Raw genomic sequence first — 144179 nt, forward strand, 5'->3', positions numbered from 1 at the left:
AATACTGAATGGCAATTGTTTGTAGATGCATTTATATACCCTGGACTATCATATATTTGAAGCTAAAAAGTATGGCTTTTTAACAAATGATGATAGAAAATTGTCCTTAACCCTAGCTGTACTACTAACCTTATAATGTAACATATTATAATCTGAAACAAATATTACAAGATAAGCATATTACTATGGACAATGAAGGGAAAAAAGTATGAAATAGCCAGTTTTGCTTTGTTCAATCAGTGCTTTCTTGTGTAGTCCATATATTCCTGATGTAGAAATGGTTAATATTGGATGGATGATGAGGTGTTTGATTGCTCTCAACTTATCATGTTGAGGAACTTGCTTTCTTCAGCCAAGGCTGTGAGCATTGAGTTCATGTCACCGATGGCCATGTTGCCGATCCCTGCCGGTACAGATGCTAGGGTGACAGAATTGCGAGGGGTGGTGAGACGTGAGGAATTCTGGGAGAGGCTCTGCAGAAGGCCAGGACTCAGGGTGCCTGACATTAGGCTGGAGTGGTCCCCATCATCTAGCATGGTGTCAAAGTCAATCTGGGCATGCTCTGTGCCACCAGATCCACCAGTAGAAGAATCCACTGTACTGCTGGAGACCTGGTTGACTCCTGGTGAGGCCATGTTAGCTGCAGCAGTGTTGTTACTGGCTGGAGCCTGGCTGGCACAGGGGGACATGGGGACATCAAAGCTGGCAGAAGCTGGCTCAAACAAATGAATCTGACCTGTGTAAAACACAGCAGAGTTGGGATTCTCAGAGTTGCTATGGTGGGCCTCTGACCCACTGGGCCTCTTTGGACTTGCCTCTGAGGTGTCATTACCAAGGCTGGGACTCAAATCAGATGACTTGGGTATTCGGCTCGGTTGTATTATGCTTAACCCTGCGTGTTGTCTGGCACTAGACTTGGGCTCTGTGGGAGGCCTGGGATGTAACATTCCTCTGCCTCCATTATGAATATTGTGCTGCTGCTGTTGCTGTTGGGAGAGAACACTGCAATTTTGTTGCTGATCCACTTGGTTTGCATGAGAATACCCATCAGCCTGTGTCCTTGCTTTGTAACTTTGCAGTTCTGGGTCTGCCATACTGTTACGGGTAGGTCTCACACTAGTGCTCCCAGATATAGAATTCGGGATTGCCTCTTGGCCAAACCCTTGCTGAGGACTCATTTGCTCATTAAAGTTCACATTGCTGCATTGCCTCTGTTGCTGATGTTGCTGGTGGGAGATGTTCATCATCCTCTGGCTGTTGTGGTTTGCGTACCCCTGCATAGACATATTCTGACTCATAGGCCCTACCTGCTGGTTGCTGCCAAGGCCTTGACCCTGTGCCTGGAAGGAACCAAAGTTGTGCCTCTGCTGAACAACAGCTAGATTCCCCCTTAGAGGATGCTGCTGTTGTTTGGAGAGCTTGGCTGTGGTGTCCACAGTCCCCGAGCTCACCTCGTTCCACTGCACTGGCATATTATTCTTGTTCATGTTGGTTGATGGTACTGAGAAGGGCTGCTGGGAGCCACCAGGGCCCATCTGGCAGGATTGCATGTCCTGACCAGACTGAGTCATGGTGGCATCAGCCATTGCCATTCTTCTCTGTGCATAAAATGACGCTGGTGGGGCCATGCCTGTCTGGTAGCCCTGAGACTGGTTGTTGAAATGGTAGTCAGCTTGCCCCGAGTTGTGACCTGAGTTGCCAGTGTTCTGGGATCTGAGGTACTGCACCACGTCATCCGGAAGCACCATATCATCCTCCCCACTCTGCTCCCCCCCAATGATCATCCCATCTACTGCCATGTTCTCCATGGCAACATTCTCAGAAATGCTAGGTGGTCTGGGGGCGAATGGGTAGCGTTGCAGGCTACCATCAGAGCGAGTGTAGCCCTGCATAGCCAGTGTCTGGTGGCGTTCTGATGGACCATTCATGGGGTTCATGCTGTTCATGCTATTATAGCGCTGGACCCTAGGAAAAGAGAGAGGGTCTAGGGTGGGACGATGCACTGGGTCACTGGCACGACGTGGAAGGTTGGTGGGTACCTCATGGGGCATCATGCTGTGGTTGCCATATCCGATATCACTACATCTCCGGGGCACAGTTCCAGATGGTGGCTGATGGAATAGGTGTGATGAGCCTTCCTGGGAGTCACCGTAGAGAGCCATGCGGGTCCTCAGGCTCATTCGATCCATATTGGGGAGAGGAGTGGGTGGAGCTCCACCAATGGCAGCAGCATACTTTGCCTTGAGCCGATAATGCTGAGCTGGTGTCAGACTGAGAAGGCTTGGGAGACCTCCACCACCACCACCACCACTACCACCACCAGCACCTCCGCAGTGGCTGGCCTCACTGGAGCGTCGAGACAGATCAGTGGAGATTGGGTCATAGGAGTCAGCCGAACTGATATTGTTGTGACGGTTAGCACCAAACTGGGATGCCTCACTGGAGCGACGGCTGGAATAGCAGGGTGAAATACCAGACGAACGCCGACTCAATGTGTATGCTGAGCTCATGGTACTGGTGGTGCTGTCACGCCGCTCATTTAACTGGTTTAGCAGTGTCACTTCACACGAAGACAGGTCGCCACCACGTTGGCCAGGGTAGGAACTACTGAAGTTACTCATCATGTTGGAGCTCTCCAGCAGGGAACCTGACAGATACAAGAGACATTTTTACATAATGACACCAACTAATAACATATTTGAATTGAATTAAAGTAAAGCACCTTAAAAAACCTTCCACACTTACCGACTGCAGGTATGGGAGGCAGCTTCGTGCTGTTGCGTTGGCCCTGCGGTAGCTGCGGTGCAGAGTTGACCCAGGGACAGGAGTCTCTCACTGTCTTCAGCCTTTCCTTCTTGATGTTCTCCAGCTTGATGGTGATTGCACCACCATGACCCACAGCTTTCCTGAACTGGAGCCCCACCCCAGCCTGCTGCCCCCCAGCGGAAACAGTGGAGTCAACCATGGGGCACTCATCCTGTGCACTGAGGTCCCCGAAGCTGCCCCCGCTGTGCAGGGCCATCTCTACCCCACTGTCGTTGTTGTTGGCGCTACTGAGAGGCGACGGCTCACTGCTACATGACGAGTGGCCACCAGGACTGGACTGATACGTCTGGAGGAGGACAGCAAGGAAGAATCTGATGTAAATACACTATAGAAGACATATTATAAATGATGGTGGTCCATCATTAAGTTTTTCACTTGTAAATACATTTTCTGCAAAACTGTGGTAACACTGATAGCTACTATTTGAGGCTGAGGCTGATGAAAATGTTATTAGTTTAGCAGGTACTTGGTCATGAACCAAAGTACTAGACAAAAGTAAATTTTGACCTTCAGATGGTGCTAGATGAAAGATTGGGGAATCAAAGTTAATACAATTCACCCTTAGGGGGACATGAATGTCTGTACAAAATTTCATGGCAATCCATCCAATATTAATAATTCAGTCTGGACCAAAGCAGTGAACCAACCGACCAACACTGCCATCCCAAAAATCACAAAATAGGTGAAATTTAAAAATAGAAATGAATAGAATAAAACAATAAAAGATATAAGCTCATGCCAAGTTCAGAAAACTTCATTATATATTCTTCAATATTAAATAATTACCAGAGTTAAAAAATTCTGATTGTAATGGTGTTTTGTAATAAGTAATGTAGGCCTACAGTTCCATAATCTCATTAATTATGGATGAGTTTTGATTTATTTACAACAAGAAAACAAGTGGATAATAGATGAGTTCTGTGAGCAACAATCCAGCAGCAACAGTAATTCAAACTGGCCCAAAATGAACTAAAGTCTTGATCACAGCTTGATGCTGGCACTATTTGTTCAGCACACATGCTAAAACAGTCCCAGCCCTTGAATATTAATGTTACAATGACTTTTATCATCGGCCGACAGCAGAGGCTACTGCCAGTTACTGTGTGTGTCTCTGTGCATGCATTTGTGTGTGTCCCATATACAAAGGAGCACATTTTCAATCTGTGAAAATGGATTATCATGCAAAAAAGGCTATTTTCCATAATGCAAGAGGTGGAATGCAACGGTGTAGCGTGAAACACAAGGACACATTTGCACATTCCCCATGCTGAGTTGCAATGAGACAGAGAGACAGTTTGAGTGCTCACCTCAGTGAAGTCTGTCCATTAGGAAGGTTATAAGAGAAAGAGAGAAGCAAGTTCAAGCAACGACCAAAGAGGTGTGTTAGGAAGGACGCAGGCAGTAACTCAGAGTCTCAGAGCAATGTTAGTAAAGTGGGAAAACAGTGAGAAAATAAGTGTGTGCCTCTCTTTGTTGGTTCCTAAACATACAAAGCCATGCATGCAATTCTTTGATCGAGTTATATTAACAGGTGATATTGATCATTTGGAGTGCTAAAAGTGCTACAATTCCTTCAAGGTGCAGTTAATCGAGTTTAAAGTCAATAACAATGAATTTCCTGCACACAAATCTTTTCATGAAGTATAAAAGAGGTTTGTGTGGGATGATTTTTAAACGAAAGCGATAAGGACTCACCATAGAGTTCTCAGTCTTGATAGATTTGACTTGTAGGCAGTCTTCCACTCCTCTAGAGGTGCTGTTGGCTTCAATCTTGCCGTCCACGCCTCTCGCACCGTGCTTGGAATTCGCCTCATTCTCTCCATTGCCTTTTGGTGGCTGCAGTCTCGGAGGAGCATCGCTTCGTTGTTTCTTGGTCACGTGGGCTTCTGGTCCGTGGACTGTCTTAACGTGCTTCCTGAGAGAGCTGGGGTCCGTGTAGCGCTTGGTACAGCCTGGGATCTTGCACACATATGGTTTCTGCCAAGAGGGATTTAACACAACTCTTAATGTGGAAGAAAAGAATTGAGATTCGACCTCAGATGTAAATCAAAAATATTAGGCTCATCATCGAAAAACCACAACATTTGAAAATTTTATTTTTCAGAATGCATCTTGGCTTATGTGAGACATAAATAAATTATAATTGAAGAATACCAATTACAGAGTCTTTGCAACTAGCTAACTAATATGAGGACCTAAATGAATACAAGATGAGATGATGACAGGAGTAATAAGAGTAAATCAGTGGATTGATGTGAGTGTGTGAACATACCTCGTTAGAGTGTGTGCGGTTCTGGTGTTTGGCCCGATCCGAGGCGTTGGAGAAGGCCTTGTTGCAGCCTTCATGTTCACACACATAAGGCTTCTCCCCAGTGTGGGACCTGAGGTGGGTCTTGAGGTTCTCCAGGCGAGAGTAAGCTTTCGAGCAGCCCTCAAACTGCAGACAGATAGATAGATAAACAGTGAGTGCTGTGTTATTTTGTCCGCAGCTGGTTAGAGAAAAGAGAAAAGAGCTGGGCAACACACAAAAAAAAAAGCTGTGTGTGTTTCAGTTTTTCAAATGTAATCTACTCTTGGACTCTTGCCCACCTACTGTGGCGTGCCACACAAAAGCAAAGCCCGGCTACACTTTGGTAAAAAGGGCTATTATGCGAAATATCTAAACTAAGTGTGAGGTGTGGTAGAGCTCTTTGTCTAGTGTGCTTTGTTGAGACAAAGAGAAGTCTGTGTTTAGCCTTTGTATTCACTTGTACTGTACAAGCTATAATTTGGTATTCCTTCAGAGCAGTCACTGTGAACGTAATTGGCTTTGAAATTAAAAGAGAATCAAATTAGAGTAGCTCAGAAATCGGATATAAAAGTCTGAAGATTCTCCCTTAAAAGATGAGACTGAAGGGGAGTTAGATGATGCACGTGGGATTTGTGCAGAGAATATACAGCGAGGTCTTAATGTGGACCCATGGCCCCCTGCATGCCTGCAGATTTTAATTACAGCCCCACACTGTCAATCAGCTTTCTTAACTTTCTCCTTCACAAGTCATCTGTTTTAATGCATTCACAAGATCCTGTGAACAAGCTTTGAAGCCTAAGAAAACAGGCCCTCAACTTGATCTTCACACAGCAAACGAAGGCTTCAATAAAACCCCTGTGATTTATCAACATGAGAAATAGAGCCCGTCCTCCAAAGAAAAAACAACACTAGAGGTTGTGATGTCAGTCGCCAAATACGACCTATAGTTACGTTTGAGTGACAGATGCCATCTAGTGACCAAAGGATAACGACCTGGAGAAGTGGTGCAGCTCAGATGACGTCTATATAAGGTGCAAAAAGTGGACTTTGCTGCAGGAGACTGCTGTTCGCTTCCTGTTTCCAACCACGAGTTGGGACAGTTTTTTTAAGAACCGTAACTATGATTGTTGTGGTGTTTGCTGTTGCTATGACGACAAAGGTTGCCTAACTTTAAAGAAGTAGTAACTAACCCTAACCCTAACCCTAACCCTAACTGACACCATGTTTCCAGTGATCATTTGAACCCAAACCATGATCAACTAACCAAGTGGTGTTTGTGCCTAAACCTTACCAGACCTACAGTGTTGTCACATCATAAAACAATTATTTTTTTAAAAGTTATTTGTAACGGTTTTGGAAAGCACAGACAAATGATGTTGTGTTCCTGATGACTGCTGATAAGGGTGTCAGATCAGAAAACCATATGTCATTCTGGAGTGCATGTACAAATGACCTATGTGGTTGTTTAATTTGGAGGACTTAATGGAAAAATATCACTGTTGATACAAACACACACACAAAAAAAAAAATAAATCAGATGAACTTTTTTTTTTTTTTTTTTAAGTATTTTTTTCTGGAGGCACACAGAAGGGCTGAAAGGTAGAGACTGCATGTTACAGTTCTAGTAGTTGGTTAACTATTTAACCAATAAGTTAACTCACTCCACTAATGTTACACATCATAAAGGTCAATTTAGCAAGACAAGACAGACAGTTGAATAATGTCTTCTGAGACTCTGGAGGAGCTTTGTAAAATAAATAACGCTAGTCTAGACAGAAATAGTATATCTTTTCCCCTGCTGCCTCGTTTTTCACCGTTCTTTTAATAACATTTTGAAAGTCTCTTGCAAGCGTAATACTAAAAGGTGTAATACTAAACTGCTAGAGTGCCCCTTTCAATACAGCAGTGAGACAATAAGTGAGTCAGTGAGTCTGCTGATCTTGTGCTCGGTGAGTCAGTTAAACAGCTAGTTACTAACAGTGCATCACAGTGTTTCACGGGGGATACAAGGGCTCTTACTGTGCATTTATGCGGCTTCTCTCCCGTGTGTCTCCTCATGTGGACCACCAGCATGTACTGGGCCTTGAAGGGTTTCTGCTCCCGTGAACACTCCTCCCAGCGACACACAAACTCCTTCTTCTCACCGTGGATGTGGTCGTTGTTGATGTGCTGTGGAGACCAATTCAACTCACGTCAGTTATCGCAATAATATAAACGAGTCAGCAAATTCTTCTCTTTTTCCCACCAGAAGAATCTCTCTCACACACACATGTGTCCATGCATACGTGCACAAACACACACACACACACACACACATTGTGAGTAACGGTGCCATCCATTATAGCTGACAGTTATTATGCATCTGTCAACAGGAGACAAAAAAACTATAAAAGCACTGTGTCTTCTTTTTCAGGCTGTGTGTCAGTGTGCTTCTTCAGAGGAAAGGAACTTCCTCAGCTCCCAGTAAAAGTGATCAGGAAGAGGAATTTGTAACAGCTTTGTTAGTTATCTCCCATTGTCCTCACTTTTAACAAATCAGGAAGTCAGTGAGGGGACGTAAAAAGTTTCCTGTGTGATGTTTAAACTTAAATTGATGTATTAGTCTACTACTTTCAGACAAATCAAATCACACTCGGTTTGAACAATCCGTGATAGAGAGGGAAACCTGAAAAATATGTGAAATAAAATTTTCTTTCCCCCAGGATTCTCTTGAAATGATCTGTCTACGCTGCAAAATTATACATCTTACTGTAATTCCAGCATGATTTCCACCTTGTAGGAACTCCTCATGTTTAAAGAATTTCTTGTCTTGTTGAAATGAATAATTTGCACTACTGGAGAAGGAGACAGTCAGTAACTCCTACTACAATGTGTAGACATGCAAGAGAATGGCATATTACCCAGAGTACCTTCAAAGTTTCTTAATAATGCCCTCAGACACAACAGGTTTGGTTGAACTAAAATGACATGTATTGCAGACAAACACACACACACAATGTTGTTTCTGAACAGACACACACTTTAAAAACTCCCATCCTGTGCACCACATGCAAATATCCAACACACCCAGAGGAACCACTTCATTTCCTGAGGACATCCAGGCCCACAATGCTCCACTTATGTGGCCACTTCTTCACCAGCGAAAAAGCTCGGTGGTTGACGATTTTTGCTGAGATCTATTTTGGGTTGAAGGAGGAGGAATGGAAACAAGTGTGTGGCCCAGCGGAGGCCTCTATTTTCAGGTTACACACTAGTGTGAATCCATAATTTGGGGGCTCTTGAAACAGGATTACTTTGGTTAAGCAGAAGCCAGAAAAACCCACAGGTGTGTTTTTTTTTTTTTCTGCTGATATTGTGAGAACCTTGTGTGAAACCCTGGACATGCTTAGGGAGATGCTGTCAAGGGTGTTTTTTTTTTTTGTAGAAGAAATGGTTATATTTCTGGTTGGTTTTCATAATATGGATAGAAAGCAGTGGTCCGGTGAGGATTTAAGAATGCGTTGGCCTCACATTGTCCATCTACACCCTCGATCAAACCAACAACCCTCCGCTAGTCGACTCGCTATTCCTGGCAAGCTCTCACAGAGTTTTGCGGCTAGGGAGGTGGAGCTGGGGCAAAAGTTCTTAAAGGTAACTCTGGTCCTGACTTGCAGCAACCCATATTGACCCCCTCCAACCCCCCCCCCCCCCCCCTTCTCCCATCACTCTCTGGGTCTGTGGACTTGACACATGCCCCTCCTACTACAGCTCTGAGATGACTGACAGCCAGTCAGAAAATGGAAAGCAAGAAGAGTTGGGCTGGAAAAGGGAAGGGTGGGGGGGGGGGGGGGGAAGCATGAGATTCTAAAAATCCAGAGCTGCTGGCATGACGATGGATTTATGGCCAGCCCTCTGGGCTTCAGGGGTTGTGGGTGTTGCTGGGAGTGAAAGGTTAGGGGTTAGGGGTCACGGGGCTGAGGGGTTTGGGGGGGGGTTGGGGGGGGGGCACAGCTGCAGGGTGTGGGCTTGAATTTGGTGAGAGACGGCAGGCTCATTAACGTTGCACGTGTCAACCCAACAGGAAAGGATCAGTTACTGGACGGCTTTCTGACCAGACTCAATCAGCATGAATTTAATGAGTAGCAGAAGAGTTATTTGAACTTTTTTTTTTTTTTTTTTTTAACACAGTATGTCAGATTTTTTACTTTCACCACAGCGAAGCAAATCGATAATGCCGATGGAAATCAACGGCTTCCAGAAAAACGAGATGAAACATGTCAGCAAAATGCTCGACATCGTGTTTGCTGTTCTAACTTTTGTATCTTCAAAGTGGAATTTTACAGTTTTATGGCCTATACACTTTTTTTTTTTTTTCTGTCAGTGGGCTGTCATAAAAAACAGTGCGACTGAGTTTGTCATTCAATAAATCTCTACAATTGCTTCAAGGTCACATGCAGAGCGAGCCAAGAGGCCTGCTACTCACATGAACGAGTTGGTCCTGGGTGTCGTACTCCTTTGTACAGCCCTCCCAGTGGCAGTTGGTCTCATATATGGCCTCAGGCTCCTGTTTACACTCGTCTTTATCCAGATCCTCACTCAGGTCTAAGATCCCTCCACCGTGGTCCTGGAGAAAGAGGACGGGATAGGCATAACTTACAAACAGTACACATCCATCCATTAAAGTGTATAAATGATTAGAGAGAGAAATGCAAATACAGACTGCATCTTTTACCTGGATCTGTGGTCAATACATTAGAAAAGCATTCTGCACTATTTTGCATCTCTCTTATCTTATCTTACTTCTTAATCCTAATGAGTTGGTTGGTTGATCTCAATGCGTGACAACACCTCTTGTCATTGATCAAAGCTGCATTTTTATTCACTCCCTACAATCAATTAGAGACAAATTAGCAGCTTACAGTTAAAGGAGGATCTATTTTCCCACTGTGAGTAGCTGGAGCTGTGATAGAGACGTCTAAGTTATAAAATAAGAAGAATCTGAGCAGTTGGTTGGGATTTTGAAGATCCAAAAGTAAATTCTACTTAAAAAACTTAAAACTAAAGTTGTGTTTTATGTTTTTGTTTTCCAGAATTTCAGATTCCTACTTACGTTCTGAATTTTTTAAATCTCATACCTGAGAGGACGGCGAGATGGGCAGCGGACCCTCTGCTTCCGTTTTAACCTTTGACCTCTTGGTGGTCAGTGGGTTGACTGTGCTGCTCACTGCTGGGTCTCCGCCAGCGTTCTGAAGGACAGATAAGACAGAAACACGGTGAAACAGGAGGAGACAAACGTTTTTGCAAGTCTGTCAATGTGACACACGATCGTTATGATTTTCAGAAGCAGAGACAATCAGAGTCTAAGCAAACAAAAAGTGGTTTTAAATTTGTGTCCTTTTATCCAAACACCTATCCACTGACCCACCGACCCACTCATTCATAACCTATCAGTGAATCATGCAATTAATCCTAACACATGACGTTCGTCCACCCGCGCGTCCATTAGCCCTCGCGTTCCTTCTTCACCTATTCATTTCACCATCCAATTCAATTTATTAAAACCACCAGATTCCACTCAGTTGACACTACTTCTTTCCGCACCGCAGGGAGCGGCAGAGGGGAATCAGATAACTAAGCCGCAGAGATACCACGCAATTGTTTTTGGCTCGATAGTTTGTTGCACAGAGATGTGAGGAGTCCCGTTTGCGCCAGGCACCGGATCCCATAAGTCAGACTAGGACCCGCCGCCGAGACTAAACAATTTAGACTGCTTTATGATCGCCAAAGCCGCAAGGAAATATGAAAGAAGAGGAGTTATTACCCTCATACTGAGGGGGGGGGGGGGGGGGAAGGCAGCGGGGTCGGGGGGTGGGTGGGGGTGGGGGGTTGGGGAGGGAAGGGGGGCTTTGATCTGCCGACAGATTCTGAACACGACGGAGAGACAAAGACACAGAAGGCCTGTTAAAGCTCTAATGGAGACGAAAAGAAAGGAAAGATATAAAATGTAAAGCAGCTGATAGATGTGTGTGTGTATATTGAGGTTCACTGGAGGGGGTCTCCTAATCCCACCCAGACTCTACAGTGCAGTTCAGCATTTGTGCAAGGCCTCGATGATTCATTCAGCTGGCTGGAAACCAAAAGGGAAACATGGTTCTGATCACTGTTGAATTGCAGCTGAATGTGTGTTTGTGCACATGTGTGTGTGTGTGTGTGTGAATGTGGCCCGTGTCTTTGTTTGTGTGTGTGTGTGTGTGTGTGTGTGTGTGAGGAGTGGATATATACTCTTTTGGATCCTTTTCGGTGTGTGTCAGTAGACTGCATCTCTCAGTGAAACGCTGTGCTGACACAGAGCTGGAGGCAGCTGATAACAGTGTGAGGTGGAGTGATTCACTGAGTGGGAAGTTTACATTATGAGTGGCTGTGGAGTATACAGTGGGCTGATAAAGAGAGACAGAGGAGACAGTAGGAAGTAAGACAGATGGAACTTAGAGGGAAACTCCTGCGTATTTCTAACCTCAGGAAGAATTTAAAATAAAGACAACAAGTTCTTTTTTTGGACCGTTTGTCGGACAAAACAAGCAGGTTTTTACGACGTCACCTCTGGCTCTGTGAACTTTTCCTTTATACTTCAAGCTGTAGCAAATACATACGTACATAAATCAGGCATGTAGATCATCATTAGTTTCAGATGGATTTTGAATAGCTATTTTTAGGTACAGTATGTGCTGTTGAGTTTTGTCCTTGTCCTTAAACAATGAACAACGAATAAAGTCGGTGATTTTGTCATTTTCTTCCATTGTTGTGTCTCACTGTTAAATGACTAAGATGGCGATAAGCATGGATGAGACTGACGCCGCTGTCGGTTTACAGAAATAGCAACTCTCTGGATCAAGTTTTGCATATTTTGTGAAAATTCAAGTGTATGCATCTTAACATCTGTTCACAGTTTAAGCAGAAAACATCACCTCTGTTACGTGCAAGTTAGAAATCATCTGTCTGGAAGTTATTTGAGGATGCCTCAGTCTATTCCACTCACACACACACATCCATAAAAATGGTATCAAAGGTAATAAAGATGGAAAGAAAAAAAATGTGTATGCACTTAAAATTGCAAATGTACAAATCTTCCAATTCCCACCTGGTTTGCCTCAGAGTTGGAGCTGTTGTGGGAGGTGGTCATAGGTGAAGCCGTCAGGGGGTGTTGGCGGGCCGAGAAAGAGGACGGCGACGGTTGAATGAGAGGAGGCGTGTGGCCGAAGGCGTTCAGACCTCTCTGCTGGGACAACAGCTGCTGGTACGCCACCGGGTTGATGGGATGAGGGAAGCTGAACGAGGGGCTGGGTGAGAGGGAAACGAAAACGCTTATCTCATGGAAAATATGAACGGAGATTTGTGCCTGCTGGGTAATATCCAATAACTGAATCTGGTACATTTGAATGACTTTCACCTCATTTGCATCAAAATTCATTCATTGTTGATTTTGGTCTTTTTGTGGGATTTGTTGACAAAAACAGAAAATATCTGCAGCCTTATCCTTAAACATGCTGAACAAACCTGTAATCTGTAATCTGTAAAACATGTGCTACCTATTTTTGTCCTACAGCTGACTGAGAACCAGGCTGATTGGCTGTTAGCATTATATATATATATATATATATAAAAAAAGGGCTGATGGGACAATGTCTGCACAAAACAAACCCAAACATTTCTACCGGCTGAATGCACTCATTTGCAGTTCAGGGTTCAACAAATGAGAACCTTAAACTGCTCATTTTTCAGGAGCTTGACATGTAGTTGCTAAAAACAGATTTCTAAATTTGTCATTCTCATGGTTTTTTAATGGCCTTGAATGGGAAGTTAGGTCAATCTTCACATAAGTCGGTGCAAATGTGATTATGTCTTTAAAGGTTTGTGTTTTACTGGGTACAGTAATAGTTTTAAAAGGAGAGTACTTTATTGTCAGTTGTAATTCTGCATTGTTAGATGTCAGTAAAGGTTAGTGAAAGAAGAAGCTTCTTTGTCATCAACTGTTTTGGCCACAGATGTAATCATGTGGTCATTTACATACCTGATCCCTCCGACTGAAAGGTGCCCATAGGAGCTGCTGGCGGCCGAGCTGGAGCGGGAATTGTTGATGTAGGCGACCAGGGAGTTGGGCGAGGTGCGGATCATGGTCTGCAGGTCGATGCTGGCGTCTGACAGCGGAGAGATGGATAGCGCCCTCTTCCTGCTCAGTCGGGGCGTCAGCCGTGGGCTTGAGAAACGTGATACTGGACACAAAAAACACACAATGTCAGACATTTTTGGTATTGCTATCTCAACGGGCGACTTCAAAAGAAATCAGAATATGACGTCTGACGTGCAGCCTTTAGAAACTTTCGGGCAGTGTAGTCGTTCCTCGCAGTTAACTAGATTGGAGAACTAATGTACAAATTCCTTGTGCTTCCATTAAATCTCTGCCTGGCCTCAATAGAAACCAGCAGTTACGCTGAACCATGTTAGAAGAAACATTCAGCCCTGAGCACTCTAGCGGAGGTCACATCCATGCTAAGCTACACTATATCTCCGGCATCTCTCTCACACACACAGCTCCCCTATTTAACATTCGCATCCTCTTATGCATAATGAATCGCCCCCAATCATTCTCAGTAATTACCGTGATAGCAATCTCTTTCAGACCGCTGTACTTGGGCAAGTTAAATGGAGGCAATTTAAACAAATTGATCTTAGAATACCATTAAAAAGAACAAGACTGACTCACAAAAGGTAGGGTTCATGACCTGCTGCTAAACCTGGTTGTTGCACTGTTTTCTTATTCTCGTAGAAAGGAGAACAAGAAAATAACAAGGTGGACTACTTTCCCATGCACTGGAGGAGCAGGATATTTATTTTTCCATACGTATTGTTCAAGTGTATTTATTTCTTTTAAATTTCATAGGCATGTAACTCCCTACTTCTACAGAGACAGAGACAGATCACTTGTTTGGGACCAACAGGTGCTGGTTTGCAGTGTGAAGGGACAAAGAGCAGGACTGGTTTGTGCACATGTGTAATTGGGTCTTACAGCAGACATCATCAGAGGCGCGAGAGGCAGGAAACTCATAATAGGCACATCACAACTCACCTAAGCACATGCATGGTGACCTGACACACTCACACATTTGCTGCATGTCAACTTCACTGCTGTCAATATGTAGCCAATCCGTGACTCTTGGCTGGTGGAACTCACAAACCCTCAAGCCAAATGAATCCAGGCACCGCCATAATCACCGTGCCAGACCTACAGCCATAAACCAGGGTCTTACTTCCAAAAGTATTATGTTTGGAGGTGGCGAGTCGTAAAGCAAAGGCATATGCACTTAGTTAAAAGGCCCCCTGGAACTTCAGACGGCAGACGACAGTAGTTGGGGGCTTATGAAAAAAAAAAAAAAAAAAAAGACTGGTAGAAATGATAGAGATGTGTATGAAAGAGCTGGCAAAAACAACAAACGGTCCTCAGGAATGTGCCTCTCTGCGGCTAATAAATAAATGTGTCATCTTTCATTAGCCGCTATAGAGGGGTGGGGATGGAGTAAAGAAGGCAGACGGTAGTGGAGGAACAGAAAAAAAAAAAGCGTAGAGGGTGAAGAAGCAGGCGGTCCTCCACTTGGGAATATGGGTCGTCATGAATGAGGAGTTCATTCTGATAAGCTATGTGCTGCTCCACACGGGTCGTGCAGCTGCTTGAATTTGCTATTTTTTGCAGAGAGCCAAGCTAGCTGCTTTGCCAACAGATTTAATGGGAGATAGGTGTATTAATATTCCGCTTTATAAAGCAGGAAACAGGCCTCACAGCCTGGTGGCCTGGTAGCCTGGCGCCAGCCTCACCCCTCTGGGCACCGTGCCCAAAACACCTCCATCTCCAAACCACCTCCTCAATCTATACATCAACCTCAGCTCAGGACTCTCAATGAGTCCAGCGACAAAGCTTCTTGTCCACATGCTAAACAAGTGGACAAGCTTTAGCTAGGTGTTATGTCAAAGGATGTTATTGGTCTAACCTAATTTTACCTGGAATAAATTTCCTACATGCACACACACACACACACAACTCTCACCACTTGGCAAAAAGGAGTGTTTTATAGGTGGCGGCTATAATTGAAAGGGTGAGCATGTTCCGGCGGGGAGTGAGAAAACAGATGTTGCACAGGCCACGGCGGCGCAGCAGTGTGTGGTAATATGGCACGGTGCGCTACAGTATGTGTGCGTGTACGTATGTGTGTCTACATGTGTGCCATTGCTCTGTGGGACTGCAGTATGGGTTGGTTGTAATTGTGGCACCTGGATTTATATAGAGAGTCATAATTACAGGCGCTCCAGTGCAAATTGATATAGCAAAGAAAAAAAAATATATTAAAGGGGATGGGAGTGACGAGTGTGTATGTGTGAGTGATTATTTTAAGTATTTGCCCTCGCTGTTTTAACTGACATGGCTTTGTGGAAAATGAAAACACTTTAATTGAAGGGTTGAGAAAATCCTCAGAACACAGCTAGCGCTCAGTGTCATCCTGGCCCCTGAGCACATGGCGGGTCACTGTAAAGCTCTGCAAAGAATTGGTATGAAGCCTTTTCTCCCATTACAGTAACTCTAAAACTGGGGCCGTGGGCTCCTCTTAACATTGCATTGAGAAAAAAAGTTATCATATCTATCTGAACAAATTAGCATTTTTAGACGAAAAATAAAATAAAATCTGAAACTTACAACTTCAAATTTGTGTTCAAGGTTCCCATTATGAGTGAACATTTCTAGTTTCCACTCCTTTTAGAATTCAGTGGCCTCTCTTGGGGTTAACGGAGACAGTGAACTTATTAGACAGTAGAGTTACGCCAACAGAATGATGAGCAGTCTAATTTGGATTGCAGCTGAGTTGGATACAGAAACGGCGCCAAGAGTTTACTTCGACGCCAACACATTATCAAATATTTGGTGAGAAATGCAAATCTCACAACATCCTTGACAATGTAAACAAACTGTCTCTGCTAAAAGCAAAATGTGTTTGAGTTTACAAGAATATTAGCATCTGTATTTGTCGTTGGAGATGTTTTAGTGTACAGTATGTGTCTCCTTTTATCTTCTATGATATATTAGGTATATGACCTATACCCAATGTCAGGGAGGGGATTTACCATATATCTACCTAAAAATAGCCAGAGATGTGTTATCAGTGTCCATGTCGCAGAGTAAGGCTGTAGCCAATTATGCTACAATCTCTCATGTAATCTATGGCACACTGGAGACTTTTATTCTGTGACTTTAGCCTTTAAAGTAGTGGTAGAGAGTGGTAGGTAGAGGGGTATGAAATAGATAAGTAGAGTGACAGAAACAGTAGCTAGCTTATTCTGCACAAGTGCGACTACATATTTGATTTATGAAATTAATTAAACTTTGTCACCAGCTAGAGGGAGCAACGTTAGCTGATGATGTTACTCTGGTGGCTGTCCATATTGTTGGTGACACCCTCCTGTCAATACCGTTGATGAATGCAGCTCAAGCTGCTGTTACCACTGTATCAAGCTCTCTTGACAAGCAGGCGGTTTTTCGGATGTGTTTTGATTTGTGAAATCTGCCAAAATCTACTTGAATACATAGGCCATGTAGTTAGGGGGGAGTGGGGGGATGGTGTTGGTGCATCCCTTGGTGATGTAGACAAGTGCAAGCATGGGTTTGTGTGCACATAGAGATGGAAGCCACAGTAAACCAAGAGACCACTACACCACTGGTAAAAAAAATCTTTGCACAACATGTTAGCAGCATTGCTAATGTAAGGCAGTCAGAGTGGTTTTACTGGTGAATGTGTCAGCTTTAAAGAGATAAATTACAGTGGAGTTGATTAGCGAAAATTCCTTGCACATGATTGTTGGCTTTAGTTTGGATCTGGCTAATGGATTTTCAAAATTCTTTTTTAAACCATCATCTTTCTTAATGTACTTTACAAACAAATTCAATCAGCTGACGCCATATGTGTCATCCATTTGGCTTTGAGTGTATAATCTTTGGTGTGTCCCCCTTGACCTTATCTGGGGTGAATCAGGTCTCGGCTAACTCCCCCCTCCATGATGAACAGGAGCTGCTCTACTCTGGACACTCCTCCCCCGCCCAACACACCGCAGTTTGAGTTTTTGCCAGCAGGGCCCCAGGCCTCCACATCTTCAGCCAGCCAAGCCAACCCCCGGGGCAGCTGGAGTGGGAAAATGTTTATTTTCCCTGCTAAATCTCACTAATACTAACACTGTGAATTTTATTAGCGAGGAGCTCGCGCTGAATCCTCTATGAGCCCCCAGTGTCCAGCCAAAAGCCGCCGTTGTGTTTGCTAGTGTGTTTACGCACACACTTCCACCCATGTGCTCATGAACCAACATATAGTTAAGTGTTTGTGTATGCAGTCTGAGGGGACCGACCCCCTCACGCCCCCACCTCCTCCACCACCACATCAGTACACAAATCTATCTCCCTCTCTCCCTCTGCTGCATCAACACTAAAATCTCTTTTTCCTTGGGGTGGCAGACATTTACTTTGGCCGCTGCTTTTGTCGTGGGAGATTCAACGTTTTTCCCGCAAGCCGCTCTGATATTTCTCTGCCCACCCACCCCTTACATACCTGCTCACTCATATATAAACAGTTTTCTGAATGCCTCCCAGTGTGAAATATCATAATGTGACTTTATTTACACTTACAGTAATGATGGTGTACCCAATGCTAATGCTAATCATACTTAAATGTCTTTTCGGTAATGTTGGAATCGGTGTTTCCGTCTATCGGGGTTGAAAGACTGAGACCAGCTTTCTGTGTACTGTAACAACTACAGGTTTTACTTTGGTAGTCTCGGGAACTGAGTGAGGAAATATTGCCTGGATCATCCTCTAGCTGCCTGTACATGGAAAGACTTCTCTGATGGAAACAAATGTCATCTATAAAAAATAATCTCTTCTCATATTAAAATGATAGTCTTTAAAGAAACCCTTGCACAATGTTGTCCCCAAATGGCATTTAGAGGCTGATCTTTTATAAGCAGACTTCCTTCTGTCAGTATAAATAATATATTTATTCTTTTTTGGAGCATTTTGTGCCTTTATTTGAGAGCGGATTGGAGAGATGACAGGAAATGAGAGAGGGATGGAGAATGACATCATATAAATGCTCTCTTAGGGGCAAGTGGAGGTAAAGATGGTGAAAGCTATTGCCACTGAATCCAGCTTTCACTGGAAAAAAGTATTCACATGTTCTTATTTGGGAAATAATTCTCTCCTTCTCTTTTGCCGGAACCATAACCTTATCCCATGTAGTGCATCACAATGGAAGAAAACTGATGCAGAAACTGGGATACCTTTAAACATCCCAATACCTTCTCTCACCTAGTTTAATGTTAGCCAATAGGAGCACAGAGATCCCTTCAGCCCACAACTGTAAAAATGGCAATGCAAAGAGGAATGATGTGTGATCACCTCTGAAAGTCAAGAGAGATGGTAAAGTATTATTGGTCAGGGTCCAACTTGTAGTCTGTAATGTGTCTTCACAAGAATTTATAACTCTGTGATCACCTAACCTGATGCGAGTGATCATTTTGAATACAGTCCTCCATTTGTCACATGTTGTGTTTAAAGGATTTTCCACCAATGATCACGCCTGGCACCAGAATGTTTGCAAGTCTGTAGAACATCAAGTGTGTTTTCACATAGCAAACAGCTTCGAAACAAATTTAAAAATATATGCGTGATTCAACTTGAAGCAACATTTTCTTTAATTAAGATATGAAATGACCCTCAACTACTGACCACATTTATTTATTAAAGACAAGTAAGACAATACTAGATTTAAAGATTTGAAATTGATTATTTTTTTAACATTGCGTCCTTGGAACAAAATGTATTTTTGTAGTTTTAGCCCTGTGTGCTTCTCTCAGTCTGCATGTCACTCTCGCCAGATAAGGGCAGTGATTAATGTTTGAAAAACACACCGTGGACTGACACTGACTAACAGAAGCAACTGAGCGTTTCAGTGAGGTCTTTACAACCACTACTAACACTATGTTTGTTTAGGAGTCCTGTCCATTTGGCAATTTTCGTGTAAGGAAAACCCAACAAGCAGCGTATGGATCTTTACACAGTGAAACAAGAGTAGTCCAACAAACCATTTCTCTGGGTAGGTTCGTGTTTTGACTGGCGACATGGAAAGAAATCCCCCATGGTCTGTGGGGGTCTGTCGTTGTGGCACTCCAAAACTTAACAACATCACTGCAGCATTTTTAAATGATGTCTTCCTCATATTCCACAGAGAAATCCCTGTGTTTAAGTGTCTGGCTTGAGGTGTGCCCAACAGTAAATCCTTAAATTCATAAGTGCACCAGTAAGACCTGCAGCCCTGTCCGAAAACCTATACTGACGCATGTGTCCGCAGCTTTTCCACCAGCACATTTCTCACAGCGGCGCTCAGTGTTGCATGGTTCAACCGTAAGCCTTGCAATTTCACTTGCCCATAGGGAAAAGAGGTGGGAGGGGGAGGGTGGGTGAGAAGCCATACTATGGGTTCACTGAGGACTCCTAGTTCTTGCGGTGGGTCTGCTGAATATTACTGCATAAATTGATTTTTAATATGGTTTTATCTGCACTGCCTTCCAAAACAAACGGCAGGGGATGAAGCACATATTTGCCACCTCTGCCACTACTCCTCCCATGCCCTGGCAGTAAATAAAGCCTTTGATTCAGGCCGAGGCTGCCAGCACAGACCATTAGCTGGCTGCCTGGGTCAATATGGGCCCTGTGTCTGGAGGCCGCAATGGAAGAGCCTCCAGACTGGTAGAGTGGCCAAAACCTGACCACATCACTCCTAGCATGGTAGAACACTAAATAAAAGCTGCTGGGATGGTGGCAGCAAGTGTGGACGCTGCGTTGGAGCAGGCAATAGGGATGAGGGGGAGGTGGGGGTTGTGGCTATTTGAGCAAACAGCCTCCCCAAACAAGTGTGGGCAAGGCAGTACAGTGGCGGTCACTGAGGTGGTTGGAGGTAACGTGGGGAGGAGGAGGGAAGTGAAAGAGGTGGTCTACAGTTTCTGCAAGGCCCCCTAACTCTTCCTCACCCTTTCCTTTCAGCACCGGTGTGTTTAACTAAGTGATTGAGGTCGTTTAAAAAAAAAAAAAAAAAAAAAAAAAAAGGATTAATTGCCAAGCGATCCCGTATCTGATTCCATTTTTTTTCCCCTCTCTGTTGTGTTTTCCTACCTGTGCGTGAGGATGCCTGCATTAGTGGTGAAAGCGGCGGGGCAGTTTTTTTTTTTTTTTTTTTCTGGGTGGGTGGTTGGACGGGATGAAAGAAAAGAGCGAGGGCTACTGGATGGAGCGGAGCCGGTGTCGGTGCCAAGGGGAGTATTTGATTATCAGGCATCGAAAAGGCTGACTTTCACGGGCAGTTTTCCACTCTGTCCGCTTTCTATCCCCCATTCATAAGGGCTGAAGGTTTCTTGGATGTGTTTCGCCGCTGAAATCAAACGTCTGTTCTGGTGCCTGACCGTCATTTTGATAGGGGGGCCGAGGTTCTAACTGGCATTAAAGAACAGTCTGGTCTCTGTGAGTTTGTGTGCAAACACGTGTGCCAGTGTGTGAGCGTTTGCCTGCCTATTTGCCTGGCTGTTTGTGTGTGCCCCCGTATGTGTGTGTGTGTGTGTGTGTGTGTGTGTGTGTGTGTGTTAGAGTTAACCTGCCGCATCCCTGCCATTAAGTGAACAGCACACACAGACCACAAGGTTAATCCTTGCCATAACAGCCTGACACAGAAAAAGAGCAGAGACGAAGGGTAACATTACTACGTCTCACATTGCCAACATTCTCCATGTGCCCTTTTAAGGTTACCCTGGATTTGTTTTGTAGGATGTTACTCATAATAACAGTACAAACACACCTGAAACACCATCAGAATGAGAGACTCTACGGTAACACGTGTTTTTACGAGCTCCTGGCCTTGGGGCTTTTAGTGTTTATGCACCTTCAACCCTTACACCAGCCGTGGCCCCCATGCTACGTATAAGACTAAAAAGCTCCACTAGCTTTGATGTGGGGAACTCTTCCATGAGAAAGCCTCAAGAGGAAGAATAAGAGGATGGTATCAACATGCCTGGTGCTGAGAACAAAGGGCAAGATGGCTGTTAAGTTAGGCTGTTACTCTTGTACCGCGGATGAAAGACATGCATGTGCTTTAGTGTTCCCAGAATGGGAGTGCGATATAGTTTTTGACATGAAAATATCAGAAACATATCATCTTAGTGATCAAGTAAACTTTCCATTGGTTCTGTTTTGGATCTGGTTTCAAGTTTATATAAATTTCTAAGCTCGAAGGCTAACCGGTCTCTTGAATCTTTTATCTATCTAAGACTGATATGAAAACCATTCAGGTGCAGCAGGCTTCTGACTTTTAGCTGGAAATGACTCGTTTTTACCTGTTAAGTGTTGGCTGATTATATCTGTGGTAACTAATTTACATTAATGCCATTGGTAACTTGCCAAAAGGCCACAATTAGGGGTTGACTGATATGTTTTTTCAGGACAGATATCGACATTGATTATTAGTAATCAAGGACACTGATAACTGATATTAAGAATCAATAAACATATGCAGTAAAAATGAAAATCTTTGTGCCCAAATTTAGAATGCACAATTTTAATGCACGACTTCATTTATTGCAGCAAAACAGCTTTGTAAAGCCTTTAGTTAGTTTAAATTACTCAAATGCAGTGGTGGGAAGTAACTAAGTACATTTACTCAAGTACTGTACTTGAGTACAGTTTTAAGGTACTTGTACTTTACTTGAGTATTTCCATGTGATGCTACTTTATACTTCCACTCCACTACATTTCAGAGGGAAATATTGTACTTTCTACTCCACTACATTTATTTGACAGCTTTAGTTACTTTTCAGATGAAGATTTTACATTAAATAACATAATGATGAGTTTATCCCCACCACGCATCGTTAAAGATTAAACCAGTGGTTTCCAAACTTTTTGGCTTGTATCCCCTTTCAAAATAAATCAGTGTGTATTTGTGTCTTTAGTTAGTCATGTTTCAGATGTCAGAGTTGTTTGCAGTTCCACCAAAGAGACATTTCCTCTCACATGGTTTTAAATAAATAACTGTTTAAGGTCCAAAGAGGTTAAACTCTCCAATATTTTACAAAAACACAAAGATGAAAGAAAAGTTCTGAAAAATTAATCCAAATTAAATTTTATGTAGCAGAACTATGTTTTTCTTCTTTCCTACTCAATTTATCATCTCCAGACCACTAAGATTTATTTTATGCCCCACACAGTTCAAACTAGCTCCACCTCGAGCAGCTACAACAATAAAATGCTGCTTGACTTATCAGTAATAATAATGTACTTTGTTAAATTTATTTAATATATCAGTCACAGCCCAATTTTGTGCAAAACAAGTACTTTTACCTTAATACTTTAAGTAAATTTAGCTGGTAATACTTTGTACTTTTCCTTATTTAAGTGCAGGACTTTTACTTGCAATGAAGTATTTTTACATTGTGGTACTGATACTTTTACTTAAGTAAAGGATATGAGTACTTACTCCACCACTGTTTATTTAAGTGATAGCAGGGAACCTGTCATTCAAAACTAGGCTACTTCATTACTAATGATTACTACGGCTGATTACGAGACTCGATACGTTACATCACTGCAACAACATGCATTATTTGGGCATTTTCAGCAAAGAGATTGTGGTGTTTTTAAAACTTCAGCATAGAGGACTTTGATGTTTATTGCAACTTCGGCAATATCTGCTGCCTTACCTTTGAAACACAGCTTCGCTCTGCAAATGCTTCTTTGTACCGTCTGTAGCACAGCATCATGCACGGCCTTCAGTGTTGATAGGCTATTACTCATGACATGTAACCAATCAGATTGGTTGGCTGCGGCATCAGAGCTGAAGTAGCGCATATCAGCAATCGGATAAAAAAAAGGCTGATAATTGGTCGACCCTTAGCCAAAAACACACTTGGCTAACATATAGTTCAGATAAAACTCTCTGCAAGCCCGTGCCTTTCTAGTCCAAAGATTGTTTATGAGAAAAAGAAGCACCACTTGTTAACATCACCCTACGACTGTGATTGGGCCGTGTGTTTTTGCTGTTCAATCACACTGTTGCTACTGATGCATATAGTGTAAATCTCAAATTATCAATAACAAGTTGTGACTGCACATGTGCTGTTATGCTGCGTCAGTAGACAACGTAACGAGATGTCTTATCCTCACCATCCACGGGGCTGATGTATTCTGGTAGATGAGCTGCAGCCGCCGCCGCTGCTGCCGCCGCTGCGCTGCTCTGCATCAGGAGGTCACCGTACGGGCTTCGCTGGCTGGCGCTGGCCATCAGGTGGTAGTACTCTGTGGGGTTGGCCCCCGGTGGCGGAGGGGGAAGACTGAACAAGGCACGGTCCTTCAAGTGTTCGTGGGTCACTGCAGCAGAAACGGGAGGAACGAAGAGGAGATAAAGGAGAATAAGTTAAGGTTTTCTTCTTGAAATACTTGTCCTATAATACAATATTGCAGAATCAGGAGGTAACTTCTGTCAAGATTATTACAATCAGTGCTACTCCTCCAGTACAGAGGTCATGACCCTGTAAATCTGCGCTAATCTAAATGCTTTATTTTTCTGGTAATTAATACATTCACATTCATCATTTGACACACACTACCCCTTGACAGAATGACAGAAACTAAGACGTGCACAGAAAGGTTGCAACAAGGACTCAACAGAGGAGACGAGTGCCCTGCTTTACAGATTTGAAGATTTGTGCTTGCGTGCATGCCCCAGGGCATGAGGCTTTTGATAAAAGGTGTCTGATGTCTTTGAGGCTTGCAGGGTTATGGGAAAATATCTCTAGGGAGTAAAGGAAGCAGAGGCAGAGATGGAGCAGGGCAGAGAGGGGGTGTTGGGGAAGGGGAGGGGGGGGGGGAGCTACAGAAAGAAGGAATACCACATTCCTGCACTTCTCTGGTGTTGTTTATGCATTTGTTTGACAGGCTGAAGTCAGACACAGAGTGCAGGCATGCACACACACACACACACACACACTTATATTGCTGAGGAAGCCTGAAATGCTGCATGTGCAAAGGTAATATTGACGTAAAATGTGTTAACACCTGCACCGGTAAAGTCACATTTAAAAGTGTCAGGAACTATAAGAGTGAGAGATGGATTGGTTTTCCTACATCTAACTGAGCCTGCGTCCCCCTTTCCTCCATTTCCTGCTCTCGCCCCCTCTTTACCCCAGTGCATGAGTGTGTGGAGGAGACAGGGGTGTGGGCCAATGGTGGATTAATATGCATGGTGGTAGAAACATGGGGGGAAGTGGGGGTTGGGATCACTGGGTGGGGGATATTGGGAGGAGGGGGTGGGGGGGGAAACCACAGCCTCCCCCCACCCTCTGCACACACACAGACACATACACATAAGCGCACACATAAACCAAAAATCTGGATCCATCAGAACCTATTAGGCCATGGCTGTGGTAACAGTGCACAGGCAGTGTGTTTGTGCTCCAGCAGCAGTGATCCAGGCATATTCCTTCAGTTTCTCCATGGTTGCCAGATCACGTTACCACCTCCGCAGAGTAGCACTTTGTGTCTGAGGGTTTGTGTGTGTGTGTGTGTGTGTGTGATGTCACTTACGAACACAGTGAGATGAGAGGTAGCAACTACATTCCCAGCTAGTCCCAGTAAACCCAGACGAAAGATTATGTTGGTTGGCAGAGATGTTTTCCAAACACAATTTCTCATATTATAGTTTCATAGATTGAAGCTAAACAAGACTATGAGTCTACAGCCATGTTAGCGGCTCGGTGAGGCTGTACTTCAGCACAGCAGTGCTTTGAGCTAAATGCTAACGTCAGCATACTAACATGCTCACAATGAAAACGTGTTGATGTTTAGCAGATATAATGTTTACCATGTTCACCGTCTAACAAGCCATTTGCTAATAAGCACTGAACACAAAGTACAGTAAAGAGTAAAGTAAAGACTTCTTATAATTCATCCTGTGTGGCTCATGAATATCTGTAACAAATTTAAAGGAAATCACCATCCAATAGTTATTGAATTATTTCCCCCAAAACCACAAATATCAACCTGCTGGTGGTGCTGGAAGAAAAGTCAGGGGATTACCAGTCACTATGATTCATCCTATGGGGAATGTAAACATGGTGGACCAGCTGAATGGCCAACATTGCAATGTATGCCACTTGCATGGCTTAAGAGTGGATGCTACTACTCTGTCACAAGTAGTCAGATATGCAGTGTGGACTACAAAAGTATAACAATATGGTCCTTACTTTTACAAAAATATCTTTCTTTGCCTTGTAGTTTTGGCTCCAGAGACACTGTAAATGTTATAAATAAAGTGCATAACTAACAGCAATTCTCATTTAATTAAATGAATTATTATAATATGGAATTACACTGGAGATCATGGTTATTTATATTAGACTTGTGCCAATTGGTGATCGGATCATAGGGATGATTGACGATCGGTTTTTCCTACACCGATCTATCTATAATGTTATAAAAATAATCTCTAGAATCTGTGCCCTACTGTGCATTGAGAGATGTTTCTGGTGGAGCTGCATGTCCGCTCGCTGAGTCCTGTTAATCAATATGAGTAATGAGTGAAACCAGTTTGCCGTCTCTTTTCTATGGATCTGACACTCCTCATCTCTGTTCTCCACACGCCTGCTCCCCAGAACTTTGCTCTGCGCTCCATAAGAGTAGTTAAAATTATGGATATGATTTGGATTGTGATATTAAAGATATGATAACAATGTTAAATGGAACATGATGCTGTGACGTAACTCCCCCCCCCCCACCCCCTCCTACTCCTGCCGCACCCTGGCGATCGGATTGTCTATCGGCGATCTCGAGTAATCAAGATAGGATTGCCCAACCCTAATTTATATAGTATACCTTAAGCTGTTAGGGTTTCATAAACAACCCTCAACACATGCCTGGCACCCAGGTATCCCTATCGGAGGTTTAGACATGCTCTACTGAGCAGACTTTATTTATGTTCTGCAGCGCTGCAGAATTCCCTCCATTTGGTGCCATACTTCCCTGCCACTGTATCAGTGACAGCATCTCTTCCGCATTGTTTCTCTTGAAAGGTGGGGAGGTATTACTTGCCAGCAGCGTGTGCTCGGTGATTTATCGGTGCCGGCTGCAGGCCTGTGGCTCCTCTCTTATTCGACCTGTTGTTTAAACAGGGGTAGCGAGGACAGGTCTGTCATCGTGTGAACTCAATAGTTCAGGGGCTCCGCATGTTTGCGTCTGTGCTAATTGCCATGGTTTCCCCTGCCCAAACACATACACATACAAACGAGCAGGAAAGTTCCCTGTACCGCAAAGTATACTCGCAAATCACCAGCATGCACACACATGCAAAACGTGTTTGATGAAAGGTGTGCTTCAGTATTTAATTTAGGGCAACATATACGATGTAAGACTAATTATCACTGTTGGTTAAATAATCAGCTGTGTAAACCTAAATGTGTGTGTGCTCCTGTCAAGCACACAGAGTTGGTTTATAGTGAACAGGATATATGACTTCTGACTAACTCTAATCTCACCTCCTTAATTTTAACTGTAAAAGCAGGTGCAGAATAGCTGCCATTTGAAAGATTTTCCACATCACTCGCAGCTTATTCTTCATTCTGCGGACACTGCATACATCATGAGGCTAAGGCTGAGTGTTTCCATTTTGCACATGCATGACAGGTAGAAAAGTGTTTATGGATGAACACATGTGCCTGCGCTTTTGAAGTAATTCAAGCTTCTATAGGTGCACAAGGCAATGACAGCATGTGACAGCAGTATCTATTACTCACAGTTTATTCTAGCGCATACTTTAAAAAAGAGCTCTATAACCAAAATTTCCTTTAAGAGAATAAATTGGAGCCAAATCCTTCTGTCACACCGAGAGGGTGAATATACTGTGTATAAAGAACACACTGTGACGTGTATACTTTTGATTGATGTCAGGACATGGACACAGCATGTGTCACAGCTGTATAATTGGTATTGGAGTGAAAGGGAAAGACTACTCAGAGAAATGGTAGAGGGTGATAAATCTACAAAGTTTGTTACAGGTGGAGTCAGTGATTGACAGTGCAGCCCTTTTTAGTTTTTCGAGGACACGACATTTCTAAGTGGAGTCAATTGTGGAGACGTCTCACAATCACAGGTTGTCATCTGTGTTTTTACTGGCTGCCAACCTTCACGAAGGTGGGTCTCACCTAATATGAGCCATTCAGGGCAGATACCACGGGGACAAAGATTAGAGATAGGAATGAATGAGACTGGTGTGCGGCTAAGAGTCAGTAAGGCTGAATTCACACCAAATCAGGCGTTGCGGCAAAAATGCCAGTCCTCCCATTCATTTGAATGGGGGTAGTGCGCTCAGGCTGCGGGGGTGGGAGGCCGCAGGGGCAGCATGTGGAGAGAAAGTTGAACTAGAATCAACTTTTGGAGAAAAGCAACCCGCCGTGATGCTGCGGTGGCCAATCACAGCCGGCGATCAGACTGATCAGAGCTGTACAGCCCTCACATGAGGGAGGACAAAGACGTTACTAGGATGATGGGAGGACATTTCCCTTCGTTTAATAATGTTAGACTTTGCTGATGGCTTCCTGAAAAAGATGAGAGAAAAAGAAAGAGAGAGAGAGCACACGAGTGAACTGAGAGCACCAGCGAGAGAGAGAGAGAGAAAGAAAGAGGGAGAGAGAATGAGAGAGAGCAGCAGTGGGCAGTGTTATTTTCCGATTGTTTCACAGCGGTTATAAATTAACACGCCCACATCCCCCCCACAACCCTGTGGAGGTGTGCCGCAACGCCTGATTTGTTCTAAAATACGGACTAAATCTTTTTTTTTTTAAACCATGATGGACAATAAATGATAATCCTCATTCCTGAGGTATTTTAGTTTAGTTTCTGTCTGTGTCTATTTGGGAACTTAAATGAAAGGAAACCAACACTGAGCTCAGCGCACGATTGACGTCACAGGAAGAGGTCCAACCACCCAGTCAAGTGAGTGACACTGAGGGCACTATATCAGTACTCCTGTGCAAGCAGTGCAAAAGTGACTCAAGTAGGAACCTCCCAATATATATAGAAGCATATATAAAAATGAATTTGACAAGTATAGAAATATGTAACAGTTCCCTGGACAACTGTTTTTGTAGGTTTTTTAGCTTACAAAGCAGTTTTTGCTAGCTAGCTTGACCAGATTCTTTGTTAGTGCTACAATGCTGGTGTGTGGTGAGTCTCACCTTCAGCAGGACTCAGTCCTCGTGCTGCTGAGATCATGGAGAGGGTGGGGCTGCCATGCACTGAACGTAGGTAGTGCTCCATGTGGGGGCTGACGTAAGGGTGTGGAGGGCTGAACGGTGACTCACCCGTCCCGGCCGGCGCATGGGGCGATAGACGGATCAGGGAAATATCTGAGATGACTGGACTGCCTGTCAGTCCTGGAGGTCTGGGGAGAAGGAGGTACAGTAAAAAAACAAAGAGACACATTTAAAGAAACTATATAAGAAGGGAGGTAAGAGAGATAAGAGAGAGAATGATAGAAAAAGATAGGATAGTGGTGGATGAAGGTGAAAGTTGAACAGAGAGACAACATATAGTGGGAAATAGAGGGTGTGGAGTCAGTCTAAGTTAATTTGATTACTTGCATTGTGCTCAGTTATTATCTAGAGTGATCTTCACTGGTATTTTCATAGACAAGCCTTAACTTCTGTTATTCCACAAACGTGTCTGCAGTCTCAATCCACTTACATCCTTTCCCCTCCCCGGTCCCACAGCTAATACATAATAACCCCCTTTTGTTTGCCTTCTCCTATTAAGCCCTAAAGGTACAGACAAGTCGAGACCGAGGGCTTTCGTCTGCGAGGCTACGAAGGAGCGTACTCTCTGTCTGTTTGGGTGGGCAAAACTACAGGGTCTCTCACATCAGGTTTTACATTGTGTATGATAAGAGAGTGCTACCGGATGCTCAAAAACCTTAAGTAGCTGCTTTTAGCCACCTTTTGGCAAAAAGGAAAGAAGTTTCGTCTGAAGTTCTCAGACAGCCTGCCGGTCACATCAGGCTATACAGTAAATTTGTCATCTCTGGCAGGTAATGGGCGGCTCTGCTTGCAGAAACACAGACAAGTGGGTGTTGTAATTCTTGATAGCCCCTGAGGGGCTGAACTCTAGATAAAAACGTCTGCTGGCCGCTGGCAGTGGCACAACCCTTTGAAGGGGCACTAGTACTTATGTCGACCTAGTGTTCTTCAGCGCTGATAAGCGGCCTGTTGCTGCCTCAGTGTGTGGTAAGAACACCTGGTAGAAATTCAGCCCTCAGAAAGGCTCTTGAGCGGGAGAAACCATGAATGACAACAACAGAGACAAGACAATGACAGAGTTTGGTTGTAATGCAATCAATTGTGAACACTGTTTCAGGGATTTAACACTAACTTCTGTTTGCTACCTTGCTAACAACTTGATGAACTGATTCAAGAAGAAGAAAGCAAAGAACAGCCTTTTTACAAGGAATAGTTCAGAAAGTTAACTGAGATATAAGCTGGATGTATTAGCTATTGATGGAGGTATTAGCTAACTGGCATACACATACTATGATCAATAGTTTGTAAGGCAATATCTTCATGAAACTGAATTATTGGACAGGACATTACTGGAATCTACGTAGCACCTTTAACTCATCATTCATTCTCTTTAAAGAAAGAAAGAGAGAAGCTATGGAAACTTCTCTCTTCAGCAGAAATGACCAGACTAATGATTTAGTACATGCTGTCAGTGAGGTAGAGGAGGGCCGCACACAATGAGCCTGAGTAACAAATGAGTAAAATGTTAGGTATTGCAGCCGTCTTTCAAGATGGAATTCAAGTTTGAGGTCACCGTCAGTTCAACATTCGACATTTTTCTCGAAAAAAGTTCATTCTTTGGTCACTTTACTCCCTAATTTTGAGTTTTTTAATCGAGAAGATGAAGTGGTTTACGCTGGTCCAGATGTAATCTGTCAAGACATCAGGTTAGCGAACTCAAGAACATCATCTATTAATTGTCTTTGTCTCTGATCACTTCACTTTAACCTTTAGTCTCATAATCATGGGCTATTCTTTTGTAGAAAATACATCCACACAGCAAAACTTTGCGACACAATACAAGACAGTGACACTCAAACACAACAATACAAAGCAATTAAAATAAAAGAATAGTTCACTTTATGAGTGCCTGAGAGCAAAATCCGCTTCAGCTTGTCGTTATAGCAGCTTGATGGCTGCTGTGAACAAATGAGTGGTTATATGTGTGGTTTTGACTCTTGGCAGCATCTACTGCATGCTGGGTACAAAACATGTGTGTGTATGTGTGAGAATAAGGGTGTAAGGAATGGTTCGTCTAAAAAGGATGCCCTGATTAAACATGATTTATGAAGTTAATTTAATTTAATTCAGTTAAAGTCTTTGACCTCCTGGGGGACAAGTTGACATCCAAAGTTTTCTGTCTTTCTGTTGATTGACTGCAAACCAAAATACTTATTATTTAAAGTAGATTCCTCAAGCTCAGTAAATAGTAAAAATGTTGAAATGATGATACTGTTTGCGTGTTGATGTACCTGAAAAGAATCAAGTCAGGGTTGTCAAATGACTTGACTGATGAAATGAGTGTGACTGGTCCAGGTTGTAGTTATTGGCTGTGACTGTGAAAGGTGGGCCTAGCAAGCATGGTTGGCACAACTTCTCCCCCCCCCTCCTCCCCATCCCAATCTACCCTTCAGAGTTTCCCTGCTCAGTCTCTCATTCACTGTCTCTGTGTGGACGCCAACCTGCACCCGGACCGGACTGGCCCTGCCCAACTCAGGACCGAGCCAACCAACCCAGAGCCTCGGCCCTCGCTCCATTTCCAGTAAGCGCCTGCAGACTGCCGGCCTTGTCTGAGGGCCAACTTTCTGCCGTCAGGCCCACTCTTCCCCTACAAACAACCATAAAGAGCCCTCTGTTCTGGGCGGGAGGGGAGAAGTGAGAAGAAACAGACGCTCCATACACAAAAACACGCTTCCCTCGGTCCGAATCTAAGCAGCATACAGAGAATTTGGCAGTGCCTCCTAAGATTAGTGCTCGGGTGCTTCACTGAAGGACTACCTGGGTAAACTGGCACTGGTGCTGGCTCTCTTTCTTATCAGACTGGGTGACTCAGAACTCATCAAACTAATTACACACTACCATACATAGCATAGATCTATTTGTTTACTAAATGCCTTTCGCTCCGTCCCCAACTGATGCAGATTTCATATTATATCACAATAGGTACATATTTGCATGGTTCAAGGCTGACATTATTCTGTATTTACTTATTGTTCTTGCTCTCTTATTTTTAAAAACTACAGCTCTTTTCACTTTAAAATATATTTGACATATTTTTATTGTCTCTTACTTTGAATATTGTGTATCATAACACCAAGAAAATTACTTATGTATGTCAAAAAACCTACTTGGCAATAAACTTGTTACTGATTTCTGATTTTTTTTCAACATATCTTCAAAAAACCAAAACTGACAACATGTTAGTCTCAACCACATTAGTTCCTCCAAAGACCCTTTGAAAAAAGGGTCACAAACATACAGCTTCATTTAAAAAAAAAAAAAAGGTAAAGTACTTTCCTACAACAGGTGGTCACAGTAGATTTTAGCAAACATCACTAAAACTGCAGTAAATCGTTCATTTACTGGGAACTATTTTCAGCTGCGGATGAATACACATTTAGTGCTAGTTGAGTATTTACAGCGATAGAATGGTGCGTGTGGGATTGAATATAAATAACAATGTAACAGTGTTGATGTAACATGTCACCCAGTGCAGCGCTGTGACTCATTGACATGTTTTTAATAGTTCGGAGCTCTTTGGCACAGATGAATAAGCTATATCAGTTTTTGGATACACACACGATACTTGTTAGCAGAATCAATTCGTTGTTGTTTAGAGTATAGGATATATACAGACTTATCCTTTAAAGTTATTCAAATAACATCTTAGTCTCATGACATTTGTTGATAAGACAATGTGATCCGCCTGATTGTGTTATCCGAACTTCAACACTTGCTTAGAAAAGAAATTAATTACACATCACATATTGATAATTTTCATTATAACCAAACATTACAACTCTCCACCTACCAAAACAAATTTGCAACATTTTACTTCAAACCTATACCCATCAACAACAGTGATGTGTTTCTTGGCCAGTAGCGAACCGGCGTGTCGGCACACACACACACACCACTCTAACTGCGGTAAATCACTCAAACGACCAAAGAGCGTATGTGAGACCTTGATAATAAGGTGAAATTTACTGCCGTTGCCTGTCAGGAGGCAGCAAATAATAGCCCTGTCTGGCAGGTACCATTATTGAAGCCTTGTCGATCCACCCTTTTTCTGACAAGATGTTACTTGAAGTCTGTGTGTTTTCCAGAGGTTGAATGGGAAGCTCTTGGAGGGCCTCAGAGCCTTGGGAGAGCCCTGTCTCTTAATCAACGCCTGCCATTTAAAGAGACTTCTATCATACTTGAACACTTTGGGTGGCTGCCTTGTAGGAAAAAAAAAAGGCTGAGGGATGGGAAACACTACATGTAGCATTTAAATATCAGAATTATCCATTATTTTCCAAATAAAAGTGCCATGTGTCGGCCCCGCTAAGGATGATAGAGAGAGGGATAGGTGGACAGATAGCAAGCCAGTGTGAGTCAGTAGATAACATGCTTTCAACAAGGTAATTGCTATTTGTCCCTGTGTTCTGTACTGTGTGATTACACGCTCTCTGTTGTTCCATTGTTAAAACTCTGCTGTGAGAAAAAGTGATTTGGACATGGTACAGCTTGTTGTAGCATATGAGTAACCCCTGTGAGTAAGTGCATACCAGAGAACCTGTACGTTAGATCCCGCTGGTCGAGGCAGATTGCAGCACGATTAGCAGTGAGTTCAAACAAAATGTTACTGAGTGTCTTTTTAAGTGTCCTTTCTTTTTTCATTCTACCCAATGCGGTGCCAATCCAACATCAAAGAGAACAGAAGAGTGTCCACTTCTGTAATTGCAGTTCTGCTGTGGTGGTCTTACCGTGTTAGCTTTGCAAACAGTGTAAAATCAACATGGGTGTCATAGGTTACAGTATAATGAGGTCAGTAAGCTTCAAATGAAGCACCTGTTGGATTATCTAACAGTGTCTGAAACCCCCTGGAGGAGGCTGCGTCTGTCAATGTTTGTAACTTTCAGAAACTGACAATCAAACAATCAGCCATTTCACGCAAGGATCGGCCAGGTGTGCATAAGAAAGAAGAGTTTTTTTTGAGAGTTTGAGAGTTTTCTTGGTGTGCTGTAATCCCCATCTTAATGATTAGTGCATCTTGCCCTATTCTATGTCAGGAGGCTTTTTACCCCACCTTTGAGTGTAACATAGTCTGCAACTCTATGCATGAACTAGCTCATTTCAAGAAAGGTAAGTGAAAAACACAATTTTGCACAGATACATTCAACCAATCTAATACATCTCTAAAAACAAACAAAAAAAAAACAACTGCTTGCATCTATAGGTGTAATAATTCTCATTTTCACTTAGCACGCTGTCAATTCACAGTCTTGTCTTTGCTGCTGCAAGACGCTGCCCATGAAATCTGTTTTCAAGGTGAGGTGAGGCGACTCTCTGCCTGTCTCTCTCTGTCCTCTTAGCTGACCAACAAGTTAGTATTTGCCTCTCTGGCATTTTCCCTGCTGGCTAAGGGTGGGATGAATTATGATGTGACACACTCCCTTCTGTACTTCTGGGCAGCCAAGGCGATCAAGATAAATCACCACGCTACCCCACAAGGGACATGCTAAGATCCTGCCTTAGTTGTTTTTGGGGCCCTGATCAGGATGCTGAGGATTTGGACACAACGTGATACTGTACTCTCTGAGAAGCAAGGACTGTGTACAAAGGAGGGGCCCAGTTAAACTATGTCAAACGATGGGATAATATACTTAAATGAGATGGGATTATACAGAGGGTAATTATCCATTATTCGGATCCGTTGCTGTCACATACCATTTAGTCTTTTTTGAGGGAAGGAAAATTACATTGAGACCGTGCAATAAACCGTGAAAATTTCAGGCTATTGATTTGTAACATCCAAGTCTTTTGATTGATGGGTCCCTTGTCTTTTCAGGAGCACATTCCTGGCTGGAACTCAGGGGAGCATCCAAATTCAAACATTAGCCGTGACGATGAGCCGAAAGCCGGAGCCAGCACGCAACAACATAAGATAACAACACGTCTGTCAAAACCACTGACAACCAATCCGCAGCCTCGAGAATCTGCCCCACTTACTCCCCTCCACCCTCCACTCGTCTCCCCCCACCCTTCCCCTTTACATGTTAACCAAACCAAAACAATGAGGGGAAAAAACAACATCAACCCGAATGGCTGATCTGTAAACTGTATTTAATCAACACATTCCGTGCTGTGGGGCTCCAGGCTGATTGCCTGGTGAGCGGGACCACATCTGTTTGTGTACAGGGGCGGTGTAGGCCACAGCTCTGCCACACAAAAACCTTGGGCATATTTCAACTTTTCAGTGCTGCAATTTGCCCCCCGACTGCTTCCCAAAAAGCATAAATATGGGCTGTGGAATGAGCGGGGGATCTGTTTTTCTCATCTGTTGCGTTGTCGTTGAGGTTCTGGGAACGGAAGGTTGGATTTCAGATGCTAATTACCCGGTCAAACATGCTGGCATGGTGGATGGCTTTCCTGGCTTGTGGGTTTGCGCACAAAAAGATGCACAATCTGCAGCAAACAGCACATAAGTACTGTCTCTAAGTCCAAGCTGAACTGTCATCTCATGAGAGGTTCTTCCTAATGTGTTCCAGAGACAGTTCAGATATGGCATGTTTCTTCTCTCTGGAATGCTAAGTTTGGAAAAGGCAGAGAGACCACAACGAGAAGGTTGCTACTTTTAAATCTTGCATCAAACATTTTTTAAAAAAGTGCTGAAAGATACTTATGCGAAGATGCTCTATGTTCTGGCACTGCAACATTTGGTAATACATATAATGTTGATCCATATTTCCCTGTTCAAACACCTGTGTGTTTTACAGCTTTTGGAAAGAGGAGGATTGTAAAGGCTTCAGTATGCAACCTTTCCACTGTCAGAACAGGTTGGAAAAAAAACACTTTTTGCCTTCAGACACCGTCAGACAACACGTCATACAAACTATTCCTCTTCAAGCATCTGCACACTTAACTAACTTTCTCAATTACGCTTCCCTAAGGCCTCAGCATGCTATACGCAATGAAATAAACCACAAACCTAGAGCTTACTGTGGCGAGAAACCTGCAAGATACTCAGGAAATGACTTGTAAGAAAGGTTGCACTTGGGCTCAAACCACACACGAGTACTGAAACACACCAGTGCTGACAGGATAAAGTTGATCCCATATCAAAAACAATAATAATACTAGTAGAGAAAAAGTTGGACTCATCCCTGCAGGATATCCCAATGTGTTTCTTTAAAAGGAACAAGGCAGGTGAGTACAGCAGGATCTGCATTACGACAGCTGTGACAGAATGAGCTGCAGCCCTCATTACGTTACATGCAAACAGTGATGAAGAGCGCTCCGTCTGTAGTCAGCACAATCCCTCAGACAGGAAGTACAACCCTGACGCTCAGCGGCTCAGCCACTGACGAAGCGCCGACACCCTGCTCCATTCGCGCCGGGACGACACGCCGTAATTAGGCGAATTTGGCGCGTGCTGGAGAAAAGACAGCTAGATCAAGGTCTTGATGAATTAGCGGGAGCACTCTGTCAGAGTAACATCACATTAATCAAAACAAACTGGGTGCGTGGCCACACTTTTTTTTCTCCCCCCTCCCATCCTTCCTTCCCTCGCTTTGCAGGTGATGAATAGCTCGGCCTACGCTGTGTATCACCTGATCTCGCTGAATTTAAATGTAACCGCACAGTTTTCTCACAAAACCTCTATTGATCTTACTCCTGGGTTCTCTTCCTGGGTTTGAATATTTTAGATAAGCATAAGGAGGCCTGGCAAAGTTAAGAAGGCCAGACTTTTATGGTAATGCAACTTTAATAAAGTCAGATAATAAATTAAGTGTTTCTTTTTTAGGTCAGGTTAGGAAAAAAAGTTGCAAAGCCCAGCACATAACTGGACTTCCAACCTATGGTATACTGTATATCCTAACCAATGAAATGTAAGATAATACTTTTAGAAATTAAATATATAAAAATGTGACACGAATAACTTTTGACATATTTTTACTTTAACATGTTAGTATTTTCCTTTCCAATGAGGCATTTTATAAGGATTTTATAATAAGAATTAGTGCTGCCACTTTCTCTTCACTGAAGCACTTATGTAGTTCTTCCAAACGCTGTCTTTCACTCGGCTCTCTCCCTACAGAGCTGTAGAGACAATGTTTCTTGGCAGAACTCCTCATTTTTCGGCGTTGCCAGCACCAGACAGCCCTCCAAACTCAAACCGTGAAATGTTAGGAGAGGAGATAGGAGAGGAAATGTTAAGCGCCTGTTGTATTGGTGATAATGTGGCGTGTCTCTCCTCATCTCTGTCTCCCTCTTGCTCTGTGTATCTTGTCTGGCTTTGATGTATTTGAACTTGGCTCTCTCTCACTGAAGCTCAGGAAGAGGGGCTGTCTTTCCAACTCCTGGTGCTGACAAATAGGACGAAGCAGTAGCAGAATTCTCAGAGAAAGAAAGTAATGAAAGGTGACAAACCGACCTTCACGAGTCACATTAAGCCGCCTTTTCTTTTCAGACACTATTGACTCATATAAAATAACAGTATTGACAAATTCTAAGTGTAATAGATACACGTACATCTTGTATACTATTTGTCTTGTGCATTGTTTTCCCAAAAAGTCAGGCTGAAATATTACAACAATTAAAAATAAAGCTCTTAGCATGAGTTTGCTAGAGACTGTGACCATTACCATCTACGAATCCTTACCCGTGCATAGCGTGGAGTGGGTGTGGCTCGTAATGGTACCGCCCCTCGTGGTGTCTCATGTCGATCGGGATGGGCGTGTGAAACGTGGGGAAGAGATGGTGAGCACCTGCAAGTGCAAAAGAGAGAGAGAGAAAAGGTCACAAATGAAAAATACTGTGAACTAAATACAGTGAGTTTCTTGAAGCCGGAGTACTGAATAATGACAGACAGACAAATATAGAGTTCCTGACAAGTGCCTGCAACGCAGCATGAGATGCAACTGTACCATTTTACAGTTCCCGTAATCCACCAGTAATTGAAACCTTCTAGACTGTCTGTGGCTTTTGCCCCGAGAACTGTATGTTCATTAATGGCCCTTCTCTATCCAATAAGACCAAAGCAGGTTTTACACAACAATGAATGTGTTTTTATGTCAGACAAAGAATGCACGAATCCACCGTTTCCTGCCATAAATGGTCTGGTGGCTTGAGGGAAGTCTCATTAGAACAACACAGCCGATATTCATTAATTACTGTCATTACAACGGCTGAGTAGGAGACATTATTGTCTCGATTGAAGGAGGAGGAGGGCTCTGATCACAGACTAAAAGCCTACTAATTCTCTCCGGTTTGATATGTTGGAAGTTTTAGATGTTGTTGATGCAGGAAAATAAACCAAAAACAGCAAGTTGGAGCGCTATAATTTCACTCTGCAAGTGTCTTGTGAGTAAATTCAGCTGTTAGTGTGTGTGTGTGTGTGTGTGTGTGGGACGGAGACAGAGAGCATAGAGCGATGCAGTTCCCTCGAGTTAATCCCGGGTTGCTACGGTCCAGTAAATCTGATATGACCTGGGAGCAGAGACCACCAAGGTTAAAGGTCAAAGCTCAGTGAGAACAGATCATTATCTCTATCCGAGTGGACCACTGGGACTGGGTGACACGGGGGGAAATGGGTGCGTTTCAGAAAAAAAAAAAGGTTTCCACACCAGTAATGGTAACAATGTGGTATGAGCAAATAAATGCATTGAGGATAATTAAATTCAAAGGACATGCAGCCGGAATTAATAGACAACATCAGTCCTCAAATAAAAGCCAGGAGCCAGCACAAACAGAAAAAAAAGGGCCGGTTGCTAATAAAGAGCTGTTAAGCTACTGTCGTGATACTCAACAATTGGAGTTGATTTTTCACATTAAAAGCTTGCCATGAAAGGGAATGATTAGTCTCATTCAGACACAGAACAACCTTTTAATGTGAAACATCTGTGCAGGAAGTGTTGAGTTTCATTGACCTTAGCTTAAAAGCAGTTTTTCAAAATGGCAAAGTGGAAGCAACTGTAAATACTAAGCAAGTTTTTTTTCTGTCAAAAAAAGACACAGTAGAGAGTATTTGGTAAATACAAGAAGACATAAGAAGTTTATATTACTGGAAAACAGGGGAAATGCATTATAAAGGCATCTCTAATAAACTGTAGGCTTGTTATAAATAAATAAACGCCTGTTTTGGAAGGAGGTGTTCCATGTTTCATGTTTCAATACATAGAATTTACATTTAATGCCCTCTGTCATTGTAATCACAGCAATTAAACTATCCTACTGATTTTCTTTACATTCTTCCTGTTTGAAATGTGCCTCAAGGGTCCAAAATCACTTTAGCCAGCGCTGTGAAAACAATGTGTAAGAGGACTCTGCGCCTGTAGGCTACGTCAGAATGTTGTTTTTAGGTGATGCCTGTTACAAAGACAGACATCACTGCTACTTAACCCTGATTGAGCCCTTTGTTGTTGTGATTGAAGCCGTCATTGTGACGTTTTACCGTCTTGTTCTTTGCAGTTAACGCTGATGGGATTTTGACTGGTAGAAGAGAGAGTTTCTCTGAAGGCAGTTTTTTTTTAGCTGTGAAACATTTGAACGGTGTGGAATTTTTGTCTCAGAGCGAGCTTTACCCGCCAGTGATCGTACTGCCATAATCGCATTTGCTGACAAGGTGGTGCCACAGACACAGTTGATTAAGATAGGAATCCTACAATTGGCCGATTCCTGTTTTTGTGAGTCAAAACATGAAGTTTGTGCCAAAACCTTCCTGCGAGGAGTGCACTGCTGTCTTCTTTCTTTACATTGAAAATACAGAAGTGAATACCTTGAATTATTATACCAAATTATGCTACAAATCACCGGATGTCCTCAGGTTAAATAAGTCTCACAGACGAAAAGTTTGACTGCACACAAACACACAATAAAGATAACGTTTCTCAAAGCCAAAGTGAGTTGTAAAAATCCATCTGGTGCCCCGCGCTTCTTGTCTTTTCTTGTCTTTGAGCTCAGAGGGCCAAGGGCTCTGTGTTTCTATCAAGATCTATGCCGCTGGATCTCAGCCAGTGACCCTCCCTTGCTTTTGTGTGCGAGACAGGCGGCCAATTCCGAGTCAACTTGTGTGTTACAAAGCCAGAAGAGGCACCCAGTAAATGAGCGAAAGAAGGGAGGGGGGGGGGGGGGTGAGAGCTGGGAAAAAAGGAGTTTGAGCTTTGTTTCACAAGTGGAGCCAGAAGTTCGGGGCTTTGTCTGAGAGGTGCCCCCATGCTTTTCCGCTGCCTGGCACATCTCTGGTGGAGAGGATGAGGAGGGCACGGGACAAGGAGACAACACCGTGACGACAAAGACACAAAGACGGCCCTGGAAGTCAAGCTTCGTTCAGACATGTCGGAGAGATCAATTAAACTGTCAAACGGCAAGGTCCTATTATGTTTTTTTTTTGCGTTTGTTTTTTTATGCTAGGTACTTATTGTTTTGCATTATACTTGTTTTGTGATATATTCCCAAGATTTCTTTTAATAAAGGTTTTGTTCCTACAGGTAGTGCTCTTTATTTCTCTTTTCCCGTGAGAAACCTACCTTATATCAGGTATTTCGAGTGGCGAATATAAAAGCCTTCATAGGATGAGAATCAATGATAACTGGTGGTGGAACATGGCAGTTTATTTATATGAGAAAGTCATTGATTGTTTGCTTATAATCATTTTAGTTTGAGTTCCCATTGAAGAATAATGTTCAGTCCAATAGTGAAACAAATGTACAAACACACACTTAAATATAATGTACCCAGCAGAAGCCCTAGAGGCTGATCCCCCCCCCCCCCCTCGCCTCTGCACCCTCCCAGCTTGGGACTGGTGGACGTGGGGGCGATAAGGGCTGAGCAGGCCCTTCCATCAGCCAGACAGCTGCATTGTTTTCTGGGCTGCAGGGACAACTAGCGACAGGTACAAGGCCAGGACTATTCGCACGCCTCAGTGTCTTGATTTACTGCCAGTCTGTCCCCTTTGGGTGTGCGGGCACGCAGGGTTACTCCACCCTGAGCCTTATATATCCAGAGTAGTAGTGTTCAGGCCAACATTAGCACAATCTGTTGCAACTTTTTTACCGCAATGCAATGTCATCTGGTAACTCTGCAGAGGCCAGTCAAATACAAATCCTCATTCCTGGTAACATGAACGCTGTTACCTTGCCGTTGTTGACAATAAAAGGTCACCATGAAAACTTTCCTGAATTGTGAAAATGTTTGTCTCATGGTGCTATGAACCCTTGAGCAGGACTTTTGGTGCCTGATAAAACTTAAAAGTCATGGATCTTCTCTTCAAATTGGACTTTCTGACATGTAGTTCATCATCTTACTGCTACCTGAAACAACACTTTTTATGCAGTGCTACTTCTGATCTGAACACCTGCCAAATTTATAGAGGAAAAGTTTGATATCATAAGCCTGATGCCTCATAGTCTACTGTTTGGATGTGTGTATACAGTATACTAGAGTTGGGATGACATGGGAATTTCTTCCCTAGTAAAGGTCACAAACCCAGATAAGTAATGATGTCAATTATTACTAAAGGTCAATTGGTTCTTTGTCTTTCTCAGCAAAGCTACGTTTTACTGTAAGTGCTAATTTAGTAAATCGTGGCAAGGGCTCAAAATGCAGTTAAGAGCACCATGCGAAGTACACTGAAGGGCTTTTGTGTTGCTGTAATCTTATATTGTGAATCAATCCAACCCACAGGAATCTTTAACTGGTGGTTGTTTTCAGCCACTGTATCTGGTCTCTGATCTCTCATAACGTGTTTGTTTAAAGACCGAACATATCTTTGCCCCCCTAGCCCCCATAATGAGGTTCCAGACGTGACAAACATCCTGCCAAGTAGCAGGGAGAGCCCCACATCTTCTCCTTCCTTTTTTTAGTTTGCATCTTAAAACTCCGGTTTGATCTCTCACTTAAGACAATGCCAGGTGTTTGATGTTAACAAAAGGTCCCTTCCGAGTCCCATGACTCAGAGGAAAGAAGAAGGAAAAAGCACTTTCTCATTATGTCCAAATGAAGCCTGCAGATCAGGACCACGCTGAAGTGGAGAGTGGAGTGGGCTCATGTCTTTGAGGAAGTACTCAAAGATAATAATAATGCCCTGAGAGGCTAGGCCAGGCCAGGCCAGGAATAATTTTGGAAGAAAAAAAAAAAAAGCCTTTGTCGTGTTGTGAGAGAAAGGGGCAGTAAGAGAGAGAGAGAGAGACAGAGAGAGAGAGAGAGAGAGAGAGAGAGAGGAGACGAAAGCACAGAGAGCGAGAAAGAGAGAAGTGAAGAGCAGAGGAGGAGGAGGAGGAGGAGGAGGAGGAGGAGGAGAGGTGGGGGTGCTCGATTCAGACAGGAAATTCCAGCAGAAAAAGTTGGCCTGGATCCTAACTACACAGTGCAGTGCCAACGGCTATACACAAATGCTCATGTGCATGCATACACACTCACACACTCACAATTACACACAAACACACACACACACAGACACTGATTTGTTCTGCTGTTCACTCTCAGTAAGCAATCATCAAGAGTGGCTGAGACAAACACAAACGTGTTACTTTTTTAGGTTGAACAGAAATGCCTTTCTTAAACACACGCACACACACACACACACACACACACACACACACACACACACACACACACACTACAGCAAGTGTTATGCCCAAGGTTAATAAAAAAATGTGTGTTTAGCTAATCCGGGAATCCTGCACTACACACACAACATGAAACCTGCAGGTTTAGTTTGCAAGACGTCGCTTCCTCTAGGGCAGTACATGGGCGAGCGATGGCGACAGAGGGATTAGGGGCTTACAGGAGAGCACGAAACCACTGCCATCTATGAAAGGAAGTCTTAACAGAGTGGCTCTTTACTTTTAACAGCCATCAGGGAGGGTAAAATGATACCTTTTTTATTGATAGGGGGATTTTGGGCAGAAGGTAAGTGGATTAGGCCGATGGTGTCCGTAATGACAGGAGATGGTTTGAGCGGAAATTCATTAGTCCCTGTGAACTCTGTAAAGTCTGTATATGTTATGATGTACACATCAAACACTCACAGCCTGGGAAGACTAACGCAGTTGTTTTCCAGAGGTTTTGACTAAGAGCTGTACGGATGGCATGACACATATGTATATTTCAAATATAACAGTGTCTATTTGTCAGTAGTTGCTAGTTGCTGAGTATCAAAAAGTGTCAAGTGGCACATTATCTTTTAAACAGAAAGTTCCTTTAGTCATTTAAATCATCATGTTGGCAGTTTTAGAGTATTTTATGTTGGCTGAAGGTGAATGTGTCAGCAAACACTTGCCTATGTACACATTCGGCAGACATAGAACGACGTTGGCACTAATTTGTACTTGTGTGTCTGGCCACCTGACAAATGTAACGCCGTGTCTACGTACGGCGCGTAGTGAGAGCGGTACATTAACAGAGCGAGGCAAGGATGTGTTCGGGTGCAGCTCTGAGTGTACGTCACCCAAGTTTTGGCAGCGCTGAAAGCCGACACACAATCAATGTAGTAACAGTGCATGTGTAAAATGGAAGAAAATACACTGGAGGTGTACAAATAAAGTTTTATTGAGACTAAAATAAAAGTGTATCTGTTCTGCCAGACGCATGTAACACGGACGACTTAAAAATGCATCTGAAATGCCTCCTGGACGAGCTATAAATCCGATATTCGCTGCTCTTTCAGCTCTGTTTTGGGAGGGTCTTGAGAGTCTTTAGCAGCTAGTTGTTAGCTTTGTTTGGTGCTGAGAGGGTAGCGCACAGCGGCTTTATCAGATCTTTTTTTTTTTTTTTTTTTAAACTAAAAACAGCTGCGTGATGCAGTTGGAAACAAGACCGGTGAGATAAGTGAAAGTGAAGTAAAGTTGTGGACTGTAAAACCAAAACAATAAGCTGAAAGACATTAAAACTCTCCAGAGAGTTAAAGGATGATGATTTTCTCTCTTCTTAGCTTATCACTTTGTGCAACAACCGCCCTCATTTCACATTTCTTTGATTCATTGTTTGTGTCATAACATCGATTAATACAGCTTTAAAAAATGTCAAACAATACACAGCCCTGGTTTATTATGAGTATTTGCTGTTGAGCTGTGTACATATGGGCGGGGATATGCATGGATATTTGAGTGTAAGATAAAAATCTGAGCGAGTGAAGCACAATAAGGGCCTTGGGCCTGTGTTTATATCTTATTGCTATGACGCCCTCATATCTCCAACCCCACCCCCCCCTCCACCTCCACCTCCCCCCAGATGTGTTGTATCATCTCGCAGGGATGTTGTGTAGCTGCCCGGGCCTCTGCTGTCTCCATTCATGTCCCTGCGTGTTTACAGCTCCCACTCAGACCCAGCTGGCTTCTCTCGTCTGTGATCAGTCTCTGTCAAATCCGCGCGCCTGCCTCAGCCGATCACTCCCTAGTCTCAGCGTCAACCTCACAAATCACACCGCCGGTATGATCCATCACCTGGGCTACAAGGTGCTGCGCCGCCTCTCCTAATTGTTCTAAAGCCTTCGTGCTTCTAAGACCTTATCTCACCTGGGTCGCCATTAGCTGGTGGTACTAACGTCCATTCAGTGTAAAATAGGTATCAAGGGACGCAGGGGAGGTTCGAGAGGACTATTGCTTTTGTCAGATGCTAGCCTCTCGAAAAATTTCCAATTTGTTGTTCTTTTTCCAAAAGCTCACCAGGAAAATGTTATGTTCTAAGCCCGCTGAGACCCATACTTGACTAAAAACACAAAAATCTGAGTACCTGCAGAGGTACCTGGGGATCATTACCTAACGCCCACCATGCATGACCCAGCCTGAGTGTTGGGCATTTAGCAGGGCAGGGTGTAGCCACGTGTGTGTGTGTTATATTGGCGTACAGGTAGCTTGGGTCAGAAGGTCTCTCTGTGAAGACTGATGAGGTGTCAGGACAGTCAGCTTCCCACGCAGACTTCCGATTTATCACCTGGCCACTTTAGAGCGCAGGTGTAAGCCCGATCAAGGATTTAATACGTTGAGTTTGTTGCTGTTCTGGTGATGGGAAGAATAAACTGGTGGCCAATTTAGCAGGAAGAAAAATCAGTTCAAACCAGATCTGAGTCTGGGATATTTTCATCACACTATAAATGTGAGTTGAGTCATACTTAACATCTTGAGCTGTTACTATTATGAGTTTTCTGCTGTTTCTGCTGCTCATCACAACACATCTCAATCTGTTCCTCATTCTAACAGCTCTGAACAGCGTTCGCTTGCCAGTTGCTGGCAAGTGCAAACGCACCAATCAAGCCAAGTCACTTCAAACGGCGGGAACACTGAGGCCACGGCAGAGCTTTCCTCTGTCTTCCGTGAGCCCTTTAACCTCTCAGACACAGCTGACGGAGAAGCTGCCAGTTCACACAAAGAGCGTCCTCATCGCCCCTATGACGGTATTCTCAGCGCAAACTCAGCACTAACCCCCAACCCCTCCCAACCCCTCCTGACTCGTAAACAAGGCTTTTTTTAGGGGGAAAGAGGAGAGGAAATACCCAAAAACAGCATACAATGTGTGTGAAAAGGAGGCAGCGCACATCAATCTAAAGCCGTCTCAGCTGGGGGTCACCCTGGGGTGAGGCGCCTCCTGGGGAGACTGCTCTCCAGGCCCGAGTGGGAGGCTGGGGAGTATCTCCTGAACGGACCTGGCCTGGTCTCCATCAAGCTGCCACGCTGAGTCCGTTAGATGTGTCTCTGGTCTTACAGAATGATACACAACAATGTTATTTAAGACACAGACGGATTTGGGCTTAAAAAGGCCAGAGGTAAATTCTTCTTGAGAGTTCTTTAAAATAATTCATGTACAGAATAATTTATGTCCCTAAAAATGTTTATATCCGTCAGCGTGGAGGTTTTATTAAATAAACGACTGATATCCATTAGTTGGGGATACAGACATTAATAGCACTAAAGTTTACAATAGCTATAAAAAACAGATGGCATGTCAGACTTAACTGTGGAGTACAGCTAACATCCCTCTACTTTCCCCTTAATGTGTGTTTGCATCACAAAACTGGCCAATTCTCTGCTTTTCTAAAAGTCTGGTGACAGGTGAGAATAAACAGTCAAAAACACTTGGTCCATCATATCGTGGAATTTAGATGTGAAGCTATTAGATTGTGCTTTTTTTTCTTGCTTTTTTCTGCTCGGATCTCTGTATGTACCCTGTACCATCTGAGGAGGGGGCTTACTTTCACGTGTTTATCCGCAGCAAAAGTGATATCAACAGTCGACTCTCACAAAAATGACTTTAAACATCCTCTGTTGAGGCTCAGCTATAAGGGTTGATACTTTTAAAGCTCGAGAGAGATTTTTGAAGAAAATCGAGACCGACTCAGCTGACTCTCGGTGGCGTTCGTAACACAGGGCAGAGCATCTTAAGTGCAGGGCCGTGCACTCTTAGGTCATCTATCCCGATAAGATAAAACGTTAAGACCGAGCTGTTTATACACACACACACACAAACACATGCAGCACCGGGGTCTTATAAACCTCCTTCTTGTCTGGCCTCTTTCTTCAGGGCAGGATTCAGTGTGGAAACCATCTCACTCTGGGAATTTATTTTAAAGCACTAACAAGAAACAGCTGCGAGGCAGGTCAGAGGGCCTCCGACCAACTGGATTGGATCTCAGGTGATTTTTTTTTTTTTTTTTTTCTTCCCCCGGTCCAATAACGCAGCTCTGCTCTTTCTCTGTTTGTGAAGTGACCCTCGTTTTAGGGTCCATGTTTTATGAGGAAAAGATGAAGTAGATAATGGTTGTTACATGTGATATTTCATATTTTCACGAGGCCTGGTAGTGCGAATGACCACCCCAAAGCCTATCGCCTCTATCTGTGTAACCCTGACCCATTCTGTGTAGTAATATCAGCTAAACACAAACACAAAATGACTGTTTTGAAGCTATAGAGTCATCTGTCTTTCAATACTTTTAGGAAAATTGTCCAAGTGAGAATTTATTGAAACCCATAGACAGAATTCATCCCTTATTTTGGGGAAACCAAGGTAGTAACACATCTTAGACTAAAATTACCTTTCAATAGGGATGTAAACGGATATGAGACAACTAATACTGTAAATTATCATATATAGAAACTGGTATTTAAATAACTGCAGAGTGTCTTCAATAATAGCTGGCCAGCACAAACAAATAAGTGCAGTCACTATAATGGGGATGGAATTACCTGTAGCTAGCACTTTTAATTATTTTATTTTTTATTTATTTTATTTTTGTTAAAAAAATATTTGGACAAAGTTTTGAGTTTCATTCATGGTAGTTTAACTACTAAAGAATAACCAGAAACCAGAAAATATTAGAATTCAAGAAGCTGGAATCAGAGAATTTTTGTCTCTAAACGATTAATCGATTATCAAAATAGTTGGCAATTAATTTAATAGTTGACAACTAATCAATTAATTGACTAATCGTTGCAGCTCTAATTGATACACCACATATTCTTCCAAAATACGACAAAAAGTTGCAATTTGGTTTCTGACAAATGTGCAGCAATATCATAAAACATCCTGGTGGAATGACACACGTTAGTTGAATCACAGTTTATTGTATCTGTATTGTTGTATCTGATTGTGGATCATTTATAGACACAATAAAATTGAGATAAATTGATATTCACCCCTATTTTTTCAGATGAATTATTGGTCTCATTGTAAATGAAATTTGCAAAATGTAGACCAACAGCATTAGCTAAACCTACTGTATATTCTCTGTAACTTTTAAACTATGGCATGCTTGCTGACTTTCCGTCATTTGTTGTTCCAGCTAGTCACACTCAGCAAGCTAATGTCAGAGCTACCTGGAACTGATGACTCCTCAACTATCACAGTGACGACCACAAACCTCACATCCGCAGACACGAGGACAGATTTAAAAACTAACTCAGTCTTATACCAATTTAACAGCTTTGGTCGACTAGTTTCTATCTCTAAAGAACAATTCTGAGACATTTCCTACTCAGCACCCACTTTTCCCTCTAGCTCTCTGACATGAGGCTCTTCATTGAAGCGTCCAGAGTGTTTTATACAGAAGCAGTGAAAGGAAGAAGTGAAACAGGAGAACGTCCAGTAGCTCAGCACAGAAAGCCCCGTGGTCTGAAAAGTTACATTTTTTTGCTCTCTAGTGATTTTACAGAGCTGTTTGTTAGTACAGGTGGGAATGACTGGACAGTAAGTGTGAGGTCAAGGCTGTTAATTCTCTGTACGAGTGAAGGTAGTGAGGTAGTAAGGATAAGGGCAGCGCTGGTGGGTATCGCTTAATTAAAACAGGATCAGTTTTCCTTCCTGTCTCTTGTGGTTCAGATAGAAAAAAAACAATAAACAAGACCGCTTGGCTTCAGGCTAGAGCTGAAGGAAGACGTGAAGAGAGTAGCTTGATGCAGTGATAAGAAAGGAGGAAAGGAAATAGGAAGAAGAGGAGGGGACAGAGTCAACAATGACATGAATTATTAAGGCTACAACCTCTGTGTACCGCCAGGTCACAGAACATGTGATTTTAATGTCTGCTCTGGGTTGGCTGGATTACTAAAGGACCCTTAGGCAGAGAAGCTCAGATGCTAATACACAAGAATGATGCTTTTCCTTGAACCAAATATGTGACAGTATGTTTTGGGAAGTATCTAATTTTTTCCAGATGCAATATATTCTGAACTCTAAATCCTTTATCCTTTACTATAACAGTACTGAATGACATTAATCAGTGTTTATTCTCTCTCTCCTCCCTGCAGCTACCTCTGGCAGTGAGGGTGGCGCTGCGAAAGCGATCTGAACAGCGGACGCTTGCATCTATCTGGCTGCTCTGCAACCCGGAGGGCAGTTGATATGTTTACTTGGCCTTAATGCAAGTATGGAAGTCAAATAAACGAGGGGCCCTACGAGTAACACATGTCGCTTTCATCAGTCCGTCGTTGGCAATAGGGTCGAACCGTTTATAAAAGAGGGGGATTTGCGACTTTGACAGGGAGAAAGAGCTCGCCCCGTGTTAGTTTACATGTCTGTCTTCATTAGATTCTATGCAGGCGAATGGGAAGGCCATGATGCAGAGTGGTGGAGAGCTTAAGGCGGAGAGGAAATGGCAGACAGAAAACAATTACCCCGGGGGGTTAAAGGACAACCGGGTGTGTACAAATAAGAGAAAGTTTCTTTTTTTTTTTTCTGCAGAGCTGCACTTGTAACCCTGCGCATCTTCGGTTGCATGTACTCATGTGTGTGTACACGTGTGTGCGCATGACTACAATGCGAACGCGGTTCCTGACAGTTGACAGCAGAGCCGCTGAAGTGTCTGAAGACTCCAGAGACAAGAAAGAGTGGCCAGGACATTACTCAGCAACAACAAACAACAGCCCTCAAGATAAGGAATCATTTGTCACTGAGGCTGCACTGACAAACAGCATGCATTGTGTGATAAAATTAGCCAACATACCGCTTCCCTTGTGTGACACTGCAGGAGTTGAGTCACCTCAGGGTAAGCCTGTGGGGAAATCTCTTTTATCTGACACTTTTATGGATAAAGACAGGAAGGGCTTTCAATCATCGGGAAGTTGCTCTGCAGTTTTGTAATGTTTTACTTTTATTCATAAAGGTTTGGCTTTGAGCTGAGTAATAATTTATCCAATTTTAATAGAGATTGTATTATTAAAAATGAATAATAATGAAAGAGAAGTGAATTTTTCATGCACTTTAACGCTATGAATATCAGTTTAACATGTGATTCTGCTCATAAGATATAGTATTAGCTGATATTATTTATCTAACACAAGTTTAAGATTATTCTGATATCAGGTTTGTCTCTTCCCTGTGTTCAAGCTGTTTTTCATACTCCCTTCAGTTTAACATTTATAGAGTTGCACACATTCAAACTGTGATCTGCCCAGTTTAACCACAGACCTCCACTGATGACCACTGAGCAACCATACTGGAGCTAGGGTTGGGTACTGTTCACATTTGAACCGATACTGGTACTGGTAAATTTCAGGCGTATGTGTCTCAGTAAACTGGAAAGGATTTTTCTAAAGGCACATATCAATATTTTTTTGAATTCACAACACAATCTGCTCTCAAGGTACTGAAATTTGGCACCGATTGATCTACCGTGAATAGGTACTTGGTAGTACTGACGTAATTCGGTCGGTGCCCTTAAAAGTTTGGTACCCAACCCTAACTGGAACATTCAGGCCTCAGTGAATGCCTTGCTCAAAACCACAAGCTGCTGAGAGAGGAGTGACTTCTCCACCAAAAAGCCCTGGAGGCTGGCAACCTTTTAAGACAGCAATAGATAACTACCTCATCAGAAACGTGCTTTGTCTTGCAGTGGGTAGAAATGAAATACCTTCATTATCACGTGACACAATAAAAACAAACAAAGTTAATTTGTTTCTACGAAAAACTTTTAGCATTAAAAAAGTTGCACCCTGTGTTGCAAATTATCAAGCACATCTGATGTTTAAAGCAGGCAGCAACATTCAAAGCCAAGTTGTAATTTCTAATAGGATTGCACACTGAGGGCCGTGCTTGCCATGCTTGGAGTAAAGCCCAGCAGTCATTTGAGACTCCTTCGCTAATTGACGCTAATTGCTATTGTTCACACAATCCTTAAGGCAATCTCAACAGCACAGTAAACATTGTCAGAGCATGGAAGGAGGGCATACGGGCCTCCATGTCTCTCTTCTCTTTAAATACACCGCCATGGTGGTAATATGGGTTAAGGACACGCTTGGCAGTCAGGCCTAGACAAACTCCTTACAAGGGTCTGGGTGAAATCATTTCTGGCATTTTTCTTGTCATTTTTGCTTCAAACTGATTAAAATGATTATAAGATTATCAAAATAGTGCTGACTAATTCTCCAATGATCAACTAGTTGATTAACTGTTGCAGCTCTTGCATTATACAAATTTGATACTGTTACACTTTGTGACATGTCAGAATAGAGAGAATATTTATTTAACTTTTATATTGTTTGCTGCTCGGCCATCAGCTGACTCGTAACATTCAAATTACATTCATGCAGGTGCACACTTCTCACTATTACTAAGCTGATATTTGCATAAGAGAACTCTTTGCTGCTGTAGAACATACGGAGGACGTTGGAGTCCTTATGTGTTAAGCTTTTGCAAAACAAATATTTAGTTTTTATGTATGTGTCTGTTAAGATTCTTCTACTTCTACTAGCAGAATACTCGTTGCTGTCTTTGACACATCCTTTAACTTTCCAGTCAAATCTATTTGCATAACCATTTTCTATAAATAGTTAATTTCTTGACAAGTGTGACAAGTGTTGTTAAGTATTCTTCAGTAGAGCTAAATTAGCTTCACTATAGAAATCCTAATTTATGATAATTAGTGGAATGGGGCATTGGGATGATGTGGATCGACCATGCTTGCGACAGGTCTCTGAAGAAAATTATATAAAGAATCTGGACTGCCCATAAATAACCTGCGGTATTCACAGTATTCAAAAGGCTCCATCAAAGCTAAGCAAGGCCATTAGTGATGACAAAAGATCTACATGTCATACCGCAGACTTTCACTTGGTGAAACAATTAAACAATCAATGACAGGTGAAATTACTCCTCTGAAGACGGCCATAAAACATGAAGGTTCCCACTGCCTGCACAGCTTTCATTGCTCATATGGAACAAGTAAAAAGGAAATGAATTGGAAAAGGAGGTTGCGCTTCAACAATGGGGTTCTCAGTGGAGTGTTAAACCCGAAAACCAGTGAGGGTGTTCCAAAAAATATGAAAAGGTAGCACATCTCAAATTTCCAAGTCAAAGAGGACAAAACACTAACGTTTTACTTGTTTATTTGGCTCACATCACATTAAAAAGGAAATGACTTTTACATTGATCCATTGGATTCCATTGGCTCATTGTATACTTTCCCCCTGCATCTGGACTGCATTGTAAGTTCATTTGCTCTGAACTACACAGACATACCCTTACAATGTTTCAGCAAATATGTCAAAACACGCAAATGTCAAAATGAAAGAATCCAATTCCACATTGAGGCATATGAACAAAAAGTTAAAGGCTTCTTCGAGGGGTCACAGCCAATGAAAAATAGAACGGACATGGCGATGACAACGTTACAATCAAGTAGTTGAAAATGTAGCTAAAGCGTGCAGGTTCTGATTAAGGCCTGAACTCTCCGTAAACCTGTTCGCCATGCAACTTGAAACTACAAGAGAAGTGGGCGACTGAGCTGTGATTACAGAGATGAGGGCCTCGTTTGTAAAGGAGTTGAAAGCATAATTTTTCATAGAAAACTGATCTTAATGTAAGAACCAATGAGTGACAGTACGGTATAAAACACTACATTCAAAAGCTAAAATTGAGTTCAGATACAGGTATTTAGCTGAGTTGTGGCCTTACAAAACACTACTAACTTCTGAAACACACTGATTTTACACAGATAGATCAGTTTACTGAAAGACAGAACTCACTAAATGCCTCCGCCAACCAGTCAAGTTGCAGTTTACATCCATGTCTGTCCAGACTCATATAATATTTGTAGTGAAGACCATGAAGGAAAAAAGGTATTAAGTGTATTTTCTGGTGAAATGGAGGTTATTACTATATTGAAATGTATGATTCCAGAGAATAATTTCCAATGAGAAACTGTCTTCACTACAGACATTTTATCATATTAGACATTTGTGTTAAACTTCGTCATAATTTGCGTATGAATTCCTGAGTTATGGCCAAAAACCTGTTTTGTGAGGTCACATTGACCTTGACCTTTGACCTCACACCACCAAATTGTAATCAGTCCATCCTTGAGTCCAAGTGGACGTTTGTGCCAGATGTAATTAAAGTCCGTCCAGGCATTCCTGAGATATCGTGTTCGTTAGAATGGGATGGACGTCAGGTCTCAATGACCTTGACCTTTAGAATCTAATCAGTTCTTCCTTAAGTCCAAGTGAACATTTGAGCCAAAGTTGATGAAATTCCCTCAAGGCGTTCCTGAGATATTGCATTCACGAGAAAGGGATGGACGGACAACCCGAGAACATAATGCCTCCAGTCACGGCTGCTGCTGGTGCAGAGACATAAAAAACAATCGTATTAGAGGAGCTGTCACGTTCTCATAGTGATGTCATCAGGGTTATTTGGGCTTGTCAGTAAGTGTTTCTTACTCAGACAACAGCAGTGATGATAACAGTGAGATTTCAGCAAACCTTGATGTTCTGGAGGGGTAAAAAAAAAAGACGCCCTAATGGGAGAGTACTCTTCCATATGAAGAGTTCAGTCACAAAACCGTTCTTTGTCCATTGTCAAAACATTGCAAGCTCATGGTTTACAGCAGAAAACGCTAAACGCCTGTGCTATTCTTGAACAGAACCCGATTAATACATTTAGTGAATTCAGCACACAGTATTCAGGTCAGATGACACAATATAGCGACTGTGTTCAGCCGGAGATGTTGCTGTCTGAAAGCAAAATTTCAGTCTAACTTTGGCATCTTTAAAGATGAATAACTTGGATGAAACTGAAGAGTCTGTGATGTTTTCTCTTTCAGTGAAGTAAAACAGTTGGCATTGACATTGGCACGTTCATGCTCAGGGGGGTTTTGTAGTCTGACTGGGATTTTCCAAGGTACGATCTTGTAAGTGTGTAATATCACCCATTAATGGACTATTTTCGTAGCAATTTCCAGCACTTTACCTACTTGTTTTATCTTAAAGAATGTTAAATATTGCACTTAGTAGGAACTCATATCTGTTACATGGCATTGTTTGACTCTGAAACATGAAACACCAAACACAAAATAAAACCTTTTCAATAAAGTTTGTAAGTTAGCTGTATATTGTTTACTTATTTGTACTTAATCAAAACAACCCAACCGCAGTTTGACTGATAATACCTGTAATATCCAATAAAAAAAACCCCATAATCTATGAAAATGACTAAAAATGGAGATATCTGATTTTGCAAATGAACTCTTCATACGCTATCTCAGTCTTAGTGACGGTGAAATTGAGCAGCGACATAATGAAGCAATTACAGTGTGGACTCATGCCAAACTCCAGGCTCCAGAGCAAATCCAGGGTAAAGTCTTATATGTTTATCTTGACTCGATCCAAAAAGGAAAAAAAAAAAAAAAAAAAAACCCTTCATAAATTGACTTTACAGTCTGTTTCCAGTGCTAAATTCCATTTTTATTTAAAATGTTTTATACCACTTAAAGAATCCCCAAAGGCAGTTTTCACTCAGCTTTTATGTACAAAACAAACAAATGGCTGTAGACTATCGTATAATTATTTCACCATTTAGTTTAGTTTTTCCTTCAATAGAAACAAACAAACAAAAAACATCTGGTTCCTTAGGTTGGAGATGGTCTTCCTTAGAGTTTGGGCACATTGTGGCTTTTGTTTTTGCAAGGCCTTGATTAGAAAGCATTTTCCTTTCTTCAAAGTCCCCAATCTAAGAGCACATTGAAGTTTTAAGAATTCCTGCCTGGCTCTTGATAATGATCCACATGTGGCCCAGTTGTGATCTTCATCAACCAACTCGTGTTCTTTGTGTGGGGAAAGGGTGCCACATGCTGCCACTGAATTATTCCTAATCTTCTCTTTAAATGCACCACATAAAGCGCTCGCAACCAACACCATGTGAAGTCACACTGTATGCTGTGGTTTGGTAGAGGGGGGGGGGGGCGGTGAATAATGACTCAAGGAAAAGACTATAAAGATAGCTGTGATTTTTGCAGTTTCAGCTACCTCAACTGTGGAATTTTTTCCATCCTTCTCCCCAAATCTACCAATACTTCAATGATGCTGTTCACCCAACTCAATGTCTCAAGCAACCAATGGGGTCCTTTCTATCTTCAGGCGAAACACACCAGCTGCATACATTATATTTGTTGTACATACTATTGTTGTTGATGTAGGCCAAATGTGAGATCCACTATGTCAGCACACATTGTCCTAGTTCCCTGAGACTACTACTATATTCCCCATGAAGTGGTGATAGCTCATCTTCTTGTGCGGTGTTGTAAGTGTCACAGTGAAACATAACATATAGACCTCGATGAGCCACAAGACATTGCGGATTGCAATCTTTTCCAAAAAAAACAAAAGCAAAACTTGTTCTTGTACGCATGAATATTTCCTAACTGTAACCAAGTCATTTTTGTGCCTAAACGTACCCAAATGACAAAGGTAGAAGATCAGTTATATTCCAGTTTTTGGAAGTCCCAACAGTCCGACAGTAATATTTGGAATCCAATTACAAACCAGTATTTTATTTAGACTGGAAGACTTGTTGGAAATAACTCAAGATAGATTTCTGAATCCAGGTCAGCACTCCCACTTCTTTATATATACTTTATACTATATTCATAATATCCAGCACTGTAGATCTATGTGAGAGTACCACAGAGAAAACAGTGACTGTGAAACCAGTATCATCTAAAGAATAGTTGATGTTATCTTCTCCCAAACTGTTAAAATAAGCAGCGCTATTCGGTACAGCCATAACAAAAGTATAACATGTCCATACTGTCCACTACCTTCCCCGACAGTACGGCCAATGAGGGGTTTGTGCTGCTGTTGTTGTTGAAACTGTGTAAAAACACAACTCTTCCTATAATTAAAAGGATTACAGATGTAAAGAGTTATAGACGAGGGACCGTATGAATTCTTGCAGCTGCGTCTATCACGCCAGTGCAGGTTTAGAACGATGGGAAGATAAAGCAGGCGTACAGCCATGAGCGAGTGTTTCTCCTGCACAAAGACTCTATTTAAAGCAAACCACTCTACCATTGGGCCTATAGATGGGATAGACCAGCCCAAGACATCTGATCTCCCCCTGTCAGACCGCCACTTGTCAGCTCCTATTAGGGCCAGCGGTTGCCTCTGCTTACATGTGGTACCCATCAACCCAGACCACGAGGTAGCGATCCTGTTTGGCTGCCGCAGCGTCTTTTTTCCCCCCGCGGGACACTTGGTTCACTCAGTCTTGGGATCACCTCAGGTTATATGTGGTGGGTTATGACAGCCTAATGGTGCTAGTAACTGTGTGGCGGTAGCATGAGGGAAGGGAGGAGGAAGGTGAAAGAGAAAGCTACCTACAGATGCTTGTCTTTCATAAAGATCACACCTGTAGGGATGTCTTAATCGAGCATGAATGAGACACAGAACGAAGGAGGGAAAGTGTTGCGTTCACAGCTTTTACAGAAACAGAATTAAATGCTTTGAATCTTTTGATTTTAACTAAACTCATGTCCAAGCATCTCTTAAAAATGTCATCAAAACTGGATTACACAACAGAACAGAAGCAACACAGCAATTAATTCACCTCTCATTTAAATATCTTCCATTAGGGGGTCTGATGTGTTACCTTCAGCAATAGTTTTATGAAGAAAAATATTTTTTCAATGCATCCTGTGCTGATCATGAGTCTACAGATCCCCTCCTGTTCTTTCTCCCAGCATAGACTGCCAGTGTGTAAAAAGGATTGAGTTACCAGTGTGTTACGAAGGCAACGGTGACGCTGAAACACAAACATAATCTTTGGCAAACTGTTTGCCATAAAAAAAAAAAAAAAAAACATACAGCAAGAGACAGTCAGTGAACATCCATAACTAGGCTGTTGTGGTTGTCTGTCCTGGTATGAGACATTTGAGTTCCCCTAAAATGAAGACCTTGTATTATTATTGTTACTCCATCTGCCCCCATAGCCAAGTTCTGGGGCAATTACACAAGACTCTACAGCTATGACAAGCTGCCGAAGCGACACACTAACCAAACAGTCAGGATAACACACACAGACACAGACATGAGCACAAGGCCCACTTCGGAAAATCACCAGCAGCCCGGTGTAGAGTTAACGCACACCTGCGAAAACAGCTTGATTGCAGCTTGAACCGTCCAAGCTTCCCTCGCATGAGTTTGTTAGTTTATTCTAATGCAATCAGACACCTTGCATGATACTAAATAAAGCTTTTACAAAAACTGTCTTCTCACCTTTTTGGCATGCACACAAGGACAAAAAGTGGAACGGCCCCTCTCTCTCTCTTGGGATGGTCCCATTTGTATCTATGCTTCAGTGGATTAGCCGGAAAAGCGTGAAGCATGAAGTAATGATCATGGAGCCTGAGGTGGCATCTGCAAATTACTTATTTTGTACAACAAATAGCCCATAACCCAAACAGATTTAGTTTATGATCACAAAGAAAAGCAGCAAATCCTCACAGGTAAGAAGCTGTTTGGCATTTTTGCTTGATGTTTAATGACTTAAACAGTATTTCAATTATCAAAATAGTTGATTGTTTCAGCTCTAATTTGTTTGAGGCCCTTTAAACCAATGTGGAAGATGAGCGATTGACAGAAATGAACTTCCATTAAGGTTTGTGCACTTGTCACTTCGTGTTAAACTGCATTTAAAAGACGTTAACAATCCCTCTTTATGCTGAATACACAACTTAATGACTTGTTGATGGATGGTTTTGAAGTATCCATATATTTCACCTTATATACAGTACTTCTTGGAACATTTATAACTTGAGTCAATATTTGCTTAAGTCTGTCATTACGGCCTGTCTGGATGTTAATTACCCAAGTTGTCTTGAAATGGATTTTGCATTCAATGTTCCAAAACGTTGGGATGATTTTATGAAGTGATTGCCAGTCTGTAAAGCGTAAGGGTCCCAATGGTTTTGGCAGCCTGTGCCAATCTCGACTCCTTATACCCACCAACCCCCCAACCCGTCATCCACCAGACGCCTACAAGTCTCCACTAGAGCTTGTTTGGCCTCATGGAAGGAAATATTACCTGAAGCGGAGCACTAATTGGCAAGTGCCCAGACACCCCACAAGTGCTAATGAACAGGCAAAATGGCCACAGCAAAAGAAAGAAGTGAGAAATCCAGATCAAGAGCAGAGGAGAGTAGAGAGGGGGTCCAAAACTTACTGAGGCTCTTTGTGAGCCCTCGCCCTCTGTCCGGGGCTTAGGGCTACTTCCTCATCTATAATTAAGGGGTTATCCCCCTGCACAATGGAGACATTAAACTGTAAAACCTTGCGAGGCAAATTACTGCTTTTCCTGGGAGTTAGAGGAAGCGTCTTGATATGTAAACAATACCCCCTCTTCTGCTGAGTACCCTCCTCCCCCCCTTTTCTCTCTCTCTTCCCCTCCGTCTCCCCCCTCTACCTCCCTCGCCTCCCTCTTTGTTCCGTGGGAATTTCAGACGGGCCAGATTCTCTCTAAGACTACAACTCTGCTGAATAAAGAGGATTTACAGTACCTTTATCACTTAAGCATCTCAAACCTGTTTTGCCAAAGCTAACACTTGGAGAATGTGCACTGCACTCATGCAAACAGCGTACACAGATACACACACACACACATTCTTGCTAGGCTCGCCGTGGTAGTCGGTGTTACCGGTGTTCGGGCGTACACTGATTACACATCGATTACATGACTTGCCCGCCGCCCCCCACCGTCATTTTGCTTTTTTTTTGATAGAAATTAAACCCGTTTAGTTGATTTTTGCATATCAGCACCTGCGTCCATCAAATAAAAAAACTCTGATTTGTAAAATACTAAGTGTGTTATCAGTACTTAGATGGACGACGGACACAACAGCTGAGTCAGATTTCACTTCTCACGTGATGAAAATAATGAGAGTTGACCGACAAGACGATGGCGGAGGATTTGATGTCAAAGCGAAAGGCAAAATGACTTGGCAGAAATGAAATGTAATGTTCATATGTATGTTTTCATCAGTGTATAATTAATAAAAGTGATATAAATAAAGTGATTTAATCGTGGCTTATTGTATTCTACTTGTTAATGAAGGCAAAGTCATTCCTGTGCTGCTGCACTGAGACATCTGAGATAATAATATACAGCTTACAACCTGTATTGTGTGATCAGCTCTGCGTTTTTAGATTCATCGACTGGAGAAACTGTTTATCTAAAAGTTTTCGGTAAAGAAAAGGCCAGCGTAAGCCACAGATGTACTCCCGAGCGGACGTGTACATGGACAGCCGCAGACACCACGGATGCGCAGTAGTTCTGTTTATACTACTTCCTGGAGTCTGTTTGGAGGACGCGTTCCACACATGTGCAGTAGATCGACGTCTACAGGATGACAGCGTTGTGAGTCACAACAAATCTGAGTTATGCGGATGTCTGCACAAAACCTACGCGTACACCCTCTGATGACAAAATTTACGTCGACCTTAGAGGACTCGCGGATGCGGAAAGTATAATTTCAGCTTTAGTGTGGATGGATGGTCGAAACAGAGAGAAAAAGTCCTCTTAGACTGTTTTACTGTGCACATTGTGAATGTCTATGAATGTCAGTCAGCCTACAAATAATAATAATAATAATGTGTTTTTCATTATTGATTAATCTGTGTATTATTAGTCTTGTTAAAATTCATAAAATACAAAAAGATTACCATCAAAATTTCCTAGAGCCCAGAGTAATGTCTTTGCACTTCCTGTTTTGTCAAACCAAAGGTCAAAAACCAAAAGTATTAAATTAAAGAGGGAAAATATACAAGTTTTCACATTTGGAGAAGCTGTAGACAGAGAATGTTTGCTTAATAACTGATTATTACAATGTTATTCGATTTTGATTAATCTCCTAATTATATACAAAACATATAATAATCAAAGTTATCATTTTATTCAGATATTACTTCGCTAAGACAATTCAGTCTCATTACAGTCCCTTTCATCAAGTCCTTAAGATCACTGGATAAACGCAAAATGCATGATGATGGTGGTCAAGCTGACAAACAGTCTGTTCACAGTGTGTGCGCACGTCAGATGCATGTCTGCCATGAACATGTCTGTATTCGCTGCTGTCAGGGGATGACCCTGCTGCTCTTTGAAGCCCGAGCCAGGAATTCTCAGGCTTAGCTCACTCCGTTGGGGAAATCACCTGGCAAACAAAACATAGCAGGCTTACACGCTATACTAACGCACACAGGCTTTCATTCACCGAGCTCTTTTTTCATTTGTAGACTGTTTATTAGACAGCCGCCTCCCTTCCTCCCCCCCCATTTACGTAACGAAGCTCAAAAAGCAAAGCGGTGAACCTTGTCACAGTAATCGCAAAATGAGGAGTGTAATTATGTATCTTAAAAACAAACCTTTAATACAGAAGTTATGGGAAAAAAACAGGCTTGGAAGGTATCCTTGTTGTAGGTATGTACGAAGTAATGAATAGGCTTGAAGGTCAAACTAGTCCAAAACTTCACATGTTGGCTTGTTTTGCATTATTAAGAGGATCCCCATTCCACTTTTTATTGCCTTTATTTACATTAATGGAAAACTCTCTCTCCTGGTTTTATTTAGAAACATAAGTTTCTTTTAATAAAAATACATCTTTTCCCCTCAGATTAGCTTAATTGCTCTTATCTTCACCTTCTCGCTGAGTTTTGGCCGGAGTTCTGTTATGTTAGGATTTCATGAGTCAACTAAAGTTGACCTTTTAATCTTCACATGACCCTACTGGCTTATAATAATAATCAAACAAACATAGTCCCAGCAAGAATACATGCATTTTTATGTTATTTTTATATTTATTCTGCTACAAGTCTACCATGTCCTTCATGGATTTGAATTTTACTCAGGCAACGCGAGCTAAAAATGGAACTGCAGAGCACTTTAAGGTTAAAGTATCGGCCAAGGGGCACTTGTAATGTTTGGGTTGGTTGTAATGAAGAAAATTTAAGATTCAAATCTCAGACATCCTGTTTCTTGAAACCAAAGAGATTCTTTCATACCATTAAAAAAAAAAAAAAATCTACCCTGCTAACCTCAGCCAGGGATACCACTCAATCATCTGTTGCTACCCAGCTGTTACAGAACGATGGTCGTTATTTCTGCTTCTTCCAGCATATTTTTCTGCAGCTATGATGAATGACATTACAAATCAGTTTTCCATATGGCAACATTTTGTTTGCTTTCTTTTTCTAGGGACCATGACAACCGTATACACGGGGCCTTATGACAGGCTTTGCTGTGATTACAGAGCACTGTAACTAATAGTAGCGCAGTCCCGAACCACTTTCTCACAAAGAATATGACACTGTAGCAAATGGTTGCTTATGGCTGGCAGAAAATCTCCTCCAAATTATTGCTTTTTCATCCTGGAGTAAGGAATCATAGAGAGGAAGTGTGTGCGGGAATACCAGCATCCAATTGGACTTACTAGGGTCTTCTTAAGGTCTACTTACAAGGTTTTCCTGAGCTTTTAACCACATCACATGGTCCTCATCGGGTGTCATAAGTGTGATACATGTATTTTCTTCTTTTTTTTTTAGTTTAATTTGTGCGTTGTGAAAGGACCTGGAGTTTGGACTTGTTTACCAGCACCTCTAAAGCTAACTAATCTAACATGTATCCCATAAAGACGAGCAACAGTTTATTTTCTGGTAATCTCACAGTGACAATACAGACTCTGGTAAGTCTCTGCACTCCTGTAATTTACTTACAACTTCCCCTAAAACCACAAATTGTTGTTTTCACATTTTTTACATTTCTGTAGGTGTGTTTTGAACTTTGGGCAGGCAGGTTGTTTTTCCTCTGTCTCCAGTCTTTATGCTAAACTAAGCTAGTCACTTCCTGCCACTAGCTCCATATTTAGATTGATATTGACCTTCACATATAACTCTTGGAAACAAAGCAAACTATTATTTTAACCCCTCTCAGCACGGTCTAGATTTTCATATGTGACAAACGCTTTAGTCAAGTCAAGTAATTTCTTGCTTATATAGCCCGATATCATCAATCACAAATTCGCCTCAGGGGGCTTTACAACAATCTCCATCCTTGATTCGAATGAGACACTGAGGTGTTGTGATGAAACCAGATCCAGCCCCATTTGCAGAAGAAGTCCATGAGATGCAGCTGAAATTTCAGTGTTGACCATTGAATTAGAGATTACAATAGAACAGACTTTAAGAAAATGACTGACACCTGCCAGCCAGTAAGATTTGTTCCTGAATATTAACAAAAAAAAAGTAGAAGAGACTCTCAAGATGCAAAAATCAGTTTATTAATTAAAAAAAAAAGATTATTTTGCATCTTAATTGCCTCTTTTACTATTCTTTCCTCTAAGAAATTAAACATTAAACTGCAAGAAGCAAAAATTATATGAATATATAACATTTCTTTTGAAAAGCCTTCCAGTTTTTCCTCTCTAATCCTGTTTTCGGGACATGTTCCAAGAGCCAGTGAATTGTAATGCTGGGACATCTCTTGTTTGTTATACCTGTGTCCGCTGTGTTTACTCAGCAACCTCATCTGCTTATTTTGCTGGTCGCACAGTTTACTGCGACTCGTCTACGTCCTGTCCTTGGAGGGAGGCCAGCGGGGGATGACCGGTTTCATGGCCGCACGCTCCGTCTGGAATAAGATTCACCCTCCAGGGGGATGTGACCACAATGAAATACTGTAAAAGCTTATTTTTTTTTCATAAATGTTTATGGAATTCCTTCTCCTCTGAGAACCTTGCCGCTGACTGGGCAGAACGCTTTGGTATTGTTTCTGTCCGACACCGTTTTATTTAAGTTAGAAGCCAGTTCATTTCACTTAGTTCACCCACAGTCTGGTAGGTGATATGTATGTATTGTATGTACACGTCTGCCCCCAAAGCTCTCAGTGATTAGGCTACTTGCTAAATGCTAACAGACAGTGCAACTGTGGAGCAGGAGCAGTGAAACCTTAGATCTGTAATTAAAAGAAGCAGCGTTTCCCTCAGGAAGAATTTCACTGATAGCAAAAATCAATTCCCTCCTCTTGCTCTCTGGAGTAGTTACAACATAATCACACCAGGCTTTAATTGTAAAGACACCTATTGTCCGCTGGTTTGCTCAGGCTGCGACACAACAGAGCTCTCCCACGAAGAGATATATGTTAATGCAAACTTTTCAAGGTGCATATTATTGTTTTATCTGTTCTCGACTGATGCCTGAGTAACTGCAGACATGCACTTCTCATCATGGGTGAGTGGGCTTCCTTGCTCCGTGCAGCGCTGTGATTGATTCTTTTTCCTCCAGCAGCGTTTTCTACGAGGGTGGACCACAGCTGTGTCTGCAGGCGAGTGTGGTGGTGGTGGTGGTGGGGGGGGGGAGTCGAGTGGTGAGGGGATATGAACCGGAAGAGCCTGACCACAAACTGTCCGCCTCTAGACCAACTCAGCCATAGGAACCAGGCCTGTTTACATAAGCGCGTCCTGCCCGTGTTTACAGCTAGCACACATTTTTGTTTTACCACGTCTAAACTCCACGGACGTTTATTTTGCTTCACTTGAACTGTGAGAGTTAGGGCTATGTTAGCAGATGAAAGTAGCCGAGACTGGCAGACTGTTGGCTCGAGTCTAATGGATACCGAGGGTTACGTTGGGTCAAGGAGATTGAGAGTTCACGGCATAGAAATGTGCAGGGATGGACTTTTTCAACAGGTTCTTTAATAACATGTGGTGTCTTCCCATCAAATAAAGTGGTTGCCTGAGGCGACACCTTAGAGGAGAGAGGAGAGAGCGCTTGGCACCTTAGTCGGCTGATTCCCATCGGCCCGACAAACAAAACAGGCAGGAAGTGTCTTAGAGGCAGGGGCATGGATTACACTGTGCATGCTGGGAAAGGGCTTTCTGTTTAAGAGAGGATGACTCACAAAAAGAAAAAGGGAAGTACAAGCCAGGGAGAAGGGAGAGACTCAAGGGATAGGGAGAGAAAGCTGGCTGATGGGGTGTTGTTAATCCCCTAAAGCATCCATATATTGCCCCCACCTCCTCTCTCACTGCTTGTAAATGGCAAGGAATGTAACATGTTGTCTTTGGGCCCTGTGTGTGTACACGCCTCTGGTACAGAGAGATTTATATTCGCAGACATTGCCCAGAGCATACCACATAGCTTTTTTAACTCTGGAGGACTTTGAAGCAGAGTCAGAGTGTTCCAAAGAAACAACCGATATCAGAAACGTCCTCTCATTTGAGCCTGATTTATGTTTCATAACCACATTAGAGACATGCCAAAGGCTGTCAGTCTGCTGTTCTGTCAATAAACTATAGGCATTTGTCTCAGAAAACACAATTTGATGACTAGGCTGGTAAATATTTGCCTTCTAAGCCAGTGGTTTTCAAACTTTCTCACATCAAGGACACAAATTAGACCATGGACCTCCATTTTTTTGTCCCAGTGTCCTCCATCTGTTAGGATTTTTAGCTTTCATATGTTTTATTACAGAAAGTGTGAGAAACCCATGACCAATATAGTCACACATTCTGTTATTATGTTATTTATGGATGGAATTGTAGTGAAAATAAATGATTCCCTCTTTTCCTCCTGGAACGCCTGAAGGACCTCTGGAGGTCCCCAGACCCCACTTTGGAACCACTGTTTTAAGCATTCACTAAAATAAACATTTGTCTTGTAATAATATTAAAAAAAAAAAACTAGAAAGATAAGTCTCTATAGTGCTTTCAACTTCTTAAGAATTCCTCTGAACTCTGTGGTTGGAGTTTCTTTGCTCACTCATTTCAAGCAACCATAAAAAAAGATTCCAGGGAACTTATGTATAATTCAGTTTTGAATAAAATGTTTTAAAAAGTAATGATAATACATGTATATACACTATATAAAGCTGAAAAACCCCCTTGTGACCAATTGCTTCCAATCACTGGAGGAGACCCATACTGCCTCCTTACTGTAGTTCCCGTCTCTTAGTATGTAGGCCAGCGCTCCTGTGATGAGAACGTCCTGTAATGGGCGATGATAAAGGCAGCAACATCAGCAACCACTCAAGGCTCAAGAACCAGTGTTTTTGGCTTTTCCGCGGCATTCAGCAGGGCTGAAGACCAATGAAAAAAAAAAAAAACAAAAAAAAAAAAAACAAGATTTGCCCCTTCTGCTTTCACTTAGCATATCTAATCTTTAAATCCTGTCTTGGCCAGCCAGTCCCCCAAGTGAAACTCTAGATAAGACGGAGAGAAAGACAGATGGAGAGAGACAGAGAAAGAGATGCAAGGATGGAAGCTGGAGAGGGAGAAGAGGGATGATTTGGAAAGCAACCAAGTTAACTGTTTATAAAAGCCAAATGAATTAAAGTAAGCACTGATCTCTGTACCCCAAATAGCAAGTGAGCCATTCAAGTATTTTAGCTGTTTTTTTTTTTTTTTTTTTTGCAGGCTGGTAACATGTAAAATGAATGTTGCATTAGATGTAGCCAGTCCCAACTTAGGTACTGGAAATATCAGGCACAAAACCTAGATGTAAACTGACTCTGCAGATGCTGAAGCTATATGTTGAGAGTCATTCCGGGATAGAAACAATATCAGTCTCTCTTATAAGACATTCTTGGAGGACGGCAGCGAGTTCCTGATAGTGTGCGGCTATAGACCCTGACAGGAAAATAAACAACACGGGGACTTGGTCAATAGGCCTTCCTGTAAGCTTGTTGCTTGCAGGTCTTCTCGAGTATCAGGAAAGGCATTATTGATACACTGTTATAAAATGTTACAGTAGATGACACCTGATAGAGCCTTTTTTCTCTCTCAACTCCTGGGATACGAGTATGTGTTTTGGTCTGTTTGGTGGCTTTAGGAGCCAGGGGAGGTGTTTCTTCTATGTACAGCGGTGTAACTCGATCTACAACGTTTCCTTAGATGAGACAGATACATAAAGTTGCATTGCGCTGCACACTTTACCCACACGGAGTAGCAGGGGCCTCGTCAAAGAAGTGCATTTTACTTTTTTCACTGTGCAGAATACTTTCAAATTCTCTGATTCTTTTAACTAAGGTGGAGGGCCAAGGAGTTAAACCCAAAAGGAGGTTTGGGGGTCTGGCATGAATGTGGTCATCCCTGCATAACCCTGGCCACTGAACCCCCCCCCTCCACCCCTACCCCCTTTTCCTCCACCTCTCTATCGGCCTGTGGAACCACAGCGGCGTAAGAGCCTCATTTAGGAGCATAGAAAGAAAGGCAGAAATCTCTTTCTCAGGAAGATTAGTGGCTGTCCCTTTGGAGTAGGACTGTGGACAGGGGAGGAGGGTTGGAAGGGTTGGAGAGGAGGAGGGGGGGGTGGGGGGGGGTCTATTTTTCTCTGGGACATTTTTCTCTGCCAGGGGGGGCCGTGACCCGCTCCAGAGCACCCTCCAGAGAAAGGCCCCGTGGCCAGTGCGGAGACCCTGGTGGAGACCCTTTAGACTCAAGCTGCATCTGAGACTTACTCATGATTAACACACGGCAGGCTCCTTATCTCAAAGCCACGCTCTACTCCCAGCAGGAGTAATTATACTAGACATCTCTTCTTCATCCATCTACACTACAGTGACCACTCGGAGTCAGACTGGAAAGACCTGCGGATGATCCATGTTCATGCAGGAAAAAAACTGGAGGAAGGGTGATTTAATGCTCTATCTGTACTGTTGTTTAAGTAAGACGGCAAGTGTTGACAAAGGTGAGGATTTTTTTCTTTTTTGTGGCGCCTCCTCTTTAGATACATCAAGGTTGTGAATAATTATCTGTGGCTGAAGAACATCAGTATCTGTCAGAGGCTCGTAAGCTACAGCCAGACTCTAAGAAAGATGAACATAACACATCGGTTAGGCAGAAATAATCTTACTGTGTTACTGAGCTTGTCTGCTCCACTGGCCTCGTACAGTCAACACCAAAAGTGAAGGATGATGGAAAAATTCTCTTTGGAAAACTTTCTCAGAATATAATAAGGGTCATAAAACAACAAGTTGGCAGATCTGTGTTTGAAACCGAGAGAGAGGAAGGCGGCGAAAAAACAGCACATCTACTCTAGCTTTTGGTGTGAAGTAGGGAGGGAAGGGGGGATGGAAGGGGGGGGGGGGGGGGGGGGGGCGCATCATTCACAGGTATTCCTTTGAAACCGTGAGATGTTTTACAGTCATGGAAGCGGGCACCTAATCTGAACACATGTTACTCTGACATGGTAAAGCACAAGCCGACACACACTCGTAAATCCCGGGGCCTGGGAGTCAGGTTGCGCTGGTTGAGCCTGTGGAAGCACGCCCTGTAGCTGTGAGACAGATGCAGGCTGTCACACAAAATGTGGGTGCCCATTTAAAACCATTAACAAGGCCCTGAGAAAGCAGCCTGATTCCTATCATATGGACTGAACCCGACCTGGCGCTTTTGTGCCAGCATCTCTAACCTCTTTCCTCTACCTCTCCTTGGACGCTGACACATACTCCGCATTAGAGGCCAGACACACTTCCATTATGTCTTAACACTCAGAGACACAGACAAGTTCAAAAGGGCAAGGCATGTCTCCATGAGACACAAGCAAAGTGAGCTCTCATGAAACAAGTTATGAGATTTGAGGCCAGCTGACATAACGGATTAAGTTGAACAAGATGTTCTCAGGATGTTTCTGCTTAGGTTACACTATTATATTGTGTGGTTTTATTTTTGAGCTTAAAAACTGTAATGTAGTCTGCATGGTGTGGTGTGGAGTTTGCAACAGACAGACATACAAGTAAGCTGAATAAATAAGGGTCCTTGAACAAAGAAAGTTTCCGACATCTTACAAAGAATGTTTCCAAGCTACTTGATTTATTCACATTTGCCCCCATTTTTTTGTTTTTTTTTTGTTTGCACACGCATGCTAAGTTAAGAACTGGTTCATATAACGAGAATATAATCAAATTGAAAACAAAAGCAGAGCATTAAAACTATCTAATGACAGACTAATGTCCCACTTTTACTGTTCCCTTATGTGAGAAAATGAGATTTGTGATGGCAGGCCACCAGGCCCTTCATTAAACAGTAAAACAAACTTGAATGAAATGTTCCTGCAGTGGCCCCTCAGATGATGCCAGCGTGTCTTCCTGAGGGGTTTCAGTGTCCACCAGCCCGCTCCACCAGCAGGACTTAGTAATTTATAACACTGGTACCTCAGAGGCCCGAACAAGGTCCTCCAACCTCGTTATGAGGAGTTTTCATCACATAGTCACTAATGAAAACATGAGCTCTCATCTTTTAATTATGACCTCCTTTATAGAGTGAATGTTCCGCACCCTGCACCCTCTATTTTACCTCACTTCCACAAATAACCACTGATGGGTGAAGACTACTTTCTGTCAGTGGTCCAAGGTTATGAAAATTCAACCCCCACAAGCCTACATGACACACAATGGTCATAACTGTGTATATGACTAAATAATTCATGCCATGGTAAGTGCAATATTTTCTTTTGCTGGTTTGAAAAAAAACTTGTGGCCTCTTTGTGGAGGTGCCAGGGAGGGTGCACTCAAACGTCCTAGTTTCTCACCCCGCATCCCTAAACAATTAATGCTCATGGCTCCTCTCGTGGCAGGCCACCAAGCCCATCATTAAGCAGAAATTCTGCTAACGCCACAATGTCATTCGACATCTTGTTAGCATTTCAAAGGTGCCTCCCTCCTCCCAGCCTTTATCAGAGGCCTCTGATACACCATGTCGTCCACTGCTATGCCAGCCTTTTTTAGTAATTCATGAAATTTACACTCGGGAGGTGAGAACAAGGTCTTTCGACCTCATTATAGCATTTTCTCATCATCCATTCTCTGACATCTTTGAAACACGCAGCCTCTATCTCTGGGTCTAAATCTTTTCATGTGCCACCCATCTACTTATGTGAGTAGCCATAATGTTTCAGTTCACTGCACTGCGGAGTACATGAACCTACAGAAAAACATCCAAGATACAAGATGGCTATATTATACTACTGTTTGAAATGGACAGAACTGCAGTACCGCCAGATTTTCACCCTCCCATCACCATTCTTGTTCCCAAATGACATTATAAACTATTATACTTGAACCAGTAAGTGTAATGCCTACTCTGTTGACCATAAATATCTAGTTTAAAGAAGAAAATAGCTTTGGAAAATCGCCGTACCTCTGGTCAGAGTGGTGGGTGAAGGCTTTTTGGGGAGTTCTGAAAAGCTGCTTCCATCCAGACCAGAACCCTTACACTCCTTCTTCTCAGTGGCTGTTGGAGCTGAAGTCTCCATGGCACTCTTCAAATCTCTGACACAGCCTGGAGAAACAAGAAAAAAAAAAAAAAGTGGTTTTGGTTAAAAACTGTATCTCATATTGTTCTAAACAATGTAGGAAACAGTCCTGTGGTGTAAAGGAAGTAATCCATTTCACATTTATAGCAAGAAAAGTGGTGATTAGTCACCATTAATAACGATTGCCAATATGGTTGAACAAAGAGCAACACATATAACGAGCCAATGTGGTTACCAAAAAAAAAAAAAAAACCCATTCAAAAACCCAAATGCAAATTACTGGAAAAAAGCAGCCTTGGAGCATGACCTCACTACAATTGTATGTTGTGCTGTTTACTCCATGTCTCTAGATAAAGACAGAGTTTTTAAATATAACAATTCGATATTGTTGTTTGTTTTACTGTTTCTCTGAGTCATGGTGCATGGCTGCAATAACAGCAGCAGCAGCAGAGCAGAGAGAGAGGGCTGAATGGTGTAGATGTTTTAAGACAGCAGCTAAAAGTTTGAAAAATTACATTTGTGTTGTTGGATTTCATGGAAATGGAATAAACCGAGTTCACACGCTAACACGCCAGTAAAACTTCACGGGAGCTGCAAGTCTTTTTATATGCAAACAAATTAATCATTTAACTTAATTACAGCAAGGTCTCACCTTCTAATTGCGAGCGCTGCGGTGCACATACTTATTTATTTTTACAATATGGATAGCAAAGCCCAGAAAAATGTGTTTAGTTTTTTTTTTTTTTTGCAGAAACACAGATGAAAGAAACCCTCAGAGAGAGACCGCAGTGAGTCACAGAAGCAACAACCACAGATATGACTTAAGTGTCAGGAATTCTGCAGATTAACACTTCAATTTGAAATAAAAAGTGGTATTTCAAACAATACAATGACTGTTCTGAGGCTTTTCATTCACAAAACTGCACATACACCTGATTTTCATCTTCCCAGCACCTCTTTCCTTCTCCTTCAAGCTAAACATGAGTGAAATTATCTCTTTTTTTCAATGTTGTAGCTAAAACTGTAAAGTACTACAATGTTTATGCTGTAATTTCTCCATAGGTGTGTATGTATTTATCCTGTCAGTGTAACTTATGTCAGGTCAGGCTCTAAACACACATAGGTTTCTCAGTTTGATGTAATGAGTTCACAGTGCCCCCTCTGTTCCAATTGTAAATGTGAGTGGCCCTTAGCACTGAGGTTTTATCCGCACACGCTGTGTCAATACCTCCTCATGTCTGTGTGAATGGCTCTGTGACTTGGCAACATGCCACTTGTTTGACTTGGTGGGACCTACAAGATCATCCTCTGCCGAGAACAAACAAGACCCAGTCCCCCGGCCCGGGAGGGGAAAAGTCATTCCACGCTCTCCGGTTAGCTTGCGGTCATCGTTTTCCCACCTGCTTTCAAACACTGGTGAGAAAAATGTGCTGCGTGCTTTGACAGAATGCTGAAAGGACGTTACGGCCAGACCAGACAACTGGATGTAATCAGAGGAGTGACTTCACTTTTCACAGGTGCAAGGAAAAGGAAATGTTTCCATGTAGGGTCTGCAGTTTTTGAGAAAAAGTCAGTGTGCATCTGGATGCTTTGGGGCATCCGAATGAATCAATTCAGTTGTCTCCACACACCAGTTCAATCAACAGACTTCCCATAGGCATGTATGGGAAGTCTGTTGATTAAACCTTCATTGAACATACCAAAGAAATAATTTTGCAGCCGCAAATCTTATAAAACAAATGTGTTTATGACTTGTCTTGTGCCCAAAGGACACAAACAACACTGAAGCAGCGATCCGGAAATTAATTTTCACTCGAGTCAGGGAAACAAATGTGATTTTTGGCAGCAAGTAACAGCAGAAAAAAAATGATCTAAAGGATCAAGAGAACATAATAAATTCACTCTCTTTGTAATACTAGATGGTATGAGAATATGTTACAGCAAATACATAGTCATGAGTGCTGAGAATGATACTGTCATTGAAACTAAAACGTGATTGTTCAGTGATCTGGTTTTTTGCGGCGAGCTGAATGTGTGAAGTGCTGTTTTTGGTTTCATGTGGATATCCAACATGTCATCCTTTATTGTGAGGTGTGTGTACTAGCAGCCATGTCTGTGACCCTTCGGAGGTGCCAGTCGCCTGTAACCGAGCCAATGTAAGCCGATTAGAGGTGGGCGACTAACAGGTTTAGGCTGCATCTGTTTCTTTTTTTTTTCTGGTGCCAAACAGTCTTGGAGCTAGCCAGCGAGCCATCTTGTCTTGGAGAACTCCGCCACTCTGACATCACCTTAGTGATAGAATTTAATGTGGTCTTTCATGGGCCTTTATCTTATTCAGAGTTGGCCGGAAAACGGGCTCTTTTTTTGGTAGTGAACCCTCTTGGCCCAGATAAGATGTGCCCATGAACATACTGGCACTCACAGTAACAGTGTTTTGCCTTTCAAGCAGCCTGCCCCTTAAAAATAACTGAGAATCCTCCCGTTAACATCAGTGTCTGATGAACATCTGGCACCGCATTAATAGCTGTTTCCGTGCTTTACAGCGTGCCAACTATTTGCTTTCCAGTTGCCTCTGAACCTTGAGCCAATATTTAATGAAGAGAGGTTTGAGGTACATGCACCTGTAAAGGTCATTAGCTTAAAAAAAAATAAATAAATAATCAGCAGGTTTGTTACATCTTAAAAAATGGTCTATGTAGAACTGCTAGATTTGAGTTAATTTATCAAAAAAGTGGCCCAAACTTCACCCTCAGCCCCCTCCTTCACCATCTACATCTTTTCTTCATTCTGTAGAGCTGTTATATTAGCCCCCATACCCTTGTGTCTCCCCGCAGGCCAGTCCCGTGTTGCCCCCGATGACAGGGAAGCCCAGCTCTGACAGGCTGGTACAGGTGTCAGGAACCAAGCGGACAGATGGCAGGGGCCAAAGGCGAACAAACAACAAGGGTGCACTTCTTTTCTCATCTTCTGGTTGGCTGGGCAGCCCCGTTGCGGCACGAAAAGGAAAAAGGATAAGCCCACGAAAAGGAAAAAGGATAAACCCCACACTCCCCACCCCACCTTCTCCTTACCCCACCCTCTGGTGCCATGTGACCACAGGCTGGGGACTTGAGAGTGCAGGGCAGGATTACCCCCCCCCCCCCCACCCCAACACACACAGACAGTCACCTAAATCCCAAGAAATCAAATAATGACTTCTCATTTTGCTAATTTACATTATATTAAAAGAGCTTTCTCAAAAAACCTCTGGTTATATCATGAAAACTTCTACATCTGGTGTCCTCAAAATCTGTCACAGGAAGTATTATCAACAGAAAATTAAGGGGAAAGATGCCACAGTACCATCATCTGTGTTTGATGTGATTTCTGGGAAGTGCGGAGCAAAAACACCACCGCAATGACTGTCTAATGACTGCCTGGAATGATTTATTTAATTCATTTGAATGCAAAGCACGAGCGAGGCTAGACTGACCATATCAGAAACCTTAACCCTTAAGTTTTAAATCAAGGGTTGGTTTGTTTTTATGTTCCTTCCTGACACACAGCCACAAAACTGGACGTCTTTATCTTCGGTGAATTATCATAAAGATTCAAAATGTAGTTTTGTGAAGTATCTGCGAATGTGTGTTTGGTTTTTTTTTTCTCCAAATACGTGCAAGAACAAGACAACTGGTGGTTTTAGCTGTTTTGGAAGTGAACACATGAATGCCAGGAAAGATGTCTTGTATTCAGTAAGTTCAACAAAATTCTTCAGTGTTAATTTCAAACACATGTCCGCCTACACCGGGAATGTCTTTTGGATGAAATTTTTATTTAAAAAAAAAAAAAAAAAAAAAGTATATTTAGCTTAAAAAAAGGTGGCAGAAAAGGTCAGTTTTTGACAGAGTGCTACACTTCATGGTAGATATTGTATATGTTGATCTTTCTCCGCAGCCCTCGCTCTGATGGATCATCCAGACGTACCACTTAACCACACCAGGCCCAGGAAAAAGACTGAGGTAATGGGGAAAGTCACTGTTATGTTTTCTTCTGCCAACGTCAGTGTTGAATTTATTAGAGGGTCAGATAATTCCACTTGTTTCTGAAGCAGAATCACTTGTTTCTGGGAGGTTTTTTTTTTTCTGAAACAATTGCAAACAAGTCAGAATAATCACCCGACTAATGAATTTACACCTCAGCTCAGTAATGGTCTCACTCTATTTGCAGGTTTTCCTCTCATATAAAGAAGACGACCTCTGCCTCTGTCTTTTCTCCTCTCTCAACTCCTCTTTCTGTTAATTTACCTTCTACCCCCTCTGTCTCAGACTGGCAGGACTTTTGTTGAGACCTGGTGTGTGTTTTTCTTAGCGCCTCGTTCAGTTTCAAGTGTTCCTCTCCTCCACTACCGTTCAACAGCTCCCCTTTCACCAACACTGAAAGGAATGCAAACACACATCAAAAGAGGCCCTCTCGTTTTGAAGATTTCCAGGCTTTGCTCTTCTTACTTTCTTCCTTCCTATCTTTCAGTCAATGCGATCCGTATGCTGGTAGGTTCTCTTTCCTGGCAGCACACACACATATTCATGGGTGCACACGGTGAATTCGCACACACGCTAACACACACACACACACACACACACACACACACACACACACACACACACACAATGACAGGCTCACCAACTGCTGTCTCACACTCTGCTCACTTGGCAAACACAAGAGAGAGAGATGGATAGGTGAGGTCTCCTGCCCCTATGCCACCTGCAGACCTCTCTACTCAAATTTCTGACGGTGACACTCATGCAGGTTAACATAACAACCACCAAAAGCCAAAATATAGTTATGTTTTACATATTTTTGTGTCTTCATCACGTTGGCTTTTTCACAAGTTTGCTTGCAGGACCTCCAGTCAGTCTTGCTTTGTTGTTCGACAATACAGTATGTAGAAAAATACAACATTTTGGAAGGTGCCATTCTGCATAATACCCATTATTCCTTCCAAAATGACCCATATGAGCATATTCTGACCTCCATATACATATTCTGAAAATCCATATACCACTTCTATGGTTAGTGAAAGATTGTGGTCACACTTTCCATGCTCAACTTCCTCCCTAAAGGCCAGATAATGCTCGAAAAGAAGTAGGTCGTACAAAGTGTTGTCTGACCTCATCAGAAATCAAATCACAACAATGTCATGCTGCTATTACCTTTGTCCCACAAGAGGTCAAACAGGTCACAAACAACCAACGCTGTCAGTTTTATGGTTTAAGTTGGAAATACTTGACTTTTGATACATTTTTACGTTTTTCAGTTACATTTTGACATCAGGATTTTTACTTGTTAAGGGGTATTTGTTATTTTTACATAAAGTAAATGATCTAAATGCTTTTTCCGCCACTTCTACTGAAATTAAAACGTATAAAACACATGAAAACAATCTAAAAAATATAAAACAAGAACAGGGAACATAGCCATAGTTTGTTAGCCGTGTTGTAAAGGGATCATATGTGATAAATGGCGTCTTTGAAGTAGAGGATTTGCACACACATGTTGAGGTTTTTCAGGTCTTTCTTAATATAATAAAGGACGACAGAAAGATTGATAACAGTGATTAATAACTCCTAAATCTAGACTTGAAAAGCTTCAAAATGGTCCTCTAAGCTGTGATACATACAGGAGACTTTACAGGTTATGCACTGCAGCTCTTAATCCTTTTTCCAGTAGCACACGAGTGGGCAAAATGTTAAACATGATGATACACTGAGGAGGAATGCTAGAACCGTCAGATCTAATTTACAGGTGGACAGGTGTAGGAGCAAAGGGAGGCGGTGGTGGTGGTGGTGGTGGTGGTGGTGGTGAGGGAGTCCACACAGGCTTCTTTTTTTTCACTTTGCTTCAGTTGTACCTTCACTATATCCGGATCCAGAGAGCTCCTCGCATAATTCAGACAAAATACAGCTGTTTTTCCCCTCATATGGCCAGCCCTAACCACCCCTGGCTGGACTTTCTGTGAGACTCTGCAACAGTTTCATGAGAAACCTTTAATTTAACTTACCAAATGTTCTCTCTCCATGAGAACTCTGTTCACTTAAAATACAAATACTTCCTTCCTTAGACAACACAGCTCATTTTTAGTCCTGGCTGCTACGGTATACCTAACAGTCAAACGGTTCATTTTTAACAGACACTCTAAAACTTTCATCTTTGGTTTACCACATTTGAAACTGTATTCCTGCCAACTTCCATCATTTAAATGTTTGAAGTTTTTTGATTTCTGCATTTCTTTTGGCGATTAGAACAAGTTCTACTTGCTTTGAAATCAACACAAAGCAAAGCTGGTTCCAAAAAAAGATCTTTACTTCTACGTTCTCTGTGCATTTCTAGTGCTCCATTACAGTTTACAGAGTAGGATAAACCTGGTCTGCAGTTTCTATACACCTTCATAAATATGTGTGTAATGTTATGGAACACATACATTGGGTTTATTTCCAGAAGTTTACCTAAATGTAATTGTGAAGTAGGAAATCTTTGGCTTAAACTGAACAGAAAATACAGTTTTATACAAAGACCGGCCTTGACAGAAAAAAACTCTTAAAGGTGCAGTGTGCAGAATTTAGTGGCATCTAGCAGAACGGAGTTGGCAGACATGGAATATAATATTCACAAGTATGTTTTCATTAGTGTATAATCCCATGAAAAGAATGATAAGAATTGTTGTGTTTTCGCAACCTTAGAATGAGTCATTTATATTTATATAGGGAGCGAGTCCTCTTCAACCAAGCCCGCCATGTTGCACCGCCATGTTTCTACAGTAGCCCAGAGCGGACAAACCAAACACCGGCTCTAGAAGGGACCTTTTGCATTTTTTGCAAGTTTTGTGGCCACCGTAGGTTCTCCTACATGCTTGAAAGGGGAGGGGAGGGGTATTTAGTTGGTTGCAATTTACAACCTCACCACTAGATGCCACTAAATCCTGCACACTGGTCCTTTAGGTACAATGACCCCTCCATCCGAGGAAAGATGGACGCACCAACAGCTTTTGACGACCTGCCAAAAACAAATAGTTTTATATTCTTCAGTGTCTTATTTGATGTTCTGTAGTTCGAAACTTTATACTTTCAAAACTTTTAAATCCAACATATTAGCTTGATGCGTTTTTGTAAAATTATCCTGTATCAACGCAAATCAATCAATATCAGACCAGGAATGTTTTTGTTGACAGGAGATACACTGTAATGGACGATGAGTTTCAGAACTATGGGACTAGACAAGTTTAGACTAAGACGGGGCACATACTCTGCGGGTGAATCACGCTTTCCTTTGACAATTTGAAGCTTGGGTCTTAAAGGTCATGAAGTAGACTGTGAGAGGTCTGACAGCAACACATTAGCCATTAGCCTGATTCAGAGGTTGAAACAACATTACTACAGCCTGTCACACATGTATAGATTCAAGTCACTCAAGCAGGAAGGAGGGTATTGCCATAATATGCTTGCTCAAACCAGGGTGTAGGTTTCCTATAGAGGGGTGTTTAAGTGTTACTTGGCTCAGTAGTATCTTACTTTATCTTGCTTTCAGAGAAATTTAACGAGTGGGTATCAATCAAGAGGATTTAAATGATTAAAATTCCAATTCTCTTCCAAATTTTTTACAATCTGCAGACTGCACATGAGGACTTAAATCCCTTACCAAAACCCAACCATTCAATGGATTGCAGAAGATACAGAATAATGAGCAGATAACAACTGATGTAATATAAAAGGCATCTAAAACAGCAGAGAAAAGCCCTCTGGATGAGTTCTTACCCCAACCCTGAACCTGACCTTTCCTGCTAGTAAAGGCAATATCCTGTGGTTGATCTCTTCGTCTCCCTGAACCAACAGAAAACAGATGTGGAGCTCATGGCCTACACACAGTTGCAGACAGGGAGGAATCTACATGGATGCAATTTGAGTTTTTGTCTTTGCCTTGAGTCAATGAGCAGATACTCACGCGAGAGAATACGATCGATTTACAGACTGACCCGAGTGCAGGCAGGTAGACATCGTTACAAGACCCAATGATGTGTGAGATACTGGAAACAGATACTTGATTAATCAGAACATTGATGGACAACAATTTTGATAATCGGTTAATCATTTAAGTCAAGCGTCAAGACTGATAGCCTACAAATGTTTCTATGGGGCTGTACTTCTTCACAGCGATTAACCTATGGATTATTTTCTTGATTAATCGATTAGTTGTTTGGTCCAGAACATGTCAGAGAAGCAAAGCCCACGGTGACATCTACAACACAAAGATATTCAGTTTACTGTCATAAACTAAATAAATGAGAACACATGAGAGAATTTGGACATTTTCTTCTTTTAAAGTCCCTCCTCCACTTAATAATGTCTTTTTCTTCTTGTTCCTACAGTTGGATGTTTGAGCTTCACTGTGCAGGATGATGACGTACGTGCAGAGTCTGACACTAGAAGGATGTTTTCACGTCCATCTGCTGAAGGGGGAAAGTTTCTCTGAGCTCAGCTTTTAAGACGTGGGCTTACGAGCAGGATTTGTGACATTGCATCTATTTTGGACGTTGATCCTGGTCTAATATGCAACTTACACAAGTGTGACGTGGACACTTGAAGCCTCAGAATAGTTGGCTCATCAATCAGTTTGGATCTACTTAATAGTTGGAAACTAATCGATTAGTCGACAAATCGTTCCATAGCAATTTATCCATAAGTGGTGGACTGACATACAGATGCTGCTAACGTTAAAAATGCTAAACTGGTTTGCTGGTTCCAGTTTCACATATGTGATGATTTGCTGCTTGTCTCAAGATTCATGTGAAAGATAAGAGATTGAAAAAATAAGAAATTTGAAGATGTCAGCTTGAGGATTTTATATTCTAAACAATCAGTCTAAGAAATTAACTGACATATTAATTGCTAATGAAAATAATTCCGAGTTGCAAACTGTAATGTTTTTATTGCTGACATACCACAGCTGAATGAACACATAGCTGACCCCTTTAACCATGTATCGGAGGTGTGTGTGTGTCTGTGTGTAAAAGTCACAGCTGTCACCGGTGCCACATTGCACACCGCTGAGTCGAGCCGGCTTCCTCTCTGAAGCATTTGGCCTGGGTCATTCATCCTAAATGTGTTGTTAGCACTCACTCTCGACCGCTTCAGCTGTCAATAACCACCACAACTACTTAAGCAAAACTGGCTTTGTGTATGTGTGTGTTCCTGCACAGAAAACCACAGCGTGTGTGCCTACGAGCCTAAAAGAGTAAAGATTTGGCCCAAATCAAAGTTGGCATTTGCTACACTCAGGTTTCATTGTGGTGCAACTTCTACATTGTTGCGGTGAATTTACCACTCTAGTAGAAGTGCTTACGATAGCTGACAGTCTGTGTCTGTGGTTGTGCATTACTGGTCCTTTCAAGCCAGCTGCTTCCACTTCCAAGTCAGATCTCGGGGCTCTTTGGTGACAGGAGGGGGACCCCCCTTGAAGTTGTGGGTGTATGTGTGTGTGTTTGTTTTGGTGGGTAATACAGCAGTAGCAGCTGTTAAGGCATGCCACCAGGTGTGATCTAGTGGTGATAATTGTAACTTACTTAGACAATGTCCATACTGAGCTGGCATGATTTGAAAATGAATTTTTTCGTCTTTGTTTTGTCACTTTGTCAACAGATTTTTGTAACACCAGCCGTGCGTTTCAGTGAGGACAACAGGTGAAGTTAAGAAGACAACTTTCTGTTACCTGACATTTTCTCTGTAATCACTTAATTTAAACATTTTTACAGCTGTTTTTGTCTTTTGGATAGTTGACAGTGGGGAGTAGCAGTGTAAGAATTACTGTTTGCCTGGTTAACAGGTAACAAGCTGCAAACAAACTATGTAAATTATGTCTGTAAATGTCTTATTTTCATTATCAGTTAAACTGTCGTCTATTTTTTTTCATTTAGTCTATAACATGTCAGAGAAATAGTTCAAGGTGACGTCTTCAAACTGCTTGTTCATCCAACCAACAGCTCAAAACCCAAAGATATTTAATTGAGACTGATTTAAACAGAGAAAAGGAGCTGGATCAAGCTCATGTGAGGCATTTTTGCTCAATAAATGACTTAAATGAATAATCGATCACCACAGTTGTTGGCAAATACTCAATTGTTTCAGCACTAATGTAAATATGATGCACGATATTGGGTTTGGGTGTTTCAGTGTGGACGGAAACATCTGTCTCCCACTGTGGTTTTACATTGTTTTCATTTGCACACTATGTTTTCAAATTTTATGCTAAAAGTAGTTTATTTTTTATCATTTCTTGACTACTACCCAAACCAAAACCATGTTACTGTGACCATTTTCTTATCTTTGCTTGCACGCAACAAGATGTTCAAACTTCAGATCTGTTTGAACAGCAACGTGCACTTTACCGCTAAAAAAAACATGCATGCAGCTTTCAACGCCGAGCACAAGAATGACACTACAGTACACCCATGTTCTCTGCTGTCTTCACCGACTCGTTGTCCTGGAATGCTTCGCTACGCTACGACCACCTGTTGACACCACTGAGTTGACTCTCGGAGCGGCCTTTACATTGCAAAGTCTTGCATGTGAAACAACTGAGCGCAAAGATGGCCCTGCACGTAACCAGTGCGGTTTTCATCCCACTTTCTCTCTAATGAGCTGATTACAAAACATGAGCAAACCTCATTTGGGCCCAGAGCCAGAGAGAGAGAGAGAGAAAGAGAGAGAGAGAGAGAGAGAGAGAGAGAAGCGAGAGGAGATGATGGCAGCAACAGACATGTTGTGAGTGTGAGGGAGGAGGGGGAAGGCTGCGGTGCTCGTTGCTAAAGACAACCATATGTCTATATCCAAGCTCAACGCTCACTCTCTTTCTCTCCCCCCTTCTCTTGTCTCCGGCTTCTATCTGAGAGGAGACAGTGGCCTGGCACTGAGTCAGCACGATTTGGAATATAATATCTTCCATCATATGGAAACGTAAGAAAAAGGAGCCTAACTGCCCTGCCCTTGAGGCTGCGTTCGTTGACTTTGTAGCTATGGGAGGGCCCAAGTGTAAATCATAACTTACAAACTTCTCGCCCTCTTCCCTCCAAACACAAACCTCGGAGTTAGGAGCACAAACAGTTCCAACCTCTCCCCCTCCACCCCCTCCGTCTCTCCCCCTCTCTCTGTATATTGGCTGCAGTTTGTCGTCAGTGGCCTCTGCGTAGACCCCGATCTCTGCCTCTGCATCAGATTAGGGCCCGCGGCAAACATCGCAGACAATACGGCATTGTCTGCGATCTCAAACAGTTCGCAGTCACATTGGAAAGCCTGTTAGGTGTTTGATGAGGGAGTGATAATGTTGCAGAAAAGGGAAATCGTGGTCCTTCTCCTTCTGATCATCTTCTCACACTGACCAGCCAGGACTTTAATAACCACAGGACGGCGTGAGGAACATGTAGTACACAGTATATCCCACCAGACCACCACAAACGCCCACTGAGACATCAAAGTGACGTCTTAAAATTGCTTCTTTTGTCTAATCAACCAGTATACTCCATCAGAACTGCTTGTAAGATGGTCAAATAGCTTCATAAACCCCCTACCACCCACACACACACACACCTTTTAAACACAGGAAGTTCCAAACTTTTCAGAAACTGTCAACCCCACATTAACGCCCACTTCACACTGTGACTCAGGTATGCAGATGTCAAGAAAGGATCGGATCCAGGGTTTGAACTCCTCTCTCTAGCTCTTTTTTTAGTTTGTTACACAACTATTTCTGTCAGTTTTTTGTGTTTACAACCAATTGCAACACTATAAATACCTTTTAGGAGAGAAAGTCTGATAATGTTGCGCTGTTATTCCCATATTTTAACGTTTATCGCATCTCTCTGCTCTCACTTTTCACTCTGACTTCAAGTGTGGCTGTAAAGAACATCCATACACACTTTTAATTTCCAACAGTCCAACAGTCCCTGATCCCCGATAACAGATACCAACTATCACCTGACGCTTCAGTCACAAGGTGGATCACTAAATTAGTTATAGGAATAATATTGAATAACACTTTCGGGATGGTAGGTAATCTTCTTAGCTAATGTGGGAAAACAAATTTCAGGTGGATGTAAAGAAAAGTAGTGAGCGAAAAAGATTCCTGCACAATCTTTGACTTTACATGCTTTGTATTGATTTTATTGGAACACGCTTTTCTCGGTCATGGGAATTCATTTTTAATTTTTTCCCACCTTATAAGTTGCTAAGAAGATTGTCAACCATTCGGTCTGTTCATTATCTAAACAGTCTTCCCATAACATATTTTATTAACAGCTGAATGACTGTAATGTCCAGGTTCTGGTAGATGACCATCTAATGATGATTCAGATCAACAACAGATAGAAAACCATAACATTCAACCAGAAAAAGACAGAAAAACAATCACGTCATCGCATTTCAGATGCCATAAACAAAAAATCACCAGTAGTTCCAGCACTAGTTGGTTGTTGAATAGATTCTGTTACTCTTCTCATCTTTTTACCTCCTTTTCTTTTTTACATGCAGGCTGTCTTTTAGTTATACAAGCAAAAGAATTAATTGTGATTTTACTGCGTTTCCAACTAAACTCACCCCATTCATTGAAAAGGAGAAGACAGAAAAATATACACTTAGCATCAAATGTCTTTCTGTTTGACAAGACTTGGTTAAAACCTTGTATATGACTGGACCATGTATGAAATGTTTGACAATATATGCTTAGATCTGTTTGTTTAAATGTAATATAAGATGGTAACTTCCTCAAGACAACTTCCTCATTGGTCATTGCTGGAGAATATATTATTATATATATTATATATTTATATATTTTCAAGATCCAACTGAAAATCAGCCCAAAACATTGTCACATATACAATCTGAATAAACGTTTCTACCATATAATTACAAAAGGAGCATCTGTCCTCTTTATTAGGAATAAACCTGATAAGCAACATGATAATCATATGATGCCAGTTGACTGTGCATTAATTACACTACTATGCTCACTTTGGGAGACAGGAACACTATACTTCTCTATCAAATGATTGATGATTTGTTTCGTGATATTGACATTATTCTGAGGAGAATAGTTGTGCTTATACAGAAGGGACAAACACATAAGAGTTTGCCTGTGGTGAAAGTTGGAGAGTTTGAGAGGAAGTTTACCAGCATGAGGGCACATGAATAAAAAATTAAGACCACCTACTTTTTTAAACAGAAACTTAATGCTGTCACATGCGATCTGGATCTCTTAGAAATATTTTGATCCAGTTAATTTTGATAATATGGTTGACTTGAGGAAAAGAACAAAATGTTAAGACCTCCCTCTGTTAGAGACAGACATAACCTCCTTTTTTTTTTTTACTTTGTGTGGCTTGTTTTCCCAAATAAAGTTAAAAAGCCTGTCTAAACAAGAGGTTTTATGTTTGGTGACATCAAGGGAGGAAAAGACATAAGAGGCGCTTGTTTTTGTATAATGGGCTGCTCAAGCGGCCCACATAGTTCTCAAGGGGCCCACCTGGATTTCTCCAGTCTGACTCTGCCCCGGGAATGACGACGGACGTTGACCAGCTGGCACCCGGCCAGCGGCTCCTCACATCTCCGAAAAAACGCCTGAGCAAACTTCCAAATAGGCGTTATTTGGATAAACCGACCACATATTGGGAATCTACATGGTTACTTTCTCGCCTGAAAAAATATTACTAATACACTTTGACCAACCAATGGTGTGACTTCATCACTCAGATAGTGAGTCAGTGAGTGAGTCAGTGACGGACGTTCTGGTTTGTAGAGATGGCCTCGCTGTTGTGGTCCAGCCAAAAATAAGCTGATTCAGATTTATCTCCGGTTTAAAAACAAGACAGAAACTTGACACTTTCCACTGCCCAGAGAGTTAATCTTGTGTTGAGATAATGAAATAAGTTTCCCCATCCCCCCCCCCCCGCCCCTACAAATTAACTGACCTCCCGTGACCTGGGCAGGGTTTCCCCAGAAGACCCCAGAGCTGCGACCACCATTGTTCCTTTGTAAGCTGATAGACAATGATGATGTTACTGCTAAACTGCTTTTGGGAAACCGGGTTTCCGATGAGTCAGTATGTGAGTGAAGGAGTGTGTGAAGAGTTTGGCAGGATATGAGTGGTGGATCTTTGTAATGTGACGGTGATGACACATCTTGCATCACACCGAGTACAACTGTATACAACACTGAAGCTGTTTAAGTTTTACTCCCTTTTGGAGATAATGGTAGCACGCGAAGGTCTCGTGTTTCTTCTCTATTTCTTAATAATTTAATACTTTAACAAAGATACAGGCATAGGAAAAAGGTTGTTAGGCCTTGTTGCATGACTTGGAAGTACAGTTTTCCGGAGTGAACCTATTTCCGCTGCAGTTATGTGTTCCTGTTTTAGATGAGAGCTGAGAACCTCCAGTGATTGATGAGGTCAATCGGCTTGTAATGAGCTTGTCAGTTATTTTACCGTGCAGCCCTTAAAGTGGCTTGTTAAACGCACATCAGCCTCCGCTCCGTTTTTTCCGACAACATGTGTTTTTTTTTTTTTTTTTGAAGGCCATACGGTTCGGATGTGTTCTTTTCACGGCAGTCGTACAATCCGGCGTGACCTCGGGTGGGGGGGGGGGGGGGGTTTGGAGTGCCCACTCATCGCTGCTCTAGTGTAAAGAGGGGGAAGCTCATATCCCCTGCCCAACCCGGATATGATGTGAGCCTATTTAACCTCACACACTTGAGGCAGAATGAACAGGACGCCTTGAGGGGAGTGAAACAACAGGCGTTAAAACAAGCGAGGACTGTCTGGTGCTGTCCTCATGCCAAAAGCAAAAGGATTGAGTGAAGGGCTCTACAGATGAATGTAAGCGGCCATCTCTCACTCTCTCTCTCTCTCTCTCTCTCTCTCTCTAACTCTTCCACTTTTCCCTCCATCTGAAGTGCAGGCGGACTGTGAGAGATCACGGTGGCATCGTTCAACACATAGCTGCCTTTTACAGCCTCCTAAATCAGTGGTTCTCAAAGGGGGGGGACCCGGGGGACTCCCAGGGGTCCTTGAGAGGGTTCCAGGGGGATCCCCAGCAAAAGTGGGGATAATTTATTTTCACTATAATTCCATCTATAAGTACCATAATTACAGACTGTTTTAGTTGTGGGTTTTTTATACTTTATGTAGTAAAACATCTAAAAACAAAGATTTTATAAGATGGGGGACCCTGGCACAAAATCTGATCAAATAGGGGTCTCATTTGTGTCAGTTTAGGGGTCCTTGGCATGAAAAAGTTCGAGAAGCATCACCCCCCCCCCCCCCCCCGCACATGAGCAAGTTTCAATCCACAACACAGCCCTCCTCTGTGGGCTCCAGGCCTCGCAGTCCTCTGCAGAGAAAACATCACTGATGCTAAAGTCATATTATTTTTATTATAAAGCTTGTTTAATCAATTCCATGGTAACCAGAAAATTAATTCATAACAATTGTGATAAAATGAATCTTTTATAAGACATTTTTCAAGTAAAACTGCCAAACATTCTCTGCTTCCAGCTTCAGAGATCTGAAGATTTCCTGCATTAGTTTTATATTTTATATCATTGTTAACTGCATACATTCAGGTTTCAGACTGTTGGTTGGCAAAAATGGTGTTTCATAGACTGAACAATTAATTAAATAATAAGTTGCAGCCCTGTTACGGACTGAATTATTAACAGGATCAATAGAAAGGCAAAATATATTTAATCATTACTTGCAGCACCTATATTGGCACTTATGAATAAGGTAAAATGCAAAACCTGTGACACATGTTAACATCCTGCTCCATAACACCATAAGTGTGTGATCTCACTCAAACTGCATTTCTATAAGTTCATGTTTTTCTTGTTTCCTGTGCCTAAAAATGATGGCCTAGACACAGATACCTGCTGTATGAATGCTCATCAGTCATACAGGTTGATAAAACAAGCAGAGATACCAATGTCTACATCTTCAGTATGCAGAAATTGCACTGCAGCTACAAGACGATAATGCAGAGTACCTTCAATAGTATCTTCAGTGTTTTTCAGATTGAAGAGAAACTCCTGCTGTAACTATGCTGTAACCACCTACATCCAAACATCTAGAGCTGCAACAAGTAGTCGCAGAGTGGTAATAGTAGAAAACTTTATGCTGACTCTTCACTGTGTTCAGCAGTGGGTCAGAGGTTTACACGGTGCTTGAGGGAACAAGACTAGGCCAAAACCTAGTAACAAAAACAAGTACACCGAGTTCAGACTTGGCAAGTTCGACTCGGGAGTACAAATTTCCCAGTACAAAAGGACGCGGTGCGGTCATTCTAACAACAGGAACAGCAGCGTACTTGCTGACAGCAGCAGCTCGACTTCAACACAACTACCTGACTGTACTGTGACAACATGATCTCGACTCGAAGCTCCATTTACACTTCTTCCTCACACAAAACATAACCTCACTGACAGAGAGATGCAGTAAATCATGTTCAGTCTGTAATGTAGACTGATCTGTTCATTTTAATACACTTATATGTATTGAAATGTGGTGCTATGTGTACATATGGAGCCTCAGAGGCAGTGCTGTTTGTTAGATTTCATCTGTGAGACCAACATTTATCTTCCAAAAGGAATTACATCATATATCCAAAATGCTACAGTTGGTGTGAAATGCATTCTGGGATACTCGGCTGTCCCGAGCTTCTTCAGCTGACCAATGGTGTAACTTCATCACTCAGTGGCTCACTCAGCCAGTCACTCACGGACAGTTTTGTAGGGCCGGCCCCGCTGTTACAGTCCAGCCAATAAACAGCAGGTACCCTTCATCCACAGCCACTAAATTCCAGTGCAAACATTTTCCACCCAAAGGCCTCGTCATCTACTCCGAGCGCATCCCCAGCGCACGCTGCGTTTTCATACGGCTGCCATCATGAAGCCACCGGCCGCCGAACGGCTTCATTGGGTACAGTACGGCGTCTTGAAACGAGGGTCAGAGTAGGATGGGTTGGGGTTGAAGGCATTCTCTCTCTCTCTCTCTCTCTCTCTCTCTCTCTCTTTTTTTTTTCTACTTTTGAGTTTACTCAGCAGGAGTGGGTGGTTGTGGCGGAGGAGGGTGCTCCTCCCCCTCCTCAGAGTCACTCAGACTTCACCCTCTCCTCCAACCCTCCTCTCTGTCCCTGTACGCTAGACTTCATCGGTATTTGCTTTCAAAAAAAAAAAAAAAAAAAAGCCGTACCCCCCCCTCCTCCTCCCCTCCTCCTCCCTCCTCTCCCACCCTCTCCTCCTCCTCCTTAGTCTATACCCTTCCAACACACACACACACAACCCAGTCACTCCTTTTCCAGTATTTGGTTCATTAAATTTTCTGCGGACTTCCAGAAAAGAGGCAAAAAAAAAAAAAAGGAACCAGATCAATAAAGTGGGGCCTGTGCAGAGAGGCGATGTGTGAAAATGGGGTGGGGGGGGTGGGGAGGTGGGTGGGGGGGCTACAGCAGCATACATACAACAGCACACACACAGGGGCTGGGCTGTGGAGATGAAAGTGACATGGCCACTATGGGTCTCTGAACGCTACAGAGCGGAGCCCCCGAACTCCGGCTGAATGAGCTGAATAGGCTCATCCATTCTTTACTCCTTTCACTCTCCGTAGGCCCTAACTGTTGGAACTCTTCATTCCTCACAATGGGGCAAACGCACTAAAACTTTTTTTTTTTTTCTTTTTTTTTTCTCTCATGCAAATCACCTCAGCCCTGACTGACTGGGGTTGTCATCAAGTGAAGCGGAAAACACACATTCTCTCACTCCCCCCCCCCCCAAAAAAGAGAGGAGGATCACAAATATTGTTATCATTTGAAACTTTTGGTATTTTACAAATTCATTCACTGTTTATTCATTAATTCTTTTTATTTGCTTGAATTATTCCTTCAGCGGAGTTGTGAAGCTGCTCTTCTTAGTTACTTAATGCCCCAAAATGTTTCCAACTTTACTTCTCACCAGCTTTCAAGAAGAAAAAAAAAAACATCAGAAGAGGACCCCGTTTGATTTTCAAATGTAAATTATATAAGAAAAGCCCTCAGAAAAAAAAAACCCAAACTGGCTGTTTTCATTATCAGCAATGTGTAGAGCCAAAACAACTAACAAAAAAAAAAAAAAAAAAAAAAAAAAAAGTGGGACTCATAAGTCCACACATGAGTTTGGAGATCATTAGCAGCGCCTGTTAGATAGGAGTAAAAGCCAACAGCAAATATAGCTGCTTAAGGGCCCCACAAAGGCGTCAAGTGTTTGTTGACTGCTCAGCCTGGAGAGCAAACAGTAAACTTTGCAATCTTTCAACAATAAGCACACAACTCCCACAGCCCTGTCAGAAGCAGTGATGTGTCCGTGCTGCTACTGCATTCCTCAAACCTTCTGCCTGCTGTTTGTTTCTTCACTTTGTAGAATTAAGAGATTAAAAAAGTTACTGGGAATGGTTAGTGCGCATGCCACATAACCGCAACGTCCCTGGTACGATTCCAGCCAGGGGGGGACCTTCGTTGCATGTCAAACCCATCTCTCTGTCTCTCTCTCTCTCCTCCTGCTTCCTGTCTGCCTCCACGCTGCCCACACTGTCCAATAATGACAAAAAATCCCCCACACACCCCCTCATAAAATAATAATAATTTAAAAAAATGTAAAAAGCAAAGTGCTAAAAGTGGGAAAGTGTGCAAGACTGCATGTGCAATGTGTGATTTGTGATTGCTGTAATAGTTTTTCATGCACAGACTGCAAAGCTGAAACAATGTGGGGGGAAAAAAGCAATGACAAATAGCTTATTTGATCTTGTAAAATATATCTTGCAGGCTGTTTAAACTGTTTTATTTTATTTTAAATGCAATCACCGCCAGTTTTTTTTTTTAACAGTTTGGAGACTTGAGTGGAAAACACTACAATAGTTTGTGTTGAACTATTAAAAAGCTATGTAGAGGGATTGGCGCCGAGCTTTCTGATCACATCTCTTCCCATATGGATCAAGTTGCAGGAGAAAAATTTTTTGGATTCCTATGTCAGATAAGTTCAAAGTGCAAATGAGATGTGAAGCGCTGCCCCTAAGCCTCATCTGCCGCTGACACGCAAGGCAACAGAAAAACGGGAGAGAGAGAGAGAGAGAGAGAGGAGGAGAAAACCAACAGCGAAACACTTTAGTAGTTGGAATAAGTGTGAATAAAAGAGATAAAGAGACAAACAGAACAAAAAGTTAAAGCGACTCCTCCAAATAAAAACCCCGCTGCTGTCAGCATCACCACAAAGTTGCCTTACCTCCACCGCCGTCTCTTTTCACTTCGACACCGAAGCTCTTCCACTCACTCAAGTCTTTTTGTCCGGGGAAAACTTTGCCTGGAGTCTGATTCCCGTAAACTATGACCGAGCTGGCACCACCATTGAACGCAAAACGCGCAAACGAGCCTCTCCGGACTTGACGCGAAACTCCATGAACCGAGTTAAGGAAAAAAGTTTTTTTTTTTCTTTTTTTAAAACACGTAAAGTTTGCACGACATTACCAAACCTCTCCGTCCCGGAGAGCTGATTCAATGCGGAGCAGAAGTCGCGTCCAACTTTTTCTTACAATCCATCTTCTCCAAGAGGTGCGCTCTGGTGTGCGTGCTTTACGCGCTTTTACAGCAAAGAAACGTAAAAAAAAAAAAAAAAAGAAAAAGCCTTGTTTTTATCTTGAGTAGAAGTTTGAAACTAAAAGCGCTTTGGCTTTACTCGACAGTTGTTGCAGAGACATGCGGTGGTGTTGAGATCTTCAGGCTGCTGATCTGTTTTCAATCCGAACCCCCCCTCCCTCCCTCCCTCCTCACTTCTCTCTCCTTCTCTCCCCCCCCCCCCCCCCCCTCCTTTACCATCTCCTCCTCTCTCACTCCCTTTGCTCCCTGGTGAGTTGGGCCATTTGCTGCACCAGATGGGCCGGGCTAACTCAATCCAGCAGTTGTAGTCGGGGGGTGTGTGTGTGTGTGTGGGGTGTAGAAAGAGAGGGAGGGGGGGCGGGCGGGGGGGGGGGGGAGTTAGATAAAGTTTCATTTATTGTTCGATTTTTCACGGGCTTTACAGTTGAGCATGTCTGAAGGAGCCAATTTTGGGCTTGTGTGTATTATCAGACTTTATATACACAAATGTACATCAGTTGCAATTGTTGACATTATTATAAAAAGTTTCTTGCATTTGGAAAAAAATGACAGTTTGGAGCTTTAATTGTAATTTATGTTGTTTTTTTTTAAGAGGGTGGAGGGATAATCAAGACACTCTGATCTTGAACAAACCTAAACTCACATTCATCCAACAGATACACCCAAACCCTATAGTTAAAGCCACAGCTTGTTGATTTTAAAAAAGTAGTCAGCAAACAATCTTTATAATTTATGCTTTGTTTATTCCCATCCAGGCTTTTTCATCTCGGAGCCTTTTATTCAGCAGTGTAAGCGGGGGCAGCGTTGCAGTAGGCAGTGATATATTGCGGACAAACAGCATTTATTATGTGATTCATGTAGATTTCACCTAAAATAACCCTGTCCGTGCCGGTGCATTTAAATGCAATGGCATTCATTGTTTAAAGAAAGTGAAGAGACATTAAGAAATAATGAGAATAAAAGAAGGAAGTAGTATTCAGATCCTTTACTGAGGCAAAAGTAGCAATAACACAAGATGAAGTAAAGGTCCTGCATTCAAAATTGTACTTCAGTAAAAGTAAAGATGTATAATAATAAAAGAACCTGATTTTTGTGTGCAAAATCTCAGTCTGCAAAGCAACCAGTAGCTACTTGTGTCAACTTGTGTAGTAAAATTATAATATTTCCCTTTGAAATTGAGAAGTTTAACATAGCAGAGTAAAGTACAAGTACCTCAAATTGCTCTTACAGTAAGTACAAATGTGTATATTCCACTATACTGTCATGCTGCTGTAAGAATACTGCATGTTTTCTTCATTAGATTTATAATTAATGGATTTAAGTAATGGACAGTAGTTATCTATAATTGTAATGCTGTTTTTACACTGGTTATTCTGCATCACATCCTAGTTACATCATGCTATCTTATAAATGTACTGAATCTAATACACATTGTAATATCTCTATAAGACTATAAACTAGACTATAAACTTCATTGTAACTAAATTGAGTTCCTGGTTAGCTCTCTGATGCAAGACTGTAATTTATCCATATGCAACATGATGTTATATAGCCCAGACTGACATGTCATTTGAATTATTAATAGTATATCACCTACATTTGACAGTTACTGCATGTAAAGCATATTAATGAGGTATTATTAGTGTTATTAGTGACTGGCGGTGGTGGAAGAAGTATTTATATGCTTTGCAAACATGTTTATATTATTTCAACATCTTTCACCAACAAATAAAGTTTTTCAGCTTTACTGAATAACTTCTTTCTTAGAGTTTGACACACAGGACAATAAACATTAAAGTTTGTACTTAAAGAATGAAAAGTGAAAGTACTGAATTTACAGCATGGCTTCTTTAAAGTGTGTTATATCAATATATTATTTAATTATTATCATTGATGGTTATGCATTAATGGGTAAGCAGCATTGTAATGTTTTAGCTGGTCAAGGTGGAGCAAAGAAAGAAGTAGAGTAAAATGGAAAACTTTAGGTGAAGTACAGTAGGATAGTTAGTATAGTTATTGAATAAATACTTCATCAATCAATCAATCAATCAGTTACTTTATTTGGTGCCAGGGGGCAATTGGATATACAGCAATGCAACATGCATGAATAAAAACATGCAGCACATGGTTACTCAACATATAAATAAAAACAAAAACATCAAATAGGTACAAAAGAAAGCAGAGTCCACAAAACAATTTAACAGTTTCAATATAAATATATAAATGATTTTGTCAAATGATGTCGAGGGAGTGAAAGAGTTTTTGTATCTATTAGTTTTTGCTAATCGGGGTCTAAAAATAGAAGCAGAATATTAAGATCTGAAACTGGATGTAGAGGACGGGAGCCGTCACCCTGAACACACTCTGCTTTCTTTTCTATTAAACAGAACAGAAAGACTTTTCTGATGAGTAATTGTGATCTCACTGCAGACGTTCACCACCGTGTTTACAATGTTTTTCAGTAAGACAGTAAGAGAAGAATACCAGCAGATGAAAGAAAAAGGAAGGATTGTTTTAATGACAGATCGATAAAACAAAGACATCAGGATCCAGTCACATGGAACTTCGCCTGCTTCCTCTTGGGGGTTTCTTATAGATCATGTTGGTGTTACTACCTGAAGAATTTCTTAGGTTGCACTACTGGTCACTGTGGAAATAGAGCTAAAATAAAACAAATCCATTGACGCACTCCACACTCATTCATTCACTCAATCTCTATTACTTACTCATCACATACTCACCCACACAAACAAACGGATACTCGTGGATCCAGTTATGCATCTCTAAGCAACCTGAACACACACACACACACACAAATGTAAACTCTATTCAGATTGGGCCACACTCCTCGTGAAACAGCAGTTCAAACTTTTTGCTCCGCAGCTAGAGATATGAGACGAAAAAAGAGGTGGATAGATGGAGCGGTTTGAAAAGAGTCTGAGTCACAGAGGGATTGTCAGGCTTGATTGGTTTCAGGGCTTGAGGTGCTGCCACCTATTGTCTCTCTCTGTGGTTGCATCATGCCTGAGTGCCCACTCTCAAAACAACCCTGTGCACATGAGCGGCCTCCGCTGCTCCCCGCGCCTCTGTGCCTCTGCACGTCCTCAAAAGAAGGGTGAATGCCAGTGTCAGGCTCGCTGGCCTTCTCTCCCGTGCTACTACGGTCTTACAAGCAGGAATTTTAATGAGCTTGTTGGGCTTTTTTTTTTTTTTTTTTTTTGATTAGAATAAAGAGAATGTAACTGCAAAAAAGTAAAGCAGCGAGGGGAAGGGGAGGATAAGGGGGAGAAAGGTAAGGAGGCGAGGAGACGGTAGGGAGACCAGAGGATTATGTTTTGATCATATTACCTCATGCATACTTCTGTGATAACATCTGCAAGCTGTGATGGTGCAACTCATTATTTAACTGTTTATAGGGCACATATTGTTCAAATGAACTCACTGCCCATGCTATTGGGCAATCGAAAACAAAGTTCACATGAGATCTTTGTGGTCAAGATCAGAGTTTTAGTGAATCACCTTGTGTCTTTACACTGCTTTTTTTTTTGACTGATACCGGCAGGTTATTGATCATTATAATATATATTGTTGAGTCATGTTGATATGATGAACATGCCAGCATACTTGTAATCAAAATTCACATACTTTCCTGTTTTAATTACTAATATTTTTCATTGTTTCTCCAATCAAACAACAACAAACAAAGATCTGTGCAGCCATTTCAGCTCAAAACCTCACATTGGCTGAATCCTCCTTCACTACCACTTAAACTATGTTAAATGTCAGATCTGTGGTGATTATTTTGTTATGATGTACAACACTGTCAACACTGTGTTAGGGAAATATCGCTTTGAATGACAGGCTTAATGAGTTTTTTAAGCTCAGTTTTATTAAAGCTCCATATCACAAATTAACAAAACACAACTTTATCTTCAGACCTTCTGATGAAAGCTGACTTCACTCACGTCCATGTAGACTCGATGAGGTAAGTGGGTGAGGCAGCCCTCTGCTGGTGTACAGTAGCGACTTTGTCCTCTTATCTGCCCATCATTGAGCTCTTTATGGTCTATTCAACCAGACTCTTTGCCCTTGACAGCACTGCAGTGTTTTTTTTTGTTTTTTTTCAGGGCAGCAACTCTTTCCCCTGTCATCCAGGTACAGTAAGAAGGTTCAGGTTGTTAACACACACATACAGTGTTCAGACAAGAGCTTGGATTGGAGAGATAAAGTGTAAAATCGGTGCCTTAAACAATAGTCAGGTGCCCATATGAGACAGGCTTTTTCTTCTGCCCATACTGGCCATTTAACAACCCTTTCTTAATGCACTTAAAATGTAAGTGATGGGGGACAAAATTCACAGTCCTTGTTTTCTTTCTCTTATATGAGGCTTCAGCAGTCTGGGTTAGTGAATAAAGTGGATATCTTCCAAAGATTGAGTCTTTTTAGTACAAAAATGTTGTTTCTGTGGACAGTGTTTCCTTGTTGAGCTGCAGTGGAGGGATAGAAACAAAAAAAGAGGGAATTTTGTACTAAAAAAGCTGCTACTTTGGAAGATATTCTCCTGATTTGACTAACTTAGACTGCCAAAGCCTCGGATAAGCTTCAGATAAACATGTGCTAAACAACTAAAGTAATGAAAGAATTCAAGTATTCAATTGTATTTTTTTTTTCTTCAAGCTAAAATAGGTTCCACCTCTACTGCTATACTCACTGTTTTACTCCTACTGTATATTAACCTAACCTAAACTAACCTAACCATGCTATAGATTTTGAAAATAGTTTCAACTTGTAATTTCAAAAAGGAATAAATTCAGTCTCAGGCTGTCACAGCACCTTATTTAAGGAAGCAGGGGCATGAATTTCTTAGAAAATGCTGCCCTCTAATGACAATACAAAATATTGCAGCTTTAAGTTTGTCATTAAAGTCTCAACCAGCACATTTTAATCCATATAAATGACAAATTTACTCACACTCAAGATATTTTAATTGAATAATTGAAAAAAAACCCTCATCTTTTTACTACCGTGTTTACAAACCTTTAACAGACTCAGAGAACTTTAGTGAAACCAGTTCAGACTTAAATGTTTGACCTCTACATTGTGGGGATCTGGTGGCTCTGTTATGCTTTGGGGGGCATTTTTGCTGGCATGGTTTGGGTCCAATTGTCCCCTTAGAGAGAGGAGTCACTGCGAATCAATACAAAGTTGTTCTGAGTCATCACCTTTATCTTATGATGAAACATTTCTATCCTGATGGGAGTGGTCTCTTCAGGATTCACAGGGCACATGCATTTTTTAGTTGGTGTTAGAGGGGTAATTCCTGATTATTCCAGTTAACAAGGACTTCACAATGAAATGCTTTTTAAATACTGAATGTAACTATTTATCTGACATACCAATACATTAGCTGCTTTCTGGTGATTCAGGTGATTTAGGCCTCTTTAGTCCTAGATGTGCACAAAAACATGAATATGAACTTTTGATTAGTTTACGGCCAAGTAAAAATGTCAAAAATATAATATCAGCAGGGTTTGAAGTAGAGCTACAATGTTTGGTTGGGAAAGTTGATTGGAAGAAAATTAATCAGCAATTATAATTTAATTTTATATAATTGTTTCATTAGTTTTTTTAAAGAAAAAAATGCCAAAATGTGTTGGTTTCAGCTTCTCAAATATGCAGATTTGCTGCTTTTCTCTGTTATATCACTGTGAACTGAATATCTTGGGGTTTGGGATTATTGATCAGACAAAACAAGACATCTGAAGAAGTTCCCTCGGGCTTCTTCAAATGACACTTAAATTGGTGTTTTTTTTCCTACTTTTTGACATTTTATAGACTAAACAATTAATTGATGAATCAAGAAAATAATCGTATAATCGTTAGTCAAGCCCTAGTTTGAAGTTGTAAACAATATTATTTATTTGGTCTTCAAAATAGATGTGAAACTGAAAATGTTTGCCTACAACTGAAGAACTGAAATCCCTCCCTATGAAAATCTTTCAAGTTAAAAGTATCCACTTCAGATGAGGCAACCAGTTGCTGGAGCGGTAGCGCTGGGGGAACCATCGGGTACACGGCTAATAAAATTAAACATTCAAGCACCAACAGTATTTCAGCATACATCATACTGAGATTTCTTTGAAGCTCAAGGAGCCTCAGTGCTCTGTTCCACTTGAGCCTAAGAGGAAAGATAAATGACAACAGATGTTAACTTAAAATATATGAAGGACTTAGCATACAAACACACAGTATGTTCAATTGTAACACAGTTCAGTATTCACTGGTTGAGTCAAGCTATTTATATCCAAAACCAAACTATTTAGCTTAATTTTTCTTGGTTAAAAAACTGAGTTTTGACTATTTCAGTATCAAATATATCAAATCTTAGGATTGTTTTGTTTGAATAGTTTTTAGAGGCTATGAAAAAGTGTGTGAGGCCTCCATTTTTGTCCCCATTACACTTAAGCTGTGTCTCAAATCACATACTTCTATTAGTACACTTTCATGTAGTACACTATGTACGCTATGTACTTACTGGCGTAGTGCGTGATTTACAGGGTAGTGTTGTCTCACACTAAACACGGCTGTTGTGTACTTATTGGAAATGACGATCGCAAATTAGCATTAGCTAACGTTAGCTTTCATGTTGTTGTTTGTGCTCCCAAATCATTACAGACTGCTAAATTAACCTAATAAACATACTGATGGCTTATATCCGACAACAGTATAGTGGTGCTTAGTGCTAAAACACATGGATAACTTACATTTGTATAATTCGGCGATGTTCACCGTAATTACAACATCCCTCCCCTTCCGCTACATAGCCAAGATGGTGGCCTCACTCAACTTTTAGACCGTTTTGAGTGCACCACACCCGGGTTCTCACAGTACACTGCATTTTTCCATACTTCTCAGTGTGAACGCACTTATGCACTCAAAATGTTAAGTGTGAATACAGAAGTATGCGATTTGAGACACAGCATTTGTATTTCCTGCCATACTTGTCATTTGTTTGTTTAGCCAGTCACATTACTGTCACATATTGCCCTGGGTTTTGTTTGTGTTTAGCATTGTTTTGTTACATTTACATCTGCATTTATGGTTTAATCAAGACAGAAAAGTATTTAAGTTCATTATTTATTGTTTCTTGAGTTATAGATTAGCTCAGGTTGTAACCTACCGTACTCAACCACCATATGGCCAGGAGACAAAAGGGGGAGGCACTGAACCACTTCCTGGTTTTAAGATCTTGCTGACATCACCGGTGATGCCATGGGATAGACCAAGTATAGGGGAATTTATTTTATTTAGTTAAATGTTTGGTTTTGCATTTATGTTATTTGTACTTATTTTGGTTTATGGTAAGGAACATCGTCGTCGATGTGTATGTAAACAATGTTAACTGATACAAGTGACATTGTCATACACCAGTTGTTGGTCTAAGGGAAAAGACACCCCTGATAGAAATATGGTTGTGCCTAGATGGATTGCAGGGCCTATTTAAAGGAGAGATGTTAGTTTGGGAGAGAGCAGAAATGAAAGAGGATGTCAGTGTAGCTGTGTGAAGGTAAGGTTGGTTTTGTTTGTTTTCATTTGGTAGCCTCTGAGTCTGTCCCTTATCACCTTCCTTGACACTCTGGCAAAGCTTCCTCAAAGGTAAAACTTTATTTCACAGTAAAACAGCAAATAATTGTACAAAGCCAGAAAGGGTTGCAGAAATGTTTCATTTTTCTTGTTTCCTATCTCATCAATTGTCTTTTTGATCCAAAACCCTTTAGGATTTAATTTAATCTTTAAAATTGTATTACATGCAAATGAAGAGACTTGCTTTTCGCCCATTATCTATTCATATAAGAAAATAAACAGAACACTAGTGGGTCACCAAATGAGGGAGGGGAGGGAAAGGGAGAGGGAGAGGAGGGGTGAGAGACAGACAGTGATCTTCTTCTATCTCTTAACTTTTGGGGTTGTACTAAACAGTACGTTCATCCCCATGTCCAAACTGTGTGAGTGTCAGCATGTGTGTATGTAATACTGTAGGTCAAGGCTGTTAATTGGTGCGATTACTGCAAGTAATCACACTATTGTAGCAGCTCGCAACGGCAGTAGCAGCAGCTTTCACCCATCCTCATCCAGCAAATCACTAGGTGAGTTCCTTTTTGCTTTGCTTGGTAGCATTGTTAAAATACATTTCCAATCAATAGTCATGATAACGATTTGGTACCATGCCATCTGATCACATCAAACAAAAAGCTATTTTACTGCTATATATTTTTTCGTTAAGCCTTTGAGATTCTTTCTGACTTACTGACCAATCTTGATGATTTGGAGATTTTGCTCATTGTTTTCCTGAAGTGAATTTTATTCTGATGAAATGTAAAAGGCATAGGACTTAAGCCGCAGGGGTTAAGTTTTGAAATCAGTCTTGTTAACTACTACATCTGTACTGTTGCTAAAATAACGTCTTGTTTCAGCAGCAAGTCAACATTTCTGAGAGCGGAGCTGCACTTGTGATTTGGATGCTCCAAATTACACAGTGAGTTTCATTTTACTTAATACATCATTTTATTTAGATAATGTCCCATCGCGGTCTGTGTAGTAGTGTGTACTAGTGGATTTATTACTCTAGTGGCCTATATGAAACACATCAGCAATTTGCAGCAATATCCCAGTCCTTCAGTGTTCCATTCCTGGATGGATGCAACACTGAAGAATGGTGTGCTATTTATAATAATAATAATACAGCTTATAATACACACTTTTTGTTTTTCAGGTGGTTCACAGGGATAAATGCTGAGAGAGGCACCCTGTCCGGTCACCGAAGACGGAGAAAGATGACATCAGTCAACCGCTGTGTATTAAGACTCCCAAAGAAACGAATGGACTTTTGAGTGGGACTTGGTACAAATCATTCACTTTCTCAGTTTTTCACTCACTCACTACAAACCCTTATAAATACACACTTGGACAGTCTGGTTACAGCTTGCATTCTTGTCAGGGTTATGCTGCTCCCAATGGACATATCCCTACTAAAGCTGTCCCATTGTTCTTTAACCATATCATTTTTTCCAGTTCAATCTTTTCACATGCCAGCATCTTTTCACATGCAACAGTAAGAGGAGCATGTTGATATTTTTTGTTTTGTCTTTATTTGTGTACAGCGTTCAGACAGACTGCACTATTTACTTTTAAGTGACTTTTGAATGTTTAATTACCTGAATGAACTCCATACTTTGTTTATTTTCTAATTGTGTACAAATGTTTAGCATCATTCATTTAAAATGTTAATAAAGTGATGGTCAAGGTGCTGGGAAGCAGTAGTTCACTGCAGCTGGTCCAGGATACCTGCCTACTCAGGGGAAAAGGGGAAGGCAGCAGTTCACTGAGGTTGGTCCCAGTTTTCTTATGGGGAAGTGGTCGGGACTGTGGGAGTGGTGGCCAGGGCGCTGGGAAGGGAGCAGCTAGCTGTGGCTGATCCCAGGTTCCTGACCGATACTCACAATTGGTCCTGGAAGGCAGCAGTTCACTGCAACTGGTCTAGGTTCACACCAACTCTACTGGTGTTGGCTGGATACTACAACAACAACAACAACAATAACAACAAGTCTCAGCATGCCCTGAGTGTGCACTTCTCATGTGTGTGAAAATATACGGCCCAAATGTTCTTAATATTAAATCATGCTGACATGTATTCACACTATTGTTCTTCAAGGGTTTATATATGATACAGGGCATTTGCACTTGGAAATATTTTCCGCCTTTTTGGATTTTTTGCTCCTGTTGGAACATATTTCATCTAATCTTCACCAAACTTGGTAAACACCATATTTAGATGACCCTGGACAAAACTTATGAGTTCATTTCTGGGTATCACTTACCATTTGTCTGTAATTAGTTGCCAAACTTTTGAAGGTGTGGATGACGCCCCTAACGGGCCAGAACTCTTCAATGCTAAATTGAATTGCAACCAAATTTGGGAATGTTGTACATAAAGCCATGATGCACAAGGGTGTAACATTTGATATAATTCTACCCACAGTAAATTAACATTATAACATGATATTTCTGCAATTCTCTTGGTAGACAAGTTCTCCATGAGAATCTGCATGATATACTGAATCATGGCACCAATAGCCCCACCCTGTGGTCATGAGTAAAGCACCACCATACTACTTATTACCTGCCATATCTCTTAAATGTAATATACCATGGTAACCAAATCCTGCAAAGTTATACAGATGAGGATACTGAACACGTGTGTTGTATTTGCAGCAATGCTTTGCATTCACACGCATTTTCTGCAGGAAATGCATTTCTAGTTATTCAGTGTTCCTCTAAATTTTCATACTGTTCATCTGACCTGCGCATAAGGGCTGTTAGTCTGCTTATCTTTATTTAGCTTAGTCTTTGCTGAATATGTCTATATTGTATCTTTAGAGCTACTGACAACCGTCAAATTCCGTTTATGTGGTAACATACGTACTTGGCCAGTAAAGTTGATTCTGATTCAAATTACAGTGAGTTTGTGATGAGTCTGTATTACAGTTAGCAGCCCATTAGTGTAATCAGTCTACCCTCAAATCAAACTGTTAATTAACACAACAGTTCATATACATAAACATTCCCAGTTGTTACTTTTCAAATAGGGTATAATAAGCTTTTATGACACAATCTTTCTAGTTTATGAGAAAGTAAAATTTACATCCTTTGACTGACTTGTGGATAAATCTGTTCCAACTCTGGTGGACTTACGAGAAGGAATGTTGGAAATATGTCAATCACCTGCAAGCCCTATAATTTTACAGCTTAGTGTTCAGGTTGCGTAACAGATGATGTGTGAATCCTAAAACTGAAAGTGCAGCCGTATCTAACCCCTGAATTCAGTGACATTTGGCCTTTGGATCTCCTGACCAGAGCAGTGAGAGTGTGAGTTTTGTTGTGACAAAATTGTCCTGAGCTTGTAAGCCTCTGTTAGGTGCCTGGCCAGGCATTTGTTCTGGGAATCCTCATTTCCAGCATTCTCAAAGTGGGCATCACAAAAGAGCGTCCGTCCGGAGGTACGAAAGCTACAAAACAGCCCTATAAACTGAATAGAACTGTCTTAGTGGCCATTTCCTTGCCTTGGGTGGTAAATCACAGCGTTTGTCGCAGGGAGGTTTATGTTGTTTGTGCACAATCTGCCACCACTTCAAAGCTGTGGGAGGGGACCGAAAGGGGGGAGGGTGTTGTCCCCTTTCAGTGACTCATGGTCAACCTCAAAGGACCCGCTCTACAACATCCGGTTGAGTCATTTTGTAGGCTTAACTGAGAGAAGTGGTCAAGAAGTTATCATTGTCTGAGGCTTTAAGAGTTCAGCAGGTGGGAACAAGTCATCTCATCATTTAAGACATTAGATTCCAACTAAGCTGCTAGTTTTCCTAATTTTACTTTCCTCTACAGGAAGAATTACAAGGCAGGTTCCCTCGGATATGACTTTATCTGGGACTTTCCTTCATCTCCCTTCTAAGAACCATGAGAATAGTAGCTCTGGTCACTTGAGGTCCAGACTCCTGACCGCAGATTGCTTCAGATACAGTAGCTGTCAGACTATCTGCAGGCAAGCTTCACCACAGCAGTCACAGCTGGCTGAGTGAGCTGGCAATATAGCAGGCCACAAGTGCCATGTCTTCTCTGACTCACGGCCCAGTCTGGCTCTCCAAGTCACGATGGCGTGCGGCGCTGCAGCGTATGGAAGAGCATCAGACGTCAACACACACCACGACCTCTAATCACACATTAACAATCTCTCTCAGGGGAAGAATCAGTGAGGGAGTTCTGTGATGTCTCCAAATGATCCAGTAAAAAGTACCCTGCTGTTACGGTAAAGAGGGGCAACAAAATCACACATTAGACAAAGATTTATAGCTGGAGCCAGTGTTTATTTTTATAGATGTAGTAAATGTGCTTTAACTGTTTGTGCTGGGTTTAGATTCACACTCAGACTTGTGTGCGAGTGGTAGCTGCATTACCTTCATTGAACACTAGGAGGAACCAGTGATCTGTTTTTGCCAGTTGTCAAACTTCTTGACACCATGACTTTGAAATTATTATCTGCTTGCTTGCTTTGATTTTCTGGTCATTTTCTTTTTTTGTTTTTAATAGTTAAATATACTCTACACTATTCTGTTTCATCCAAATGGCAGCTTGAAGCACAGACATTAGGAATATTCCTTCCAAGAGTGTGACACAACCTTGAAATCTGGTTCCCACAGACCTTGAATATCAATGAAAACCTGTGGAAATGAGATAAATAAACTAAATCAATCAATTAAACAAACAAACAAACTTGCTTTGAATGAACACTTCCCTTCATACAGAAAGGGTGGATATTTTAATGCTAAATTATTGATCTTAAAATAATTTCTTCACCTGATGAGAAGTAATGAGACCACTTATGTGCATGACTGATTCAGTTTTAACCTGAAAATGTTTGAAAAATGTTGACAAGTTCTTGATTTCTGTACCAAGAACAGCTGGCAAAGATTTTTCCATTGTTTCATGCATGATGTGATTTTAATTGAGATAAAGTTTTAATGAGATCACTGTTACGTGCTTCTATGTATTATGTTTATCATGTCATCAATATACTTTAATTTGTGAAGTGTCAACCGGTAAGTCCTCTATTAGGCCAGGAAAGGATTTAAGATAAGTCAGCTACAGTCACATTGGCCCCATTTGCTACTGATAATTTTTGTCTGGGAAGCTACTGGATGGCTGGGAAATGTCTGATCACAAGACTGGAAGCCTCAACAAAGTCATCATGCCATTAACCGCTGTGTCACACTATCTTATGTCAAAAAAGCTCAACTCTCTTTCAGATGAGGTCCTGTTAAGGGTTAGACAAGAAGTTAGCTGTCATGGTAACAAAGCATACAACTAAAATCAGGCAAGTTAATTAAAGTTCAGGTAAAAGTTGAACAGTCCCAAAAGCATGGCTCTGACTCCGGCTATTGATTCACCCATTGTGACCCAGGTAGGAAATTTCCATCACCATTTGAACACTGATGGATGTTGATGTTGTAGGAGATAGATTTCTTTATTATACAGCCACTCTGCACTGCTAGAACCTGCAAGGCCAGATTTTATGCCCCCTTAACCCAAATTTCCATTTCATTCTATGTAAGTTGTGTATGTACTTTGTTGTCTTTAAGTACCCTTCAAGTACAGTGCACACAGCAGCTTCATTTTTTTTTCATATTTTCTCTACAGCCCCCAAAACAAATCACAACACATTTCTTTTTGGTATATGGTATAAGCACCATGTAGGTATTATAATAACAGAATCAGGACAGATATTTCAGGACATGCTTGATTGAAAGATAGACTTAAGGGGTAATTAAATAGATTTATTTGACAGCATGCACAACAGGAACAGTTGAAGAAATATGTGAGGAGTCTTTGGCAACTACACCCCATCATGACGTCATCATTTTACAGGTGTAGTCACACCATAAGCTGTACAGGAAGTTTAGACAATAGTGGTGTTGTTGAAGGAGTAAAGAGCAATGGCTGAAGATCTTGATGGATGTGATGTGCACAGCTCAGTGAAAGGCCCCGTTAAATAGCGGGTTCTGATGAAACTGGAGGTGAGGGTTGCACTGATGTGACACTGAAATGACAGCTGACAGCAGCAGAGAAAAGAACGGTTTTTAAAGATGATTGGCTCACAGAGGTTGTGGAAAAAATCTACTTGGTTGAAGTGAAAGTGTGAACGCCCTCAACCAGCTGATAGAGTTGGAAGGGGAAAACGAAAGGAGAAAGAGAGAGAGAGAAAAAATGTAAATAAATGGAGTAAGCATGAAGATAGTCCTCCTGATGAACTTTCTCTAAACTTCATTAAAACTCGATTTGACTCATGAACAATGGTGAACCTAATAATAATAATAATAATAATGAGCCACTTTAAGGTTCTTATTATTTGATATTATGACCTAACAAATTTGCAATTAATCAATTTACTGAAAACCAATTGACACAGGGTGAACCTGGGCCCTTCTGGACCCCTGAGAGTCAAGGGCTAGCATGGTTGTGAATTACAACCTCAGGTCTACAAACATACGGTACATGTACCTGCATGTGACTACATATATCTGGGAAAATGTGCACAGACATCAAACAAACATACTCCCAAAAGACCCTTTTATCACATTCAATTAGAGATAATCTCGAAGTGAAGCATTAATTTTCAGATTTGATTGTGGATTATATTTTGACCTTGTTTAACAAGATTATTGGAATATCTAGAGGGAAAAAAAATGTCTTATTACAATACTAAATTGCAGAGGTACATATCAAACTAACGCAATCATTGTTTGATCAAAACTGCAGCCAGTGGGGCAATGAAATGCCTTGTATGTGAAAGACCTCCCAGCTATCTTCAGTGATCTGTGGTACTGATATGATGAAGGGAGAGATAGACACACATGCTTACCTAAGGCTATTTCAGTGACATCCGCTCAGCTCTTAGATTCCAGTTTTTTGCGGTGGTTGTTCTTTGGTTTTCCTGACAGAAATGTGGGAAAGAGTCTTGTTTGGTCTAAATTACAACATACATCCTGTTGCTCTATGACCAGAACAGTCTGTTTGAAATTAGACCAACCACTTTGGCACATTAGTTTAATCGACTTATCAGCTGACTGGTCCTCAAGGCTTTCTGCAAGAGTTAGCGATTTGTAGTCAAGTCTTTCTGTCTATCCGTGGCTTTGGGGAGGAACCTCTTCCAGTCCCTGAGGATGCCGGCGTCCTCGGCTGACATTACTGTCATTCGGAGACAGTAGTGGGCTCAGTTTTAAAGCGACAGTGAAACTAGACCTAAGGAATCCATTGGTGCCAACCATGACATGCTAGCTTGTCGGGAAGGAGGCTAAATAACAGTAATAATTTTTCACCTCAAGATATCTGAATGAAAATGGGTTCTATGGGTACCTATGAGCCTCCTTACAGACAGCCCACTTTATGCTAATCCCATGCAGTTTTTGCCCATTCTAAAAATGGTGTATTTGAATATTTCTGTATAGTGGAGTCCCTGAACAGTCTTGGAATTGCATAAATTGTGTATGACTGGAAAGCTGAGACTCTTCAATGAGCCCAATTGTATTCATGTGTGATGATAGTCCCGATAGTAGCCATTTCATTGTAGTGAGACCATTTTTTGAAACTTGACCTCACTGTATAAAATGACCTATTGTGACCTCTAGGATAATCACAGCCTCATGAAACTTTACAACCACAAATTGGAGACCTGGGACATTCAGTGGATGTATGGTTTTTCTAGGTATATTGACAATAAAGGGGTTTCTGAGCAATTTCCAGAACCAAAGTGCTCACCATCCAATCACCGAAAAATGCAATTCTTACAGAAATCTCCAAATGACAAAAGTTTTTTGACACTAAATTGCAGCATGAACTTTTCTATGGCATTCCTCGAGGTCTTCATGTCTTAATGTGGTATTTTGGAGAGAATATTGACCATTTTTATCAATTCTCAAGGGGTCAAAATTGCACCAAATCTGTGTAATAAATGGTATCAACCCAAAAATTGCTGCAAAAACTTATGAGACATAACTGAGCATGGAGACGGCCATCATAAACTTCCATCATAATGTTCTAAACCCTTATACACTCCAAAATTTGTACAGGTGCCTAACCAAAACACAATGTTTACAACAAATTTATGACCAGGAAAACTTGACACACAGTGCTGAGCTGCATCTCAAATTAATCTTCAGGTTCACAGTTTTCAGATGATATATACCACTTCTATGTGGGATACTGTTGATACCTGCAATCTTCCCCTAAAGACCCTCTGTCCCCTCCAAAAATGGGACTATGCTAGAGGGGTGGGAGTGGAAGAGGTTAACAGAGATACAACTGATGAAATTTCAAGACCTTCAGTGCATCCCTTCAGGTGAAGCCAGAGTGCACCGTGCCATGTATTGTCATTGTGTGGTACTTCACTGTCTCATAAATCACCAAGTCATTGACCTATGAAACGCCTTTCATGGCCCGTTTGGCCCGTTCTGCATCTGGGACTGCTGCTGCAGAAACGTGAAACGACGGGCATGTGTTGAGGCTGTGCTCCCAGCTGCCGATGTCGAGATAAACCTCAGTGACTGTGTGCGTCACTCTCTTCTCATGGTACTTTGAATACTATCAGCTCTCTTTCAAGCTTGCCCAAACACAGAGGGGCAGTTTGAGGAACCACGGGGAGGGATCAGTCCAAAATATGCAGGCCAGATCTAGATACACATCGCTGGTCTGAGCCTCGGAGAATAAAAGGACAACAGATGAGGGGAAAGGAATAAACTCTCCCTCATCTCTCGATCTCTCTCCCACGTTGCTTGCCTTTAGTCTTCCTTTTTGTAACTCACTTCTCTTTTAACCCTATGACATTTCTGCCTCTGCAACCACCCATCTTGATGCCTTATACTTTATTAAGTGTGCAACCTATTTATTTCTGGACCATTTTTTGCAACTAATGATTATTTTCATTATTAATCAATTCCTTGTTTAATCTGTATAGTGTCAAAAATAGTGAAAAGTTTCCTGATGACCCATGGATTTAGGGCACTGACTGTGTAGTCACCATGTCTGCAACCACATTTACCATCAGCTTGATACTTTATGTCATTCTGGGCAAAAATGACTCTTAAAATAATGAAAAATTCCCAGATTACAAGTTTCCAGAGCCCATGATGACATAATCAAATTGTTTGCTTGGTTCAACTACAGTCCAAAAACTTAATTTAATTTATGACGATATAAAACAGAAATCACATCTAACTATGTATTGCTTAAAAAAGTTAGTTAAACCATTAATTGATTATCAAAATGGTTGGTTTTCTATTGATAATTTTTCCGCCAAAAAAATTAGATTACCTCATTAAAATACTCCTCCAGAAAGAACATGAAAAATATTTTCATTTGAAAAGTTTAACTGTTGGACACAAGATGTCTCCTACTTCACTGTAAAGTCTATTCTAAGTGTTTGTGCACTGAAGGCTTCAAGTTTCCACATCACATTTATATAAGTTGTCTACTGGACCGCTATTGGCTCCAAACTGTTTGTGAAGTCACAAATCATGCTGGTGGGTATACGTCTTAAAGTCAGATTTAAAGTGAACACAGAGAAACTTTGTCTTGAATCTGAAAACAGTCTTCTAGTGTCAAACTCTGCACATACGTCATGCTGCACAGCGACGCTCAAACATTCAAGTGAAGGAACAAGAAGAAGAAAAGCACATTTTTGAGTGGAATGGGACTTCATGGTAAAAGTAGCAACACAAGTCTTGCATTAAGAATTTTTCTTAACTAAAAGTATGAAAGTTTAATCGCCTAAATATACTGTGCTAGTAAAAGTACTGAAAATGCATATAATATAATACTAATAATATAATAAATTATTAGATTTTTCATGCAAGAACATGTAAGCAGCATTTTAATGTCGTAGCTGGTTAAAGTGGAGAGAATTTCTTTACATGTTGCTGTTGAATCTATAAAAATGCATCACATTTTACACATCAATCATCAATTTAATATGTATCTTCATCTGTAAACTATAGTTGTCATATAAAGGCGGTGGAGTAAAAAGGATGATATTTACCTCTGTAATGTGGTGGATGGAGTATCAGCAAGTACATTCCTTGAGTAAATGTACTGTTACTTTCTACCACTGGTTCCGGCTGTAGTTGTAAAATGTTGCTGATACGAGGACAGTTGACCTTTGACATGGTAGTGTATTCTTGTAGCATTTTAAGCCCGTTAGTGTCACCTTTCTGACAGATTTCAGAAACCTGTCCAAATGGTGTTACCTAAACACTGTGCAGATGTATGAGATCAAAGCCATTCTTTTTTGGCATGTCTTCCTCCCCCTGTTTTTATTATAGTCGGCCTTTGATATATTACACAGTAAACTCCATGATTGGCCTGCTTGATGCTTCCTCTAAACTGAAAGAGCTGGCTGTTCCTCACATATGACCAAATCGTCTGGGAACCTCAAGTGCCGAGACAGACAAGGAAATTGGACTTTGACGCTGTGCTTCCAACTTCTCTCTGAAATGCGCCTGTTGCGGTCTCTAGAGGATCCACTTGTTCTCTCTCAGATATGATCCAGTCGCCATAACTGACCCCACGTCGGTTCCTGCTGCAGTAGGGGTGGCTACAGTCACAAATGCAATGCAGGAAGGGGGGCTGGGGATTGAAATAAGGGGTTCATGTGCGCCACATCTGACGGCTTTGATTCCTCATGGCGAGTCTCGTGAGGGAAAAGGTCAGAGGTAGGGGAGTTTCCCCACTGTTTCTTGCTTTTGTTGTGGTCTCTTGCTGCAGCTTTGGTGATTAAGTAAAGGTGCTTTGATGTACCATTAGACGAGCTTGCAAGTGGCAGGGCGATGGTGGGGGGGTGGGTGGGTGGTATCTTTCTCAGACAGGTGAGTGATGATCTTAGACAGGTGAGTGATGATAAAAGACGACCATTGTGTTGTCAACAGTCTCAGACCTACTGTAAAAACACCTTTTAGTATATGAACAAGTAACAAAGGGGATTTGCTTCAAGAGTGCACTTAAAACCTCCTAAGTTGTGGTCCCGAATGGCCACGCTTTATGTCACTCAGTGTCTTGTGTATCAAGTCTTTATGCCTGTATGGACACGTTACATTACTAATGTTGTTTGAGGAACTTCTGAAGAATGTAGGTGGAAAACAAAAACATCTTGAGGGCTCGCTGTGATTGATGGCTGAGAGAGAGATCAGCCTGCAGTGACTGAAACTGTCCCTATAGGTATCTGATATATATATCAACAAAGCAAACACAAGCCAACTATCACATTACCTATAAGCCCACGTATGCCGTGCTGTGTGGCATTTAAGGACAAAAACTGAGAACAAAAGATCTTTTATGTTCCTGAAGCAGTTGCCTTGGAAAGCAAAGACATATTATTCCCCTTAGAGCATGAAGTCACGATGTAAGGATAACTATTGAAACTGAGTAAACAGGTCTAAACACCAAAACATGACATGTAGGACATATACAGTATATCTGTAAGGTGAACCAGACTGGGCCACACTGTCTGGAACTTCATGTTATTCCCTAAGTGACCGTCTCACCTGTCTTAACCCTGTTTACCTCGTCTCCGCAGAGGCAGACAGGTCATCCAGGAAGTATGCAGGAGAGACATGGGAAGTTGGATGCCGTCATTAAGTGTGTTAAGATCCTTGCTTGGCAGGCTTCACTGTAAGTCACTCACCTGACTGTCGTGTGTGTGCTTGTGAGAGTGGCGTGATGTCACTCTTGGCTCACTGCTGTGGTTTCTTTTGACTCAAGAGTTGATTCACCTACATTACAAAATCTATTTTTTTAAGGTGGTATTTTGGTTTTTCTTTTGGAAAAATCTGTCTCTGAGATTTCTGCCACCTCTCATATTTAATTGGAATGGGATTTTGTTTGTGTAGCTCACAGCATTAAAACATTACATTAATCCACTGACCCTGCTGTCAACAGGCAGGACTATTTAATTGGTAGAAAGTAATTTAAATAAAAAAACTGTTGACAGTAAAATCTGTGCTCCAGAGTAGCATGAACACCGTTCAAGCTACTCTGGATAATTACTAGTACAGGCTTTTGTAATATTAATTTATCCATAGATTATCCTGCGGTTATAGTCCTATAGGCTACCGATGGAATTAGTTGCCTTGCTCAAGGGTACATCAACAGTAGTTATGACTTTAATTATTTATTTGGAGCAGCAACTGTTCCCAATTGTTCTCTTGATGTAAACTTGTAATCACATTTTTTTAAAATCAAGAATAGAAAAGCAAAGTTATCTCTGCGTGTAGCCTGATTCTCAACCACTGAGGAACTCAACCTGGCACATCAGCGAATGAACCTGCAGCCCTCTGGCTACCCCGTATTACAACTACAAGTGTAATCACAATAATCTGGCTGAATCCCATTATAGCACTACCAGAGTCTAGACAGCGTGATCTCTGCAATGCACTAAACTCTCTGCTCATAAATGACATCAGGGAATTTTATACCATTACATTTCTCCCACACATACAAATAGAATCCGAGAGGTAGCCTCCACTACACACACACACAAACACACACAAACACACACAAAGCCAACCCCCATCCAATAATCCAGCTAAATCAAACTGCAGCACAACCCTCCATGATATCAGACAGAGGATTTGTAATCTTTCTAAAAATACAGCATAAGAGATGAATGACTGGAATCCGTCTCACTAAGCTGTATTATACATTTGTGTATGCACATGCTTTGCATTCATTTACCAACTCTGTTTTTTTTTTTTTCTTCATCTTTCACCCTCCATCCCCTATCACTATGCGCTGCGGTTCCTCAGCAAAGTAGATTGATTGTTGCTTAATAGTCTGCTTTATGAGGCAGGACATGTTCCAGACAAACACGTGGATTATAGAGAGCACAGGGACACATTGTAACTCGAGCACAGGCAGATGAAAATGTTCCTCTGGATTTCCTCTGCCAAGCTGAAGCTAAAACTGTCCCAACGAACACGAGTTCACATGTCCTCGTATATTTTCAGTGATTATGATGATCCCGCTGCTGTCCTTAAATGGAGTGCACTGCCATCCTCGCATCAAAGCGAAATGTAGGACAAGTAAAAACAATAGCGCTGAAAATGTCCTCAGAGAGAAGTTCAAATATCTGATGTAAGACTTTCACTCCGTTTTACCGTTTAGGCGCCGGCTTAAAAAGTGCGTGTAATACTGAATGTTTGCCTAGTCGTCGGACCACAGAGGAGGATTCCTGACAATTTTGATGACCCCCCCTGAACACCCTCAGATCAAAATGTCCACTTGATTAATACTTTGATCCCTGGTATTTTTGAAAATGTGTGGTCTGATTTCCCGGCCTTTCTTCTGCAACAACCTTTAGTATGTTTTTTCGTGTTTAATCCCTCTACTGGTGAGACTTATAAAACAAAACTATGGTTTACCACAGGTTTTGTAGTGGGCACCAGTTACAACACTGTACTCACTTGAGATTTTGCGGTGATGTTGCCAAGAAATAGATCACACGGGGCCAAGAAACACAATTGGGTAGACAAGTTTTAAACAAACGTCCAGGTTAGTTAAACATATTTGGAAGAATAAACAAAAGCGAAGAGTAAAACCAGTTTGAAACTGCCCATTTTCATTCATAGTATACAGACTGAATACCTGGTTCAACGTTGACTGTAACGTAGTTGAGAGTGGGAGGGATTATTACCAACATAACAAAGGTGCAAACTTCTAATTTTAACCTCAAATAATGAAGTTTGGATAATTTGGTTTAACAGTCTGATTGACTGCTCATATTTGACGTTAGTCCTATTTTTAACTACATCGCCTTATTGTGACATCTCAGCAGTTACTGTAGTATGTACAGTGTTATCATAATGGATAGAGCTACAAAAGTAAAACTCAAGTTAAACCTCTGGAGGTGTGTTCAGACAGAACACAAAGCAAAACTGCAGCTGTCTTTATTCACATGAAATTCATTGTTGGAGCGTTTTTGCAGTCTGTGTTTATTTGACCCAAACTGAAAATGTACCAACCGTACAGTTGCTAGCTAGCAACTTGTGCACTGACTGCGTGAGTGTAGACGGCGGTTGTGTGTGTTTGTATAACTCAGCCTCTGACTGATCTCAGAACGTATTTCCCTCCAGTCTCTCTCTATCTTTTTCTATCTAATGTTCAGTCTCTCTAATGTCATGTATGCTTGTGAAGCAGAATAAAGCCTCAGGATGAGTGAAAATTTATTTTTTTAGTTGAAACATCTTCAGCCTGTGCAGACATGTCTTTGCTTCATTTCTTGCTGATCAAGAACGAACTATTTACCTTGCACACAGTCTTCTTTTTTCTTTGACAGTTGTTGCAATTACATCATATAATTTGCTTTGCATTCAGCCTTAACACATGCTAAAAATATCTGTATGTTGTTTTGTGTTTTGGCCAACATTTTCAGCCTTTAGGGTGGCTAGCACATTTAGCCCGTTATGCTAGCACTATGTAGAATCTTCATGGACTACAAGTATAATGAACTGTAACATACATGTGAGCATGTGATATATTTACAGATAGATTAGACTCATATGGTTCCAGTCATTCTTGTCATTTTCATAACAAACACTTCATTCAGAATTCATAAAAGTATTTTGCACAGCTGGATGTTAATGGTTGGTCATAACCTTTCTGCACAAAACCTTGTATTCTTCCACTAAAGCATTGCTGCATTTGAGTCACCATACATAGCTATACTGTTATAAAACTGCAATAAGAGCTTCTATTTTATAAAAATCATACCCTAGTTTTCCTTATTTATTCTAGGTCAGGCCATGCTTTCAGATGATGGTTGCCCAGTCTGCAAAGTACAGGCCATGGAGAAACTTTCAGTTCTTCAAATTAAATTTTCAATGAGCTTTTGGGCAGATATCTGGAGACATCTGGTATATGAGGACCTATTGAATATTTACTTGCACGGGAGGAGCCTAAAAGTGTGTATCGGTGCCCTTTGTAATTTAATAAGTCCTTCCACAAACACTTATGCTTTAGAGTACTTTGTAAGACATGTAATGAGGCAAAGCCTGCATGTTAGTTCAAGTAGAAAACTCAGATGTGCTGCTACACCCAAACATGCAATAGACGGGTCCATTTAAGGCACTGATTCTCTGCTCGGTGATTCAACTGCTCACCTGAAACTTCCCCTATAACTGCCGCAGTCATTTGCTGCTACAGCTGCCACCACATGTTGTTCATATAGTATTTATAAGCTCCACCTGCACCCTACCACCCACCTGTAGTCTCTGTAACTTTTTTTTTTACTGTCACTCCCCCAATCTCTGCTGTAGGGAGTCTGGTGTATCCTTGCAAGGAGGAACAAAAAAGGTCAGAGCCAAATATCTGCACATATTCTGCATTCACATAATAAACTGTTCCACATGATCTGGCTGACTGATGGCTAGATGATGGGTTTGGACATCCCTCAGTGATCCCGCCCCTCGTGCACATGTTGGCATCGCAGAGCACTAAAGTAAGTATCACCACTTGATTTGAAGAGCTAAGCAGGTCTGGAGGTCTGCCAAAGGGGAGCTCTGATTGCAGTGTTGACATTGCTCTTTCTCATCCTTCACCTGCTATCTATTAGCTCTGTGCTGTTGATACCGGGTCAATGCAGTTTCTCCACAAGAGTCCTTTTCGCCCCGGGCTAGTTTCACTTCGTCGAACCCCTGAGAGGTTTGCTTGAAAAATTAGCGTGAGAAACATCCTGTTATATGACATCACTGGTGTCTGGAAAAACCCTATATTCTAACTAGAGTTATTTTCTAGATGATCTATCTTGGATGTATGCATTTTCATCTTCCCAGAACCAATAAGAAAATAACAAAAAAATACATATACCTATCAAAATAAAAGTAAAAACTATGTAGTGTGTGTTTTGTCCAATAGCAGTACAGTTTGTGTCTTTGTTCCGACCGTGCGAGAGGCCAGAAAGGTCTCTGTTGTGAAACAGCGCCCGGTGTATATCTCCCTATAATGTGATTATTTGGCTTCTTGTTCCTTTGTGCCTCCTTGTAGTATCAATAACATGTGAATTATAAAGGCATTGTTCTGTGTTTTGGTCATGATGCGACACATATATTTCGGATTTCAATATACAGCAACTCCTCAGAGATGTGTCACGGCGGTGTGTGTTACTCCCCCCGAGGACAGGCACAGGTATAAGTTTACACACACACACACACACATTTATTGTATACACATATAGGTTTAAAGACACATGTACACACACACACACTCGATACAACATCACGTACACCGTCTCTCTCTCTCTGTCTGGGTCTCTCAGAGGAGGGGACTATTGTCTGGTTTTTAAAAAATGTGGGTAAGGTTTTTTCTTTTAAGTCTAAACAGCGTGGCACTGACTTTTTTTGTGCACATTTTACAACAGGTTTAGAGAAAAAAATCTATCTATCTATCTATCTATCTATCTATCTATCTATCTATCTATCTATCTATCTATCTCCCAGTTTTTATTGAAACTTCTTTCTACTGAACAAATAAACAGTTGACACCATGTTTTGTGGATTAACTAGAGCAACAGGACACTGTTTTAGATATTTAAAGTTTCTTTAAATGTCTTTTATATATTATTATATAATTATTCAATCATCCCTCCATTCTATTAATCATGAATCTTCTAATCTTTGGACTATCGATGCACGTAGCATCTCTTCTTGGAAATTTATAGGCATAATTCAGCCTGCATGGTTGCTGTTTCCCTCTGAAATCCTGAGGTCAAATTAGTTAAAGCAGCAGCCAGTCTGCAGAAGGGGGGGATTAACTCATGTGTTGTGAAAGCTAAAGCAAGGAACCCGCTACTGTCCGTCTCTTAATGCTTATTAAGTAGTCCCTGCCACTGGTCAGCTCCTTCTCATCACACGTGCTCACGCGCGCTCGCACACGCACACGCACGCACGCACACACACATGCAAACACATGCAAACACACACACAAAGCAATGCATTTATTACAGGTGCGATATTGGTAGAAGTTTTGTCATGTGTGCTAGTTTATATCACCTCGGATGATTGTATTTTATTGGTTTTAGTTAATCAGCTGTTTCATTGGTGTGTGATAGAAAGAGCTGCAGCCTACGAGTCCAACAAATGACAACTGCTGTGCAATACATGGAAAACATGACATGTGCACACATTAAACATAATGCTGCAAAAACTTAAATTAGATCACAAAATGACAATTTATCATCATAATATCATCGTATATTCATGCATAGTACACATGATGGTAATTCACATACTAATGATCAAGCACAAGAGTCTGTTTAGATCTGCGGCTTTCAAATTTAAAGGAAAATGTACTTCTTGCATGAACTGAATGTAAAGTGAACTGTCCCCAAACTTGTTGACCGTGCTGTCTTTCTGAGGTCCAGGTGGTTAAAGAATAATCCAGCCTTGTGAGGAGAGAGAGTGCGAGCGTCGTATGGCGTCTGGACAGCATCCTTGGGACTGACGGGCTCTGCACGGCAAAGTCCAGACAGACCTAGAGAGGGGATTTGGTCACGCAGGAGTAGGAAACTGGGACACACTGGGATCTGTGGTCCTCGGAGTGGAGTCCTGGGTTTTACTCTATAACCCGGGGCCGACCCAGTGACGGTTGCTGCTACATCCCATTGGTCCAGCTGCAACTGGTGGTGTGCAGATATTGGGTATCAGCTGTTGTGCTGGCAGCTGTCAGTCAGTCACCACCTGCCTTCTAGACTGACTGTGTGGTGCGTGTGGGCAGGTTACGTACATGTGAAAGAGACACCAGAGTGGATGGTTTTTGATGTATTTTTCCAACTTCTGTGGATTAGGAGAATCAAAAGGAGCTCCTGCATGCACATGTCCAACACATACCTGGGGTGAGTAGAATTCTTTTGACAACAGCATGTCCAGTCTGTGCAGATTGTTTGTTTTAGTGTGGACACCTCATTCAAAAGATCTGCAATCTAAAACCCATTAGGTTGAATGTGAAAGTCTACCAATAGTAGTAACAGTCTAATACTCTTACGTGATATAACTTGCCAGACTAAGGATTTAATTCTGTTTGTTTTTACTACTGCTGTGGCATTTTTAAATACTTAGCCTTTAGTATTGTTGTGTAATTAATAAATGCAACCACCACCTTGATACTGGAGGGAACACATATGAATGAAAGGCCAAATTCTGGCCTCTTCCTGGAACACACACAGAAGTGCTATTAGATAAAAAACTAAAAGAAAGAACCCTCTTTTCATGCTGATTGTGCTTTTTTTTTTTTTTTTTAAATGTATCATGGCCCTTCTCGGCTGTGAGACGGTGCGCTTTGTGTTTGTTTTAAACAGTGGCACAGCAGGTGCCTTATTACCTAGCTCTGTAGCTGATTGCCTGTAATGCCTGAGTGCGTATGGCTGAAGGCGCGCGCTGGTGTCAGTGGGAATGCCCTCTTAATGGGGGCAGCAATCAGGCAGCCGTCGCCACTGAGCCAAAAGGAAAACACGCTGGAAACATGCAGCGTGTCAGAGGCTCATTAAGGAACGGAGCAGCGTTTATAACACTGCTGAGAGGAACAGTAAATCACTGTGCTCCCCTAGAGCGCTGAGTGGATGGAGTCCCGGCCTGTTAAATGCACTGGTCACCATTCTAGACACATTCTATACGCTCCACAGTGGTGGTAGCAGAGGCCCTGTTATTATTACTGTTTTGATGTTATGTTCTCTTTATGAATAAGACAAATACCAGAGGTCAGGGGGAAAATGAATGTATATGTTGGTGTGCATATGAGTTTGAGATTTAAAAGAAATAGAATAGAAACATAAGCTGTAAAACAACAACTTGTTTTTAGACTTTGGTTTGTGTATGGAGTTTTAAAAAAGCTTTAGAGGTTTTGATTGGTGAGTTTTGTGAGCTTTTTCCCTTTGTTTCCAGTCTTCATGCTAAGCTAAGCTAATCAGCCACCAGCTGTTGATTCATATTTAACAGATATGAAAGTTGTATAAATCTTATCATCTCTTGGCAGGAAAGCGATTTAGTGTATTTCCCAAAATGTCAAATCTTTCCTTTAGGTCTGACTAACTAGAATAAAAAAAAATCTAAATGTGGTTTTTGTGTAAATATTAGATGTGTTTTAGTACTTTAAGACCTCTTGCATGATGCTCCATCTTGAAACATTTTTATCTTAGTCCTCGTTATCTTTATCAATTAAAACTGATCGCTTAATGTGATTTTATCCTGCAAAAAGTCTATTATTTAATATTTCAATTTCATAGTTTTAAAAGACTAACTGAGTTATGACGGAGGATGAAAATGTAAAAGCAAACAAATAAACAACAACAACAAAAAAGCTAGCTGTAACACAAACTCTGTGCTAAAATGTCAATTCATCTTTAAATAAGACCGAATAAAGAGCCAATCCAAGAACACAAACAGTCTTATCTGAATTGTGAAAGAACTTTTTTATTTTCCGTCCGCCTCCATCTGACTCTTTGCTTCATCACATCATCGAACCAGAGGAACACATTGTGTACAATCTCAAACCAAAAAAAAGCGTGAACGCATCAATTCTTCAGACATTAGCTCTTGATTAACTCTTCCAATTAGATAGCCATCAGCAGGACTGGGGCCCTCATACAAACTAAATGGGATAGCAGACACACAGCCAGAGTGAATTGTGTCATTGTAAGGCTGATAATGGCCGCCTTCTTACACACATTAAATGCAAGTCAGGGGGACCCTTGAGGCCCCCGACGGCCTGTTTTTGCATGAAGTAAAATGCCTCCCATTCAATAGGGCATAGACAGAACCGTTAAACATTTATGGAGGTTGTTTAAACAGCCGTTAACTGCAGATTAAGTGAGATCTGCGCTTCTGGCTATGAAGAATCTGCCGTTCAGATCCTGCATAAACACACATACAGACACACACACACGCACGCACATGCATGCATGCCTGCAAGCACAAGGGAACATGCACACATTCACACATGAAAAATACAAGACACACACACACACACAGATACATAAATGAAACAAACAGGCATGTTGACAGAGACACACGTACATATTCACACACACAGACGTCTAGAAAACAAGCCGCCATGTGTGTGTGCATGAACACACACACACACACACACGCCACATCATTCACACGATGCCCTGCACCCCTCTGGGGCATTGCTGCTAGAGTTTAAGCCTGTCATGTATAAGCAAAGTTTTGGAATTGAATAGTTACCTGATGGTTTATTCATGTATCTAATGGGTGTGAACATATATAACAAGCTTCAACATATATAAACGTGTGATTTGTATCTTATTGCTTTGTTTTCTTTCTGCCTCATTGAAAATCGTATGTAACTTGCACCGTATCTCAACAACATAGATAAAAATCTTTCAGAGGTCGAAAACCAAACGGGATCAGTATATTTCAAACGCCCCTCTGACTCCTTTTACACAAATCCATCCACCCGTGTTTAACGACATTTTCCAACACGGAGCTGATTTGAGCTTTTACAACAAACTTGATGACCCGGGATATAGGGTCATAAGAGGGAGACTGAATGATGGCTTAAAGTATTAAATCACACACAAGCTGCGCCACAAAGTGTGTTTATTTTGCACATTACTGGGTTATACAACCCAAACAACAGGTATCAGTCTGTAGGGAGGCTCTAAGCAATAATGAGTTAAATGACATTTTTCATGCAGGCCTGTTATATACTGCAGAGAGAGGAACATAAAGTCTACACATGTAATTACAGTATAATGTCTCACACATAAGGACATTTTAAAAGATGACATTTACCCTTTTAGCAGCTCTGTGCAGCAGCTGGAGGATATATCTTACAGTACTGAACAGTAATAAAGGTTCAGGGCTACAGACTTTATTATAGTGTGGTCATTTTAATGATGAAGAATTAAGCTCATTATGTGGAGCGCAGCAGAAAACCATGTAAGACTGACTATAGGCAAATCTACTACAGACACATTTAAACTGATTTCCTTTGTCTAATACAACATTGCGGAGGAAACATAACTGTTTACTGGTAACATTTGTTTTGCAAACCAGGAAGTGTAACATCTTCATACGATGCAGAAGTGATGAGGAGGATGATCTGGTGGCTGGTTGGGCATTCAACCACATGGAGGGCAGAAAAACGCAGGATTGTCCCACATAAAAGTAGTTCAAAAAGATCAAATATTTGCTACCGCGATAATCTTCCAGAGAGTAAAATCTTGTGTATGTGAGTATTATAAACTGCTGTGCATAAGACTTTGAACTCATTTAATTTTTGACTAACACCTAAAAAAATTTGAAATTTGAATTCTCACTATTTGATAAATAGAAATAGAAACTAAACTATAATGCATTGCTGCAAACTTGTCGCCTTTCACATCGCTAAGCAGCAACAACGGACACTTGAAATCTTGGTTCAGGCCAAAAGACAGAGAAAAATTATAGGGCTGCAACTTTTTTATTTTCCTGTTGTTGATTAATGTGTCAGTAATGTGTCTGATTAATTGTTTAGTCTATAAAATGTCAGATATTAGTGAAAAATTCAATCCATAATTCCCCAGAGCCCGAGGTGATGTGTTCAGATGACATGTTTTGTCAGTCTGGTAGTTTTTATATGATATAGAAACAGAAAAAAGCAGCAGAACCAGAAAATATTTGACATTTTTGCTGATATAGTTCTACAAAAAAACCTATTTGCTAATGAGAAGTAGCAAACTTATCTGTCAGCAGTGGAAGATTTTGACAATTAACAACAGTGGGCATAAAATCAGTCATTAGCTCATCATACATTGTTTTTTTTTTTCATCAATCAACCCAAACTTTGAGGAAATGGTTTTACATCTGCATTTTAGATCTTTTTTTCCCCTGAATGGTGATATAAAAAACGTTAGTGAATCATTTGTTAGTGATCAAAAGGGGTATTCAGACAGTATCTCAGCTGTCCCGGTGCCCTGAAATTGGAGGGCCAATCTATTATCGTGTCCTGCTTTTCACTTGCGCTTTCCAGGCTAATCTGGCTTTGAAACTTGTGTCTGAGGGGACGAGACATGCGCCGTGTAAAGGATGCGGCCGGGTCTGAGACTGTTACCAGACCAGATTAACTTCAACCGGTCCTTCCCTCCCTCTGTCTCGTTCTCGTCCCAGACAGAAACGTGACGTAAGGTTTGAAGTTGTGCCTGGAGCTGGGTGTTGCACACTTGCCCTGTCTAATATGGAGTTAGCCTCCTTTTGCCTCCCTGTAATTAGCCGAGGAGGGCTGGTTGTGAGGTGGACTGTACGTTGAGAGGAAACGCCATGAGGTCATTAGGCCGGTGTTGGGTCACCGTCAGGGTCAGAGACTTGTTAATGAGGCGAGGATGTTTTGACTGTGCTGATGAGTTAGTTGGCCTGTGGACAGGAGTGGAAGTGGTGTGATTTGGAAAAAAATAATCATGCCTCAGTGCTATGCCAACGTGGAGCTAAAAAAAAAAAAATATAACCACCAAATAATCCATCAACAAATCCCACTGCAACCTTTAAATGTGTTAAATATTCTTTTTACAGTTTTTAAATGAATCATCACATCAATGAAAACAGTTTTTTTGTAATTGCATTGTTTTTATTTTCGTTCTCTTAGCCACTATTTGAGATATGGTAATAAGCCTGCTCACACAGTTGAATTGGCAGCGCACACAGTTGGCTCGTTGTTGTTTTGGTGTTTTGTGTGGGCCGGGGCCAGGGTGCCTGCCGAGGCGCTGGTGTGGACAGCTGGCCCGTCTGATCCCTCTAGTCTGCTCTTAAATTGGTTTTAGCGGCAGCACTAATAAAGCTGATTATCTGTGTGGCTCAAGGCCCCACTAACCCTGTGACACTCCTGGCAGCTGGTGGGACTGGGAGCTCGGAAGCCATCCACACTGCAAAAAAAACAACAAAAAAAACAAAAGGCATATTAATAAATTATTTGATCATAAAACATCTAGATATCATGTTTTTCTTAGAATAAGCTGGAAAAGGATGCAATACCAGCACGGCCTGTCAGTGTCGTCAAATTTTCCAACCCCAGTGGATCAATTTTCACTAAATTTTTAAGACCATAAGAGTCAGTATGTTTGCTACTAATTGACAATTTGTGGATTTTTTGGAGTGTACCACCGCCTCCTCCTCCCTCTTCTTCATCTACTCTTCTCGATTGCCAGCGAAGTCTCATCCCCTTCCAACCTCCTGTTTCCCCCCTTTGGGTTTCCCTCTCTCCAGCCTCCTTCCCTCCCTCCCTCCCTCCCTCCCTCCTTCCCTCCATCCCTCGCTCCTTTATTTCTCCACCTCCCTCTTGTACAGTCATCACCCTCTGGGCAGCTGCTGCTAAACCCTCTCTGCTGCTTCGCCCCCACCCATCATCACCCGCCACCCTCGCTGCCTGTTCCCACTTTGCTCACTCTTTGCTCACTCTTCACTTACGCGTTTGATGTTCGCACTCAGACACGAGGTGTGCCGTTCGAGTGTGTGTGTACGTACGGGACGTTTTGTGTCTTTTGGCATGGGTAGCACAAGTAAAATATGAATTTTCGTTTACATTATGTTCGGTATATTGTCTCTCTCCCTTGTCGGCCTGCGTTGACATATGTGCAGTTTCATTGTTTAACATGGGGGGGACTCGGAGGGAGGGCATGCCCCTTTCAGAGTGTGCTAAATTACAGACAGTGTGACGTAAAGACCACAGAGAGTTGTGTACTGAACGTTTTTTTTCCTGTACTCAGAGAAAGCACACACACACACACACACACATACAGAGAGAGAGATTATGTCTTAATATTCATATTGATTAGTGTGTGACGGGACAAGCAACGGGGGTTATTTCAGTCAAACATGAGTCATGAGTCACATAATACTTGAAAGCAATATTCGCACAGGAACATTCACAAACAACTCGATTACTGTGAAAATCCAGATTATGTTAATAGTTAGATTAAGGCTTTTACATGATTTGCAGTAACCTCAACAATAGTTCAGTTATTATACAAAAGGACCCATGGAGGCAAGAAATAGGATTGTGATAGGAAAACCGAAGGGGTGAGGGAGCAGTTATGATCCTACAGATTTTTATTTTATTTTATGAAACCCCAGTTTTGATACCATTCATGGTTAGTGTTTTGGCCATTCAGTGTATTTATATTATATAATTGTTTTTTGTTACTGTCAGAGAGCCTTTCCTGTGCAGGGTTCACAGTTTTAAAGGTACCCTATAGAGTTTTTGACCACTAGTAATGCTATAGAGCAATGTTTAAATCTCAAGCATGCACATGTTCTCTGTGCCTAAACCTAATCAGACCTGATCTATAGCATTGTCACATCATAAAACATATTTCAACAATGGTTTGTAACGGTTTTGGAAGGCACAGACAAATTATGTCATCCTGATGATTACTGCCGACAGGGCAGATGCAGCAATGCAACAACAAAACATCAATGGAAAAAATGCAAAATATTTTTTAAAAAATGGCTCTGCAAATATTTTATGCTTGTCAGGCCTTAAATATCCCCTCCAGACATGACATATAAATCAATAATGTATGTCTGATATGGAGTTTTTTTGGACAAAAAAGTATAATTACCACATTTAAATCCTTAAAATAGCATCTACTCCTTCTCCCTCATTAAAAATTCTCAGTGAACGTGCACTGGAGGCTTCAAGTTTCCACATCACACTTTTATAAGTTGCATACTGGACCAGGATTATCTTCCAAACTATTCGTGATGTCAGAAATCATGCTCGTAGGCCCACCTCTTCAAATCAGATTTTCAGTGAGCACAGAGAAACTTTTTGCTTTCAGCAGATGAATCTGGAAACAGACTTCTAGTGTCAAACTCTGCACGTAAGTCATTCTGCAGAGTGAAGCTCAAACATCCAACTGAAGGAACAAGACACATTTTTGAGTGGAAGAGGACTTTAAGATATCAGGTGAGAAACACTGAATATAAACACAAGTTGCTGTATAACTTAAATTGAAGCTCTACTAACAATCTTTAGCAACAGCAACGCACATTTCATGGTTGCCACAAGAAGTAAGTTGTATTTTCTCATAACTGCTAATCATTTTTTGCCTTGATGGTAAATTATACTGTAGTTTTATTGTATTACTGCAGGAGTATTTCTGACTGAAAGCAGATTATGCTTCATACATTACAGCTTTGTTAATCAAGGCATTGATTCTGACCTTATTGCTAGTAAGACCACCCAGTCAAGGTGTTCATATGATTTTACCAATCATCACTTACTCTTGTATGGTCAAATTATCGGCATATAAACACACTTTTTGTTTGTCTGATGAACCAGAGAGTTCAGACTCTTTGCAAGTAAATTTCTCTCCCCTGTCTGATGTGTCCTGATGTGACCTTCCTGGTTTTTACGTAACGACTGCTGATAAATCCCTCCAACGTGCTCATTTAAAGAGGGAGCTGGTTTTCGCTGCAATTACAGACATTCATTTAATTAGTTTTCCCAAAGATTCTCAGTGACTCCAGCACAAAGTGGTGAACATATCTGCAGATGACAGGTTGATGATGCGGTTGTTGATGAGTGCGATCGTTGTTTTGGAACCAAAATTCAGCCTCTCTTGTTAAAATGATAAATTGGAAATATGGATTAATAACTCCATTTAGGTAACGGCAGAGAATGTGTGATACTCGTACAGTGGCTCTTGTATAGCTTACACCCATGGGAAGAGTGTTTGGCTGGTGAATGGGTGTCTTTGAGTTACTATCCCTGCTCCCATGAGCATTGCCATTTCTCTGGTTTCACTCGCTGAGAGCAGCTTGCTTGAATTGGCCGGGGGCCCGGGGCTTCCTACAGGCCCTAAACTCAACAAAGCTTTTATGACACAGGCAGTTTCAGTCGCTCCACAGAGAAAGAAGGGGAATTATCACAGCAGAGAATATTTCCTGCAGCAGAGATCTGTAAACAGAGAAAGGCTTTTTTTGTGTTTGTTTCAGTAACAGATCCACTTGAAATATGACTGCGCTGCTCGTCTGAGGGATAAGCAGTCGTATTTTTTGAGTGTTGCCGCTTTCATTTCAAAGGCTTTTATGTTGGCTGACATTATGTGTGTTGAATCCAAATTTTTATTGTACATATTTGCACTGTAAGGAGCTCCTGGATGCATCTGAGTATTATGATGCCTCCTGGATACCTACCTCTGGAGGTATTCACGGCAAGTCCAACTGGAAAGAGACCCTGGGGCAGACCCAGAACACACTGGAGGGATTATATATCCCATCTGGCCTGGGAATGCCCCAGGATCCCCCAGGAAGAGCTGGTGGATGTGGCTGGAGAGAGGGACATCTGGGCTGCCTTACTTGACCTGCTGCCACTGTGACCTGGATCCAGATAAGAGAAAATGAAAATGAATGCGGCTGCTTTTTGTCAACGACGTAGTTCTGTCGGTTTCATCGGACTGTCACCTCCAGAGATACTTTACTCATTTAAGTGTTTAACCTCCAGGATCGTTATACCTTGCTGGAAAATGGTGGATCTCCCTCTTTAATTTTGGAGTGAGTTGCTTCAACAAGTGAAGTATTTCAAATATCTTGTGGTGTCTCTGGGTGTCTTTGTATGCAGATGTGATGCAGTCGATGGGCTTGCAGGCAATTAAAATCAACACAGTTATAGATTTTGGACGGTGCACAGACATCAGGGGTGATGCAGAAAGTATCATTTGGGTTTAAGATGGATCTGACAGACCCAATATATACTAAAGGGATTACATATGTGTCTGTGGAGAAGGACGTACAGGCTACCTTGCTGAGCCTGCTGTCAAAGCGACCCAATGATACTTTGATAACTCACTTCTACACAACACCTCCAATCAACATTTTCCATTTGGATAATAAAGCATTAATTAAATATACTCTTCACTGAGTGAAACAGCATTTAGATCTGCTAAATTAGTATTATCTGACAGTGGTAATATTTGACAGTAAATGCTGTTTCTGTTTGTGTACACAACAAGTTGCTTCCTCATCTCTGAAAATATAAAAATATAAATTCTTAACAGTTTACTGCTGTGAATATAGAGGCCAATAACACGAATTGATCTGAATTACAAATTATTTGTGAATGAAGACTTGATTACAAGAATCTATGAAACAAAAATGTGGTTGAATATTGTAAGTTCACGATGTTTTCACTCGGCTGATTAGATTTCTTTCTCAGGATGGTGTGGGTGTGTACCAACAGACTGTGGTTAATTTCCCCTACACCTGTTCAGCCAGCACAATTTACACACGTATTAATTTATTGAATATACGATGATCACAGCAAACTGCCACCTCCAACCATCTTCAGACTGAGAAAAGGACATCAGAAAACCTGAGAGGACCTGCAGGACAGGACCATCTGTAGTGCAAACACCAGTTTAATCATTCATTGTTTTGTTTTTTTTATTACTTTAAATCACTCATGCACAATCAGCAGCTCATTTGCATTTTCTCTCTGTTTTTAGGACTCTGTTTTCTGTAAATGGTGTCCTCATGCATGAGAAAACACAACCTTTTTAGATTTTATGGGGCTTAAAATCCCAGTGATGATAACTTGCATTTTTCATTTAAGGTGACAAATATAGAGACTGATCTGGTAACATCTCACACAGCTGGAGCTGGTTTCTAACCCTCAGAGAGAAAGAGGATCCCCCAACATACAAGGAAATGACTTCAAAAGCTTCAGAGACTTCTGAACATTTAGGAAGTAAACAAAAAAGTGACACAGGCGACTGCACTGTAATTGCTTGGTTCCTTTGAGCGTTGCCTGGACTGTGAACTGGAATGTGCAGTGTGGAAGCTCTGTGTTGACATTAACCTTGGCCTGGCTGGACAGTCAGCATGGCAGTGGTCTACCAAAGTGAGTTGCTTGTGGCTGTACTAACCAGACCTTAACCATAGCTTTGTCACATCGTAAAGCATATTTTTCAACTGATTTGTAATGTTTTTTTGAAAGGCACAGCTGAATGTTGCAGTCCTGACAATTACTCTCTTTAGGAGCATCATATAAAAACACTTCTGGCATGTGGACGCCATACCTTATTTACAAAAAAATGCCATAAATTAACCAAAACTATGGGGGTCTGGAGGCTTGGCCAAACAGAACAAAAAGATGAGGGGAGTCTGGGTCAACCACACAATGGTCCGTTAGACCCGGAGCCCCCCCCCCCCTCCCAAAAAAAACCCCAAAACAAAACAGTGAATAACTAAACTAACAAACAAAGCTGCGAAAACCGAGGGCTATTTCACAAAACCTAGATAGCGGTTTAAGCCGGGATTTTCCAGTTATCCTGGCTGAATTTAGCCGTGACTCGGTTTCATGAAAGCAGAGGCACATAATTTACCATGGAGATTTATTCTGTGCAGCTATCCTGCTCCAGACCAGGCTAACAGCCAGACCTGATTAATCCTGGTGTCTTATCTGTTCAGTCAGCAGTCACTCCGATTGGAAACCAATGTGTTTTGTTACAGTTATTCCATGTTCTTATGTATTTTCATTTTTATTAGCCTGCATTTAATACTACAGGTACATATTGCCATTCAGTTAAACACTGTTATCATTATAACATTGTGACCATTATTATTTTTATAATTATTCATGTGATAGTCATTGTTACTGTTATATCAGTAATATAGAGGCACAGTGGTTCAGTCTGTAACTCCTGAGTCTTTCAGGTCTGTACAATTTACCAGCGACTATCACAAGGTAAGCCTCACAAATTTTATTGATAAGCATCATGATAGTGTCAAAAGTTTTACTCTATTTATTATTTATTTGTAACAATTACATTTTATCTTCTCAGGTGAATTTTCTGGTGTGTTGCTGTTAGACGAGGGTTATGTCATGTCAGCCATTTCTACTTCCTCCCTTTGCAGACTCCCAGACTGAAGCACACATACAATCTTGCCCATGCAAGAACAAAGGGCCTGAATAGAAATGGCGTTCGCCCTTTTCTAGTCTTGTTTCCAGCCTTCACCACCTGAGGGTAACCCCAGACAGGGCCTGTGACATCATTGTTACCTGCCTTCATAACATTGCCTGTCTCAGGGAGGAAAAAGGCTCCCAGAGTGGCTTTGGAGATGGACTGGATCAATGCTGCAATATTTCCTGATAACATCAATCAATGGCAGACTAGTCAAAGACAAATACGTTGTTAATTATTTTAGTTGATTTACTGCTTTTTGATGTATTCTTAAATGATAAAGGATCATGTATGTTACTCTTCCAGGTGTATTTTATTTGGCATTGGTAGCACACAATTTGTAGTTATTAGGTTTCATAATTGAAAAGTGTGCAGCACACGTCTTCTCCATTCCTGCATCAGTAAATCTGGTCGACCTTGTGGTCTGTTGAAGAAAGCTGTGAACGTGCATTTAACACGAATTACTTTCACCTGGCTTCACCTAACCGCACCTCCTCAACCTGGCTCGGCCAGCGTGAAACATATAAAACCAGGATATGCTGACTGGACTAAGTCGAGCCTTGTGAAATAGCCACCTGGACCACCAGACCTCCATCTTCAAAAGAGATAAACACGAAATAAGGAGTAAAACGGTAATGACGCTGTTTTATCTCCAGCTTCTTTAAATATGGGGGCAGGGCCACCCACTAATCACCCAATCAGGAGCACCTGAGAGAGAGAAGACCGGGAGAAGAACACAAGAAGAGAGGAGCCGCATAACAAGTGCCTGGACGAATGAGAACTTGTTGAAAAAGTAACATGTAGTTTATTGTAACTTATCACTCTTTCTCTTGAGTAATTCATAAATGTGCAAGTAAAGAACGACATTTTCTGAATGACTTGCTCCACACAGCTTATGAGTCATGACTTCATGCTGCTATGAATACACTGACTCGTATTAGTTTGGCACTGCAGCAGTCAGAGGAAATGTAAAATTAGCGGCTACAATTAAACAATAAAATGGAGTCAGTGTAGCATCACTAGTGTCTCTGTGCTGCACTGAGGTCATACAGTTATCTAAAGCTCTTTTCTAAAACTGTTTAAAACCACAGACTAATTTCTCAAGCTTTAAAAAAAAAAGGCTTTGCAGTGTAAAAATATTAAAGAAAAGCAGTTTATTCTTTCTATCAACCAAATTCACTGAAGTGGTAGAGATTGCGGGCAAGACACACATAATTAGTAAGTTAAGGGCCCACAAATATTATTGAAGTCTCATGTTTCACCAGTGCCTGCGTTGCCAACAGTTAAATATTTATAAACTCTATATAGAAATGACTGGAAATGAAAGTCTTAAAAATGAAACAGGGATTTTATTTATCAAGCAGCACATCATAAAACCTCAGTTGCTACTGAGAGAAATGTTGCATACAAACACAGATGCTTCCTGGTATTTAAGAGTTTAGAGGTAGGTATATTTCATACACAGTTACGGTAATCTACTGTATACCTCTGTAGTACTTTTTTGTTTTATCTCATAGGGCCACATGTGTCTGTTGATAGAAATAGAAATATCTCTACTCATAATATTACCTTTGAAACTGCCCATGCTGCCAAAGAATGTGTTTTGGTTTACACATTTCATCACTTAGAAATGATGGATCACGTAAACCGGTGAACATTCTTTGGCAACGTGACCGGAGTTAGATTTGAGATGATGAAGAGAGATGCTGAACTTTTTTCACACCAAGTAATACAGCTTCAGATGAATGACATATGGGCACTGACCTTCTGTAGCCTGACGTTTCTCTGAGTTCACTTCGTTTTAGTCCTGTATGTTTGGTACATAAAACATCTCTTTGAAACTGTCCATAGATAAAAATGATGGATTTTCAACCAGTGACAATCAAGGGAAATACAATAGTATGTAAATGCCATAATAATCCCATTTTATTTGTGTCATTGAAAGGTATTTAAGTCATGTACACACTTGAATCCAAATATAACTCTTGGTTTTTAGTACTTTTTACAACACATAAAAATTCAACTGCTTGATGTCACATACAAGAGATGTACTCTTCATCCTGTCTCTTTTATTTTTTAGTTCAGCCAATACACTTCCTGTGCTTCAGTGGACATTCAAAAAAAACTGCATGTTTGTCCCTCTGAAGACATATTTGTACCAGCTCAGAGTGCAGTTTTACAGCAGTACACGTGCAAATATACCTACAGCAAAACACCATGCTGCTTACTCTGATTATTGGCCATAATTGGATTATTATGTACATGTAAAAGGTTTCAGGGTCATGATATAAGAAGCAGCGATAAAGCAGCAAACTTAAAACTTCTAAAGTGAGTCTAATCCAGGAGTCAACAGCAGGTCCAAACTAAGGAAAACAGTTTAATCCTATTCAAGACAAAGAACAAACAAGCAACAAAGAAGGAACGTGCGCTAAATGCAAAAGTTATTCATAAGACATATCTTAAGGGGCCCTCCACCGACTTTACACATAACATGTCAGATTACCGGTCGAGTATTTAACCTTTGAAAACAGCTGTTTAGTAGAGGAGCTTTGTCTAGTCTGAAAAAAAAAAATAAATAAATAACCCCGATGATGTCAGTTAAGTCAGCTAACTCACTCACGTGGAATGGATTATTACGTAAATGTAGAATGTGTACAGTGTTGTTGATATTTGATGAGGATCTGACTTCATCACTCCCCATAAAGAGAGAAGCACAGAAGGGAGTGTGGTGGGAGTGATGATGATAACTTTCTCCCTCAGGGGAATGAGTCAGAGCCTACAGGTGGATGCTCGGCTGCAGGTTTTTAGAAAGGCAGCGCAATCCTTTATCAGGCATGACATGTTTATTTTGCACAGAGAAGATTGTGATGTTTAGATTTATTTATTCCTTTCATTTGAAAGCTTGTTGGCCTTCTTATAGAGACTCATAACCCACATTTATTCCTGAATAAATGACACTGATGGATTATTTGCACAATAGCTCTTTATTTCCTGTTTTAGTATCTTTGGTTTATGTTGGTTTACTTGTATATTTTTTACAGTGGGGAAACATCTCACTTTCATTCTATAATGTGCATGTGACACATAAAAATCACCCGACCTTACAGGTGTTTGGGCGTTTTACTGCATATGTGGACAAAACGTAGCATAAAGCCTTTTGTGTCTCCAGAGTGGAGCCGTGTGAAATCTGATAAACTGCCCGCGAGTGATGCCACTCGAGTCGGTGTTGGTTTGGGGGCTGAAGACTACAAGTTTGAAAACTGAAAGAGGTGTGAAAAGAAGTGAGGTTACCAAGACCTCTGCAGCTGCTCCTCATCTCGAATGAATCGAGTCGCGTTGCGGCTAATGTGAGTTAAACAGGTTTTGACAATGAAGAAGATGATGTGTGGAATGTGTTATAAAAAAAAAAAAGACAATATCTCTGATTCTGCTGCATCAGTTATCAGTTATTTAAATGCCTATCATGACAATGTTTTATTGGAGCGCAGTGTTAAATCAGTGAGAATCAGAGGGTATGAGGGTTAGTGCCTTGCTCAAAGACAAATGTGAGAGAGCAGATCATATCCCACCAGTCTGGAGATTCTCTGACAAACCTTGGCACCGACATGCACAGTTTGTTCCTCCCGTTCTTTACAGAGATCACGCAGCAAACTACCTCACTCTCCCCGGAGTACTATAAAACTGTTGGGTGCAGCTTCAATATATGGTATGCTTTCATAACCCCAAGCCCCTAAAGACAGTTTCATAACAGCTGTAAATTGGACAGTGAAAACAGGACAACCATGTTACCCTGCTGTGGTGACAGACAGCATCCAAGCTGTTTACATTGGACTCAGTCAGACATAAACACATACACTCCCTCTCTCTGTGGTATCCCCTCTCTCTCTCTCTCTCTCTCTCTTGGCCTGTGTGTCTCTCTCTCTCCTCCTTTCTGGAGCCCGCTCTGTGGCTTCTCCTGGCAGACCTCTCAGCCGTGGGGCTGAGGTCAAAGGTCAAATATGTGACCTGGCCTTGTCAGGGTCTGCCGCGGGTTCATCGGGACAAAAGATAAGCTCCTGCCGAGGTCCCTCTGATTCTCCGCCATCATGTACAGAACCTGAAGTGTGTTGGCTGTGTATTTACAATATGTACATGTAATCTGTCTGCTATGTATCTTCTACACTATTTATCTCTACATAGTGTATATATAGATAGTATGTATGTGAAAGTACATACAAGTGTCCTCGCGTGTCAAGCTCGTATATGTGAATTAGTGTAAACAGCAGTTGAAATGCTTCCCCTACATGGTTCACAGCCTCATCTCACATCTCACTCTGTCTGTTTCCGTCCACTGTTAACATTCATATCCGCAATCAATAACTCACTATTAGCGTCCTCTGTTCCTGCAGAGCTGAGCGGACATTTCTTTGCTTTATTGTTCCTAAAAGATACTTTATTATAATACTCAGTTCAACTCTATGTATAAAAAGTCTTCAGGTGAGGATGAAGTGTGAGCTCACCTGGCAGTTTACCTCTTGCACTTGACTTCAATGAGGAAAGAGACAATTCTCGATATACTGTAGTACTCTCACACTTTCTATAATGGTCAGAACATGGCTCACTCACACTCGATACAGACATACAAGCTGCTGTAGAGGAGTGATCCCTGAACAGCGTGTCGAATACTTCTTAATCTGTTTCACACCAACCTCTAGGAGTTGTTGTGACGACTCTATGCATGATTATACCCAAACAGACATGGCAGGATCTGTTTCAGAATAAACAGATGTTCTTTGTTTCTCTTTAACACAGGACATCACACCATTATCTCCTAATAAGATAGCTGATTTAAAGAAAAAAAAAACTTTAAAGGAGACATATCATGAACATTTCCAGATCTATATTTATATTCTGGAGCTCTACTAGAATATCTTTGCATGATTTACAATTTAAAAAACTCCTTATTTATCTCATACTGGCCCTTTATGCAGCCCCTCAGTTCAGCCTCTGTCTGAAACAGGCCGTTTTAGCTCCTGTCTCTTTAAGACCCCCCCTCCTGTTGAGCTCTGTGTTGATTGGTTACCCTTTGGCAGACCTTCCGCCAGCACCGGAGGCTACGTAAACAAACGGTAGTAGTAAGATTTTCTTTTTCTTTATTTGAAATGGAAACTTCCAGAATACATCTGCACATGTTCGAGCCTGATTCTGATTGGAAATATGCGAGTGGATGAAGCAAACATACGCCAAAGTGTTCTGAATAGTTTGGGAAATTAAAAGACAAGACAAGACAATATAAGACAAGATAAGATAAGATAAGATAAGACTTTATTGATGGGAAATTCACATGTTACAGCAGCACAGAGACAGGCTTATAGGTAAGAAAGCTGAGAAAGAGTCTTTGAATGAAATAAAGAATTAAAACAAGAGATAAAACAAAGAGATTAAAGAAAATTCAGTACATCCAGTTTAATCCAGGCAGCAGTTACGTTTCCCCCAAAAGGCATTTGGCAAGACCAGTCTATATAAAGATAATATCTAGGAAACATGGCTGATTGCTTCTTCCATGGAGATTCAAGTGTTTTTTTTTTATCTTTCACCTCCCAAGACCTCACAAAGAATTTAAGGCTGAGTCTGTTCTGCGCCTCTTGGAGATCATCTGGTCGTTGTTTCCCGACCAATGTGATTTTATTACATCTACAGTAGTTTGTGTAAAGAATTATGATTTGCAATGAACAGCTAGGAGCTGATGAAGGTCAGTGTCAGTCAAAGCTTCCATGTTCTCTACAGTTTTCATTAAAATAAATGAAGAGTAAGTGTTTCAAAAATTATGATTTGAGAACAACTGCAATCATTTTCAGCGTATCTAAGATCTGAAGTTTTTATTTAAGGCTGGTCTGACCTGTCATTAGAACAGTTAGCAGTTTGATGACAATAAAATAGTACAACACACAGATTTAACCCAAGAAAACTTTAATCTTAAAACTATTTTCCCTTTTCCTGTGACCCTCAGTCCTTAAAGTTACTGCAAGGAACTTTTAGCTGGTTACGAAACATTCTGATGATGCATCTGATGCCTCTATATGACCTACATAAGTAAACCAGACTATTAACAAGAAGACTGACTATTTCTATTTCCCATGAAATCGGATGAAATGATTTACAGCACGCAGACTGGAAGAGCCTTTGTTTACATTACATGTAGCGTTGTAGCATGAGGGAGTACAAAGATGTTACTAGGATAAGGGGAAGACATTTCTCTTCATTTCATCACATTTAAAATAAAGTTAGACTTGTTGTCGGCTTCCTGACTCATTTTAAAAAAGACGAGAGAAAAAAAGAAAGACAAGTGAGCTGAGATCACGAGAGAGAGACAGCAGCAGTGTAGCGAGAACAAAGGGGTGAATCTGAGAAATAAAACGTTATTTTTTCATTGTTTCACAGCGGTTACCTTCTAAAGCACAAATAAACACACCTACACCTCCGTACAACCCTGTGCGAAGGTGCCACATTGTCGGATTTGGTGTGAAAGCCTGACATGTAACCTCGGTGTATGAACGGTGCTAAAACAAAGGTTACTTTGCTTCATCATCATCTTATTACAATTATTAATCTTACAAATAGACACATTACCTCTCACTATGCATCTTGCAAACAGCTGTGTTTAAAAAGAAAAACAGTAATAAAAATAAGACGCTGTTTCTTTCATTTTCTTCCAAAATAAATGCACGCGCCAGCCAAGACCTTTATGACACGAGGCAATGGTGCTCATGGGAAATGCAGTCTTCATTCCAGTAAAATACTCCCTCTCTTGTCGACAGGGGCTACTAAAATCAACACAAAATGAAAGTTCCCTTGTGGTAACTTTAAAACAAGCGAAACTCAAAGAACAAAAACAGTTCTTCCTTCTTCTTCTTGTGTATTAACACAGCGAGGTGCACCGCCACTTGTCTCCAGACTTCACTCCTGCTCTGTGTTGTTAGATAGCCTTGACCTTGACAACCAAGCAGCCTGCCATCACACCTCATTAACATTAACAACAGTCTGCCTGGTGTGAACTGCTGGCTATGGGAACCTTCTGGACTTTTATGACTCCAATTGGCTGTCAGGTTCTAACATGTGGAAAGAGGAAGTTGTATTATCTTCACTGCGAGGCTAATGGTAGGCTGCATTCATGTTAGAAATGCCTCACGGTGTGCAGCGGTTAACACCCACACCTTTGAGCTGTGCAGTATCAAATTCAGTTAGGACTTTGAGGAAGCTATTGTCCAAAGTTGTGCTTTTATTACCCTTAATATTTCAGTATAATACCAAGGCTGAAAAAGTGAAAGAGTAATGTAAACATACTGGATTCACTGATAAAGGCAGCTGCTTCGTGTAACATGCATTTCCTCTATATTTCCGCTCAGTTTTCCTTTTCTAAATAACCATGTTCACCTGCAAGAATGCTGAAACATCGGCTGCAGATGCACAGATTGTGACTGGAATACGGAGGAGACTTTAAGGCTCCTTTTAACAAAATAATTTCAGGAATTATGGCAGTAAACCATGAACAAAATGAGCCACTGAAAGTTGCATTTCTGCATGTTTCCGCTGCAGCTGAAGAACCATGAAGATAATGAAAATGAGTCCGATAACAAATTAAAAAGTGACAGCATGTGACACGCAGTTTCCCCACATGACAAAACACATCATAATCAAGTTTACTGTTCTTCATTCATGCGTATATTTATATGAATAATTTGTAGATTACTGTTGCGTGACTCTGACTTTTAGAAATATGTCGCAAAGACAGAAAGAGGTGGAAAGAAAAACTGATAACGCCAGAACAGTTATCTCCGAGTAGCAACAATCTTATTATTGTTTTACAGCCATTTAATACATAACTGCACTGAAACAATTAGCAAACTCTGCACTCACAGTTCCCACAGCAGGGACTTTTTTTTTTGGGGTCCGAGAACTATTACAGAGGAACTAAATTTAGACCCTTGTTTCCTTGAAATGTCCTAAAAATGGTTCTTAAGTTTCTCAAGTTAACTGAGGTTAGGACACAATCCCTGCCTGAGGAGCTCTGAGGAAAAAACAGTTCCTTGCTCCTGGGTTGTAACTGTCCGCATGGCAGAGCTGGCAGTGTGTCTTGTCATGAGGGTTTTCTCATGATGTTCATCACATGAATGTGGACGCCGGAATCGAAGGAGAAAACATAGAAAGGAAGGAAGGAAAGAGGGCAGGGCAGGATGTCGGAAAAGAAGGGAGTAACGCACTGAGAGGTGGATGTAAGGATTGAACGCAGCCAAGAATGTGCAGAAGGAAGAGAGAGAGGAAGGGAGGCAGGGAGGGACAGAAGGAAAGAATGTAGGGAATGAGGTAAGGTAAGGAAGAAGAGATATAGGAAGGAGGAGGCAGGAAGACAGGGATGGAGGGGGAAAAGAAACCATGAGGACATGTAGGCATGTAGCTCTGAAAGAAAGGAGAGAGGGATCGAAGGAAGTTGGCGAGGGAGAGCAAGAGGTAGGAGAAAAGCTTGGAGGAAAGGAAGCAAAGCAGATGGGACAAAGAGACGAGGAGGAGAGTGGAAAGGAGCGAGGGCGCGGAGAAGCGGGCACGACAAAGGGGGAGCAAAAAAAAAAAAAAAAAAAGGACGACGAAATCGAATCGAGGATGAGATCAGCTCTGCTTTCAGGCAGCTCATAACAGCTTGTACAAATGGCCGCTAAGCTGTGAAATATTTAAGGCCTCGCACCCTTCTCATATGTCAAAAAAGAATCCCCATCGGTGCCAAAAGGTGACCCTGGGAAAACAAACAAGCTCACCCGAAGCTCTGCTCATAAAATACGCTTTTACTTTTGTGTTATCTCAAAGTTAGCGAGAGTTAAGAGGTAACGAGACGCGAAACAACAACAACAACAACAACAACGAAAACTTGACACGGAGAGATTCTGCACAGCACCGGGGGGTGGTGGTGGTGGTGGTGGGGGGGGGGGGGGGGGGGTGCACAGTAGTCAGCCAAATTTTAACTGCCTGCTGAGGAAATGTAAAAGATTTTATTGGTGTTTAAAAGAAGATAGGGTGAATGAGGGCCTATTGTAAGCAGCTCTGTAGAGGAGCGGGGGGTGGGGGTTTTTTGCGGGGTAGAGGATTGTGCAGGGCTCAAGAAGCTTTGAAACACAGGGGTTCAGGATCAGCCTCCTCAGCTGTAAAAAAACATGAAGGCCAAAGCTGTTTTATTCCACCATAAAAAAGGGCCTCCTGCTGCACAGCGCTGTTTACACAAACGCCTTTTATGTAAAGTCACCAAACTAGAAGTGATGGTATTAAGAATGTACAAAAAATTATATTGTTTCCCTACTTCAAAGCGGAGGGAAAAATCTGCCCCCGAGGAAATTAATTGTGTAGTCATAAATATAAGCTCCGAGTGAGAAGTACAGCAGCAGCAGCAGCAGCAGCAGCAGCAGCAGCGCCGTTTATGCTTTATGAGTTATGAGCAGCCTTTTGTTTATGAGTTTGCCTTTAAAATAGCAAAGCTGTTTCAGATTGGAAATGCAAAAAAAAAGTGCCATAGTCAGGCATTTTCTGGACTGTTGCCTGTGCTGCAAGTATTTGCCAAAGTGACAGCATGTGGTGACCTTGTGACCTCTCTCGGAGGAGATGTTTGTCGTAGTTCAAAGTGTTGTATACCTAGTAAAGTAAAGGTTAATTTAAAAAAAAAGGAAGGAAAAACTACTTCTATGATTCAAAACATGACCTTGTGAGAAAGACCAAACATATCATGATAAACAATATAAAGAGATTATATAGAGATTAAACTTGCTAAACTTGATTTTAGCATGCAATGATTAATCAGTCTGGGTTTTACTACAATCCTTCCTCTGCTGTGTCAGGATCACTCTAAACTAAGGTTGAAGGATTTCCTGTGATTTTACAATTATTACCAGAAATTTAGGGTTTCTTACTGTAAATGCAGTTGAATTTTAAACACACAACTGCAGATAATTCATCATAAAGTGGTGTTTATTCCAATATTATTCTATTCTATACTTCAGATTATGTGAACATATTTTTAGTAGTAAAAGTTTCTATGTTTGAAGTGCTCTGTTATCTTCTTAGTTTAACATTTCTGAGTGGTAATATGAGAGCGAATGACTCCAAACAAAAAAGCAACAAAATATGTATTTGGTCCAGAATGACACATAGAAGCATTTTATGATCTGACATCAGTATCGACAGTAATCATCAGCAGGACAACATCATTTCTCTGTGGCCTCCAAAACCCTCACTAATCACTGTTGAGAAATAATGATGTGACAATGCCTTGTTAATGTCTGGTTAAGTTTAGGCACAAAATCCACTTGTTTTTTTTAAGGAAAAGATTATGATTTGAGTTTGAAATATTGCTTAAGTTAAGGTCAGGAGATCTCCATTGTCATGGTTATAATAATAACCACATGGATAAGGTTAGAGGAGGATCATAGTCATGTTTTTTTCCTGAAGAACAATGTTGACATTATGGCTTTCTTCTGCACTTGATGCATCATTTGTTAAGTGCTGCCATGCTCTTTGATTCGAGGATGGAGGCCTGCACGTTCGGTTAAGCCACTTGCTGAATAATAGTTTTTGCCTACAGGTTGCACACAGAGGTTGCTTTGTTCACACTTAATCTAAAAACTTTTTTTGCCATTTTATCATGAAAAGTCGGAGGAAACCGCTGCAACAGAAATGTTGATCCAGACACAAGCACGCACATGCTTAATCCCAGGTTCCCACAGATATTTTTCCCAGGAAATTTTCTTGAGAATTCCCAGGATCATAATTCCAAGTATTCAACCCTACTTAATGCTACGTCATTGTGATACTGTAATAAACAGACGGATGATACGAGTGATACGGTCTGTTAAACAGAAATGTGCTCTGTGTTGAATCCCGTCTGTACTCTTGACTATAACTGAAACAGAATATCCAGGTGTGAGCTGTATGAAGAAACAAGATAAGGGAAGATAATGTGAAATAATCTGCCCAGATGGCAACAGGACACTCCTAGAAAAAAGTGTTTTGTTTGTGTGTACATGTGTATGAGGGTATAAGAAGACTAGTGGGAGAGCGATCTAAAGTTCAGTAGACTATGTTTATACTGAGCATGTTATGAGTTATTTAAATATTGTGTTTGACTCGTTTGTTCGGTTCATTTATCTGATGAAAACGATGCCAATTTAACAAACCAAACAATTGGTGAATTAGTGTAGGATAGGATAAATTTAGCCCTGTAAATTTTATTTTTTATGTTGGTAAATTGGTTCTGACTATTAACCCTAACCCTGGCCCTAACCCTAACCCAACCCTAACCCTGACCCCTAACCCTAACCCTAACCCTAACCCTGACCCTAACCCTAACCCTAACCCTAACCCTAACCCTGACCCTAACCCAACCCTAACCCTAACCCTGACCCTAACCCAACCCTAACCCTAGCCCTGGTCCTAACCCTAATCCCTGACCCTAACCCTAACCCAACCCTAACCCTAACCCTGGCCCTAACCCTGGTCCTAACCCTGACCCTAACCCTAACCCTGACCCTAACCCTAACCCTGACCCTAACCCAACCCTAACCCTAACCCTGGTCCTAACCCTGACCCTAACCCTAACCCTAACCCCTAACCCTAACCCTGACCCTAACCCTAATCTTGGCCATAACCCTATAATTGATTTTGACCCGTCCTACTGACAGAAATAATCACTAGAGCACCAAATGTGTATTTATCCACATCTGAAAATAGTCCCGAACAAATTTATTGTCTTCTCTTGGTTGAGAAACCTTTTTTTTAAAAACTACAGTGCCCAGCTGTTTTAGGATATCATTTAGTGTTTAAAAAAATAAAACTATATATCTGTGACCCATTTTTTAAGATTTACATCTTCAGTAGCAACAAATGCAATATTAGGTAGGGAAGTCAGAAAGTAGACTAGCACAATGTTGGTTTTAGTCTAGATTATGTCCACAGTTAACAGCCTCAAAATTGGTGTAAGGGGACATTCAAACATCTGCTATAAGTTACAGTTGGAAAAACAAACAAAACAAGGTGCAAGAAAATGATAAAAATGCAAATAATCGTGACATTTACAATACAATACGGATATAATCAGTAAAATAAGACTGAATAATAATAAAATGAAATAGTGAAAATGTTTTTAGGTCTTAGCAGTGTTAAAAAGATGTGTCTCATTTGGTTTTTGAGTCTCTTAAACTCTCTGGAAGACTGTTCCATAGTTTAGGAGCATAATTAACAAAAGCTGTCTCTCTCCATGCCTTTTAGTTCTGGCGACAGGAACAGTCAGGATGCTTGAGCTGGAGGATCTAAAGGGACCCGCAGCAGGCAGAGTTCTTATAACCATGTCTGATAGATAAGATGGGGGGTAAGGCCATTCAATGATGAATGAATGAAACCGATAAAAAGAATCTTAAAATCAAACTCTGTGACAAACAAGTAGCCAACGTAAAGATTGTTAATGCGTCTGGTTTTAGTCAGCCAACATTGTCTCAGCGCTACATTTATATATTGGAGGAAGGATGGCAGGGTGGTCCTGTGTGTGTGGTTAGATTTATGCAACTGCAGACTTTTTTCTATATTAAACCAAGACCATCTTTCCCTAAACCTTAACCGAGTGCTGCCAGTGCCTAAACATAACCATAAAAAGCTTTTTCTGTAGTTACTACTCACAGATATTGTACTGAAATATCAGATACTCACTCAGATGTTCAGTATCAACATTTCTGCAACTTTCCAAATACATTAATTAACAATATTTTCTCATTGTTTTTAGAGGAAATGTAATTCAGCCTGCATTATAATTCACACAAAACACATTTGATGTTGCAGTTTAGTCGTGTATGAATGTAATTTCTAGGAGACAGGGTTGAGTCAGCACATATGCTGCTGCTTTCCATATAAATTGTAACTTCCTGTTAGCTTTTTTAGACACATTGGACAGAAGAGCATCACAAGCCTGCTAGAAAAAAAAGCATGTATTAACTTTTAAGCATCAGCCTGAGAGTGAAATTGTCTGATGCTTAACGCTAATATTTAGCTATTTCTTGATGTGGTATGAACACCAGCGACGGTCAGTAACAGTAAAGACAGTTGCTGAGCTACAGGAGCAAAAGGAAACGACAGCCAGTGTCTGACATTTCCCTGAATGGCAGCCCATTAACCGATGGTGAAAGAACCTTTGACATGAAAATGGTCCGGGGCCACTGTGTAGTTGACAGGAATCCTCACTATTCACATTCCTCTCCATATCCAGTGTCACATCGCGGCTTCTCAAGTAACCCGTAGCACTGACATACAGTAGCTGCAGCCAGGAAGCGCTGATATTCAGAGGCAGTAACGTGTGCAGTATATTATGAGTTATTTGACTGTGTGTGATGTGATGTCATGTGATATAAGAGAGAGTAGTGAAGCTGGAGTTTAAGGCAAAATGTCAAGACATACGATAATCGCCTCCTGAGGCCTGACTATTTTGGTCAGTTTAAATCCAGCAGTATGTACATAACACATACACCAAATACCTTGTGCATAGCAAAATGCTTATCTTTCAGTGTTGCTAGGTGGCAAGCATGTTCTATTTGGAAGTGTGATTGTCCGTAGTCAAGCAGCAGCATTTACTGTTTTGGAATATTTCTCCAACCAGAAAGTGTGACCTCCGGGCTGAGTTCTCTTATTTTCATCATATGACTAAAAAAGCTCCCAGCACATTGTTTTGGTGTCCTCTCTTTTTTTTTTTTTTTTTTTTCACAAACTGTACATTTGGCTGTTTACTTCCAGAGAGCTCAAAGCAAGGAAACACTTCCAGATAGAGCTGTATGGGCGTAACCAAAACTCAGGGGATAGCTGACGTGTGTGAACACGTCCTGTCAAGGAACAGTGAGATCCGAGGTGATGTCCTTATGGACAAACACATGACTCATTCAAGCCCATGTGATGTTTGTCCCTGTGACAATTCAAAAACAATAATTAAAACAGTGAGTAAATAATATGAAGTATCTGTGCAAATGTTTGTATTATACAGAAGGGAATATGAACGCTCTATGCATTTGTGTTTTTGTCTATGGTAATGCCACAACACTACTTTTTTATAAACACGAATATCTGTCACCACGCCGACCAACAGCGACCAATGGTGTAGCTTCATCACTTGCCTTGGCCGGGTGTTGCCACTTCCTGTATCCGTTGTTTCAAATTCAAAGCCCTGTAGCGTTTAACACATGTTTCAGCCATATACTTTGTTTTGACCAAGTGTTTGTAAGTTTTTGTACGTAAACCGTGATGTTTCTTCTCTAGGTTGACCTGACGCAATTGACAACTTTTACAGCGTGATATTATTTAGTCCAGGTGTTTTTTCTCGATGCCTCAGAGGAGAGGAGCCTCATCATTAGCTCAAAGACCGAGAGGAGCTCCAGCAGGAGGGCAGATCTGTGGGAATCACTGTAGCTGAACACAGCTGCAAAGTCACAGAGTTCAAGGAAATCAAAATCTGTTTCAAGTAATGATCATTGACAGTTTGCCTCATTTATTTTCCATCTCACTATTGTTTTTGATTGGTGTAACACAGTAGTGGTTCAACCTGTTTCCAATTTATGAACATTTTTACATTTATGGTTTTGAATTCAACACAGAAGGGGAAAGAAGTGTGGGGGGAAAACATTCTCTGGTACCAAGGAAATGATCATTTTTAAAAAATAATTATTTGAACTCCCAAACAGTCCCGAGTCCAGTCTCTTACTTACTTATTGTCCTATAATGTGGATGAGTGACAATACTGATGTACTATATATGGGAGAAAAAACCATATTCACCAAAAACTGAGACTAAAATTAAGATTAGAACTAATTCTATATTGGAAAACTTTAAAAAATGCTAACACTATAATCTGTTTCATTATATGATACATATGGACTGATTTCAGTATTATAAGTGGATCTTCTACTAATTTAGTGTGAAATTAAATGAGTCAATGTGGAAAAAATGCAATCAGTCAATTAGTCACCAACACAGTGCCCGTATTCTTCAGTTCAACAATTTGCCAATCATTTTTTTGTTGCAACGACAAGCTACTCCTCTGTTCACATATAAAAATCCTTCTTTGGTTTTTTCTCCCAACGTGCTCCTCATTAATCCTCGGGAGAAAAATCTAACCAGATTCCAGTTAGTTCACCCACATGTCTGCAAACAATTAAACAATCAAAAAGAACCATTCGTGGAGGAAGTTAGCCCATTATTCTGAATTACAGTTTGAGAGATTGTATTACCCTGTCTTGTTTCATTGAGAGCTGTGTGCTCGGCAGGACTTGTGTCCCATGTGTCCCTGATCAACACGCCTCTCTTGGTTAATCAAGCTTGCATTCTACTTTGACGTCTTCTTCCTTCTTTAATGGTTAACATTCAATCTGGCCTTTTGCCAAAGATCAAAATGAACCTACTGTGCATTAATGTGATGGACCAAGAGATCCCAAAAAAATCATATTTAGAGGTTATTTCATCCCGTGATAAGTTGCAAAGTCTTTAAATCTAAGTTGTTAAATCATATACGGTTCTGATTAAACTGCTTGCTCGGAAAAGATTTGTTTTTCTTAGAGCATATGACCAGAGATGTGTAGTTTACCGGAAAGCAGCAGGATATCCCAGCAGCATCAGGAAGGACATCCGCGAAACTAATCAACCCAAAACCGCAGAGCCCTTAAGTGGCCGGATTCACATATTCTTACGCATGGGATCACCAAAGCCAGATCCTGTATCTAATAGGGGCAAAGTCCACTAATCAGACTTTAAGTCGTCTTTATTGACCATGAATTAATTCTGAAGACCCCCTCAAATAAATAGAGTGCTATGAATGTTTAATGGATTAATGATAGAGCAATTAATCTGTCTAAAAGCTTTCGTTCTCCAATTCTGAATATAAGCCACGTTGGGCCATTATTTTTATTCTTGAATTTCTGTGATTTCTGTCAGGATCCACCACTTTGGTCATGACCGACCCAACAACCATTGGATGGATTACCTCGAAATTTGGTAAACACATTCAAATTCCCCAGATGATGAACCTTAATTGACCCCTGACTTTTCATCTAGCACAAGCAGCGAGTCAAAGTTATTTATCACTTATCCACTTATCAACATCTGGATTGGCACAAACTTTTGTCCAGGCGTTCATGGTTCCCAGATGATGTAGCCCGGTCATTTTGATGATCCCCTGACTTTTCCTCTGGCGCCACCCTGAGGTTGACTTGTGATTCTCAGTGAAATATCTTGACAAACATCCATGGCCCCCTCTGGGTAAATTCTAACAACTTCTTAACGCTTCATCAACCACCATCATTGGGTCAAAGTTGAAATTTGTCCAATACCTGCTGAACTGATGACATTCCCATCAGCCTCAGCTATACTTTGTGTTTCATACTAAACAACAAACTAAGATGGTGAACATTGTGAACAACATACATTGCTAAAACATCAGCATTTCTGTAAACTCTGCGTCATGTTTTGACATCTGTTTACATGCAGGTGTTAGTCTAAAGGTAACATGTCATAATTGGAAAGGCACCATGACATATTGCTCTCTTGATGTATAACTAACGCAACACAATGGGTTATTCATTCCTATTCCCACTTCTACGGTAATGCGCTGTGTCAACAACAATGCCACAATCTGTTCCTCAAAATAGACATTTCCTGGAATCAATTCACTCAGTATCTCAGATTGGGAAATGGAATAGTGGGAGGGGGTATGGCAGGGAGGGAGGGGGGGGGTAGAGGAGGGGGGGAGGAGGTGGGATCAGCGCCGGATTAGAGGGAAGCTGTAATTTACTGACTGGGAGCTGGGAAAGAGCTTCCCATCATCACCACCTCTTTCTCGGGGTCATCACCATCTGCGCGTCAAACTTTGGTACTCCTCTTGTTTTTCTTCTTATTCTGAATTCATATAAATGCTGTACTTTACAGTTATACAAGTATTTTGATGGCAGACAACAGCTTGGCATTCTGGGTCAATCTGTCTCATGATGAAAAAAAAACAAACAAAAACAGCTGAACTCGGTATGAACCGCAGTCTTGAGGATGTTTCACCTCTCAGCCAAGTCTACATACTCCTCACCTGACTACATATAACATCCGGTTGCTTTTGTTGGGCAATTACTGGATTTCATTGTGACCTGAAAGACTGAAAATCTGCCTCATATGAAAATGCATTTTTCTCTAAAGGCTTAGGTTAGGGTTTGTAAAATCAGAGTCATGGGCCAAGTAGTTTTATCATATAGCTGTAGTGGTTTGGTACCAGATTGAACTGATATTTAGACAATCACAGGGAAGTCAGTTTACCCTCATCTGGGAGTTTAAGCAGATTACAATTTTATTAAAAAATTGTTAGAGCCATTATTTGTGGCCACAAAAAGTCAAGCTCTGTCACTGGTCTTGATGCAGATGAGAGCAGCTGTGCATCTTTCCCCCCCGTGATACAGTGAAAGCACCTGGCAGCTTAAAGCTCTGTTGTACAATCCTGATAAACAAACAAGTAAGCAAAAGGGGGCAAATCACTGTTAAGCCCAGTAAAGACGGCTACTGTTGGAATAACCCCCGGCGGCCAGAGAGCCAAAGAGCGCTCCTCCTGCCCAGCTTCTTCTTTATCTACCCGACGCAAAGGGTCAATCTCCGGGCTTACCCGAGTCCACCCCGCATGGTGGCTTGGTTCATGTGGAGAGCCACCCAGGTCCTTTGACTATTATTGTCGCTGTCCTGACTATGCGTGGAATGTAGGGGGGGAAAGAAACGCCACCTCAAAGCTATGTGGATATTTGCGGTGGAAAATTGTATTGATCTTCTGATGAGTTTTTCCCTTTTCTTGTTCTGTCCCATTGTTGAACCCTCATACCTGACTCCGCTGAGTTATGAATGAGTTGTAGGGATTAGGAAAAGCTCAATAATGCAGCATCTTTGTCCAGTCTATTTTGCCCAGCCCCTCTCTTTTCAAATCTTTTATTTATTTTTTTTTTTATTCCTCAAGCTCGCCCCTCCTCACAGAGAAATCCACAGGGGTTTTGACCATCCCACCTGCAGAGAGAATAATATCCTAAATCCATATTAGTGCTCTTTCCCAAAAGCTTTGGTCAACAGATGGTTTACCCAAATCCCCTGGACCTCCCATCCAAACCCCCACCCCCCTGCCCCATTTGACTCTGAGCTTGGACATGTGTTGGCAAGGTCCTATTATAACAAAAAAAAGAGGAGATTCCATGATTCCCTCTCAAATCTTATTTATGTTTTATTCATTCCTAAAGTCTCATATAGGCCAGATATAGGGAATTCATATTAATATAATCCTGCATCTCACATACATATTCACACCAATAATCATGTAGTTTGATCCCATGAAGAACAGGACAATGCAAAACTGTCACCATAAAAAGAAGACTTTACATCAGGTATGTTGCTCAATCAGAATTTCCTGCAATCAGCATGTTTTGATTCACACTTCACTGGTGATTTTTCTCAGCTGGCTATGAGATAAGCAGTGAGGATTGCTGTGCCAGAACCAATTAGGGCTAACCCAGCACTGTTCAGGAAGTGTCCCTGCTGCTGGCTTTTGCAGCGTTCAGTCATTAAGCCCCAACAGGAGTGGCTGGTTAATTGTAATCCTTGGGCGCTGGAACAACAGCCACACTGTGGTGAACCAAGTTGAGCTGCCCCTCAGAAAACAAGTTAGTTCAAGCTGCTTGTCATGTGTCAAGTGGCTTTGTCGCTCACTTCTTGTCCTGGGAAACGGCAGCAACCAATCGTTTTAGAGAATGACAGACAGATCAGACACTGAGACATGTATGAATAATAACTTAAATATTTCAATTTCACATCTGCCGGAAACCTTCTCCAGTGACAGCCATGTTTAATTTCTTGTTTCAGTGCATTTTTTTTTAGTTTCTACTGTAAAAACAAACTGTAAAAAAAAAGGTGGAAGGCTATAATAAAGTTTCATGTCCTGATGCTTTGTATTGTACGTGTACGGTCCATGTGCCACTTACAGTAGCAGCACGGTATTTTGTGTTAAAACTTGCCTCAGGAATGTTGTCTTTTTTGCAGTCTTGATCCCATTCTTTGGGGTCCTATTTGTGTGTTCCAGAGAGGAATGCCAGGAATGGAAGCGTTGCAACATAGACACATCACATGGGACATGCCAGGCAATAAATGAGAGACTGATTGATGCACCAAAGCTAATATTAAAGAGTGTTGATGGCATTTTATTCAGTTGCTGACCCTGTTCAAATATATAATTATTAACAAATATTGGTAAAATGAAGGATGATATAAGCTGAAACGTGCTGTTGTCTGTCTTTTTGAAGAATAAAAGTAGTTGATATTGTTCCCAAGAGCTTTGGGAACATGTAGCACCTTATCTGATTTGTG

The 144179-nt window shown here is 41.4% G+C and overlaps 1 protein-coding gene and 1 long non-coding RNA gene across 2 annotated transcripts; one reads left to right on the forward strand and one right to left on the reverse strand.

Annotated features, from left to right (window-relative positions):
* Nucleotides 1-236: 236 nt before the first annotated feature.
* Nucleotides 237-88348, reverse strand: gli2a (GLI family zinc finger 2a). The gene is made up of 14 exons (XM_044366381.1): nucleotides 87849-88348; nucleotides 68412-68552; nucleotides 37194-37299; nucleotides 28451-28656; nucleotides 23388-23591; nucleotides 13164-13365; nucleotides 12234-12432; nucleotides 10231-10341; nucleotides 9579-9719; nucleotides 7136-7285; nucleotides 5099-5263; nucleotides 4522-4803; nucleotides 2746-3112; nucleotides 237-2647 (listed from the first exon to the last, which is right to left on the reverse strand). The coding sequence occupies exons 2-14, from the start codon at nucleotides 68524-68526 to the stop codon at nucleotides 318-320; spliced, it is 4578 nt and encodes a 1525-aa protein (XP_044222316.1). The 5' UTR covers nucleotides 68527-68552; nucleotides 87849-88348; the 3' UTR covers nucleotides 237-317.
* Nucleotides 88349-96159: 7811 nt separating this feature from the next.
* Nucleotides 96160-97466, forward strand: LOC122992903. Its single transcript, XR_006406174.1, has 3 exons — nucleotides 96160-96366; nucleotides 96697-96755; nucleotides 96993-97466. It is a non-coding gene; the product is annotated as an uncharacterized LOC122992903 (long non-coding RNA).
* The last annotated feature ends 46713 nt before the right edge of the window (nucleotides 97467-144179 follow it).

This window comes from Thunnus albacares, chromosome 11 (assembly GCF_914725855.1).
Source record: "Thunnus albacares chromosome 11, fThuAlb1.1, whole genome shotgun sequence".
Lineage (NCBI taxonomy): Eukaryota > Metazoa > Chordata > Actinopteri > Scombriformes > Scombridae > Thunnus > Thunnus albacares.

Excerpts from the sequence above, each read along its gene's own strand:
- gli2a (XM_044366381.1), bottom strand. The coding sequence starts at position 68,526 with ATGGAGACTTCAGCTCCAACAGCCACTGAGAAGAAGGAGTGTAAGGGT. Across the intron at positions 7,286-9,578 it reads CCCAGGACCAACTCGTTCAT|CACATCAACAACGACCACAT; the intron begins GTGAGTAGCAGG and ends TGGTCTCCACAG. Across the intron at positions 3,113-4,521 it reads TCAAGACTGAGAACTCTATG|ACGTATCAGTCCAGTCCTGG; the intron begins GTGAGTCCTTAT and ends GTCCTCCTCCAG.